Source organism: Bos indicus, chromosome 19, assembly GCF_029378745.1.
Source record: "Bos indicus isolate NIAB-ARS_2022 breed Sahiwal x Tharparkar chromosome 19, NIAB-ARS_B.indTharparkar_mat_pri_1.0, whole genome shotgun sequence".
Classification (NCBI taxonomy): domain Eukaryota; kingdom Metazoa; phylum Chordata; class Mammalia; order Artiodactyla; family Bovidae; genus Bos; species Bos indicus.
Genome location: NC_091778.1, coordinates 21,126,282 through 21,242,819, shown reverse-complemented (window position 1 = coordinate 21,242,819; position 116,538 = coordinate 21,126,282). Strand labels below are relative to the sequence as shown.

The following is a 116,538-nucleotide window of genomic DNA, read 5'->3' as shown; positions in this document are numbered from 1 at the left end:
TTCACCTTTCTCTGGGACTCCAATTAGTAATAAAAGCTCTGCTCCCTTAACCTGATAACCAGTGAAGTTTCACAGTGAAAGGGCAGCTGTCAGGACCTTCTCATGTGTTTGTTTATTGCTCCTATCTGATGTCTACAGGGCTAATTGTTTTCTCGACTCACAGGTATTTCCTTATGGATATGCTGGGCTCAGAGAGCTCAGAGTAAAAATTGTAAATTAGAGGCTGCTATCATTGCTATCAAATCAACATTATTCTGAAGGCCCTAACCAGTGCAATCAGATAAGAAAAAGAAACAAGGGGGACCTCCCTGGTGGTCCAGTGGTTAAGATTCTGTACTTCCAGTGCAAAGGGTGCAGGTTTGATCTCTGGTTGGGGAACTAGAGTCCCACATGCCATGTGGTGCAGTCAAAAAAAAGGAGGGGGGACATAAATATGAGAAGGAAAGAGGCAAAATCTTCAAGAATTACAAATGGTGTGATTGTTTACCTAGGAAAGTCAAGAGAATTACCTACAAAACTATTAGAACTAGTGAGAGAATTTAGCAAGTCAGCAGAATAAATGTTAAGCATATATATAGAAAAATCTAAGCCATTTCTATACAACTAAAATAACCATACTATCCTTGTAAAGTATAAGAAGACAAAAGATCCAATTCACAATAGCGACATTACCAAATACCCAGGAATGCACTTAATAAAAAAAGCTATAAAAATCTACATGAAGAAACAATAGAACTTAACTGATAGACATAAATTCTGAATAAATATAAAGCCATATCATGTTCCTGAATTGGAAAGTTCAATATAATATTGTAAAGATGTCCATTCTGTTCTAAATAATGTATAAACTACATGTAATTTAAATCAAAAGTCTAATTCCCCACTCCCTCAAACTTGACAAGCTGTTTTTTGGTTCTTTTTATGGGTCTGTGGGATCTTAGGTCCCCAGCCAGGGATCGAACCTGGGTCCTGGAAGTGATAGTGCTGAATCCCAACCATTGGACTGCCAGGGAATTCCCAAAAAGTTGATTTAAAAGTTTGGGAAAGAGTAAACACATGGTAATAGCTTAAGGAGATCAGTCCTGGGTGTTCATTGGAAGGACTGATGCTAAAGCTGAAACTCCAATACTTTGGCCACCTCATGCGAAGAGTTGACTCATTGGAAAAAACTCTGATGCTGGGAGGGATTGGGGGCAGGAGGAGAAGGGGACGACAGAGGATGAGATGGTTGGATGGCATCACTAACTCGATGGACATGAGTTTGGGTAAACTCTGGGAGTTGGCGATGGACAGGGAGGCCTGGCGTGCTGCAATTCATGGGGTCTCAAAGAGTCATACACAACTGAGCAACTGAACTGAACTAAATAGCTTAGAAGTTTTTGAAAAAGAAGACTAATAGAGGGACCTTGTCTTGCTAGATTTCAAGATGTTCAATAATGCTTCTGCAATTAAAACAGTGTGATCTTGGTACAAATTAACAAAAAAATTAATGGAAGATAACAGAGTCCAGAATAAACTTAGGCATTTGTAAGAATTTGGTATATGATAATAAGAGTTTTAAAGCAGTAGTGAAGTATGAAAATCCAATAAGTGAGCTTGGATACTTGGGAACTTGGGAGTTTTCCATTTTAAAGAAATAAAGTTAAATCTTACTTCATGCTACACATAAAAAAATCCAGATGAATTAATGACTGTGCTTAGTTGCTCAGTCATGTCCGACTCTTTGTGACCCCATGAGTGTAGCCTGCCAGGTTCCTCTGCCCATGGAGATTCTCCAGGCAAGAATACTGGAGTGGGTTGCCATTCTCTTTTCCAGGGATCTTCCCAACCCAGGGATTGAACCTAGGTCTCCCACATTGCAGGCAGATTCTTTACTGTCTGAGCCACAGGGAAGTGCCTGATGAATTAATGATCTTATGTAAAATGAAAAGCATACAGATCAATAGAAAAATCTAGGAAACATTTTTATAATCATGGAATGGAGAATACATTTTTAAAGCACGACATCAAATCCAGAAAACATAAAGTAATGTGTTAGTTGATTACATAAAAAACTAAATATTTTATTAGAGCAAAATATTCCATAAACAAAGTTGAAAGACAAAAAACAGCCTAGAAGAAAGTGGCGTAATATATATAACAAATGGTTAATATCCATAATACATAAATAAATAAGAAAGACAGTCTCACAGGAAAGTGGACAAAGGACATGAATAAGCAATTCACAGATAAAAGACAAGTGGCTAACAAACACATGAAAAATTTTCCACATCATTAATAATCAGGAAAAGGCAAGTGAATTTAGGGGCCAAGGGTTCCAGGGAGCCTCTGGTGGGATGGCAGAAGAGACTGGTTTTCACCTTCCCACACTGAGACTATGATGGGTGAGATGAAATTCCTCCCTTTCTGAGACAGCATCCACCTGTGCCCCAGGAATGGGCGGGGGCCCTGGCTCCCTCTTTCCTTTGGGAAGCACTGCTTCTTCATCCCATGCAATCTGGGAGTTGAACCAGAAGCCTCTGGAATTCCAGAAAACTTGGACTGAAAGGGGATTTGTAAGGTCATTCTTCTCCTTCTCAGCCTCCGGACAGACTCATCCTCTCCTTTTCTCATCACAGGAGCCCCTCAGAGTTCTCCCCTAGACCCAGAATTCTGTCCTGGTGCCTATTCTCAAATCTAGCTTCTGCAGGGTCAGCTCTTCCCCCCTTGGAAGCTGCTTCCATCTGGAGGTTTGGCCCATACACTCCAACATCCTCATTTCAGGCCCTGCAGATAGAGCTGAGCTGGGCTCTGGCCTGGACGGGCTGTGGTAGCTGGGTGTTTAAATGGACATGGGCCAGAGGAACTGTGTGTCTCGGGAGACTAGAGGTTAGAACTGGTTCACTGTCTACTGCTGAGCTCTGCCCGGGACTGGGCCGCTTTGAGCCTGACTGTCTCAGGGAGGAAAATCTCTCTGGCCACTGTCTGCCATGTGGCAGTCTGGTGTTACAGGAGAGAAGGAGGAGCTATATTTCTACTCTTGGGAGTCCCAGTGTGATAAAAGAGGGGCCCCCTTCCTTGCACCCCATCTCAACACTGGCCATCTTCTGTCTACTTGGGTTTTTAATTTTGAAGAGAATGTGAGCTTAAAAAAAATTTTTTTTTAAATTATTCATTTATTTATTTTTGGTCACACCTTGAGGCAGGTGGGATCTCAGTTCTCTGACCAGGGATCGAACCCAGGCCCTTGGCAGTGGACGCGCATCGTCCTAATCTCTGGACTGCCAAGGAATTCCCTGTCTGCTTGCGTTCATGTGAGTTACACTTGTCTTCCCAAAGTAAGTTCCCAAGACTGAACCTGCCACTTCCCAGATTTTTCAAGTCTCAGTCCACAGGTATGGAAGAACCTGAGAACACTTGCAAGGAACGCCCAAGCCCGGCTGTCGTGAGACCCTGAGGTCCAAGGACTCCATGTCCAGGAACGGCTGGAGAGGTCTGGAGTTAGGATGGGCTCCCTGGGAGAGAGTGGGCAGCTTCTAGGCCGTGGAGGATCAGAGGAGCGCTGGCCAGGGCCGTGGAGAGAGTGTGACAGGGCCGCTGGGTTGGGAGGTCTGAGCCGGTTCTGGTTGGCTGACCCACCGGGAAATCCAGGGAGTTTCCAGGCTGAGAGCTTGGTGGGGAGGACCAGTAGTGAGGGATGTATAGAGTCCTATTGGGTGGGGAGGGCAGGCTTCTCCTGTTGTCTCACCTTAATCCCTCCTGCTGTAGGAGGCATGGTCATGGAGGTGGGGAGGAGCGATGCCGGTGTGTGTGTGCATATTCACTGGTATCTGTGTCTGTGTAAGTACACGTGGGCCTGTGTGTGACTGTGAGCGTGCAAGTCTACACGCTTCTGTTCCCAGGCTCACACGTGCCGCCGTGAGTGCGTATTAAGTCTGGAGTGACAACGTGAGGCTGCGCCTATGTCTGACTCTGTGTCTCCGTGTGCGTGAGTGCCTCTGTACTTCTGGGAACACTCAGGTCGGACACTGTGCATTTGGGCATCCGTGTTTCCATGGGTGTCTGAGTGAGTGCGTGTGCAAATGTCTGTGACCGTGTATGCACATGTGTGTGTCTGTGAATGACTCTGGGTGTCTGAAGAGCTGTGAGTGCCCGTTAATGTGTGACTATGTACGAGGTGTCTGTTCACGTGTCTCTCTGTTCTCTGTGTGACCCAGGAATCTGTGGTTCTGTGGGTCTCCCCACCATTAAGAGCAGCTCTTTTGGGGACTTCCCTGGTCCAGTGGCTAAGACTCCGAGCTCCCAATGCAGGGGGCCTGGGTTCGATCCCTGGACAGGGAACTAGAACCCAAGTGGTGAAACTGAGTTCACGTGGTAAAACTGAGTCACATGCTGCAACTAAGACATAGCACAGCCAAATAAATCAATAAAGCTATATTTAAACAAAAGAGCAGTTCTTTTAAAATAAAACTTTTATTCATTTTAAAAATTATATTTATTTATTTTTACTTTTGGCCATGCTGGGTCTTTGTTGCTACACAGGCTTTTCTGTAGTTGCAGCGAGTGGAGGCTACTCTCCAGTGGTGGTGCGCAGGCTTCTCATTGCGGTGGCTTCTCTTACTGCCAACCATGGGCTCTAGGGCTTCAGTAGGTGCAGCATGTGGGCCCAGTGGTTGTGGCTCCTGGGCTCTGGAGCACAGGCTCTGTAGTTGTGGTGCTCAGGCTTAGTTTCTCTGGGGCATATGGGATCCTCTCGGGATCAGGGACCTTACCTGCATCTCCTGCATTGGCAGGTGGATTCTTTATCACTGAGCTACCAAGGCAGCCCAAGAGGAGCTGTCTTGAATCTCTGTCACAACCCTCCCAATCTGCCCCCAGTTTTGCACCACCCCCCCCCCCCTTTCCCTGAGGTGGAAGCTCACCCTTTTCCAGCCTCTAGTAAAACCTCTTGGTTCTGCTAATCATGACTAAGGTTAGGTTAAGTCACTTCAGTCGTCTCTGACTCTGTGCGGCCCCATAGACGGCAGCCCATCAGCCTCCCCCGTCCCAGGGATTCTCCAGGCAAGAACACTGGAGTGGGTTGCCATTTCCTTTTCCATAATCATGACTAATGGGGTCCAAATTGGGTGGAGGCTGTAGGGGGCACCCTCTCCAGGCTGGCACCCACCAGAACCTCACCCATCCCAGTTCTACCCCACCTCTAAGCCTTCACCCCCGGGTGCACTGTCCACTCTCCTGTGCAGCTCACCCTCCCATTTCAGGAAGCAGCCTCCCTTCTGAGACTTTGGGGAGATAAGAAAGTCACAGTTTGAGCCCCCGAGGGGCCTAGGCTGGGATTGAGGACTCTAACCCCTAGAGCTTCCCTTGGCCTAAAGACCAAAGCAAGGTGAAACCAGCAGGGGGATTAATATCCCTTTCTCCCACCTTCTCCAGCCTCCTAACACACCCATTTTCTACCCTGCCAGGTTCTTCCTTAAAACACATGGCTTGGGACTTCCCTGGTGGTCCAGTGTTTAAGAATCTGGCTTTCAGCGCAGCGGGTGAGTTCAATCCCTGGTCAGGGAACTAAGATCTGACATGCTGTGGGGCAACTAAACCTGGGTACCACAATGAAAGATCTAGCATGCCACGAGAAAGATCCTGCGTGCTGTAACTGAGACCCAACGTAGCCAAATAAACAAATAAATATTTTTAAAAACCCATTAAAAAAAAAAACAAAAACACTTGGCTTGGTAGCTCTTTGCTAGGCCTTCTTGCTGCTACAGTTGCCTCTGGGGCTGGGGTTGGCCAGCAAGAAGAGGGAGGAGGTTACCAGGGACATTCCCAGGGCCCTAGGGGACAGGGGCAGGGGAAAACTGGGTCTATCTGATGAGCCTAAAAGGTGACATTGGCTCAAGATCACACAGCACTCCACACACAGCAGCCTGGAAAGGGGATTTGAGGTCAGACTTCTCTCCAGAAGCAAGAAACACTCGCATTCTTCTAATATGTTTATCATTCATACAACAGTCACCAGACTGTTGCTAGGAACTGGGGGCACGGCGTGTCAGGCAGACTGTCCTCAAGTTGTTCGGGCCTCATCGATCTCCCCTAGCAATGGGGAACTCACTACGATAGACGTTCTTGAGTCCCAGCACTGCACAAGTTCAGCTGGCAGGAGACACCCAAAGCCCCTTGCTGCCTTCCTGGAAGCCATGGGGGAGAGGGTGGGGTCCAGGCTGGGAGGGCATAGACCCCCGTCTCTGCAAAGCCCCATCTTCCTGCAGCCCAGAGCGTGTGTGCCCAGGAGCGGCTGAGCTGCTAGGCCACCTGCTCGAACCCGACCTGGGTTGACAGGCCCTTCCTTCAAAGCCCGGCTCCGCCCCTCTGTGCTACTTTATTGCCCAGCTAATGATGGTGATTAGGCTGACAGGTGCCGCCTGCCTCCCGTCTCTGCCCTCCCGCCTGCTGTGGAAGGTGATTTCTATGCACCCGGGGAAGCCTGCCCTGTGCTCTGCCAGGGCACCCACCATTGCCGCCCCCTCACCCCTCAGGCCACTTTTCATCCACCTCCTTCCCTGAGAAGACAGTCCTCATCCCCCTGGGGCTGCTGTGTGACCTCAATGCACATCTGGCCCTCTCTGAGCAGGACTGAGGGGGAATCAGACAGGTATGAAGGGGAGCTGAGAACAGTTGGAGGGCATGTGTCCCCTAGGAAGCATGCCCATCTGTTCCCCAGCCAGGGCTGGACTGTGGGTACCCAACCAGGGTGGCAAAGAAAGTCCTAGTTTGCAGAGTGTTCTCCCCCTTGGGAGCCCACTGCATTGTGGGTAAGCCCCCGGAGGAGTCTCACCATTCTGGGGCCAGCCCGCTCCCAGTGGGGGTGGGGGCTGTCGCCTGGGGCCTTGGTGGGGTCCTAGTGTGGGTCTGGGTGGGAGCCGTGATTTATGACTGTGCTTCATGAGTGAGGAATGCCAGCCTGGGGGTCTGGGCCCCTCTCCTGACACTCTTCACTCTGCTGGATGTCTGGCATGTCCTGTCAGCATCCCCTGTCCCCTGGGGACAGCCATGTTCCCCCCCCACCCCACACAGCAGCCTCCTCCCATCTATGCCTCCCATCAACCCTGAACCCCCACCAGCCCCAGCCCAGGGGGAAATCCAGAATGAAATCCTTTTTGGTTTTCTCTCTTCACAACTCAGCTCCCAATTTTACTGGGCATGAGGGAAAAAAAAATCTTTTTTTTTTCCCTCTGGCTGCACAAGGGAACTGGACAAGACGTTTGGAAATTTCCATCTAGGTGACCTTCCAGCCAGGAAGGGGTGTTGAGCTCCCAGTATGGATGAAGGACGTGGTAACATCCTTCCCCACCCCCAACCTGACTTTGTCAGATAATGAAAACTCTGGAATTCATGAAGGCAGAGTTGGGGAAGGTAGGTTGGGAAGCAGAATGATCCAGAGTGCGGTCCGGTCCTGGACTCGGAAGGCCATGGCCGGCTCTGAACCTGTTCCTGTGAGTCTCACGTGTATGCGTCCTGCTGCAGGCTGCCATTTTGGGTGAGGGTCCAGCTTTCTGGGCCCTTAGCATGGGTCAGCCTGCCTCCCCTGGTCTGGAGGGACTGGTTTTTCCAGCTGGTGGAGGGGTCCGTGAGGAGTTGGCAGGGGCAGAGGGTTTTATGTAAATGCCCAGGGAGTGCTCTGGGAACCGGGAGGCTGGTTTTCTCTAAGACACGCAGGGACTGGCAGCTCCCAATTAGCCAGGCCAGGTGATGTCAGTGCTGCTTTCCTGGGTGGCTGCGCCCACTCCGACTGGCCTTGGCAGAGGTTCCTGGCCATTACCTTCTCCCTTGGGTGGGAAGGGAGCCAAGGGGGCCGCCATCCAGGATAGATGCCAGGTCCCCTCCCAGCGTATTCCCCAACCTGGGGCCTGAACCACGTGTGGGGACCCAGTCCTGGAAAGTGCCATGAAAAACCAACCACACACTCTACAGCAAAACTTTAATGGGGCAGATATTTGAACCCTCCCCCCAAACCTGAGAGGCTGGGGAGAACTCAGTATGTTAGGCCGGTCCCAGAGACTGTTGCCATGACAACTGCTGGTAGGCTTTGCTGCCCAGGCGGCTCTAAGCCTGAGTTTCAATAAATAGAGGACAAAGGGGTCTGGTCGCCCACCAAGCTGGGGAGGCAAAGACCTGGAGTGCCAGACAGAGCAAGCTGTCATGTCTGTGACCTCACACGGGTACACGGTCAAGTGTACACACCTTGGATCATGTGCACACACACAATCCCCCCTTGCCAAACATCCTCACATGACACACCATCTTTACACACACACGCGTGTACATACACACACTTTCCTCAGACACACAGGACTGAGCTCACATGCCTCTTCCTTGCAGACACACAGGAGGTTAGATATACATGTGCCTTTCAGAGTTTGGCTTGGAGCCTGGTGTCCCCTCCCAGCTCACAAGAGTAGGAACGAGGTGGGTCTTTCTGGCTTGGGCCAGATTATCCCTCAGACTAGGGGCTAGATGTTGTGACATTTGCCTGGCTGACCCCACAGAGGCCTGTGGTGTTGGACTGGGCCCAGGAGGGGAAGCTGTGCAGGTCAAACATGGGGATGCTCCAGCTGTTGATGGCCAGTGTGATGACCAGAACCCCGATGATGTTGAGCATGAATCCCGCTCGGGCCTGGGGTGAGGAGAGCCAGTCTGAATGTGTGGGCGCTGAGCTGGGCCAGCACCTATCCCTTAGGTATTCACGGGTGCTTGGAGCTCTCTCACTAGCAAAACTCTCCCTGGGAAGTCCTCTTTGGAGTCTAACCTGCGGCACAAGGCGACGTCCCCACCGCTGCCTCTACTCCAGTGCTGACGGGGAAGGGGCGCTCCCAGGGCCCTGAGTCCATCTCCCAGGTGTGGGTGCCTAGCCTCTCGGTGCCCCTACATTCCTCACTCCTTCTCTCCCTCTCAGTGGTCTAGGCCTGGCAGGGCCCGGAGACCCTCAAGTGGGGACCATGCCCTCCCCTCCCCCCCGTCACCCACCCCAGCGGGGTCCACTGTCAACTCCGAGGATCTCAGAGGCTTTAAGCTACTCGGTGGCCCATCAAGGTGGAAAGACAGGGCGGTGCATGCTGAGGCATTTGAGACCCCTGCCACTCACCATGTCTGTCACTCTGAGGCCTCCGAATGAGAAGGCGATGGCGTTGGGCGGGGTGGCCACAGGGAGCATGAAGGCCAGGGAACTGGCAAGGGTGCAGGGGAGCATGACGTAGAGAGGGTGGATGCAGATGGCCTGGGACTGGAGGGGGAGACCGTGGGGCAGAGCAGGTCTCAGCCCCCCTCCCAGAGGGGAAGGCCTGACCCCCAATTCTCCTTCCCTCTCTGAGGGCCAAGCCCCACCCCCACCCCAATACACACTCTGGCCATGAGCCCACCACTTCTGCCAGAGGGCACTGGGTGACCTGGGAAGGGCCCCTTGACCTCTCTGGAGGGGATAAGTGTGCGGCCCTGCCCAGTGGGGCGTGGGAAGGGGAGGGACTCATAAAACGGATCTCAAAGGGGCTCAGGGTGCTGTCATCAAAGGCTGCGGGAACGCTCCTGGGGAAGCAGGGGCCAGGGACGCTCCAGGAAGCAATTTCACGCCGTCACCTCAGGAACGACCAGAACCGGAACTGGGCCAGGGATGTGGGGTGGGGCCACCAGTGAGCCCCGGCAGGATACTCCAGAGGTGACGTCACCAGGGATGGAGTGAGTCAGGGGCCAGAAGGCCTTGGGGCCCAAGGTTACTGAAGAGCCTGGGGAAGGGTGGAGGCTCGGGGGTCCTTTCTCAGAAGTGAGAGGAGGGAGGGGGCAGACGGTTGCTCTGACCCTGGCTGGGATGGGCAACAGGGCTCCCTGGAGGAGGTGTGTCTCCCGGTCCAAGCTCACCATGGAGGCCAGGATGGGCAGGAAGAGTGTGGTGGTGGCCACATTGCTGGTGCACTCTGTGAAGACGGCAATCAGGAGGCAGATGATAAAGGCGATGGCAGCAGGCGGCACACTCTCCAGTGGGGTCAGCTTATCCCCCAGCCACTTCGACAGGCCCGATTCCTGCAGGCAGAGGAGGGTGGTGGGTGAGAGGCTGGGCTGCCTGGGGCTCCAGAGTCCCCGGCTGAGGCTCTGGGGAGGGTCCTGCTCTTGCCCACACCTCTCTAGAGTCTTCAGGGTCAAGGGCAGCTTGGGAGGGAATGAAGAGACCCAGCTGAAACCAAAGTCTCCCTCTCCTGCTTTTTTTTAAAATCAATTAATTAATTTTGGGTTGTGCTGGGTCTTTGTTGCTGCACGGACTTTTCTCTAGTCACGGCAAGGGGTGGTACTCTCTACTTGAGGTGCGCGGGCTTCTCATTGCTGGTAGCTTCTCTTGTTGCGGAGCGCGGGCTCTGGGGCGCGTGGGCTTCAGTAGCACAGACTCAGCAGTTGTGGCACATGGGCTTAGTTGCTCCATGGCATTTGGGAGCTTCCCGGAGCAGGGATCGAACCCGTGTCTCCTGCATTGGCAGGTGGATTTTTTACCACTCAGCCACCAGAGAAGCCCCCTTTCTTCCTCTTGAAGGACAGTTGGATGTGGGAAGAAAGAGATGGGTAGCAAAGAGAAGGGGTCAAAGGGCTTTCTTGGGAAACGTGGGGCTTGGTGGGAGAAAAGACCTTTGGCCCCACTGACTCCTGTTCTCCCGACCTCTCTTCTGGGGGTCCCTGGCCAACTTTAGCCCTCTCCCAGCCCCCACCAGCCCAGCAGGTTGGGAAAGAAGGGACCTTGCTCCTGGCAAGGAGGGAGAGGGGGAAGGGCCCTGGTAGAAACTGGGAACAGGCTGGCAGGGGGACAGGGACAGTCACAGGGTCAGAAGAGCTCCTGTAATGCCAGACTGTAAATCCCAGGGAGCTGGGACTTTATTTTATACATCATCACCCACTTAGCACTCAACACCCATTACAGAGCTTGGCACAGTTACTGAGTGCTTGATGGTTGAACTAACCAATCCTTGACCCAGGAAAGCTCCTGTCTATGCAGTGAACGAGCTTAGCCAGAATCCCAAGGCCTAGGGGTGCAGGTTCATGATTCCCCTCTTGGATGGAGGCTCTGCAGAATGATGACCCGGTCCCCAGAGCCTGGCTGGGTATGATCGTGGCACCCCCTGGTGGCTTCAGCCAACAAACTGCATCAACCCAGTGCCTTCCGTCCACTCCCTGGTGTTAAAGCTGAGGTGTTCTCTGTCCAGCAGGGGGTGAGGGAAGGGCCTGGGTGGTCCTGAGTACAGTCCCTGCTCACCAGAAAATCCTGCCTTCTCTTTGGCTTTGAGAACCCGACTGGGCAGAGCTCCCTGTGGCCCATGTTTTCTCTCCCTCCCTTAGGGCTCTTACCTGTCTCTCCAGCTGCTGCAAAGGCTCTGTCCACCAGGGGGCTCCCATGTGGGGGGTCAGGGCTGCCCGGGATGGGAGAGAAGCAGGGCCCCTCTTTCCCTGTCACAGGGTCTCCCACCAACGAGGCTGCGGAGGGGATGGGGTCTCTCACCTCACTGCCCTTGGCCAGGGCAAAGCCACCACCCAGAAGGATCACGATATTCCAAGGCATTTTCTTTTTTACTATATCCCAGGTGAGGAGGGCAGGAGGGGCCTTCAGCTTCCCTGGGTTTCCTACTCCCCAAGCAGAAGAAGTTGGGTCACCAGGAGCCAACAGGCTTTCCCTCCCCTCCCCACCCCCCCCCGGGGGCTGTCCAAGCGGTCTTGATCAGAGCTTAATGCATGGAAGAGAGGGACCCTCAGTTCTGCCACATCTTGGCTTTGTCCCTGAGTCCCTGTGCCCTTGGCAAGTCAGCCCAGCTTCTCTGGGCTTTGTCTACTCCTGCTGAGTATGGTGGGAGTGGGGCTGAGTGCCAGAAGGCAGGGTCTGCCCAGAGGCCCTTCCCTGCCCCAGGCCAGGTGCTTACCTGGTTTCTGAGTCAGCCCTGGGATCTTGGAGGGCACGATGAACATAATTACAGCAATTAAGATGGCTACTGTTCCATCGGATGTCATGCTGTGGGTGGGGCAGGGAGGGCAGGTTTAGAGGCTCAAGGCTACTCAGGGTCATGAGGGGGAGGGGGGCCTCCCTCCTGTTCTGAGTTGGGGGCCCTGTTTCCTTCCCTCCTCCCAGAAGTATTCCTCCTCCCCACAATCCTCACCTCTTCCCATTCTCATCGGAAAAAGCCAGGTTACCCCAGCCTGTGAAAAAGCCTGGTTCCCGAGTGAACCAGAGCACCACCAACAAGACAAAGAGGAAGGTGACAGCCTTTTCCGCGAAGTTTATGGGGCCCAGCAGCTTGTGCTCTCTCCGGATGACTTCGAAAGCTGCTCGCTCCTGATTCTTGCTCTGTTCCCCCAAGCCAAAGTTCTTCCGGAAGCTGCAGGTGGGGGTGGGGACAGCTTGTGAGGGCCCCCACACCAGGCAGGGGAGCAAGGGGCTCTGAGTGCCTGAGGTTTTGTTTCTTTTTGATTGTTGTTGTTTAGGCCTCGACAAGCTGCTTGTGGGATCTTAGTTCCCTGACCAGGGATTGACCTGGGCCACAGCAGTGAAAGCTCAAGTGTCAACCACTGGACCACCAGGTAACTCCCAGGAGTGCCTGTGTCTTAAAGGCTGAGACATGCAGAGGCCTCCTTAGGGTTACTACACTAAGACTTTGATGCCCCCAACATTCTGGAAGAAAAGCAGAAGACTCTGGTTTATAAACTCTATTCATAAAGAAGGCTGAGCACCGAAGAATTGATGCTTTCTAATTGTGGTGTTGAAGAAAACTCTTGAGAGTCTCTTGGCCTGCAAGATCAAACCAGTCAATCCTAAAGGAAATCAGCCCTAAGTATTCATTGTGAGGACTGATGCTGAAGCTGAAGCTCCAATACTTTGGCTACCTGATGCCAAGAGCTGACTCATTGGAAAAGACCCTGATGCTGAGAAAGACTAAAGGCAGGAGGAGAAGGGGACAACAGAGGATGCGAAGGTTGAATGGCATCACCGACTCAATGGACATGAATGCAAGCTCTGGGAGATGGTGACAGACAGCTAAGCCCGGTGTGCTGCAGTCTGTGGGGTTGCAAAGAGTTGGACGTGACTGAGTGACTGACAACTGGTTTGTCAGGGCTCTTATTTAGCAGAGGGGCTGGTAGGGGGTGGGGCTTCCCTGTACTTGGCCCTGCACCATCTGTCTCACTGACCCCTCCATGCTTCCAGGAGTTTTCTTGTGCTGAGCTTTCCCTTGCTCAGAGTGAGAAGGCCCCAGAAGCCTGGACCCTGTGCTTCCTTCTGGCCCTGACTCATCACTCCTCTCCTCCAATAACTTTTCAAGAAATCCTCCCCTCCCTCTCCTACTGCTTCTGGGCACCCTCTGCCAGCCTGAGCCCCACCCACACTGTCCAAAGAAGCACAGGGGTCTGCAGCCTGTTCCACATGCACTGGTTTAACTCACGTTGATGTTTAACTCTTTGCTTGGGCAAATCTCAACTCCCCTGCTGGACTGTGAGTTCCTTGGGGGCAAAAATCATGTTTCACACATGTTTAAATCCTTTATGGTGCTTGGCACTGTGTTGGTCTCTTTGACTAACACTTTGCTTTGTATCAGCCCCAACCCCAACCCAATTTCCCTGCACCTGCCCAAGCAATGTTATAGCAACGATGCTTTAAAACTTTCAGTGACCACCCCCTGCCTGGGTAGGAAGGACAAATAACAACTTATATCACAGTAACACTCATACCACCACTCCTAGGTTGGACTCATAGCAGACATCATTAATCAATCCCAGACTCGATTCCTACTGAGCCCCAGCAAGGTCTCACGTGATTTTCAACTTGGAGCTCTAGTGACAAGGGCTGGAAGTCAGAATAAAACCTCCTTACTACTCTTGGCCTCAAGAACAAGGTGGCACATAAGATTCCCCCATAATCTCTCCCTGCCTTCTTCTCCAGATGTGTATCCTGATACTCCTTTTTTAAAAACAATTACATTTTTTCTTTTGCAATTAATGTTTTTTCTTTTGTGGTTAAAAAAGTATTTTTTGGCTGCATCCGGTCTTAGTTGCAGCATGTGGGCTTCCTTCTGGTTGTGGTGGCTAGGCTGCCCAGCAGCATGTGGGACCTCAGTTCCCTGACCAGGGACAGAACCTGTGTCCCCTACATTGGAAGGCAGATTCTTAACTACTGGACCACCAGGGAAGCCCCCTGATTCTCCTTTTTTTGCTCTTTATGTTTCAACCACACAGAACTGGAGTTTCCCCAAACCCGGCATGTTCTTTCTTGCCTCTTTGTACAAGCTATTCCTGCTGCTGAATGTCTTTACTTCATCTTCTACCTGGCTGACTTCTAACTCAGCAAGATTCAGTTCAGGTGTCACCTCTGCCAGGGGCCTTCTGGAGTCTCTGCTCTCCTGGGCTGTATTCCCACAGCACCTAGGCTTCTGTCTGTCACTGCCCCCACCTTGTCATCACCCCTTAGATGGTGAGCTCCAAGGACAAGGCCTGTGCCTAGCGCTTGCAGTGTTTTCAGGACCAGGCACACAGTAGGAGCACAAGCGTCAGCACTTCTATAACTGACAAGCTCGTAGCGTGCACTCCTTCAGCACCTGCGAGAGGGCTGTGGGTCATTATGGAGTGGGACCTGGCCTGGGCACCAGAAGATCTGGTTTTCAGTCCCAGCACTGACATGTCTAGCTACGGACCATGCCCCGAACCTCAGTTTGCTTATCTAATAAATGGGATAATACTTTCCAATCGTTCCCCCCACTGGGGGACCAAGGGCATAGACGGGCCTCGGGAGGGAGAGGTTTGCTCACTGAGATGGTGATTATGTCCTTTCCCAAAAGGCTACCTGGGTACCCAGCTGGGCGCTCCCAACGGGTAAGGGCTGGCACCTGGGCATCTCTTCCCCTTTCTGCCACTTACTCGAATCCTAAGAAGAGGATCTGTAGCCACACCCAGGAAAGCAGCAGTAAGATGATCATGGCAGGGAAGGCAAAGCCGAACCAGGAGGCGAAGTTCACCACGTTGCCATTTCGGGGGAAGATCCTGAAGGGGAATAAGGGCTGCTGTGTGGCATTGCCTGGTGACAAGCCAGCTCCCTTTGTCCCCCAGTCAGAATGCAGACCCTCTCCCCCCTCAATCACTCACGAGTTGACCTGGCCTTGCAGCACCAGGTTTGGGGTGGTGCCGGTCAGGGTGGCGATGCCCCCGATGCTGGCCGAGTAGCACACACACAGGCTCAGTCCCTGGCTGAAGCGGAGCTGCTCCTTGTTCTGCTGTGTCTTGGACTCCGAAGGAGTCGGTAGAGCAGGGCAATCCTGCTTGTTGTCTGGGAACAAGGGAGAGCTGGGGTCGGGAGTGGGTGCAGGGCCAGATTCGGGGAGCATGGCAGGGGCTCCATGGCCTCTGAGGTGCCTTGTCACTTAGCAGCCTAGACCCAGGCTGGGGGGAGGGCCGAGGCTGCCCCCAGGTCTGGAAGGACAGGCACTCCCTGGGGTCTCAGGATGGAGTGACCCTCGGATACCACCTGGCCCAACCCCTCTCAGGAGAGGGAAACTGAGACACAGAGAAGGGAAGAAGATTATCCAAGCTGCACAGGAAGAGTGGAGCCCGGACCCCTGACAGCCCACCCAGGCTCCTGCTCTCGGCCTGCCAGGGTCACCTAGCATCTCGGTTTGCCCAGGACTGAGGGAATTCCCAGCCTGTGGGACTTTTCATTTCAAAACCAGGAAAAATCTCAGCCCACCAGGACAAGCTGGTCACTGAACTTCTTGCTTCCCTCTTCTGTCCCAAAAGTTGCCAAGATATGGATTTCCCTGATGGTCCAGTGGTTAAGACTCTGTCCTCCAAAGCAGGGGGGGGGGTGGTGTAGGATCGATCCCCAGTCAGAGAACTAAGGTCCCACATGCCGTGGGGGTGTGGCCAAAAATTAAAAAAAAAATCGGTGCTCAGATGACTCCTCCTATCATGAACATCATCTCAGACCCTCCCCAAGAGGGGTTTGGGACAGGGCCTGGCCTCACCTTTCTCATCAAGCTTGGTCTCTTCCTTCTGTTCCTGGAGTTCAAAGGCAGGGTTGTGCCTGCCCTCCTCAACATCCCTGTCTGTGGGCATCTTGTGCAGCTGCTCCAGAACGGCGTGGGCTATGGGCAGCATCATGGCGGTGGTGGCCGTGTTGCTGATCCACATGGACAAGAAGGCCGTAACCAACATGAAGCCCAGAATCAGCCTGGCGATGGACAGACCCACACACTGGTGTTCCAGCATTCCTGCAGGGGCTGGCGGCCCAGAATGCCCACACCCCAGGCCCTCCCGTCTTGGTCTGTGGGGACTCACAGGGCGGGCCGCACCCCGATGATGAGGAGCACGCGGAGGGCAATGCGTTTGTGCAGATTCCAGGTCTCCACGGCAAGGGCCACCATCATCCCCCCAATGAATAGGATGTTGGTGTCTTTCAGGTACTCAAGGCTGACCTGCGTGGGGACAGGGCTTACAGGGTGCTGATGCTGCTATTTCTGCCAACAGAAAGAGGTTGGTTCCCTGGGCTCTTGGACCCAAATGGAAATGGTCTTTGGATCCCCCACTGTTGCATATTAAGCAGTTTCCTCTCTTTCTGATTAACCCGTTCTCCCGTCAGCAATGACTGAGAGATCATACAACCTGAATCCTTCCATGCTTAAAACCACTGACTGGGAGAATTTAATGCTGTTTCAGAATCTAAAGTTGTGGTTCTCTGTGGTCCCTGGGTCAGCATCATCACTGGCCTGGAACGTGCTAGAAATGAAATGCTTAGACCCTGCCCCAGATCTATGAAATCAGAAACTCTCGGGTGGTGCCCAGCAAAATCTTTGTTTAACTGGCCCTGCAGGTGATCATGGTGCGTGCTCAAGTTTCAGAACCACCGAATTAGAAGGAGACAGACTCTTTGGCTGGCTATCAAGCCCCCTTTCCCTCCCTAGCCTAGGCCTAATTGCTTCCACTTTGAATTAACTCTTGACACCAACTGTGCCCCTGGCATTTCTAGAATGCCTTCTTCCTGGTCTTCCAGCTGACTCCTCCCTCTGTGCTCCCCGACCTGCCAGGCAGAGGCAGGGACCCATCTTCCATGCGCTCTGCCTCTGATGAGGTTTCTTCCATCATCACCATCCTAGGGAAGACCCCTCCATCCTTGGGAGCATGTCCTCCTGTGAATGGGGAGGCTTACCGTGGAAGCAGTCATTATGCCCATCATGGGGAACATGATGACGGGGAGGAAGGCAGTGACGGCCAGCGGTAGCGCCTCAGTGCACCAGAGCAGCGCCATGAGGATGATGGTGTAGGCACAACAGGCTTCCTGCAGGCAGGAGGGGAATAGCAAGCTATTGGAGGGGGCAGGTCTGTATCTCAAAATCACATCACTTCCTGTCCCCAGAGGAAACAGACCATTTGCAACAGTGCAGGGAGACCCTGTAAAACTCACAGCCCTTGATTCCCAAACCCAAGTTCTCATTTAAAAATGGGGATAGGGACCTCCTTGGCAGTCCAGTGGTTAAGAATCTGTGCTTCCCCTGCAGGGGGTACAGATTCAATCCCTGGTTAGGGAACTAAGATCCTTTGTGCCATGCAGTGTGCCCCCCCAAAAAAAACTAAAAATGGAAATAGAAAGCAAAGCACTGACCACCTTGTATTTAGCCCTGGGGAGTCTAGACATTATAATCCATCTGTTGAATATAATCCTATCCCCTTGGGGATTGCAGGGGGCTTGGATGAGGAGTCTTAAATGAGATGGGGGGCTCATCTCAATGAAACCGGGGCCTGGGAATTGTGGAGCACCGCCTGGAGCTCTGACCTCCCCTCCTTTATCAAGAGTCTATAAGAATACATCTATTTGTATGACGCTTAAATAGTAATTGTTCCTTCTGCTAGCAGGTGAGTTCCATGAGAACAGAGTCAGTTTTGCAGCATCTGGATCCTCGGAGTTCAGAACCCAGGAGGCTTCAGAGCAAATCTTTTCTGAATGATTCACTAATCATTGAAAAGTTTTGGGAAAGCCAGGAGTCTCCTTCCAAGTGATCCTGGCATGACCACTGCATTGCACAACTCCAGGAGGTGTCATTCACATTTCTAGCATATGTGAGGGGCTTCCCTCATGGTCCAGTAGCTAAGACTCCAAGTTCCCAATGCAGGGGGCCCAGGTGCTATCCCTGATCGAGGAACTAGATTCCACATGCCAGAACCCAGAGTTCACATACTGCAACTTAGAGATCACAGGCCACAACTGAAAGATCGGGACATGACAATAAAGACCCCGAACACGAAAAATGAAGTTCCGGTGGGCTGCAACTAAGACCCAGAGCAGCCAAATGAGTAAATAAACATTAAAAAAAAAAAAAAAATAGAATATCTGAAAAGTTCCACCATCCCTGTGTTGTACAGAGAATTGTGGAGTAAACCCTGAGTCATAGCTTTGTGAGTCTTGGGGTACCAGAGGCCCCCCCCTTTCCCTCAGGAAGCTCCCAAAGCTAGGAAGGCCTGACTTCAGGCCTGGTAGGGGACCTAGAGCAGGAAGTCGGCCAACCAAGACATCAGGGGCCCACCCACCTTTACGGGGCCTCTCTGCAGGCCAGGGGAGGGAGAGCAGGCAGGGGAATCATTAGCCAGAAGGAAGCCTCCAGGAGGGGTACTTGGATCCAAGCCTTCTCAGGGGCACCTGCTCACTCTTTGTTTGCCAAAGGAAGGGGCTGCCTGCTCGGACAAAGCGGCTGGGGGGCCCCTCCTCTCTTACCTGTCTCAGCTGCCCTGCCCCTCTTGCCCTCTCCACCTGGTATGGGCTGGGCTCCCCCCTTATACCTCAGGCCCTTAGTACCCTGAGGTTGGAAGGAAGGTCTCAGGGAGAGGAAGCTGCTGTTTACTGAGTAACTTCTAGGAGATGGGTGTTTTCAAGTTTGTAGTTAGAGCCACTTTTGAACTGTGATGTTGGAAAAGACTCTTGAGAGCCCCTTGGACTGCAAGCAGATCAAACCAGTCCATCCTTAAAGAAATCAGTCCTCAATATTCATTGGAGGGACTGATGCTGAGGCTGAAGCTCCAATATTTTGGGCACCTGATGGGAAGAGCCGACTCACTGGAAAAGACCCTGATGCTGGAAAAGATAGAAGGCAGGAGGAGAAGGGGGTGACTGAGGATGAGATGGTTGGATTGCATCACTGACTCAAGGGACATGAGTCTGAGCAAGCTCCAGGAGATAGTGAAGGACAGGGAAGCCTGGCATGCTGCAGTCCATGGGGTCGCAGAGTCAGACACGACTGAGCGAATGAACAACAACAAGTTATAGCCACGGGTGGGTGTGGTGGTCTCATGTTATAGAGGACCTCCAGGGGGTATGTGGCTTGCTCATGGTCACAGAACCAGGGAGGGGCAGAGCCGGGTGGGAACCTAGGCAAGGTATCCAGGATTGCACAATTCCCAGAGCACTCCCCGTGGAGTCATATCAGTGGCAGGCCAGGGGGTGGTGTGACATATAGCCTGCACACTAAGTATCTCTGATGCCAGGCTCACTTTTTTGTCCATGAAACGTCCACCACCTTTCTCCCCCGGACATAAACTCATTGGCACAGTGGGTGGGGAATGCCTTGATCCTTGAGCAGAGACTTACACCTCTTCCTCCCCTAGCTGGAGGTAGATTCTGCTGAAATCGCTGTTTCTTCAACCATTTTCTCAGTTACACTGATGTCATGGCCTGTTACCCATCCTCCCCCGCAGACTACGGGCAGGCCAGCTCCTCTGGACCCTAGTGTGGCCCCCACCCCCTAGAATTCTTTGGCCAGAGACGAGGAGGGGAGCTGGGGTGGATGATTCCGCTGATTCAAGAAGATAGCTTTGTAAAAAACAACAGCATAGCTATCGTTGAGGTCTCCTCCATGGACATCGTGCTCTCCACGCTTCAGGTTGTTCCAATTTCACATTTAGTTGCTCTGTGATTTAGAAATGACTATTGTTCTCCTTCAGAGAAGGCAATGGCACCCCACTCCAGTACTCTTGCCTGGAAAATCCCTTGGACAGAGGAGCCTGGTGGGCTGCAGTCCATGGGGTCGCTAAGAGTCGGACACGACTGAGCGACTTCCCTTTCACGTTTCACTTTCATGCATTGGAGAAGGAAATGGCAACCCACTCCAGTGTTCTTGCCTGGAGAATCCCAGGGACGGGGGAGCCTGGTGGCTGCCGTCTATGGGGTCACACAGAGTTGGACATGACTGAAGTGACTTAGCATAGCATAGCATAGCATTGTTCTCCTTTCACAGATGAAGAAATAAAGGTGCCAGTAAATTAAATATTTCAAAGTCACACAAATCAGTGAAGAATCCAGACTGTCTGGTTCTTGAGCCCCAGGGTTTTGCCTTCTGCCTTGAGCTTGACGCCTTGCAGGTAGGGGGTGTCCTTCAGTCTTGAGCTTGCTGTGGCTAGCAGGGTGAATGGGCGTGAGTTAGAGCCCAGGATCGAAACAGAACCATTTTCACTGGGGCCTGCCACTTCCCCTTGCCTGGCTCTGGGCAAATTGCTTCAATTCCAGGTCTCCATTTGCACCCTCCAAAGGGAGCTGTGAGTACCAGTGTGTCGAATCTATGGCTTCTGTACTTTACAACTTTCCTGCATCCCTCTCCGTATCTGTGTGTCTCTGGGTCAAAACCGGGTTCAGAGTTCCATTTGGCAGTCTTCCCTGGCCCTGGTGGCTCTGGGCCTGTGTTCCCATCCCGCCCTCCCAGGCAGTCAGTCCAGCTGTAGCATAACTCACTGACCTGCTCTTCCTGGATCATGGGGCTCTTAACTTGGGCGTGGAATGCCAAGGGTCCATGAAGCTGGGTGGGAAAACTATTTCATCTTTTAGCTAACATCTAACTAAGGTTATGAACACAGGCAACACAACTGTAGAGCTGGGTTTTTTTAATGGCCGTGCCTCTAGGCTTGAAGGATCTTAGCTCCCCAACCAGGGACTGACCCGGGGCCCGTAGTGGTGAAAGCGCACTGAGTCCTAACCACTGGACAGCCGGGGAATTCCCCAAACCAGACAACTGTTGATGGTACTAATGACCATTTAGTCAACGATATTTGATTGTGATTGTCAGTTGTTAGGGACCTGTAGAGATCAGTGGCTACAATGATCTCAAAAATGCATCTCAAAATATTGTTTACATCCATCTCTATCTTGAAATTGTGGTAGTAATTATATCAACACCGGATCTTATTTAATGCTTTAATAAGGAAACACTTATATTTCTGAACTGCAATTAATTTTTTTATACTTTTATAACCGTGTTCCAAAATGATTGGTTTCCTTCTCCATCCCATACATTTTATTTTGTGCATTTCAAAGCAATATTCTGAGAAGGGCCCAGAGTCTTCACCAGGCAGTCAGTGACATTCCTGGCTCAGAAATGAGAACAGAACCCAGGGGATCCTTTCTCTTTGGTCCCTCAATGTGTCTGATTCCAAGGTCTGCATTCCCCTGCTTTAGAAGTGAGAAGTCGGGGGACTTCCCTGATGGTCCAATGGTTGAGAATTCACCTCCCAAAGCAGGGGACGTGGGTTCCATCCCTCGTTGGGGAGCTAAGATCTCACATGCTGTGGGGCAACCCAGCCTGCGCACCGCAACTACGGAGCCCATGAGCTCTAGAGCCTGTGCTCCCAAACTAGAGAAAGCCTGTGTGCCACAACAAAGACCCAGTGCAGTAAGAAGAAAGCAAAAGTGGGCAATTGGGAGTCAGACTTGGCCTCCCAGGCCACCGTATACCCTCTGCCTTGCTGCCATCTCTATACACCGTGGGCTGGCCAAGCTCAGATGGTGGCCTATGGCATGGGACCCAACTGTCTTACTCCTCAACCTGCTGCACTGCTCAGCTCCACACGTTTCAGGTATATATTCTCTCTCTTTTTTTTTTTACACCCTTAGTCCCCCTACCTCTTCTGCATAGCACTCATTACAATCTGTACTTAAACATTTGCTCTCACAAATTTCTTATGATGAATATCCATCTTTGCCATCAGACCGTACTCTCTAGGGAGCAGGGTCTGGATCTGTTTGTGCTCACACCAGCAGGGTGTCTAGCACCTCTATGGAGTTGCCACTGGATGAATGAGTGGATGAATATCAGGCACTGGGGCACAGACATAATTCAGGCCTGGCTCCAGCGCTCAGGGAGTCTGAGTGCCCTACGTGGGCTGGTTCATAGTCATGGCGGATTGCCTGCCTGGCAAAACCAACAGCGAGCAGATGAGATAAATGCTCAGATGGCTTCCAAACCCCAAGGCTGGCAGCTTGCTTCTTTTGTGATAGGAAACAAAAGTCAGAGGTCAGAAAACCTGAGTGCCCAGGCCCAGCTTTACGGCTGCATGTCCTTGGGCAAGCTATTTAACATCTCTCAGCTTTGGGTTTTTTTTTTTAAATAAGAAATATTGAACATTTCCAACTGTATACACATTGCTCTCTTTTATGAAGTGTCCTTGTCTACCAATAGAGATAAGAGAAACACCCACTTTGCTGGGTTATTATGAGGATGTAGGATTTGACCATGTAGGTTTCAGCTGTAAAGAACTGCGGATGACAGTGAGCAGGTGGCCTGGGTTAAACTTGGCAGAGAAACGTGCTCCTGGGCTGCTGGGGAACCAGGGTGGATGCATGAGGTATAAATAAAGATGCTGGTGCCAGGGAATCTAGGGCAGACTCTGGACCCTGGGTGTGGACAGGGTGGGGACCTGAGGGCATCATGGCCTTTACCCTTTACTGGCACAGAGAAGCCTAGGGCAAAAATGTCCACAATCTCAAAGATGTTACATCTTATTCCTCCTGGGGATTGAAGGTTAACCCAAGGGCAGGCTACTCCCACTGCTCCTCTGCCCTGGCAAGTAGGGATGCTGCGGGCAGGGAGCACTACTGGGTCTAGGGAGAGAGGCGAGGTCCTGGGTGGCAGCCAGCACCACTGCAAAGGGGAGACCAAAGAGTGGGGTCCCAGAGAAGGGGCCCCTTCTCTGAGCCTCCTTCCATCTGGGCTGAGGAAGGCTTCCAGAGAGAGCAAACTGAGTGGGTGCTGAGGGATAAATAGGAGTTTGGTGGGTGGGGGAAAAGTGTCAGCATGAGGGAGTGGGCACAGAGGGACAGAACGAGGCACAAACGATCACATACATTCTTGTGGGGGAAGGGATCAAATGCTCAGGAAGAGTCTCATTTGCCCTGAGAGGAATATAGGACTTTATCTGGAAGACAAAGGTAAGAGGGGGAGATCCTTGGAGGACTGTAAACAGAGAGAGTGACATGGTCAGGTCGGTGTGTCTATTAAAAGATCACATGGAGGCTGCATATGTGATTTTTTTTAAATGTCTGTAAGTATTTGTATACACATAGGAAAATCTCTAATTCAAGAATTCTTACCCTGTTTTTGTACCAGGATCCCCTTGGCAGCCTGATGAAGCCTTCCAGCTCCTTCTTAGAATAATGTTTTTAAATACATTTAATAAAATGCACAGGATCACAAAAGAAACCACTTATATTGAAATAGTTATTAAAATATGAAAAATGGGCAAGATAGTAACATAATGTGATGCTTAACTAGTAAGCTCTTCACTGGCTAGTGGCTACTGTAATTTCAAAGTCATGATGAACGTCAACAGTATGTCAAGGTCCTGGCAATAGCTCTCATACGATTTGAAAATATCTGTGATTCCTATGGGTGGCAAACTCAAAAATATTGTTCATCCTATGGTGGCTTGATGTCTACATTCATCACAGAAGAAAATGCTTCATTCTTTCACGCTGTTGGACTTTGTACAATGTGCATGTATCACCTAATTAAATAAATCAATCTCCTCAAGATAAAAATAGGGGGCTTACACCTGCAACAGTGTGGCAGATGGATGGGCAGCCATGGAAGCTGGGAGTTGACAGGTGGCCAGGCTGGGCTGTCCAGTGGGGAGATGACAGGGGTGCAGAGAAGGTCATGGCAGCGTAGATGGACAGGGAGGACAGACTTCAGAGATAGCAGGAGGTGGAAGGCAGAGGGTCTGGGTGATGGCTGCTGGGCTAGGTGGGAGGGGAAAACTCTAGGTGCCTTTCCTGGGTGTCTAGAGACACAATGACCCTGAGGAGAGGAGCCATGTGGCAGGACTTGGGGAAGGAGGATCAGAGTGGTGTGTGTGTGTGTGTGTGTGTGTGTGTGATATTCCAGGAATATTAGGCCCATCCAAATGCCTAAAACTTTTGAGAGACTAAACATAAGAGGCAACCATGGACAGTCCTTAGGCAAACATAAGTCCTTCAGTCTCTGTAGCGACAGTCCTGTAGCCAAACCACAATCTCCATAGCAACTGGCCCCCACAAGGCAGGATTTGCTCAATGACTTGCCAGTCTCTTTAATTTTGCAGGCTGCCCCTACGCCCGCCACTTGCTACCACCACTTCCAACTCAGGACCAACCAGTGAAAGCCATATTTGATTTCCAAACAATCAGAGAGGACGCCCTGCTTCCAGTTAGCCTTCCTGCAATGTCCCCCTAACAGCACCCTCCAGTCAGGGCACACCTGAAGCCTTACCTCTCTCCACTCTAAAGCATCCCTGCCCCTTGCCTTTGAGGCTCTGCCAAAAGCAGGCAATGGAGGCTGACTACCTTCTCTCCTCTGCCTGATCTCATTTGGCTGATCTTTGTTTATTTCTGTGCCTTCATGTGAATGCATTTGTTGCATCATCTTCTGCTTTAAGAGGCCAAAGGGAAGAACAATGGGTCTGGGTGTCAGAGACAACAAAAGTGGGGGGAAGAGTTCTGACATCAGAGTTTGGGCCAGGGCCAGATCCGCTTGTGTCCACTCAAGAGCAAACCAGCAGGTAAGAGATGAAGAGAAGCGAAGCGTTCCCACACTCCTCCGTGCATCTGATCCCCACAACAGCCCTGGGCAGCGCTGTTGGATTCTGTTCAGGAAACTGTTCTGCTAAAGTCTCTCTGGTTTTCCCATGCCTGACCTTCATTTAGCAGGTGCTGGAAGTGAGGACACGATTTGGTAATCTGGGGGCAAATTTCGAATTGGGGAACCTTCTATCTCTTCCCTAGGAATCGCCCTGGCTTTGGAGGCTGGCTCCTACTCTCATGACCTTCAGAGGTCACAAACCTGACTCCGCATAGTCCAGTGCTGATCAGGGACCACACTTCACTGCCCTAGGGGACACGCCTTGCCTTCCTGTTTCACTGGTGGGAACACCAAGGTCTTCATGAATAGAAGAAGTAAGTACATCTTCATGAATAGAAGAAGAAGTACATCTATCGGTGTAAGTCAGGTATCCACACAGTGCCCGAAACGCTGTGTTGTGTTTTCTTGTTGCTTAGTCACTAAGTTGTACTCTTTGCAACACCATGGACTGTAAACTCACCAGGCTCCTCCGTCTATAGGATTCTCCAGGCAAGAATACTGGAGTGGGTTGTCATTTCCTTCTCCAGGGGATCTTCCTGACCCAGGGATCAAACCCACATTTCCTGCTTGGCAGGTGGATTCTTTATCTCTGAGCCACCTAGGGGGCCCCTTTTGTGTTTCCTAGGGGCGTGGAATTCAGCCAAGGAGCAGAAGGGACAGGATGTTTACCGAGCCCTGGGTGCCAGGCAGTCTACCCACACAGGTCATCTCGTTTAGTTGGGACAGCGGCCTCTTAGAGGTGAGAGGCTTGGTAAAGTTACATGGCTGCTCATGCTACCAAGTGGATTTGGACCCACATCTATCTGGCTCCAAAAACCCCTGGTTTGTTCCTGGGCTCTGCCATCTCAACCAAGTCCAGGAAGTCTCAAAAGATAGAGGCAGGTCCCAGAACCGAGGTCCAAATGCTTTGCAGTTTTCAGGCCCACCATACTGGCCCATCTTTGGGGTTCAGGAATAGCTGGCAGTGAGGGTATTTTGGGCTTCCTCAGTGGCTCAGTGGTAAAGAATCCACCTTGCAATGCAGGAGCCTCAGGAAATGTGGATCCCTTGGAGGAGGGCATGGCAACCCACTCCAGTATTCTAGCCTGGAGAATCCCATAGACAGAGGAGCCTGGCGGGCAAAAGTTCATAGGGTCACAAAGAGTTGGATATGACTGAAGTGACTTAGCACCCGTGCAAGGGTATTTTAGTCACACAGCACTTAAAGTGCACATGCTTACACATACCTACTACTCTTGTATCCTAAGAGTAAGAGATCCTAAAAACGAAAAAACCAAAAAGACTTCCCTGTTGGTCCAGGGGTTAAGACTCCATGCTTTCACTGCAGAGGGTGCAGGTTCCATCCCTGGTTCTGGAAGTTCCACATGCCGAGCAGTGTGGCCCAAAACAACAACAACAACAAAAATAAGCAAACGAAACTGCAAAGCAAGAAATCCTGCCCTCTATTCTTGCTGTAAATACAGTCTGGATTTCAGCTAAGCTCTGTCCTGGCAAACACGGTACCACAGGGAGACGGTTTTCACGAGTGCTTCTGTTGGATCCTGGGAGATATTTGCATTTTCAGCTCTAATTTGGTTGGATGGCATCATTGACTCAATGGACATGAGTCTGAGCAAACTCTAGGAGATAGTAAAGGACAGGGAAGCCTGGCATGCTGCAGTCCATGGGGCTGCAGAGTTTAACACAACTGAGGGACTGAAAAACAGCCACTCTTACTTACTGCCTTTTTGACCTCTAAGCAAGTATTTATCCCTCCTGACCCTCAGCATAAAATCCTCACTCCTGCCCTGGACCTTGCAGGGCTGAGCTTGGCTGACCTCTCCCCAGTTCTCTAAGGTCATCTGCTCACTCAGTTCTCCCTGCTGTGCTGGCCTTATTTCCTTGCCAGGCTCACCCCTGGCCTTGGGCCTTTGCACTGTGGGTTCTGCCTAGACAGCTCTTGGCCCAGAGCTGGGCTTGGCTGGCTCGTACTCGCCAGTCAGGTCCTAAGGTAAATGTCAGCACCCCAGTAGGCCTTCTCTGGTCACCCTGTCTAGAGCAGCTCCTCCCCAAGCCATAGTCACAGCCTGCTGCATGCCTTGCATTGTGTGGCCAGTATGTGTTTTCTGTGTGTCTTCCTACCCCACCCCTACCCCCAGGATCGCAAGTTCCCTGAATCTTACTTTCCATCCCACTGCCCCTAAACAGTAACTGTCATGTGATACTTTTCCTGATGAATGAATGAATAGATGTAAGGTTTCCAGCACATCATTCTTAGGCATCTGGTTGCGGGGTTGGGGGAGCACTGAGATCTCAGACCCCACTGTCCCCCAACCACTAGGAACCCTCCAGCCAGTGGGTGATGGGAATTTCTAGGATTCTGTTACCAATTCTTCAAACACACTATTTCCAGCCTTTGCTCCTAGCATTCTCGTCACCTGGCCTGCCCTCCACTAATGCTTCTCACTGTTGAAATCTCACTCCGCCTTCAAGGCCCAACTCAGATCCTCCCTTTCCTCAGTTGGAAGGATTTTCTCCCTCCTCTGAGCTCCTGCAGGCTTCTGGCTATCGTCTGGGTGGCAGGAACACATGGTCCTCTAGACTGAAAGCGACTTGAAGACAGAACATCTGTGTTCCTTTTCAGCAACCCCTAGCACAGAGCAAGGACTCCACAGACATTCTAGACTGAATGACAGTGGAAGGAAGGATTGATGGCTGGGTAAACACGAGGCAGACAGCTCAAGAGGTGACACGACAGGGGATCACCCTGCATCCCTAGATAGCCTCGGCCAAGGCCAGATTCCAGTCCAGACTTTGCCTTTTTCTAGCTGGGACTTGCAGAAAATTCCTTTACCACTCAGGATTTACATGTCTGTAAAATGGAGATGGAAGTAGTAACCTCATAGTAACTCAGAGATGATTGTGAGAAATAAGTGGGTTAGTGCTTTGAAGTGCTTGGCATAATGACCAGCACATAAAAAATACTCAAGAAATGTCAGCGAGTATTATATGGACACAGGTGTGAGCTGAGTTTTTTCTGGGCCTCCTCCTACCCACTTCAGGGGCCAGGGGTGTGGAGGTAAGCTTGGAATTCACTGCAGAGAGCAGGGACTCAACAGGAATTGAGGACAGGGCCGTCTCTACCCACATTCACTTGTTCACTCAGTCATTTGACAAGTATTTGTTGAGCACCTACTATGTGCCAGGTGCTGAGGATTCTGCATGGAAAAAGGCAAAGTCCCTGCCTTCATGGAGGTTACATTCTAAAGTAGGGGGATCAGAGAATAAATGGGAACACATCATTTCAGAGACTGAAAGCCCTTTAAATAACAGGTTTTTTATAAAAATGAATGATTGGGACTGCTCAGAGAAGTTTTTTCCGGGTGGATTTCAATGGACACCTAAAGAAGGAAGCCTCTGGGAGAAGAATATTCCAGGCAGGAAGATGAGCAATTTGAGGAGCAGAGAGAAAGCTAGGGAGGCTGCAGTGCTAAGTCGCTTTAGTCGCTCCTGACTCTTTGTGATCCCGCCAGGCTCCCCTGTACATGGGATTCGCCAGGCAAGAATATTGGCATGGGTTGCCATTTCCTACTCCTGGGGATCTTCCCCGTCCAGGGATCAAACCTGTGTATTTTATGTCTCCTGCGTTGGCAGGCAGGTTCTCTACCACTAGCGCCACCTGGGAAGCCAGGCTGGAGAAGGGCAAATAAGAACAAGGATACAGGGAAGGAGAGGAAGCGTCTGCAGGAGTGGAGCCCTGGGGACTTGTGGCCTCCCTGACAGCTTGGATTTTAGGTTTGACAGGAAACCTATATGGGGTTTTAAGCAGGGTAGTGACATGAGCTTATGTTTGGAAAAGACCATCCTGGCATTTGGGTGAAGAACGATCTGGGGACATAGAAAACAGACTTGTGGTTGCCAAGTGGGGGTGGAGGTGGGGGAGAAGTGGATTGAGAGTTTGGGATTAGCAGATGCAAAAAGTATTATATAGAGAATGGATAAACAATAATGTCCCACTGTATAGCACCTGCAGCTATATTCAATATCCTGTGATAAATAATAATGGAAAAGAATATGAAAAAAATATATATGTACAATTGAATCACTTTGCTGTACAGCAGAAATTAACACAGTATTGTAAATCAACTATTGTTGCTGCTTAGTTGCTAAGTCCTGTCCAACTCTTTTGTGACCCCCTGAGCTTTAGCCCGCCTGGCTCCTCTGTGCAGGGGATTTCCCAGGCAAGAATACTGGCGTGGGCTGACATTTCCTTCTCCAGGGGATCTTCCCAACCCAGGGTTGAACCTGTGTTTCCTGCTTGGCAGGCAGATTCTTTACCACAGAGCCACCTGAGAAGCCCCAAATCAAATATGCTTCAACTAGAAAAAAAGAGAGAGAGAGAGAATGGTCTGGGGACGGGTAGGGATGGGAGAGAAACTCTGGTGGCCTGGACCAGAGAGGAGGCAGTGGAAAGTGACTCCATTCAGTATATTTTGGGGAAATTTAGTCAACAGGACCTGCTGGTGCTTGCGGAAGTGAAGGAAAGACAGGCACCAGGAATGGCTCTGAGGCAGACGTTGAGCCTTCTCTTGATACGTAAGATCAAAAAGAGAATCAGCGGAGAGAGATGAGGGATCAGGATTGTGTTTTGAGTAGGCCAAAGGCATTTTGCGTAAAAAGGAAGGGTTCGGCGGGGGGAGGTATCCTGTGTTAGTTGGGTAATTCAAGTTTGGAATTTAGAGCTGGAGTTACCAACTGGGGAATCATCAGTCTAGAGGTGCTTTTAAAGGCAGGAGAAAACAGGTCACTAGGGCAGGAGTGACGATAGAGAGAAGGAGCAGGAAAAGTAGTCAAGGGAAGAGGCAACCCAGGAGAAGCCAAAAGAAGACAGCGCAGCAAAGAGGAGGGGACTGGCTGTGACACATGCTGCTGAGTGGTTGAGGAAGGTGAGCGGGGACCAAGGGTTCCGTGACATGGATGCTGATGGGCACGCGACGAGAGCCCTCTAGGTAGGTAGAGCCTTCGGGAGCGGAGCTGTCTGAGGAGAGAGGGGCAATGTAGACAGTCTCAGAGACTTTCTGTTGTGAGGAAGAACAGAGAAAGTGGGCATGCGTGCGGGGACTGTAGGATTAAAGGAGACTTTGTTTTTTAATGAGATTCGTATTAAGGCTTGGAGAAGGCAATGGCACCCCACTCCAGTCCTCTTGCCTGGAAAACCCCATGGACGGAGGAGCCTGGTAGGCTGCAGTCCATGGGGTCGCTGAGAGTCGGACACGACTGAGCGACTTCACTTTCACTTTTCACTTTCATGCATTGGAGGAGGAAATGGCAACCCACTCCAGTGTTCTTGCCTGGAGAATCCCAGGGACGGCGGGGCCTAGTGGGCTGCCATCTATGGGGTCGCACAGAGTCGGACACGACTGAAGTGACTTAGCAGCAGTATTAAGGCTTGTTTGTATGCTGATGGGAGAGATCAGGCAAAGACGGAAAAGTTGATGATGCAGGAGAGGAGAGGATAATTACAGGAGCAAAGTCCTTGAGAGGGACTGGTAGCCAGGGCCCCAGTGGAGGGGCTGGCCTCGCAGTTAGGACACAGGGCAGTTCATCTGAGTCAGGATAGGGGAGGCAATGTCTGTAGGCAGGAAGCAGGCGGTAGGTGGGGTGCAGGCGACAGGTGGGGTACAGCCCAGGGAAGACAGGGCCTCCTGACACATCCCACCCTCACCAGGAAGCCTGGCTTCTTGTACTGACTCGGGCTTTCCTGAGTGACGGTGGGCAGGTTACCAAATCTTTCTGGGCTGTACTTTCCTGGGGAGTAACATGGGAATCACGGTTCCTGTCCAGCCTTCCTTCTGGGGTTAACACACTTGGTTAACTCAGCCTGTTTGGAAGCCAATCTAATGGGTCCTTATCATAGAGATGCCACTGGCTTTGGCCTGAGATGAGGGTCATCTCAAAGGTCAGCGGGGCCTTGTCACTGACCAGGAGCTGTGCCACTACCTCCCTGTTCCTTATCCTTTTGGAACACGTTGAATAAAAAGCCTGCCTCAGTTTCCCTCTCTGAGCAATTGGCTCGTTGAGCAGCTGGCGGGTGGCGGGGGAGTGGGTGTGGGCTGGGGCCAAGTTCAGAGCCAGGATCGGTCTCAGCCTTCCGGAGGCAGACAGCACAGGCTTTGTAGCCAGCCCACACCACCAGCTCTGCCACTGTCTATGTGACTTGCCAGAGACAGATTTCCTGTGAAACTTGTACTTCAAGGCCACCTCCACCTCTAAGTATCCTTCCCAAAGTCCTGTATTAGTTTTAGATTCATAATTTTGTCTTCTTTTACTTACTAGATGATCCCCAGGATCTGCCCTGGGATTTTGGGTGACCACTTTCCAAAATGGGAGTCAGAACCTGCTTCCTAAGATTGGGGAGAGGGTTACTGGATGTGTGGTACAGGGCGTGCAGCGGGGGCCTCTAATAAATGAAAGCCCAAGTTATGAGTCCTGCTGTTTGCGTGGGGTGGGCAGGAAGCGGTAACATTTCCCCCGCCATCCGAGGTGTGCATCTGTAGCGCCCACTGGCAGGATCCGCATGTACGATTAATTCTTTCCACCCCTCCTCCGCGGGCGACTTAGCTCTTGGGATCACAGGTGAGCACCTTCACTCTCTGTTTGTACTCTTAAAATTTCACAAACTGCCCAAGGCTGGTTTTCTTCTAATCCCCTTCTTTCACTCTCCAGCTGCTAGACCAGCTCATACTCTCCTGATCAACCCCATTGGCTTCTACCTGCACCTCCTTTATGGAGCTGGTTTTCTGCCTCCTAAGGCAGTAGATGTCAAGTGGACCTAAGCAATTCACATTGAGCTCCCACTACTGGATACCCTGCAAAAGCCGCTTTTGACCTCTTAACCCCTAAGACTCAGCAGGACCAGGAGGAGATAGCCTCAACTCCACGCTAACAGGGATGAGTGGGCTTTGCTGGTCCTAAAAATGCCCCACCCTGGGACAGATGGTCCCTCCCCTGCTCCTCTGGAGCTTCCCTGTGCCCAGAATCCCAAGTCCTTACCTTGGTCGGGACGAGGATGGGCAGAGGCAGCAGGAAAATGGGTAGGAAGAATACGATCAGGTAGAAGCGATAGGCCCACAGGCCCTGCCAGCAGGTGGCCATGGTGTGGGCCCACGAGGGCTGCCTGGTCACCCTCTGGATCCAGGGAACTGCAGGACGGATGGTGTAAGCAGGCAGGCGGCTGGGCAGGCTTATATAAAGCCGCTGGAGTGTTAACCATTGACCCACCCTGGCAATCAGAGTGTTTTTGGAGTCCGGGAGGTGAGAGTAAGGAGGAGAGACCTGCAGGAAGTATAAAGATCAGAAAGACTTTACAAAGAAAGGGAGGAGGGCAAGACCAGGGAATAAAAGGCTTCAGGTTCTTTCGAGAGGTTAAGCCCAGAGTTAACTCTTTCTGTGCGTGGAGGCTGTGAAGGGCTGCAGCCAGAGGAGCTGGAGAGGGGAGGGTGTCTGGGAAGCCCCACAGCCGGCATCCCCATGTCAAGACCCAGAGCGCCCTACCTAGCTCCTCTCTCCACCTACTCATGCAAAACTGAGTTGTCTGAGCTGTTTATATGGGGCCTGTGGTGGGGTGGCCCTTCCTGCAGAAACACCCTGCCCTCTGGGGGTTTCCAGTCTAGGACTGAGGAAGGGCTGAAGTAAGCCCTTCTCCTTCCAGGTATCCAGGAGACTGTCAGAGCCACTGGACTACCATCTCGTATTCACTGTGTGCTTTTGACGCAATGACTGAATTTTGAAGCAGCTGCTGGCTTGTTAACGTATTGCTGTATGGTAGGTATACAGCGCAGGCTTCCTAGGTGGTGCTAGTGGTAAACAAGTCGCTTGTCAAGGCAGAAGATGCGAGAGACTCAGTTTGATTCCTGGGTTGGGAAGATCCCCTGGAGGAGGATCCCACTCCAGTATTCTTGCCTGGAGAATCCCAAGGACAGAGGAGCCTGGTGGGCTACAGTCCATAGGGTTGCAAAGAGTTGGACACGTCTGAAGTGACTCAGGCACTCACGCACGCACAGGTATACAGCAAAGGTTCACTCTTGTAGATTCTTCCTGGCCCCTCATCCCCACCCCAAACTCCCATGGAACACCCTCAAAAATATTTTCATGTTTTGGAAACACATTTAATCTCTCCATTTATCCATCCATCCACCAAACACATATTTGGCCCTGATTATATCTTCAGCCTTGTACTAAGTGTTAAGGATGCAGAGAGATTAAAATGCTGCTGGTAGGGACCTTCCTGATGGTCCAGCGGCTAAGACTCTGTGCTCTGCAGGGGGCTCTGGTTCAATCCCTGGTCAGGGAACTAGATCCCACATGCTGCAACTAAGAGTTTGTGTGCCACAGGTAAAGATCTGAGTGCGGCTTCCCTGGTGGTCCAGTGGTTAAGAATCCGCCTTGCAGTGCAGGCGATCCCTGGTCCTGGAAGATCTTACATGCTTTGGAGAAACAGCCCAGGTGCCACAACTATGGAGCCAGCATTCTAGAACCTGCAAGCCACAACTACTGAGGCCGCATGCCTAGAACCCACGCTCTGCAACAAGAGAAGCCACCGCAATGAGAAGCCCGTGCACCTCAATGAAGACTAACCCCTGCTCTCCACAACTAGAGAAAGCCCAAGTGCAGCAATGAAGACCCACCACAGTCCAAAAAATTAAATAAATAAATAAAATCTTAAAAAAAAATTCTTACAAACAAAACAGAAGATCCCGAGTGCCACAGTAAAGATTAAAAATCCCCCATGCCACAACTAAGATCTCTGGCACAGTCAAATAAATATTTTTTAAATGTTTCTGGTAATAGTAATATTAAATATTTAAATATTAAATTAAATATTAAATAGTAATTTAAAATTTTTAAAATGCTTCTGGTAATAGTAATAGTTTCCTTTTGTAAATAGTATTTACATTTCTTCAGCATTTAGTACAAGCTGTTAGTTTCCTGTTTCATTTCCTCTGTACAACCTCACCATAAATTCCATTTTACAGGTGGGGCAACTGAGGCCCCAGGACACAGAGCCAGGCAGAATTCAGACATGCTTTTGGAGTGCCCTGGGGAGATCCAAACCAGTAAGGCAGTTCCAGGTAAAAGCAAATAGTAGGAGTACTGAGCCAAGGCTCTGGAGAAGGTGATGCCTCAGTGACAGACTTGAAGGTGGAGTCTCCAAGGTGACAGAGGAATAACCCTACTCAGCGTCAAGAGTGAGCCCAGGCCTGGAGAACAGAGTGTGGATACATCTACCCAGAGCCTCCGTCTCTGGCTACCCTCCCACCTCTCCACACCAAACAGCTCAGAGTAGAAGCTCAATCCATGTTCCTGCTGATTTTGATTATTCCAGGGTGATGATTTGTGTGCCAGGACAAGAAGGCAGGGTGTCTCAGGGAGATGGTTTCAGGAAGCAAACAGCCTGGGCAGAGCAGTGAAAGAAAGCAGGTTCTGTCTGCGGGAGAATGGATACATGTGTATGCATGGCTGAGTCCCTTTGTCGTGCACCCAAAACTATCACATTGGTAAACAGGTATACTCCAATACAAAATAAAAAGGTTTTTAAAAAAAGAAGTAGAAAAAGAAAGGAAGGTTCTGAGTGGTCAGAAGGTGGGTGTGTGGGGGAAGGACTGAGAGCTGGTGACCCCGTTTCCAGGGTGCATGCTGAGAACTGGTGACCCCATTTCTGGGGTGCACGGCAGCATGGCCTGGGCAGCGATGCCAATGAGATACTCCTAGAGCCACTGAGGTCCATGTGAGAGACACCCTGCTCCCCCACCCTGCCCCTAGTGCCCTCTGCAAGGTGGGCAGAAAGTTGTGTGTGGGTCCGGGTCAAAGAACTCCAGGGCCAGGCTGGGTGGTAAGCTGCAGTGAGACAAAACAGGCGGCCCGTCCCCACCCCCAGCCCCTATTCAGGCTATTTATGGCCTCTCCACTCCCATTGGATTCTTGGGTCTGGAAGATCCCCTAGAGGAAGGCATGGCAACCCACTCCAGTATTCTTACCTGCAGAATCCCATGGACAGAGGAGCCTGGTGGGCTACAGTCCACGGGATCGCAAAGAATTGGACAGGACTGAAGCAACTTAGCACACACACGCCACTCCCACTGGCCAACCTTGCCACCTGCTCGGGGCAAGATGAGGAAAAGTCAGGAAGCACAGGGATAAACAAAGGGTTTCAGAGACTCAGGACAATCCCTGGTTTTGTCTCGCCCTTGGAGGAGGCCTCTTCTCTGGCCTGCGGCTCTGGAGGAGCCACAAGGGGAGCTGGGCAGAGCCTCCTGAAGGGGAACAGCGTCCACTGTGTGTGTAATCTGAGCCCGGTGTGCCCAACTCTCCACACCAAGCCTGTGATACAGGTTCAGAGCAGTGAAGGCACTTGCCCAGGGTCACACAGCCTGTGTGAGCAGAGAGAGAACCCGATTCAAGACTGTCCATGCTTTTTGCCCACCCTCAGGTGGGCCTCTATCATGGGGCCAGAACAAAAGTCAGTATTTCCAGGACCTTCCTGGTGGTCCAGATATTAGAAATCAGCCTGCCAATGCAAGGGCACATGGGTTCAATCCCTGGTCCAGGAAGATCCCACAAGCCGTGGAGTAACTAAGCCCGTGCACCACCATTACTGAAACTGGTGCTCTAGAGCCCACACTCCGCAACAAGAGAAGCCACCACAGTGAGAAGCTCGAGCACTGCAACCAGAGAGTAGCTCCCACTTGGCATTCCTGGGAAAAGCCCATGTGCAGCAACAAAGACCCAGAGCAGCCGATAATAAATAAATAAATAGTAATAAAAATAAAAATTAAAAAAGGGAATACATTAAAAAATTTCTCCATGTTTCCAAGTTAGGTTGCTGCTGTAGGGGTACAGCTCAGCGACAGAGCATTTGACTACAAATTAGATGGCTACTCTTTCACTGAGGTCCCCTGGCTCAGTCATGTCTTTGCAGCCCCATGGACTGCAGCACGCCAGGCTTCTTTGTCCTTCACCAACTCCCGGAACTTGCTCAAACTCATGGCCATCGAGTTGGTGATGCCTTCCAACCATTGCATCCTCTGTCGTCCCCTTCTCCTCCTGCCTTCAGTCTTTCCAAGCACCAGGGTCTTTTCCAGTGAGTCAGATCTTCATATCAGGTGGCCAAAGTATTGGAACTTCACCTTCAGCATCAGTCTTTCCAATGAATATTCAGGACTGATTTCCTTTAGGATTGACTAGTTTGATCTCCTTGCAGTCCAAGGGACTCTCAAGAGTCTTCTCCAACACCACAGTTCAAAAGCATCAGTTCTTTGGTACTCAGCTTTCCTTATAGTCCAACTCTCATCTATACATGACCACTGGAAAAACCATAACTTTGACTAGACGGACCTTTGTCGGCAAAGTAATGTCTCTGCTTTTTAATATGCTGTCTATGTTGGTCATAGTTTTTCTTCCAAGGAGCAAGTGTCTTTTAATTTCATGGCTGCAGTCCCATCTGCAGTGATTTTGGAGCCCAAGAAAATAAAGTATATTTAAGCCACAGGCTCTTGGGACCCTTGTTGACTCTCTTTTGAGGATCGTTGTAAGGGAGCTATCACATTGCCAGCAGCTGGGCCCCACCGGTGACTAATTCATCTCAAAGGTGGGAAGTCTCCAACCATCACGTGTGTTGCAAGAACTTTCCCTTTGCCCGGGAATTACAGGCAGGGCCCTCCTCTATCAGGGTTAATTCCGTTCCCATTTGCCCCACCTCCTTTTCCTTCCATTAACACTGTAAATAATTATTCTTGTCTTTGTGGCTCTTAGTGGACTCTGAACGACTCATGGCAGGTGCTGGGACTATCAGTCCCTGTCACTATCTGGGTGACAGGTGTCAGCACTGTCTCAGAGAGGAGTGTCCTGTAACCTTGGACTCTTGTTGAGAAAGTCATCTGAGAACAGCTGAGGAAGCCCAAGGGTGACAGGAGATGGTCTCCGGCTCACAGAATTGGTTTATCTTTAGGGGTGGGTGGCAGATAAGCTGGAGATAGACCCAGGACTGAGGCTGCAGCCCAAAGGTAAGTTTTAGGAAGTCCACATCTGGACACGGGGGCCAGACATTCAGACAGAGGCCCCTGAGGCAACTGGGCTGAGCAGTTTGGGCCTGGGGCCCACAAGGGCACTACCTAAGTGGTCTTGGAAAGACAGGGATGGCTGGACACAGCAGGGAGCCCCAGGAATGATTTGTAAGACGTGAGACTACCCAGCCTGGAGGAGCGAAGACATCACATCCTTGATTGAAGAAGAGGGCAGAGATGTTCTCAAGGACAGAGAGAAGCCAGGCAGCAGAGGTAGGGAGCCTCACTGGTGCTGTTTTCAAGGAATCCCCCTCCCCAAGAGAAAGAACAGAGCTGGGTGGAAGAACAGACCCAGGACCGGAGGTGCTCCTCCTGGGTGGTCGGCTTGTCCTGAGACACTCAGGTTATATGGGCGGGGTCTCATGCTGTGCAAGGGGCCGAGCATCTTGTTCACCCAGAATCTGACTCCAGGGGCCCTGATCTCCCCCGTCTTCCACTGCTTCTCAACCTGGGTCCACTCACTTTGTCATGTATGTGTTCCCATCACCCCCCTCGGCACCTCACAAGGCACTTAAACAATCCTACAAGATCCAAATCCTTGTTTTCCTCCTTTGCCTCAGCTCTCACCACTCCTGCCTCGACTCAATTGTTTTCAGATCCTCGACTGCATTTTCGAAGATCTCCAGAGTTGCCCAGAGCTTCTCTCAGGTGTATTCTCCCTGCATCTCTCTCCATACTTTACTAGTTGTGTGCTCACGCTCGGTCGAGCCCGCCAGGCTCCTCTGTCCATGGGATTTTCCAGGCAAGAATATTGGAGTGGATTGCCATTTCCTTCTCCAGCTTCACTGGTTAAGTCTCGTTAATCTTTCAAGTCTCAGCCTAAAGCTAAACCACCTTGGTGAACTCTCATCACAGACTGGAACTTCTCCTGCATGCTGGAAGACTCCGTCACAGCACATTATCACACCGCATTTCATTCTCCTGATAACCTGCCTACATCCCCCACCAGAGAAGGTTCCACAGAGCAAAGTGTGTATATACACCTCTGCAGTCTCTTGAGCTGATACTCATCATATAACGTTGTGAAACAATAGGTAGATGGATGGATGGCTAGAATGATGAATGGATGGATGGATGGGATGCCCATAGGATAATTTACAAGGTTCATGCCAGAGAGCCAGACCCTCCTTCCAGCACATTCTGAAGCCGATCCCTTGGTTTTTAGGTAGGACTGATAGGGGTCATTGGGCAGGCAACAAGGCAAAGAAGTGAATGGGTTTTCATCATGATCAAGATTGTAAAGACGTCAGGGCTTCTCTGGTGGCCCACAGTGGCTAAGACCATGCTCCCGGTACAGGGGACTCAAGTTTGATCCCTGGTCAGGAAACTAGATCCCACATGCTGCAATTACAATTCTGCATACCACAACTAAAGAACCTGCATGCCACAATGATGAGTGAACTCTGGGAGTTGGTTATGGACAGGGAGGCCTGGCGTGCTGCAATTCAGGGGGTCGCAAAGAGTCAGACATGACTGAGCGACTGAACTGAACTGAACTGAACTCTGCATATAAGTTATCAGTTCAGTATCAAGTCTGACCATATTATTTTACAACCAGTCTCTGGAATCCTTGTCATGTTGCAAAGCTGAAACTCTATATCCATTAAGCAATAACTCCCTACTCTCCCTTCCCCAGGCCCTGACAGCCACTGTTCTACTTTCTGTTTCTATGACTGACTCCTCTAGATATTGCATAAAAGGAGAATCGCACAGTATTTGTCTTTCTGTGTGTGTCTTATTTCACTTAGCATAGTGTCCTCAAGGCTCATCCATGTTATAGCTTGTGTCAGAATTCTCTTCCTTTTTAATGCTGAGTAACGTTGCTTTTTTATATATAACATTCCGTTTTGTATACATACCTGCCAATGCAGGAGATGCAGGTTCAATCCCTGAGTGGGGAAGATCCCCTGGAGAAGGAAATGTCAATCCACTGGAGTATTCTTGCCTGGGAAACTATATGGACAGACGATCCTGGTGGGCTACAGTCCATACGGTTGCAAAGAGTCAGTCATGACCTAGTGACTGAACAACAACATTCCATTTTGTGTACATATGCCACATTTTGTTCATTCATTCCTCCACAGATGGAAAGTTAGGTTATTCTACCTTTTGCCTATTGTGAATAACGCTGCTGTGAACACAGTTGTGTAAATATCTCTCGAGGCCCTGATTTCAATTCTTTTGGATATACACCTGATGGAAGAAATTTCCATATGTTGAGGTATGGAGAAGTCGTTCTGGCTTATACGTGATTTAACTTAAATTTTATGTCTGTTTTGTGGCCTATTAAACAGGCAATGGCACCCCACTCCAGTACTCTTGCCTGGAAAATCCCATGGATGGAGGAGCCTGGTGGGCTGCAGTCCACGGGGTCGCTGAGGGTCAGACACGACTGAGCGACTTCACTTTCACTTTTCACTTTCATGCATTGGAGGAGGAAATGGCAACCCACTCCAGTGTTCTTGCCTGGAGAATCCCAGAGACGGGAGAGCCTGGTGGGCTGCCGTCTATGGGGTCACACAGAGTCGGACACGACTGAAGTGACTTAGCAATAGCAATAGCAAACATACACTGGACATCTCGTTTAACCATTTAAATAAAGATACCTTGTCCAGAAGTAAAGATTCTCCATAATAAGGCCAGCAAACAAAAAAGGAAGGTCCTTCCTTCCTGGGACACCAATGCTGGTAACTTCTTTGACGATAAGGCTCCCTCCCCAGGCATCAGGGTCACACTGATGCGCTGTGACAGCTACTTGTCTTTTTCGAAAACTTGAAGGAATGCACCCCTGTCATAGTTCTGACAAGACAGAAAACTTATGAAAACCATGCTTCTTTGGAACAATTCCTCAGAACTATTTGAGAAGTCTGTCTCCTGGTCTGTAGTCCTCAGTTTGGTTTGAATGAAACTCTCTTTTGTTCTTTTATTATCCCTCCCTATTTTAATTTCTTGGTGTCCAGCATCAGGCAGTGCAGCCCTGGAGTCTCAGGATCAAGAAATCAAAGCTGGAAATTCCCTGGTGGTCCAGTGTTTAGAACTCCATGCTTCTACTGCAGGGGGCACGTGTTCAATCCCTGGTCAGGGATGTAAGATCCTGCACAAAGCAGTAAAAAGAGAAAGAAAGAAAGAAATCTGAGCAAGGCTCTGTCTGATCACACCTCTCCCCACACGGACAGTGACAAAGTTTCCCTCCTATCGTCTGTCCTAGACCTTGAAGGCCCTTTCTGGCAAGGAAGCAAGGAAGCCCTTATTTGTGGAGAGCAGAGCCCTTTATAAAAGGCCTTTCACTGAGGACAGCAGGATTTAATCAGATTGTCCTGGGTGGGGTAGTGGCGATAAGGCTAATAAACAAGCCACAGAGCATGTTCAAGTCATGAAACTCTCCCCGGGAGGGCACTGGAAGGCCTCCCAGAAGAGGAGGGCTTCTTTAGCCTTTTAGGGGGAAACTGGTTGTTCCTCTTCTACTAAAGAATCCTCCACTCTTCAAAGAGGATGAGGAGAGAGGAGGGACTGGGACGTAGCTTCCAGTCGGAGCTCTGGCCTCCGCTGTGTGACCTGTGCTTGGGCTTTCTGTAAAAGTCGCGTGAGGAAAACCTACCTGGGAGGTATGGTGTGAGGTGTCTGTGAGGGGGCATATGGCATGCAGGAGGTCCGGGGGCAAAGGCTGGTTTCTTCCTTTTCCCTTTTCTATTTTAAGCCTCACTCGCCTGTCAAATCTTCCTGGCTTGACACCTTCAGGGCACCACATGCCTCCACCCCAACCGACCTCTGGAATGTGCTTCTCACCTCCGCTTCCACTCCCAGAAAGCTCTGTCCCTCTCTCAAGAGCAGATCACACCTGTCACCCTTGCCTGCTGCTGTGGCCCATCTTGACCACACTGTCCCCAGAACGCAAACCAGGTGCTCTGGTTTCTCAGCACAAACTGTGCTTTCGGTGGTCACAAGTATCCCGGCCGTGTCCTCACTAGACCGTGAAAGCAGAGTGGGAATCTGATTCTCACACCTTTGGTTGTTAGTTCAGCGTGTGGTCACCCAGGATTCTTCCAGAAACAGAGGCCTCAAAGATGGTGATGGTTGGCAGACAGACAATACATGGCTGAAAGATGGATCCACTGGATTCCTCTATCAAGTACCCAGAATTATCCCCCTGGCTGCCCTGATAGCTCAGTTGGTAAAAAATTCACCTGCAATGCAGGAGAACCTGGGACCCTGGTTCAATTCCTGGGTCGGGAAGATCCCCTGGAGAAGGGATAGTCTACCCACTCCAGTATTCTTGGGTTTCTCTTGTGGCTCAGCTGGTAAAGAATCCACCTGCAATGCAGGAGACCTGGGTTCAATCCCTGGGTCGGGAAGATCCCCTGGAGAAGAGAAAGGCTAATATTTCTCCAATATTCTGGCCTAGACAATTCCATGGACTATTCAGTCCTTGGGGTTGCAAAGAGTTGGACACGACTGAGAAACTTTTACTTATATTGATTTACACACATACGCACATTGACCTCCCTCTCTCCACAAGACAGAGCCCCTTCCCATTTAATTTACAAAGCATGCAGGTCTCTAGGGTGGAGAGGGGCCTTGCTCTCTGTCTGTCCCCAACCTTGACACCCTTCACACTCTAGATGTGTGCCCCTAAAGGATCAGAGGAAGACACTCTGATGGTTCAATTTTTTTTTTTTTTTTTTTTGGCCACACCACTTGATTTGTAGAATCTTAGCTCCCCGACCAGGGATTGAACCCAGGTCCTGGGCTGTTAAAGCACAGAATCCTAACCACTGGATCACCAGGGAATTCTCTATCAGTTCAAAGCACCAAGTTCTGGAATCCTAGTGCTGGAAAGGAGGCTGAAGATTATCCAGGCCCATTTTCTCATTTCATGTTGAGGAAACTGAGACCCAGAGAAGGTAAGAGACTTTCTAAAGCTCACACACATTTGGCACATCCTGGCCAAAAACGCAGGTGTCTTCCTCTAGCAATTTTACTCTAAGTATTCAGGCAACATGAATGAGTCCCCACTGTGGGCCCAGTCCTACCTAGGCATTTTCGCATTCATTCTCTTAATTCTCACCATACCATTTGAGATCGCCCTCTCGATCATCATTGAACAGAGGGGCAAACTCAGGCCTCAGATAAGGGAAATGACTGGCCCAAGACCTTGCAGCTAGGAAGTGGCCAAGTCAGGACTTGAACCCAGATCCTTAAATGCCTTCTGGGCACCTTCCCACCAAGCCTGCAGTCCCTCCTTGGCAAGCCCGAAAGGCTGATGGGGGAGCTGGCACTGTGCCCAGCTGAGAGGAAAGGGTAAGGGTTAAGGCCCATTGGAGAGGCTGGGTGGCTGAGAAAGGCAAGAAGCCGGAACTGTGGCCTTCCAGAGAGTAGAGTCCTACTTCACCTAACAGGCAAACCAGGCCTCACAGTCCTCAGGAATGCTGCAGGACCACTCCTGCTCTGGAGAGCTGAGTGTGGGCAAAGTCCCACACTCACAGGCCAGGCCTGGCTCACGCGTCCTGGCTCACGCAGGAGGCCTCCTACAATGCAGGCGTCGTCCACACTCAGCCCTAGGGTTAGTGCTGAAGCTCCTTTGGGCCTCCTGGTCTCAGATGGGAGAGTAATTGTAATTGCCTGGGTGAAGGTTTTTTCCTGAAATACCACTTAATGGAGGTCAAGGTTCCATGCAAATACTTTTAGTCCCTGTATACACCCGCAATAACAGCAGTTATGACTTGTTATTAAGCACCTAAATATTCTGGAACCTCGTTCTGTCGACACAAAGTCCCATTTTACAAATAGGAAAACTGAAGCACAAAGAAGTCAAGTCAGTTGCTCGATGTCACACAGCTGGTGAATGGCAGAGCTGTGACTTAATCTCAGGATCATCCAATTCCAAAGTCAGGGCTCTTTCCATGATATCACAACACCCTCGTTGTTTATTCTGCAAAGTCCTTCCTTCATAACCTGTCTCAACTTCCCTTTCCAATCCCAGCTTCAACCTCACAGGCCTGCTCAGTGGTTCTGTTTTCCCCATCTCTCCACTGGCCTAAATGTATATGCTTGTGTTTGGGAGTGTGTGTAAGATTATGGGTCCTTAGGTACATTTATTTATATGTATATAGGATTTGTGATATATACCTATGTATGTATAGTGAGTATAGTGCACATGTATTTGTAATGTGTGTTCAAGTAAATGCATTTATAATTGTTCATGTGTGTGGTAGATGCATACATGTTCATGTTAGAATGTACATTTCTACATGTATGTGTATATTCCATTTTGACAAAGGGTAAGATTTGACAAGAACTCCATGAAGAATGTATCATTTTTTAAAAATTTATTTTGGCTGCATTGCGTCTTAGCTGTGGCACGTGGGACCTTCACTGAGTCATGCAGGATCTTTCATTATGGGGTGGGCTCAGTAGTTGTGGCACAGGCTCAGTTGCTCCAAGGCGTATGGGATCTTAGTTCCCTGATCAGGGATTGAACTCACATCCCCTCATTGCAAGGCAGGTTCTTAACAACTGGACCACCAGGGAAGTCCCCTCAGCTAGGATTCTTAATTGCATATATAATATTTTACTTTAGCTGGTTTTAACAGAATTAAATTAAATTTTTAACAGAATTAAATTCAATTAAAGCTTTCGAATCATTATGTTGTACACATGAAAGTGATGTCATATTGTACGTCAACTATACCTCAATAAAATTTTTTTAAAAATAGTGCACTATACTATATAGTATTCCCATCATACAGATACAATAGATGTAAATAATCTCAAGTACATGGATTATAGTAAAATATTATACATTAAAAAGTAGCAATGAGTTTCAAATATTTGTTACTTTTGTTTTTAGCCATTTCTTATGAGTATCTGTACAATCTCTGTTTCCAAATGGAATATATATACTCATATTTTGGTAATCCCCAGGTGGTCCAGTGGCTAGGATTTACTGCTTTTACTGCTGTGAGTCTGGTATCAATCCCTAGTCAGGGAACTAAGATCCTGAAAGCTGCTAGGTACAGCAAAAAATAAAAAATCATACATTCCTATTTTGTTCATCAATCTCAGACATTATCAACTTCCTAGTAAAATATGATGTAGTTATAATGTATACAGGGAAATTTTAGGTTTTTCAAATCAAATGTGATTATAACCAATATTCAGTGTTTGCATTAGAATGTTTATGCCTATATTACAGTTGGGCATTGTGGTATATAATGATTACGATTCCTTTACTTTCATTTTTAAGTTGGTATCTGTTTTGTTAACTCAGTTTTCTTTGTATATATTACTAACCCTTCTCATCCCATAAAGACCTATAGTACAGTTTTCCCAGAGTTTATTTACAGCAGGTGCTCTGTCATTTCCACATCATTTCTTAGAGGCCTTCGTTTTCCTGCATCTTGGCGACAGCCCATCTCCTTCAATCTATGCTCTCCGGGCGTGCCGCATAGCTGTCATGCTAAAACTTCCCTGGTGTTCCCTTTTCCTTTCTCTGATTTGGGTCTTCTGCATTCCTCCATAATTACTACCTCTCTTTTGGTGGAACCTATTTACCAGCAGAAGGTTGGTTATGACAACCCTTAGTATGACTGCCTCATGAATCATACTGCTCCAATGTGAAGCAGTTCTCCTTTATTTCTGGAGCATAATTGGCATCTTGATACCTACCTTCATTGTCGTTCTGAAGAGTCCCTTCCCTTCTCCTCTAGGCTGGATCTCCTATTTTTTGTGTCTGTTTCTTTTTTATTTGATTATTTAGCTGCTGTATGTGAGATCTTCCTTGCAGCTCATGGTCTCTGTAGTTGCAGTGTAGTTGCCCATGGCATGTGGGTTCTTAGTTCCTTGACCAGGGATTGAACCTGCCGTTTCAAGGCAGGGTCCCTGGATTGCAAGGCAGACTCTTAACCACTGGACCACCAGGAAAGTCCCTTCTGTGTCCGTTTCTTGTCTCTTATTTTGCATCCTCATTTTGGAACATACTGTCTAGTAGCTTGATGTGGAAGGATATATGAAGTAAACTTTTTGAGAACTTGAGTATCTGAAAATACCGGATTCTACCTTCATACTAGAATGACAATTTTGTTGGTAATAGAACTAGGTTGGAAATAATTTTCCTTCAGAATTTTGATATCATTGCTCCATTGTTTTCTTCCTCCAATTGAAATCTAAAGTCCTTTTGATTCCTGTTCTTATAAAAACCGTTTTTTTCTGTTTGGAAACTAGTAAGTCATCTCTTTGTCAATAAGACAATAATGTACCTTGGAGTGGGCCTGTGTTATTTTTTTAACAATTCTGCTAGACATTCAGTAGACTCTGTCAACCTGTAGGCACACGTCCTCCAACTCTGATACGTTTTCTTGATCGATTTCAATGATGTTTTCTTTTCCTGTATTTTTTTTTTTTTTTGCCCCTTCTTTTTGGATTATTTGTTTTTTCAGGTCACTGGGCAGTCTCTCTAAATTTACCATCTTTCTTCCACATTTTCTGTTTCTTTTTGTGTAGTAAGTTGATTTCCTCAACTTTCTCTTGAGCTTTTTGCTTCTATTATCATGTTTTTTATTTTCTTAATGGTCTTTTCCTGATAGCATCCTGTTCTTGTTTCATGGAAACGGTATCTTCCCTTATCTCTTTGATAATATTGATAATATTATAGGGATTTTTAAAAATGTATTTATTTATTTTTGGCTGTACTGGATCTTCATTGCTGCTCGGGCTTTTCTCTAGTTGTGGCTCCCGGGGCTACTCTCCAGTTGCGATGCTGGGGATTCACATTGCATTGGCTTCTCTTGTTCCAGAGGATGGGCTCTAGGCACACAGGCGCAGTAGTTGTGGCACATGGGCTTAGTCACTCTGAGGCCTGAGGGATCTTTCTAGACCAAAGACTGAACCTGTGTCTCCTGCATTGGCAGGCAGATTCTTCACCCCTGTGCCACCAGGGAAGCCCAGGGATATATATATATATATATTTTTTTTTTTAAGTTTTCTTTTTCCTGCCTAACTTCTATTTCTTCTGAGTTTTGTCTTTCCTGTTTGCTTTCGTCTCCATCATCAATGCTAGAGGCTTTCTTCAGAAGCCAGCAATCCATGCATTTGGTTATGATTACTAGGTTGGGAAACAAAAGTAAATTAAATGCTCTGAGCCAACTGTAAGTTTCAGTGATGACGTGGATTGGTCATTTGTTTGGAAATGTGTCTCTATCTTTAGGTCTTTCCTCTTTAGCTGTTCAGATTACTTGGAAAAGACTCATCAAGTCTTGCAACTAGTGGGTATAGATTTTACTTTTAGCATTCTGGGAGCCCAGTAGGAGGAAAAGGATGGAGGTTTGAACTTTCAACATGTATAAATAATTAGTACATATAATATATAATTTCACCTTTCTGTGTAGTTCTTGACTGTGCCAGTCTACCTCCCCCATGCAAAGACCTACTATTGTTCCTTGTTGTAAGAATAAACCCCAGGACTTCCCTGGTGGTCCAGTGGTTAAGACTCCGCCTTCCAATGCAGGGGGTGAGGGTTCAGTCCCTGGTCAGGGAGCTAAGATCTCACATGCCTCTTGGCTAAAAAAACCCAAAACGTAACACAGAAACAATACAGTAAAAAATTCAAAAAAGACTTAAAAAAAAAATAAACCCCACTCACCTGCTGCAGTGGACAAGGGACAGTGATCCCTCAGTGCCGAGTAGCAAAGGAGATTTGGCTTCTAACTACTTCTAACTACTTCTCAGCTTTCACCCCCATCCTCTTTATTTTAAATTTTCCTCCCATCCTATCTCTGATTCCGGATATACATACTTGTAATTTCCAATTAGGATTCTCTGGTGAAAATGTAGTTGGTTCCCCACTGCTCTCTCAGAACTCTGCTTCTCTGTTCTGTTAAATCACTTGAGCCATATGATTGACATCTTCCAAGATGCTGCTGCCAACTCTCCCTCTCCAAGTCATCTCCCTTCCTTACTTTTAAGAAGTAAATGTCTTTTGGGACTTCCCTGGCTGTCCAATGATTAAGACTCTGAGCTCTGAATGCAGCGGCTGTGGGTTTGATCCCTCATCAGTTTACTAAGATCCTAATACCACCCAGTGCATGACCACACACACACACAAAAGTAAATGCCTTTTAAAATCTGCTTACTGTTCTTTTAGTGGAGTTTGATGCCGGTGACATTCGTTGCATATGTTGAATCTGCATTTTAACCTGGAAGTAACTCACTTTTCAAATTTAACTCCTCCTCCATACTTTAATTTGGAAGTTATAAAGCCTGTTTCTCTTCTTTTTGAATGTTAACATATTAGCATGCTTGCTTTGTACAAAATTTAAAATTATTCAGTGTCTCTGTCATTCTCCTTAACACCAAGACTAATCACCTCATCCCATCTTACATGTCATTGTGGTCCATGGTTTTATTTCTTTTCTTAGTTTCTGACCAGGGATCAATCTACATCACCACCACCCCGTCCCCGCAATTGGAAGTGTGGCGTCCTAACCATCCGACTGCTTCTGAAGTCACTCATTCTTTTATTTCTGTTTATGTTTTACAGCCTCCTTCTAAATTAAACCTTGTCATTATAATGTTGATTTGTGTAGTTAATGTTTGCTTTGATTTACTCACTTGCCTACCAATTTATTGGCACACAACTCCTTTTTTTCATCCCAAACCTGATTTTTGAGATCACTTATCCTAAATTGGACTTATCATGAATCTTATCATTGGTGTGTCCTTCTGAATTCTGGATATTCTTCAACTAACATTTCTTTCAAAAATTGTCTCTTCCCATTCTCTTTAGATTCTACTCCCAGAATCCAAATTAGACCTATGTTAGATTTCACATTTTATTCTTCTGGTTTCTTAACTCGATATTATTTTTCACATTTTATTTGCCTCTGGGCTGAGTTCTGAGTGTTTCTTTAGTTTTGCCTTCAAAAATACTGTCTTCATCTGAATCTCATAAACACAGATATATGCTTAGTCAGTGCTCTGGATTTGATTTACTTTTATAAAAAAATCAAAACAAAATATGTGTATGTGCAATACTTAAGAGGGTAGAGGTGTTACATGCATGCGTGCTAAGCTGCTTCAATCATATCCGACTCTGTGATCCTACGGGCTATAGACCACCAGGCTCCTCCGTCCATGGGATTCTCCAGGCAAGAATACTGGAGTGGGTTGCCATTTTCTTCTCTAGGGGATCTTCCCAACCCAAAAACTGAACCTGGGTCTCCTGTGTCTCCTGCATTGGCAGGTGGATTCTTTACTGCTGAGCCATGGGGGAAGCCCAGAGGTGGTAGAGAGGGTAAAATATACAGCTAAAAGAATTTTTTTAAAGATGGTATCTACTTAGCATGCTAAGAGGAAGGATCCAGGAGAAAGAAAGCAAAAAGAAAGTAAGAAAGAAAGAGGGAAGGAGGGAGAGAGTTCAGACATTTGTCATTCTCCCATGTGGAGTATGCATGACCCATTAGCATCTACTGGATCATCTGTTGTTAATCAAGGTTCTTAACTGCCATTTCCAGCATCCACTCTAGCTGATTTCACTGCGAAAAGTTTATTAATGGATATCAGATGGCCAAGGAATCTCTGGGAGGATCAGAGAACTGAGCATGGAAGTTAAACTATCAGGCCAAGCAGTCAAGAATAACATGAGGAAAAATACCTAATCAGGCCACAGAATTTTCCACAGAATTTTCCAGGGAAAACACTGCTAATGCCACAGTTCATTGTCCAGTCCCTATAATGCTTCAGTTTGGACCCTGTAGCCTCATTCTTATCTAACACCCAAAGGAACAGGACAGCTGTACTATTGTGCTACAGCCTGGGGTCTGTAGCTTTCATTGCTCTCCTGTGGGTGCCTGCGCTTGAGGTGGGCTAGGTTGTTATAGCCACATGGGAGTCTAGAAAACGTAGACTCTCTGGGTCTCTAAACTACAGGAGGGCAAACTCAAAATGGGTTGGAATGGTGCTGAGCGAGCTGTAGTTTTAGTCCTGGTGTTAAGAGAAGCAGAGTGTGTTTTCATTAGGGGGTCAAGGTCCAGTAGCTGTTCTGCCAGCAGTGTTCTGGTCACAGTGGTGACAAGCTGTGCCCCAACAAAACAGTTTCTTGGGCAAGACTTGGCTGTGGTTCCAGATTATTTTCCAAGCCTGGTTTTTCAGTCTCCCATTCAATTCAGTGCATTCCTTGATGACCTTTTATTTATTATTATCTTTTTAGATTTTTTCCCAGTGGTCCATTTTTAAAGTCTTTATTGAACTTGTTATAATATTTTTTCTGTTTTTTGTTTTGTTTTTTTTTAGCCATAAGCCATATGGGATCTTAGCTCCCTGACCAGGGATCAAGCCTGCACCCGCTGTGTTAGAAGGTGAAGTCTTAACCGCCAGGATCTACCAGGGAAGTCCCTTGACGACATTTTAGAGAATCTCTATTTAGGTTAGCTAACATCAGTGTCTACTGTTGCCAACAGAACTCTGACTCACACCCACCTCAACCTTGCTTTTTATTCAATCACTTAATCTAAACTACTGTAAAGTAATGATCTATAAAGTAAGATAATAATAATGTGTAATAAAAATATTATGTAATAAATGTGAAGAAAGATAGAATTCAAAGAGAGACTGGGCATATTGGGCAATTATATTTTTGCCTGCCAGGCTTCCACTCCTCTCCTTTTGACTTCTGAGGAACCTCTCTTCCTGAAATCAGTCTATGCAGTGGGGGTGGAATAAGCCAATGACACAGCCCTGGCCAATCACATACCGGCCAGGTGATTTGTTCACAGCCTAGGACTCAAGCCAGGCTAATGAGACTTAATTCTAGTACAATCAAATTCTTTTTACAGTCGTAATATTTTGTAAACTTGCCAGGAATGCTGAATTAGCCAATTCTGAATATTGTAGGGGAGATAAAAGATTAGGTTCCTATAAGCCTTTGGCCACATTTTCATCAACCAATCAATACATAACCTTGTTCATATGTATTTCTGTTTACATACCTTATTTAATATATTATTGACTCATGGAAATTGAACTCATAGCCCACAGCACTATCGCCCATGCCTGAGAAGGCTTATCTAACATACTTATTTTCTCCTTAAGGCACATCGGCAGCCTGCTTGCAGTTAGGAACACTCGGCAGCACTCCAGTGCTGCACTTGGGGGCCATTTAAAACAGTGAAGTCAACAAGAAAAAAGCACAAAAATACCCCAAACGTGGCACTAACTAGATTGTAAAAGGGACGCTTGTTTACTGTATGAGCTGAAACAAGAAAACAAAGCACCATGTTGTGTGACTTCAGCTGGGAGCAAACCGGGGGACTCAACGTTTTCACCACTCCGCACTTGTCCACGAACGACCCTGAAAACATGGTGAAAGTACCCGGTATTGATTTTGGGGTTACACATAAATTTTAGCAGCTGGGTGAATTCGCGAGTCTCTGATTCTCTGTCTTGCCGCTCACACGGCTCACTGGACCCAGGGTAGATAAGGCGCGACCAGGAAAGCTGGAAGAAGACTCGAGGAGCTGTGGGGACTGCAGACAGAGATGTTTATTCTCTCCAGGCAGCAGCACAGGGAGTCTTCAAAAACTACTAATATATTAAGACAGACAAACGTGGCCCATGGCCAAGTGGGCGCGCAGGCCCAGTGCTCCCAAGGTCAGCAATACTGTTGTTTACAGCGCGTAAGGCATGAGGCCGTGAGAGAGTGGGGCGGGAGAGCCTGAATGACGCCGTGTTGTCAGTTAATTGCCCCACATTAATCAGTAATGAGGACTGATTGTACTTTTGTTGGAACCGTAGGAATGAGGAGCTCTATTTCTGCAGAGGGTGGGGCTGGGAGGGCAAGCTCTAAGCTGGGGGCTGCTTCTACTAGGGGTGAAAAGCCCCAATGAAGGACACCAGTACAGAGGTTAGCAGAACTGAGGTGGCAGATACTCAGTCCCAAGATATCTGTTGAGCCTCTGAATCAAGTCATGCCTGAAGCAGACCTCCCCTAAATTTTTATGTTCATTGAGCCAGTAACTTCTTTTGCTTGAAAGAAAATGAAATGAAAGGCATGGGTAGCAAGGTCTTATTATTTATTTATTTAGATTCCCCCCACCCCCGGGATAAAATATCCGTACAGAAAAGTGCATAAGTCGTAGTATACAGTTCAGTGAATTTCCATGAAACAAACATACATGTGTAAACAGAACTCAGATCAACATATGGAGTATTAACAGTTCCCTGAAGCTCCTCCATCCATCACCCCACCCAGCGCAACAACTGCCTATTAATGGCAGACTTCAGCAGTATTTCTGGTTTGGTTTCAGACCACTGCAATAAACCGAATATCTCAATAAATCAATTCACACAAGTGTGTTTGTTTCCCAGTGCATATAAAGGTTATATTTACAGTATACTGTTAGTCTATTAAACATGCAGCAGCATCACATCTCTAACAATGTACATACCTTAATTTAAAAATACGTTATTGCTAAAAAATGCTAACCATCAGCTGAGCCTTTAGCAAGATGTAGTGGTAACGTCAAAGAACACTGAATACAGAGCACCATAATTAATATAATAATAATAAAGTTTGAAACACTGCAAGAACTACCAAAATGCAACACAAAAACACGAAGTGAGCAAATGATGTTGAAAAAATGATGCCAACAGATTTCCTCCAGGCAGGGCTGCCACAAATCTTCAATTTGTAAAAAACACAATAACTGGAGAAATGTTCACATATTGAGGTATGGGAAAGTCATCCTGGCTTATACTTGATTTAACTTAAACCTTATGCTAACTAGGACAGCCAATTTTGTGGCCTATTACACATACATTGTATAGCCAGTATTTTATAACAACTATAAATGGAAAAGGACCTTTAAAAATTGTGAATCACTATGTCGTACACCTGAAACTTACATGATATACATCAACTACACCTTGACAATAATAATAAAATTCATTGTACACCTGCTTTAATCATTAAAGAAAAGGGTCCAGAAGAATGTCCATTTTGAAAATAGAGATAAATGCCTTCCTTTGTGGAAAGCCAATGCTGGTATTGCTTCTTTTCTTTAAAGATATAATTGAATTAATTAATCAGTTTTTATTTTGGCTGTGCTGGCTTTGTTGCTGTATTGGCTTTTCTTTAGTTGCAGAGAGTGGAGGCTATTCTCTAGTTGAAGGGCATGGGGGTATTCTCATTGCGGTGGCTTATCTTGCTGCAGGGCACAGGCTCAGTGGTTGTGGTGCAGGGACTTAGTTGCTCCACGGCATGTGGGATGGTCCTGGACCGGGGATTGAACCTGTGTCTCCTGCATTGGCATTGGAGAAGGAAATGGCAACCCACTCCAGTGTTCTTGCCTGGAGAATCCCAGGGACAGAGGAGCCTGGTGGGCTGCATCATTGGGGTCGCACAGAGTCAGACACGACTGAAGTGACTTAGCAGCAGCTGCAGCAGCTCCTGCATTGGCGGGCAGAGTCTTTACCACTGAGGCGCCAGGAAGCCCTGGTGTTGCTTTGATGTCTCTCTTCCCAGACACCAAGGTCATACTGACTCACTGTGTAAGTGCTAATTTTTTTTTAAACCTTGAAGGTATATATCCCTGTCGTGTTTGATGTTCTTTGTTCTGACAAGATTTAAAACTATGTTTACTTCCTTAGAGTAATCTAAGAGACTGTCTTCCAGGTTAAAGTCCTCAGTTTAGCTCAAATAAAACTCTTCTCTATTCCTGATATATGCTGTTCATTGATATTTCTGTCGATAACAATACCTGCCTGTAGTCAACTTAGATGTGTTTTGACATTTCTCCATAGGTTACGGAAGTGGATTCACGCAGTAGGTTTGTCTCTGATTTCTTTCCCTCAAAGTTATGTTGGTGAGATTCACACATATTGTTGCCTGGAGTTGTAGTTCATTCATTCTTGCTGTTTAATATACACTTCTGTGAATACCCCCAATTTCTCTGTTTTGCTCCTGATGGACATTTGAGTTGTTTTCAGATATCCGACTGTGTTGTCAAGACTTGATATTTTCTTTTAACTATTCACTGTGTAGTAACATTGTATTGTGGCTTCATTTTGCACTTCCTGGTGACAAATGAAGTTGTGCGATTGCTCATGTGTTTATCAGTCCATCTGAATATTTTCTTCTGTGGAATGTCTGTACAAGTCTTTTGCCCATTTAAAAAAAAAAAAGGGCTTAGGACTTCCCTGGTGGTCTAGTGGTTGAGAGTCCACCTGCCTATGTGGACACATGTTTGATCCCTGGTCTGGGAACATTCCACATACTGGGGAGCAGTTAAGCCCATGCCCTACAACTAATGAAGCCTGCACCGTCTAGAAATCCTGCTCTACAAGAGAAGTCACCGCAATGAGAAGCCCACGCACTGCAGCGAAAAGTAGATTCCACTCGCCACAAGTAGAGAAAGCCCGAGCAACACAATGAAGACCCAGAGCAGCCAAAAATAAATGAAAACTTTTTAAATGAGCTTACCTTTTTCTTCTTGTTCTTAGGAGTTCTTTATATATCCTAGATGGAAATGCTATCTTCTATTCTATGGCTTGCATTTTCACTCTTTTAAGGGTGTCTTTTGATAAATAGACATTTTAATTTTTAATATATTTTAACTTCTTTATTTTTTCCTGTATAGTTCATGCTCTTTGTGTCCCATTGAAAACAAAACAAAACAAAACAAAACTCTTTGCCTATTCTGAGGCTACTAAGTATTCTCCTATATTTTCTTCTAAAAATAGGTCATCTAGAATTGATTTCTGTGTAAGGTGTAATGTAAAGGATACTATTTTTTTTCCATGTGGTTTTCCAATTGATCCAGGACCATTTATTTAAAAGAGTATCCTGGGAATGGAAATTTCAAGGATATTACTGTACTAATAGCTTATGAAGGGGATCTTTGAAAAATGTGAGTAAATGTTAGAATTACTTTTAACACTTTCTGTTGCTAAACTCTTGTTTCTCTGCAACAGAGCCCCAAGAGGAGGTGAGATGGAGCCAGTGCTGAAGCATATTTTGTTACATTCTTTATTTCTAGGTGGACAACTGAATATATATATTTTAAAATTTCGACCTATTTTTCACTGATAGAGTTATGGTTAAAATAATTGAGCCTCAGAATTCAGTGACCATTCCTTGAGTCCCAAGACCTTTTATTGTCGGCAGACAGAAGAATCTAAGGAGCTCAGGGTAGGAGATAGGGAGACATCTGAAAGGAGAGGTCTGAGCTTGGGTTAGGTGAACCTTGGGATTAAAACCATCGCTAAGTTGTGTCTGATTCTTTTGCAATCTGCCAGGCTCCTCTGTCCATGGGATTTTCCAGGCCAGAATACGGGAGTGGGTTGCCATTTCCTTTTCCAGGGGATATTCCTGACCCAGGGATTGAATCTGTATCTCCTGTCTTACAGGCGGATTCTTTACTGCTGAGCCATGAGGGAAGCCCCTTCACTGCCTTGCCTGGCTTCAATCTCTGATTGGGGAACTAAGATCCCACAAGCCACCTGGTGCAGCCAAAAAAGAAGCCCTGATACCCTCTCAATTCCCTTTCTTCTTTGGGATGTTCATTCCTTAGCTGTTTGGATAGAAACAAGATTTGGTCAGTTTAACTCTATTGATTGAGATCTTGCTACCCGAATTCACTGCCAGGCACTTGCTGGACAGTTTACTTCATTATTTAAATCCTCTGAATAATCCTGAGAGTTTCGTAATTTTGTCAGTATTTTGAGGTCATGAGGAAGAGCTCAATTGGCTTGCCCAAAGTCACAAAGCTAGCAGATGTCTTAAAATTACATCATTTTTCCCTCTCCTACCTCTCTCTCTCAGCAATTGATATAACAATTAGACCAAAAATCAGTAAGTATATATGGAAGAACTAAAAAACGCCATAACTAACAGTTGACATTTACATAACTAATTGACATTTACATAACTAATTGACATTTACAGAATATGCAAAAAACTGGTGGCACTACTGGTAAAGAACCTGCCTGCCAGTGCAGGAGGCAGAGATGAAGATTTGATCCCTGGGTCGGGAAGGTCCCCTGGAGGAGGGCATGGCAACCCACTCCAGTGTTCTTGCCTGGGAAATCCCATGGACAGAGGAGCCTGGCAGGCTATAGTCCATGGGGTCAGAGAGTTGGACAAGACTCAAATGACTTAGCACACATGCGTGCATGCAATGTGTAAATGTTAATCCCAAATTCCTGATTTATCCCATAAATTTGTTTTCTGTGTCTCTGACTATATTTCTGTTTTGTAAATAAGTTTTTTTGTATCTTTAAAAAAATTCCATATATAAACGATATTATGTCATGTTCGCCTTTGTCTGGTTTACTTCACTATGAAGCTCTCTGCTGCTGCTGCTGCTGTTGCTGCTAAGTCGCTTCAGTCATGTCCGACTCTGTGCGACCCCATAGACGGCAGCCCACCAGGCTCCCCCATCCCTGGGATTCTCCAGGCGAAGAACACTGGAGTGGGTTGCCATTTCCTTCTTCAATGCATGAAAGTGAAAAGTGAAAGTGAAGTCGCTCAGTCGTGTCCGACTCTTCGCGACCCCATGGACTGCAGCCCACCAGGCTCCTCCATCCATGGGATTTTCCAGGCAAGAGTACTGGAGCGGGGTGCCATCACCTTCTCCGATGAAGCTCTCTAGGTGTATCTGTTTTGCTGCAAATAGAAAACAGAGAATTTAAAAATAGAGAAGGTCAAATGGGAGTAAGAAAAGCTGGTTCTTTGAAAAGACCAATAAAATTGACAAACCTCTAGCAAAACTGACAAAGCAAAAAGAGAGATCAGCTCTTTGCCTATCCAGAATAAAGCAGGGATAATCACTGCAGGCCCTGCAGACATCAAAAGGATAAGTGAATGCTATGAACAACTATATGGGCTTTCTCAGTGGTAAAAATTCGCCTTCAATGCAGGAGATGCGGGTTCGATCCCTGGGTTGGGAAGACCTCCTGGAAAAATGGCAACCCATTCCAATATTCTTGCCTGGCAAATTCCATGAACAGAGGAGCCTGGCCAGCTACAACCCATGGAGTTGCAAAAGAGTCAGACATGTCTTAGCAATGAAATGACAATAATGAACAACTCTACACACAGAAATTTGACTAACTTAGATGAGATGAAACAATTTTGCAAAAAGCACTAACTACTATAACTCACCCAATGTGAAACAGAAAATGTTCATAGTCTCATAACTATTCAGGAAATTGATTTTGTAACTTAAAAATTCCCCCAAGAGGAATCTAAAAGCCCAGATGGTTTCACTGGGCCAAATATGGGTATACCCTGATTACTGCAAGTTTACTATATACCATTTTCTTTTTAAAAAATACTTAGTATCTGGCTGCATGGGGTCTCAGTTGTGTCACGCAGGATCTTTTGTTGCAGTGTGTGGACTCTAGTTGTGGTGTGCGGGCTCAGTTGCTCTGCGGCATGTGGGATCTTAGTTCCCTGACCAGAGGTCGAACCCTTACCCCTGCACTGGAAGGTAGATTCCTAACCACTGGACCACTAGCGAAGTCCCTAAAGTTTTTTGTTTTTTTTGATGTGGACCTCTTTTAATGTCTTTATTGCATTTGTTACAATATTGCTTTTGTTTTATGTTTTGGTTTCTTGGCCCCGAGGCACATGGGATCTTAACTCCCTGACCAGCGATGGAGTTCGTGTCCGCTGCATTGGCAATTGGATTCTTTTCTGGGGTGGGGGAGGGGGCAGGTGGATTCTTAACCACTGGACCACCGGGGAAGTTCGCCACTTCCTTTTATGAAAGACCTATGTTAATACCTGTTTTCAGTAAGCAAAAGAAATCTGAAGAGAATTTTCGCTTTTACAAAAAGATGCTAAAGATGAAAATAGTGTCCAGCATTTGTCTTGCAGCAAGGGTCACAGAGGCAGCACATGCCCCTGGACGGCAGCAGCGGCACCCCAGCTTCTTCCCTGGGAGCACGCTCAGCATCTCAGCATTCAGCCGCTACAGCTTTGACCTGTGCCGGTGAGCAGCTGTGCTTTATCTCGGCTTATTTTGTGCATCTGCTAGCACAGGTGTCCTAAAGAAGCAAGATGTGTGCTACTTGGCTTTACCCTATTTCAGCGTAGGAAAGGTTTCATAGGAACACTCTGCTTCCAGATAGCAGGGGAAACCTACATATAAAGAAGCAGTAACACCAATCCTACAATCTCTTCCAGAAAATAAGAGAGGAGGGAACATTTCTCAATTCATTTTATGAAGCTAATATTACTCTCATACCAAAACCAGACAAAGACAGGACCAAAAAAGTAAGCTACAGACCAATAGGCCACATGAATATGAAAAAAGATGCAAATAAAATTCAGCAACATATAAAAAGAAAGAATTACATACCATGTCCAAGAGGAGTTTATTTTAGGCGTGCAAGACTGTTTCAATACTTGAAAACTAAACAATGTCATCCGTCATATTAACAAGTGAAAGAAAAAAAATCACAATTGTATCAATCAATGCAGAAAAAGCATTTGAGAAAATTTAATCTTTATTCATGATTAAAAACTCTCAGAAAAATAGGAATAGAGAGGCACTTCCTCATCTTGATAAAGAAGACCTACAAAAACCCTACAGCTAACATACTTGGTGGTGAAAGATTGAATGTTTTCCTCCTAAGTTTGTCTATCTACTCTCACCACTTTTCTTCAACAAACTACTGGAAGTTCTAGTCAGACCAGTAAGACAAGACAAGGCGATTGGAAGGCATGCAGATCAGCAAGGAAGATAAAACCATACCTATTTGCAGATAACATGATTGCCTACATAGAAAGAAATTCCAAAGAGATTCACAAAAAGAAAGAAGGAAGGAAGGAAAGAAAGAGGAAACCTATAGAACTAGAGAATATGCATTCATTAATACATCAGTACACTGAAATTTAAAATATAATACTATTTATAAGCACTCAAATTAAAAAAATACAAAAGTATAAACCTAACAAAGTATATACATCATTTGTATGTTGAAAACTAAAAAATGCTGAAGAAAGAAATCAGAGAAGATCTAAATAAATGGAGAGGCATAGGGTGTTTATATATTGGAAGACTCGACATCATGAAGATATTGATTCTCCCCAAATTAACATACGGATGTAGTACAACCCCTATCAAAATCATAGCAGGAGTTTTTGTAGATATATACAGGGTTATTCTAAGATTTGTGTGTACAGGCAAAGGAGTTAGAATAGCTAAAAACAATTTTGAAAAGAATACTACAATGGCAGGTACAAGTCTACCCAATTTCAAAAGTTATCAGTTCAGCTCAGTTGCTCAGTTGTGTCTGACTCTTTGCGACCTCATGGACTGCAGCACACCAAGATTCCCTGTCCATCACCAACTCCTGGAGCTTGCTCAAACTCTTGTCTGTTGAATCAGTGATGCCATCCAACCATCTCATCCTCCTGCCTTCAATCTTTCCCAGCCTCAGGGTCTTTTCCAATGAGTCAGTCAGTTCTTGGCATCAGGTGACCAAAGTGTTGGAGCTTCAGCTTCAACATCAGTCCTTCCAATGAATATTCAGGACTGATTTCCTTTAGGATGGACTGGTTGGATCTCCTTGCAGTTCAAGGGACTCTCAAGAGTCTTCTCCAACACTACAGCTCAAAAGCATCAATTCTTCAGCACTCAGCTTTCTTTATGGTTCAACTCTCACACCCATACGTGACTACTGGAAAAACCATAGCTTTGACTAGATGGACCTTTGTCAGTAAAATAATGTCTCTGCTTTTTAATATGCTGTCTAGGTTGGTCATAGTTTTTCTTCCAAGGAGCAAGCGTCTTTTAATTTCATGGCTGCAGTCACCATCTGCAGTGATTTTGGAGCCCAAGAAAATAAAGTCTGTTACTGTTTCCATTGTTTCCCCATCTATTTGCCATGAAGTGATGGGACTGGATGCCATGATCTTAGCTTTTTGAATGTTGAGTTTTAAGCCAGCTTTTTCACTCTTCTCTTTCACTTTAATCAAGAGGGTCTTTAATTCCTCTTTGCTTTCTGCCATAAGGGTGGTGTCATCTGGATATCTGAGGTTATTGATATTTCTCCTGACAATCTTGATTCAGCTTGTGTTTCATCCAGCCCTGTTTCATTCCAGAAAAACATCTACTTCTGCTTTGTTGAATATGCCAAAGACTTTGACTGTGTGGATCACAATAAACTGGAAAATTCTTCAAGAGATGGGAATACCAGACCACCTTACCTGCCTCCTGAGAAATCTGTATGCAGGTCAAGAAGCAACAGTTAGAACTGTACAAGGAACAATGGACTGGTTCCAAATTGGGAAAGGAGTACGTCAAGACTGTATATTGTCACCTTGCTTATTTAACTTATATGCAGAGTACATCATGCAAAATGCCAGGCTGGATGAAGCACAAGCTGGAATCAAGATTGCAGGGAGAAATATCAACAACCTCAAGGGTTATGGTTAGATTAATCAAGACTACAATTGGTGGGGGATTCCCTGGCAGTCCATTGGTTCAGATGCTGCGCTTTCACACCTGGCTTCAATCCTTGGTCAGAAAACTAAGGTTCCAAAAGCAGCATGATATGGCCAAAACAAAAACTAGTATTGGTGGAGGAATAAACCTGTAGATCAATGGAATAGAACAGAGAATCCAGAAGTAGACCCACACAAATACGCCCAAATGATCCTTTTTTTTTTTTTTGGCCTTACCAGACATCTTGTTGGACCTTCATTTCCCAACCAAGGCCTGGACCTGGGCCCTCAGTGAAAGCAGGGAGTCCTAACCACTTGACTGCCAGGGAATTCCTCCAGCTGATTTTTTTATTTTATTGTATTTTTTAAATTTTCTTTTATTTTTAAACTTTACATAATTGTATTAGTTTTGCCAAATATCAAAATGAAATTTTTTAAAAGGAGCAAAAGTAATTCAGTGGAGAAGACAAGTTTTCAGCAAATGATCCTGGAGCAATTGGATATCCAAAAGCAAAGCAACAAAAACAAAAAGAACTTCAACCTAAACCTCACATGTCACACAAAAATTAACTCAAAATAGATCCTGGACTAAAACAGAAAATGAAAACTGTGCAACTCTTAGGGGAAAATGGGACAAAAACTTCAGGAGTTGGCCGAGGCAGAGTTCTTGGATCTGATACCAAAAACACCATCCATGAAAGCAAAAATTGCCAAGTCAGACTTCGTCAAAATGAAAACTTTTGGTCTGAAAGACCCTGTTAAGAGCATGAAGGATAAGTGACAGACCGAGAAAAAAAATCTCTTGCAAACCACCTATCCAGCAAAGGACTAACATCTAGGATATAAAAGAACAGTCAAAACTGCATTTAAAATATCTAATTAGAAAGTTAGCAAAAGATATGAAAAGAAATCTAATTGAAAAGAATACACAGATAGTACATTTCTTACAACTGCATGTGAATCTACAATGATCTTAAATGAAAAAGTTTAATTGAAAAATTAAAGCCTTATGGGGTGAGAGGTGGGAGGGAGGTTCAAGAGCGGGGAGACACATGTACACCTATGGCTGATTTGTGCTGATGTATGGCGGAAACCACACAACTTTGTAAAGCAATTATCCTTCAGTTAAAAATAAATACATTAAAAAATTAAATCCTTCCTGACAGATTGCAAGTGTTTGCATGACAGAAGGAAGTAAAAATCCTTTATTTAAAGACTTTGTTGTTAATATTCTTCTACACACACACACACACACACAGGATTCAGTTGATAAAACGTTCTGGTCAGTGAATCCTTAATTAACGACCATTTGCAGTGAGAATTCTCAGCCCCAAAGCTTCAAAGTTTCAGAGGAATGACTTTCCCAGAGAAGGATTTCTGGCCCAAGACCAGTTCGGTGGGTGTGGTAATTTTGTCAGGAGCCCCCTATAGCCCCTCACCCCCACTTGTTAATATCCCCTGCCTCTTTTTTTTTTTTAATTTCCCCTGCCTCTTGATGGCTATGGGGCTTCTGTGCCTGCTCCATTTGTAAAATGGGAATATTTAGAGGTCTCAATGAGATAATATTGTTTTTTTTGTCTTTCTTTTAATTGGAGTATAATTGCTCTACAATATTGTGTTGGTTTCTGCTGTACAACCAAGTGAACGAGCTATATGTATACATATATCCCCTGCCTCTCAAGCCTCCCTTCCACCTAACCCCCATCCCACCCATCTAGGTCATCACAGAGCCCCCTGTGCTATACAACAGCTTCCCACTAGCTAGCTGTTTTGCACATGGTAGTGTGATAATATTGTTAAGTGTTTAATACAGTGACCGATCCCACTGTTGGTTTGCAAACTGGCCCCTGGACATGCGGGGCAAGAAAAGACCAAATAGAGAAGCAGCCACTCCAGATGGGTCAGTGACAGGTTTAAAATCAACGGAACTTACGTACCAGGCTTGTTTTGGGTGACTGCAAGAGGAGTAGACCTCCACACCCACCAGCCAGCATCTTTAAAATTTATGTAGAGGCCTTATCTGCGCTCAGTCATATATACTAACCAAATGGTCTCAAAACGTCTATCTTAAGGCTGTGTCCTTGGGGCACCTTCTAGAAGGGGGAGAGGGAAGCTTCTAGAAAGGCCAGTGGGACGCATACTCCAGGCACAGGGGAGTGTGAGGAGCTTCTGATTGTCCTGGTCTAGCTTGAAGGTCAACTGGAGGTACTGTCTTCTCAGTAATCCCCTCCTCCTCTCACTTCATTTTCCTCCTCTTTGAGAATAGGAACACTAATTACATGGAGGTTGAAAATAGCAGGTGATGGATTGAAGCCTGATGGGATCTGGAGAAGAAATGCTGGCACTCAAGCCTGGAGGGGATAAGAGGTCTTGTGATCAAGGAAGCCTGGGGAAATGAAGTATGTGTGCTGAGAAGGAAGTTCCTGGTAAAAGTGGATGTGAAGGGTTGACAGGCTAATGCTTCAACACTGTGCACTTTTCTCCTCGGTGGAAAGAACCACAGAACCAAGAGGGCTGGTCTCTGGGAGGTTTGCTGAGGCTGTGGTCTGACACTTACTTGCAAGATTCTAGGAGAGTCCTGGGGTCATGCACTTCTACTGTTTTCGATAGAGATGACTTAGAACTGGCTTGCTAGAGGTAATTGTTCTTGTGCATACCTTTATAAAGCCTGTCATTACATAAATCCACCCACTGAAAAGAACCTTTTCTCTTGACAATTCTTTGTTTGAAAAATATCCTTGGGTTCACATTCAAGATGTAGGGTGAGGTTTTTATCTGCAGGTTGGGGACTTTGTCAGAGACTGGCGAGTATAGTCATACTAGGGCATGGCCACCAGGAAGCAAGTGAGAGAGCTTGGGACAGGTCTAGAGAGAAAGTTCACTAGGAGCAGGATGCAAGGAGAAAAGGAAGACGTGGGCAGCGAAGGCTCCCGGTGGCCAGGAAGCCAAGAATCTCCCAGGCCACAGAAATTGAAATTAGTCTTGCTGCTGGAGCCTGGTCCCTGGTGTTACCCTCAGGGTGGTGGTCACTGAGCCTGTGCACACTCCTTAAGTTCTAGCCTGTCCCTCAGTGGGGTCTGCTCTGAACAGCCTAGAGCCCTAGAGCCATATTGGCTGTCTGGCTGCTCTCAGGAACACCCACTCCAGTGCTGTGCTGTTCAAAAGAGAGCCTTGGGGAGACCCTGCTGGAACTGGACCGAAGATAACCCTTTGCAAACCGCACTGAATCTTCTCTATCCCGCTTCCTGTATCTCTAGAATCTATCCAAATTGAAGCTGGATTGAGGTCAATGTTTTCTGCCAGCTGGCCATCAACTCACCTTCTGGTAAGAGCATGCCCCACTGCGCGCAGCCTTGGGAGAAACAAGATTCCTCTCCCAGATCAAAAGGTGTGCATGTGACCTGCCAGCCCAGCCAAACTCTCCATTTCCTGAGGACCAGAATCTTGAGAGTGATGGAACAGGGATCATCACTTTCTCCTGGTAGCAATGTCCAATAAAGTGTGTCTTATGGTTCCTGCTGCCTGGATTCCCAGGATGGTCCCATTTCCTATCCTAATTGTGACCTGTTGTTCAGCATTGTCTGTCTCCTGAGAGTTACCCTTCCAAGATCTTTAAACAAACCCTTAAAAATTTTTTTTATTTATTTGGCTGTGTCGGATCTCAGCTGCAACGTGCAGGGTCTTTGTTTCATCATGCAGGATCTTTTGTTGAGGTGCACAGGCTCTCTAGTTGTGGTTAACTGGCTCAGTTGCCCCATGGCACGTGGGATCTTAATACCCTGACCAGGGATCAAACCCACGTACCCTGCATTGCAAGGTGGATTCTTAGCCACTGGACCACCAGAGAAATCCTAAACAAATTCTTTTTAAAAAGCCAGAATTTGTTTATTTTCCTTGCAACTGGAGAGTACTAAGTGACACAAATGGGCTCAATCTCACAAGATGACATCACGTGTAAGGGCCACTTGTATGGGCCTGACCATGGGTCCCAAACCACCTGCACACGGGCCAGAAGGTGGACCCAGGAGCAGTTTGAGGTGGAAACTTGGGGATTCCCAGAACAGTACAGTAGGAGCCAGCAAGGCAGTGAGAGTGCCCTTCCCCTGTGCATGTGTATGTGTGTGCTAAGCCGCTTCAGTCGTGTCTGACTCTGTGCGACCCTATGGGCTGTAGCCTGCTAGGCTCCTCTGTCCATGGGATTCTCCAGGCAAGAATACTGGAGTGGATTGCCATGACTTCCTCCAGGGGATCTTCCCAATCCAGGGATTGAACCTGCGTCTCTTATATCTCCTGCATTGGCAGGTGGGTTCTTTAGGGGACCAGGGGATGCTCTTGCACCATCCCGCAAAGTAATCTGTTCCTGCAAGACAGGTCACTATGAGGAGGAATGTGGTAATGCCACCAAAGAAGGAGTTATTGAAGGAGCAGAGATGTTCAGCCTGGAGCCGAAAAGGCATGCTATCTTGAAACATCACTTAATCAATCATCTGAGATTTATTCCTGGCATGTCAGACACTACTAGATAAGGAAAGACACTAGTACTCTTTCGAGGGGAGCACAGCCCTGTGGCCGTGCCTGCTCCAGATGGGAAGTGGGCTTCTTGGAGGAGGGAGTATCTAAGGTGACTCTAGAAGGATGTGCCAGTTCAGTTCTCTTCAGTCGCTTAGTCGTGTCCTACTCTTTGTGACCCCTTGGACTGCAGCATGCCAGGCTTGCTGTCCTTCACTATCTCCTGGAGTTTGCTCAAACTCATGTCCATTGAGTCAGTGATGCCACGCAACCATCTTATCCTCTGTGACCCTCTTCTCCTTCTGCCTTCAATCTTGCCTAGCATCAGTCTTTTCCAATGTGAAGGATGTGTAAGAAGTTATTCCAGGAAATAAGCAGGGAGGGAGTGGTGGGCATGGGAGAGAGACTTTCTAGGCGAGGGCTACTAGCACGTGCCAGGGCACTATGGGAAATGGGCAGAGAGTCTTATGTGGAATGGGGGCTGAGTGTGAAGGAGCTGGCACCAGATCAGAAAGAGCCTCTGATGTCAGGCCAAGGGAACTCTTGAAGGTTTTTAAGTAGGGAAGTGACCCAGTAAGATTTTTCAAAGGTTGCTGTGGAAAAAGGTTTGGAAGCAGATGAAGACAGAAGAGTATATAAGACAAATTAGGAGTTAGCTGCAATAGTCCAAGGAGAGACGAGGCCTGGGCTGGTGGAGTGGCAGTGGGGTCAGGGAAGAAATCGTTGGGGTGGCTCGTCGGGGCTGCAGAATAAGGGAGAGGAGAAGAAAAGAAGAGGTCGCAGGAGGACTTGTTCACCTGGCAAGATGTTTAGTGGTGAGGGTGGCAGCCAGTCTGAGAGCCGTCCAGGCCCAGCAGCAAAATCTTGGGCAGCCAAATGCCACCTTGTCAGGATGGCCGGATGGTGTCTGGTTTTCAGAGGCTGACACGCAGTAACCGAGACCACGCAGGACTGCCTCATGGTTCCAAATAGCTACATGTTAACTCCTCGTAGGGAATCAAACTTCAGAAAATCTAAAGAAATCCTCAGAGAGGGATCAGAGTAGGTGTACCTGTCAACAGACGCTTCCACCCCATTCATCAAGGGCCCTGGAGGTGGAAGGGTCATCAGGAGTCACCAAGGGAGATGCAGACTGAAGGCTTGTGTATGTGTAGACTGGAAGGTTATTTGTGAAGACTGAGCAACTTGCTGACAAGGAGTCTTGTCCAATGAGGTCTCCGTGTTGCCTGCAAAGTGAAGGCTTATATCTACCCAGTTCAATGCATCTCACCCAAGAGTGGATGAATTACCAGATTTCAATAAGAATCTACTATATAGCACAGGGAATTATAGTCAATACTCTGTAATGACCAATATGGGAAAAGAATCTAAAAGAGTAGATTCTTTTTAAGATTTTTTAAGATTGGAACTAATCTTTAAAAAGAGTGGATATATGTATAACTGATTCAGTTTGCTGTACACCTGAAGTTAACCCAACATTGTAAAGCAACTATATTCCAACAGAAACTAATTTTTTAAAAATTTATCAAATTTCATCTTTTCCTTTGATCTCCATTTCCTAGATGTCTCTCTCATCTTATCTTGGGCCATTCTTTTTTTGGGGGGGGGAGGGAATGTTTTTTATTTATTTGTTTGTTTTTAATCTTTTGGCCACACTGCACAGCACATGGGACCTTAGTTCCCCAACCAGGGATTGAACCCATGACCCCTGTACTGGCAATGCAGAGACTTAACCACTGTACCACCAGGCAAGTCCCTGGACCACCCTTCATATGACACATTTTTCCACTTCAAGAAGTGCTTATTTCTTACATACTGCAGAAGTTAAGGATACAAAAGTACATAAATAGATTTACATGTGATATGGTAGACTCCATTCGCAGAACCCATGAATGCTATAAAATTCCTATTTATTATATACACATGTATGAGTTTTTTTAGAACTCAGTATCATTCCGTTTATACATGATTTTTTTTTTTTTTTTGAGAAACATTAAACATTGTTTTTTTCAACAAGTCAGTGACATGAAGGGAGAAGGAAATGGCAACCCACTCCAGTACTCCTGCCTGGAAAATCCCATGGACAGAGGAGCCTGGTAGGCTATACAGTCCATGGGGTCGTGAAGAGTTGGACACAATTGTGCGACCTCACTTTCACTTTTCACTTTCATGCATTGGAGAAGGAAATGGCAACCCACTCCAGTGTTCTTGCCTGGAGAATCCCAGGGACAGGGGAGCCTGGTGGGCTGCCGTCTCTGGGGTCGCACAGAGTCAGACACGACTGAAGTGACTTAGCAGCAGCAGCAATGACGAAGAGGAAAAAAACAGATGAGGGGGAAGGTAGGGAACAGAGAGACTGTTCCAAACAAAAGAGAATTAAAAGCTGTGATGTGCCCTTAAAATGCATTGTGTGGTCTTGTTTGGAGTTTGATTCAAGCACATCAGTAATAAAAAGAGATCTTTTGGAAGCAGTTATTGAATACCCAGTATTGGATCATGTCAAAGAATTGTTATATTTTACAGTATGAAGTAACATTGGACTTAAGTGAGAAAATGTCTATATATTTCAGAAGTGTAAAATAGGGGGTGAAGTGACAGAACAACATAATGTCTGGGATTTGTTTTTAAATACTTCAGCCAAGGGAAAAAAGTGGTTGAATCCATGGCAGGATTTTGATACTTGTTGAATCTAAGCAATGAGTCCATGGGGCGGTTCATTGTGCTACTCTATTTCGTGTGATTTGAACAAGTTCATAATCATAAGAAAGTTAAGATGGATTAAACCATATCAGCAATGAAAATTAAGTTCCTAGGCTAATTTCTTATCACCCCATTTTCATTTTCTCATCCTACTAAGGAGACAGGGGAAATTCATTTACGCTTGGGAATGAGGGCTTGCTGAGGCTAATTTTTCAACAGGGACTTTATAGAAGATTGAGTAGAAGATTGTGATGTGAATGGGTTTTAGTGAACTTCCTTGAAAATTTTCAAGAGGAAATTGAACACTCATTTCTTTGTTTGAGAAAGGACTCTAATGACCTGGCTGTCTGCAAACAGATCTACAGACCCAGGAGGCGGCAGAGGGCAGGAGCGAGCAGTCTAGCCCTGGATGCAAGCAAACAGGGATCCAGTGATGTCTTTGATTCAGTTACACAGGATTTCTGATAAATTACTCAATCCTTAAATGCCTCAATCTTCCCGTTTATGTGTGTGCATAGTTGCTCAGTCATGTCTGACTCTTTGCAACCCCATGGACTCTAGCCCATGAGGCCCCTCTGTTCGTGGAATTTTCCAGGCAAGAATACTGGAGTGTATCTCCTCTAGGGGATCTTCCCAACCCAGGGATTGAACCCAAGTTTCTTGAATCTCCAGCATTGGCAGTCAGATTCTTTACCTCTGCGCCACCTGGGAAGCACCGTCTTCCCCTCTGTAAAGGAGAATGATAATAACCACTTTGTAAGGTTTTATTAGAATTAGTTGAGATACTGCCATGCTTGTCACATGGTGAATATTCATTAACCATTAACTACTAATATTACTCTTGCATTTGGGTCACTGTAATATATGGATCACTGTAAAATGGGTCACTTTTGCGCTTTCCTAAAAAAAAAAAAATTGCATATCAGAAAGACTGGAGGAAATCCCACTATCCAGAAGCTGGCTGACTGCTTATGTCAATTTTTACAGGTTCCCTATTATTCACGGGGAACACCCAGGAGCTCTCTGCAACACTGCCATCTTTCCAGAAACTGTTTCAGGATCCACAGAGGAGGGACATCCTTGCACTCACAATGAACAGACTTAGTGTACATATGGAAAGTGATTCAGGCCTGCACTTTGAAAACAGAGGAAATAGAGATAAAGAAAAGAAAATACGTACTTAAAAGATTCAAATGTACATTTTCAAAACAAGAGGAATGGTAGTGCACAGGCAAAATTTTTATCTGAAAGGAGATTCAAATATATATCAAAAAGAAAGGAGGGTGTCATGGTGTTGGTCTGAGGAATTAGAATTCCTGCAAGAATCCTATGTTGGTATTCATCATCTGCACTCCAGTTCATACCGGCGATCCTAAGGTGATTTATACTGTGCTCCGGGTAGATGTTTTGATTCTAATCCATCCTTTTAAAGGCATTCTATTTCTTCATGGTCTTCCCAGGCAGTGCTAGTGGTAAAGAACCCGCCTGCCAATGCAGGAGACATAGGAGACGCAGGTTGGATCCCTGGGTTGGGAAGATTCCTTGGAGAAGGGAGTGGCAACTCCAGTATTCTTGCCTGGAGAATCCTATGGACAGAGGAGCCTGGCAGGCTACAGTCCATGGGGTTGCATAGAGTTGGACACAGCTGAGTAACTAACACTAACTATTTCTTCATGTTTTATTTTATTTTCATTTCTTCATGCTTTAGACACACCCCTGGATATATAGTCTCATCAATCCACAAGGGTTCTTTATTTTTTTTCTTCCAGTTTTATCAAGATATAATTGCCATCATATCTCAGAGGGTGAGATAGTTGGATGGCATCGCTGACTCAATGGACATGAGTCTGAGCAAGCTCCGGGGGTTGGTGATGGACAGGGAAGCATGCAGTCCATGGCACTGCAAAGAGTTGGACATGACTGAGCGACTGAACCGAACTGAACTGCCATACAGCACTGAATAAGCCTAAGGTGCCCAGTATAGTGATTTGACTTACACACATCATGAAATGTTTACCTCAGTAAGTTTAGTGAACATCTGTCATCTCATACAGAGACAAAATTTAAAAAATAGAAAAAAGTTTTTCCTTGTGATGAGAACTCTTTGGATTTACTCTTTTAACAGCTTTCAAATATAACATACAGCAGTGTTCATTATATTGATCATGTTGTACATTACATCACTGGCACTTGTTGCTGCTGCTGCTGCTGCTAAGTCGCTTCAGTCGTGTCCGACTCTGTGCGACCCCATAGAAGGCAGCCCACCAGGCTCCCCCGTCCCTGGGATTCTCCAGGCAAGAACACTGGAGTGGGTTGCCATTTCCTTCTCCAATGCATGAAAGTGGAAACTGAAAGTGAAGCTGCTCAGTCGTGCCTGACTCTTAGTGACCCCATGGACTGCAGCCTACCAGGCTCCTCCGCCCATGGGATTTTCCAGGCAAGAGTGCTGGAGTGGGGTGCCATTGCCTTCTCCAGATGAGCTGCTCTAGTCCCTGGAATTTTGCCTCAGGTGGTTTCTTGGCTGCTCCTCTCCTGATTAGCTACTTTGGAACTCAGGGAATGTCCTGGAGGCTGGAGTCAGGACTTAATGAAGCTCAGGTTCTTGATGTCTCATCATAGAGAACTTAGTGAAAAACAAAGTGATAGGTAAGAAGTGGACTTATTTAGAGAGAAACACACTCCGCAGGCGGAATGTGGGCCATCTTAGAAGGCAAGAGTGGCCACATTTCTAATTAGTGCTTTTGTTCTTCGGATAAATACTCAGGAGTGGAATGGCTGGATTGTATGGTAGTTCTATTTTTAATTTAATGAGGAACCTCTATACTGTTTTCCATAGTGGCTGTACCAATTCACACTCCCATCAACGGTGTACGAGGGTTCCCTTTTCTCCACGCCCTCACCCACACTTTTTATCTGTTGTCTTTTTGGTGATAGTCATCCTGACAGGTGGGAGGTGATAGCTCACTGTGGTTCTGACTTGAATTTCCCTGGTGATTAGTGATGCTGAGCATCTTTTCATGTGCCTGCTGGCCATCTATATGTCTACTGTGGGAAAATGGCTTTTCAGAGATTCTGCCCATTTTCCAATTGGATTGTTTTTTCGATGTTGAGTTGTATGAGCCACAAGCCTTCTTTAAATTTGCCCCTTTCCTTCGCTGCTGAACACCTGTCACTCACTCTCAGGGCAACGAGCACTTGCCTGTGGCCCAAACCCATTGCTTTCAGGGGCCTGGTGACATTCTTTTATCTGACACCACAATGGGGTCAGCTCAGTGTTTTCCCTTTGCGCACTCAGTCTTGTAAGATTAGGGTACCCATGCGGGCCCAGGGTGCAGTGGCTGCAAACTGCAGGCTCCCTGATAGTATATGCAGTCTGTTGTCTGTACAGGTTGCCCTAAGGGACCTTGGAGACAGACCTTTCCAGTGGACATTTATTCCTGGCATGCTGTCCCCAGTCCCAGGCCCCAGACAGGTGTCCACGGCACCTTTTCAAAGCCCCAGGGCACAGCAGCCAGGGTCCACATTGGCCAATCATAATGTCCATCTGCACCACGGTGCAGAAGAAGGAGCGTGTGATTGAGGCCCTCCGTAGGGCCAAGTTCAAGTTCCCTGGCCGCCAGAAGATCCACGTCTCCAAGAAGCGGGGATGTATTAAGGTTAATGTGGATGAATTTGAAAACATGGAGGCAGAAAAGGGGCTCATCCGGGATGGCTGTGGGGTCAGATACATCCCAAATCATGGCCCTCGGGATAAATAGAAGGCCCTGCACTCATGAGAGCCTTGATGCTGTCCCCTCCTTACATTTACCCACAATAAATCCTACTTTCCTGTCCAAAAAAAGGCGGCAGGGGCGGAAAGGGGCAAATATCAATTAAATGACAAAAACAATTGCATAGAGAACTTCCCTGGTGGTCCAGTGGTTAAGAATCCGCCTGCCAGTGCAGGGGACATGGGTTCAGTCCCTAGGCCGGGAAGATTTCACATGCTGCAGAGCAACTAAAGCCTGTGAGCCGCAGCTACTGAAACCTGTGCTCTAGCGCCCGTGTTCTGCCACAAGAGAAGCCACCACAATGAACCCTGAGCTCTGCAACTGCGTAGTAGGCTCTGCTCGCCACCACTAGAGAAAGTCCTTGTGCAGCAACAAAGACTCAGCACATCCAAAAAAGTAAAATTTAAATAAATAAAATTTAAAAATAGAGAAGCTAAAAATGGAGAAGGCTAGTGAGACAGCCTGAAGTGTGGGCTTGGCAGGGCTGCACATGTGCCCCAGCCTAGCCTCTGACAGTCGACCTAGGAGCCCTGGAGTGTAAGTATGAGAGCATCAGCGCTGCTTGGACCTTGGAGGGCACTGGCTGCCTCGACAGGTTACGCTGTGGGGGATGGGAGAGCGCGTCTGCTGCTGTCGACACCGAGCCCGGCCAGGGTTAGCTGGGGTTGCAGCTTTTGCTTTCTCTCTCCCCCTGACTGGGTTTCAGCCTCAGATATGCTTCCCTGAGATTACACTGGTCTCTGATATCAGCCCTGGCCGTCCATGAACTTCAGTCCCACCTCTGAAAGAGGAGCCAGTCTCACCCCAGATGTGTTGCATCTTGCTTGCTACATTCTCTAGGGGTGAGCTTATCAAGGACCAACTTTGCCTCATTTCCTGGTATTAAACGCCTCGCCAATCCATCCTTAACCCATGTGATCTGATTTCTAGCCTTCCCTGGCCTTGTCTCACTGGCTGAAATTTCTGAGGTGCCCAGCGCTGACCCCCAGTTGCCTTGATCTCTCTTTAATATCCCACGTGCCACCAGTGTTGCCTGCAAATTCTTCTCTCTTGGCTTCCTCAGCACTCATCCTCTCCTCTTTCTCCGTCTCTGCCCACTCGTTCTTCCTCTGAACTGGTTGTGCTCCTCACAGCCTCCTGCCCAGGCTCCTTATCACTTGTCTTCTCAGGAGGGTCTGTACTCCGCCCCCTCCGACTCTATCAGGGGATGACAACTCCAGCCCCTCTCTTCCTCACGAGCTCTGTGTGCAGCTGCCCATAGGAGCCCCCCTCCACCGGGATGTCACAGAGATACCTCGCACCCAGTAAGATCAAAATTGAACTCCTCAGGGGCATCATCTGGTCCCTGCCGACCTCTCTGGCCTCACACTCTCTCCCCGTTGCTGTAAGGTGTAGCAATACTGGATTATGGTGGCCTTGCATGCATACACAAAGTTGCTTCTATTGTGTCCGACTCTTTAGGACCCTGTGGACCGAAACCCACCAGGCTTCCCTGTCCATGGGATTCTCCAGGCAAGAATACTGGAGTGGGTTGCCATGCCCTCCTCCAGGGGATCTTTCCGACCCAGGGATCGAACCTGTATCTCTTACACCTACCTGATTGGTAGGCGGGTTCTTTACCACTAATGCCACCTGGGAAGCCAGCCCAGTGGGCTTACAGCTAATGAACCTATTTCCAGGGCAGGAATCGAGATACAGACGTGTGGACACAGGCAGTTGGGGGGAAGGGAGGGGGGACAAGCTGGAAGATTAGGATTTACATAGATACATTGTTGTTGGGCAGTTGCTAAGTCATGTCCAACTCTTTTAGGACCCCACGGACTGTAGCCTGCCAGGTTCCTCTGTCCATGGGATTTCCAGGCAAGAAATACTAGAGTGGGTTGCCATTTCCTTCTCCAGGGGATAGTCCCAACCCAGGGATCGAAACTGAGTCTCCTGCATTGGAGGCTAATTCTTTCACCTCTGAGTCACCAGGGGAGTCCATATATTCACTACCATGTATAAAACAGATAGCTAGTGAGAACCTGCCGCACAGCACAGGGAGCCCAGCTCCGTATTCGGTGATGACCTAGAAAGGTGGAGTAGGAGGGAGGTCCAAGAGGGAGGGGATATATGTATACACAGGCCTGAAACCTGTTGTTTCAGAACATGAAAACATGATTCAAAACAGAAACTAATACAACGTTGTAAAGCAACTATAGAGTATTTAAAAAAATAAGTATAGGAGGAAACAATGCTTTTCAGACCCTTGTTACAGCCGCGTGGCATAGTATCACAGTGATTCCATCTGCTTTTTGTTCAGAAAGCATCAGTACAGGCTCTGTAGAAACTCTGGGCTACTTTGGAATCCTGTTTCCACACAATGGCAGAGCCCAGAAAAAGGGCTTCAAGCTTGCGGGCCTACAAGGCCAGGTGTTTTTTATGTGAGTGAAAGTGAAGGTGGGGGAGTGGTGAACTGGAGGACACACGCCCTGCCTCAAAACAGAGGACAGTCCCATTCTAGCTTCAACCAGCTGATAGGTTTACGTAATGATGTCACAATTTTGAGTTTTCTTTCTTTTTTTAAATCTTGTGTTGTTTTTTATTTTTATATTTAATTTAAAATTAAATTTTTTTTTTTTTGGCTGTGCTGGGTCTTCATTGCTACATGTGGGCAACTAGTTGCAGCGAGCTAGTTGCAGTGCGTGGGCTTCTCACTGCGGTGGCTCCTCTTGTGGAACACGGGCTCTAGAGCATCTGGGTCCAGTAACTGAGGCTTGCAGGCTTCACTAGTGGAGAAGGCAATGACACCCCACTCCAGTACTCTTGCCTGGAAAATCCCATAGATGGAGGAGCCTGGTAGGCTGCAGTCCATGGGGTTGAGAAGAGTCGGACACGATTGAGCGACTTCACTTTCACTTTTCACTTTCATGCATTGGAGGAGGAAATGGCAACCCACTCCAGTGTTCTTGCCTGGAGAATCCCAGGGACGGGGGAGCCTGGTGGGCTGCCGTCTATGGGGTCGCACAGAGTCAAACACGACTGAAGCGACTTAGCAGCAGCAGCAGGCTTCACTAGTTGTGGCACATGGGCTTTATTGCCCTGTGACATGTGGAATCTTCCTGGACCAGGGTTAGAACCCGTGTCCCCTACGTTGGCAGGCAGATTCTTAACCACTGACCCACCAGTGGAAAACATGAAGTCCTGACCACTGGACCACCAGGGAATTCCCAAGACAGGTTTTCAAATTTTATTTTTTCTCTTTATCTTTTAAAATTAATTTTTATTGGAGTGTAGTTGCTTTACCATGTTGTTAGTTTCTACCATGCAGTAAAGTGAGTCAGTTTTACACACACATGTGAGCATGTGTAGTGGCTCAGTTGTGTCCTGCAGCCCACCAGGCTCCTTAGGCCATGGGATTCTCCAGGCAAGAATACTGAGTTTTTGAGAACATCTAGAAATCTGGATTTTCATGTGAAAGTTAGTTGGAAACTAATTCAAAATTTACAAGATACTATGTGAGCCAACTAGTTTTTTAAAAACTTTGTGCCACTCAAACAAAACACACATGTGGGCCATATATCCAGCCCACAGGCTATATGTCCATAAACTTCCCTTGTAGGTCAGTCGGTAAAGAATCTGCCTGCAATGCAGGAGACCCAGGTTCGTTTCCTGGGTTAAGAAGATTCCCTGGAGAAAGAAATGGCAACCCACTCCAGTATCCTTGCCTGGAGAATCCCATGGACAGAGGAGCCCGGCAGGCTACAGTCCATGCGGTCGTAAGAGTCAGATACAACTTTAAACCACCACCAAGCACCACAGAGACAATGGAAACTGGAGCCTTTGGAGTCAAACTGGAACCAACTCGAACACTGACTCTGCTACTCTGAGTGGCTTTGAGCAAATCATATAACCTCTCCAACGTCCTCATCTGTAGAAGAAGGATAACAGTAGTTCTCTCACAGAGTTGTCTTGAGGATAAGAGGAGATATTTTGTTTTGTTTTGTTTTCTTGGCAGTGTCTTGCAGCCTGTGGGATCTTAGTTCCCCAATCAGGGATCAAACCCACACCATGGCAGTGAAAACATGGAGTCCTGACCACTGGACCACCAGGGGATTCCCAAGACAGGTTCTCAAATTTTATTTTTTCTCTTTATTTTTTAAAATTAATTTTTATTGGAGTGTAGTTGCTTTACCATGTTGTTAGTTTCTACCATGCAGTAAAGTGAGTCAGTTTTACACACACATGTGAGCGTGTGTGGTGGCTCAGTTGTGTCCTGCAGCCCACCAGGCTCCTCAGGCCACGGGATTCTCCAGGCAAGAATACTGGAGTGGGTTGCCATGCCCTCCTCCAGGGGATCTTCCCAACCCAGGGATGAAACCCAAGTCTCCTATGTCTCCTGCAATGCAGGCGGATTCTTCACCTGCTGAGCCGTTGGGGAAGCCCTCACATGTACATATATCCCCCTTTGTGGATTTCTTTCCCGTTTAGGTCATCACAGAGCACTGAGTAGGGCTCCCTGAACTGTACCATAAGTTCTGAATAGTTAACTATTTTATGCATGGTATCAATACTGCATATATGTCATTCCCAACCTCCCAGTTCATCCCACCCTCCCTCTTCCCCCACCTTACTGTCCATACATTTGTTCTCTACATCTGTGTCTATTTCTGTTTTGCAAATAAGATCTATACCACCTCTTTAGATTCCACATATATGCATTCATATACGACATTTGTTCTTGTCTTTCTGACTTCCTTCACTCTGAATGACAGTGTCTAGGTCCATCCACATCTCCACAAACAAGACAGATTTTTATAGCATATTTTAAACATTTACATTGAAAGAAAGAAAACATTTTAAGACACACAACATGATGCTATTGAACTGTGCTGTCCACGGACCTGCCTTTCCCAGGGCACAGAAAACCCTTCTCTATTTCTTCTATTTGGCTGATGGTCGTTTCACCATCTCATGCTTCAAAAGTCAGCTCCTCTGCTGTGAATCCTTTGACCTCCTCGTGAAGACACTTTGAACTGATTTCCGTAGCTGCATACTTCTACTATTGTGATTTGGAATTGGTGGTGCTGTTTGAGGGAATGCCCTGAAGAAGAGGATTGTGTAAACTCTTGTCTGTTACCCCAGCACCTGGCAGTGAGCCTGGCGAGCAGTAGATGCTAAGTGAGTGGATGGAGGGATGGAGGATGAGAAGGGTTCTGTCAAGGACAAAACATTTAAGACGAGGCCAACCGGTGGCAGGGGGCGGGAAGGGGGGCTCCCTGGTGGCCTAGTGGTTAGGATTCTGGGCTTTCACTGCCATGGTCCAGGTTTAATCCTCGTTTGGGGAACTGGGATCCTGCAAGCTTCGGGTTGTAAGGAACCTCCCCTGTAGGGTAGGTGATTAGGGAGCTGTGTCTGCAGCTTTGCACTTCCCTGGATCCTGGCCAGCATTCTGCTCTAAGGTTCAGCTGGTGCTTTCAGATGGGACAGCCTCACTTCTTTCTGGTAAAATCCCTTCCTGTCTTCAAGCTCAGTTTAAGAGCAACTGGCATTTGCTCTTAATGCCAACTGGCATATCCGTGGCATTTGGATACAGTCACACAAAGCTCAGAGTTGGCATGGGAGAAGCAACAACCAGAAACAGGAAATGTCTTTACTCTCATGCTCTCTTCTCCCTTCCTTGTAATATCTAAAAACAAAAACAGCTCTCCTGAAGCTGTGGTTGGCCAGCCGTGAAAAGCAAACACAGGCTTTGGGTGGAAGTCATGACAAGACTGCTGTCTGGATGAGGAACTCTTGTTGCCAATCGTCTCTCTCATAGTGGTTGGTTGTGAGACAAGATTCTTTGGGAGTGAAGAAGCCATTGTAGTTTCCCCAGGCTTTTCCAAAGCTCCCCCACAAAAGTTACAGAGCACCCAGGCCAGGTCTAGACAACCCTGTCATTCAGTTCAGTTCAGTTCAGTTCAGTCACTCAGTCGTGTCCGACTCTTTGCAACCCCATGAATCGCAGCATGCCAGGCCTCCCTGTCCATCACCAACTCCCGGAGTTCACTCAGACTCACATCCATCGAGTCAGTGATGCCATCCAGCATCCAGCCATCTCATCCTCTGTCATCCCCTTCTCCTCCTGCCCCCAATCCCTCCCAGCATCAGAGTCTTTTCCAATGAGTCAACTCTTCGCATGAGGTGGCCAAAGTACTGGAGTTTCAGCTTTAGCATCAGTCCTTCCAAAGAAATCCCAGGGCTGATCTCCTTCAGAATGGACTTGTTGGATCTCCTTGCAGTCCAAGGGACTCTCAAGAGTCTTCTCCAACACCACAGTTCAAAAGCATCAATTCTTCAGCACTCAGCTTTCTTCACAGTCCAACTCTCACATCCATACCTGACCACAGGAAAAACCATAGCCTTGACTAGACAGACCTTTGTTGGCAAAGTAATGTCTCTGCTTTTGAATATGCTATATAGGTTGGTCATAACTTTTCTCCAAGGAGTAAGTGTCTTTTAATTTCATGGCTGCAGTCACCATCTGCAGTGATTTTGGAGCCCAAAAAATAAAGTCTGATACTGTTTCCACTGTTTCCCCATCTATTTCCCATGAAGTGATGGGACCAGATGCCATAATCTTCGTTTTCTGAATGTTGAGCTTTAAGCCAACTTTTTCACTCTCCTCTTTCACTTTCATCAAGAGGCTTTTTAGTTCCTCTTCACTTTCTGCCATAAGGGTGGTGTCATCTGCACATCTGAGGTTATTGATATTTCTCCCGGCAATCTTGATTCCAGCTTGTGCTTCTTCCAGCCCAGAGTTTCTCATGATATACTCTGCATATAAGTTAAATAAGCAGGGTGACAATATACAGCCTTGACGTACTCCTTTTCCTATTTGGAACCATGTCAAGTTCTAATTGTTGCTTCCTGACCTGCATATAGGTTTCTCAAGAGGCCAGTCAGGTGGTCTGGTATTCCCATTTCTTTCAGAAGAGATGTTTATTCCTGAGGCCAGGGCAGACAGAATTAATGGATCACATGATGCCTTCCCACAAGCCAGAGAAATAGTTCATCTCGATGTAGCAATCCAGGCAGCTGCAATCAATTGTCTGGCGTTGGTGCATGCAATCAAACCTATTTACCATTTCATCCTTTACAAATGTTTTTTAACTTTATATTGGAGTATAGTTGATTCACAATATTGTGTTAGTTTCAGGTGTACAGTAAAATGATTTAGTGATAGATATATACAGATTCCTTCTTTTTCAGATTCTTTTCCCACATAGGTTATTACAGAGTAGGCTGTAGTACAGGCTGAGTAGAGTTTCCTGTACTGTATAGTTGATTGTTGATTATCTATTTTGTATGTGGTAGTGTGTGTATGGCTTTTCATCTTATTGCATGCCAGGCCCATTGCTAGGAGATACAGAGATGAGTAAATAATAGCCCTGCCCACAAGTCTGGAGGTAAGATGTGGGTAGAGTTTGGGAGGAGACAAACCTATGAACACATATTTATAACTAGGTGAAGTCTAAAACAGGGTTAGATGCATGAAAACAGTCTTGTGGAAGCATATATACTGGGCAATTACTAATTCTGCCTGGAAGTGTGGTGCAGAGGTGGGTCTTGAAGGATGAACAGGAGTTTACTAAGGCTAAGCAAGGTGGGAAGGGTAGTCTTGGTACAAGGACTAACATTTACCAAGGCTTGGAATCCAGCAAACACTGGAATGGATGTAATCTATGCCCAGAGTGGGAAGGATTTTTCCTGTATCTCTCTAAGCCATAGATAATGTTATCTGTAAAAATAACAGTGCCTACTTCATAAGGTTGTGGTGAGGATTGACTAAGATAATACGTAATGCTCTCACACAGTGCCTGGTTCAAGGAAAGTCAGGTCCTGTTGATGTCTCCAGAATTCCAAGCGGAGGAATTCCCTGGTGGTCCAGTAGTTAGGACTCCATGCTTTCACTGCCGAGGGCCCAGGTTCAATCCCTGGTCGGGGAACTAAAATTCCACAAGCTTACACCTTTAAAAGTCTACTACTTTAAAAAATTAAAAAAAAATAAAGTAGAACATCATCAGATTTTTAAAATTTTTATTTTCCATGACTAAAATGCATGTTTATATTAAAAGAGTTAAAAATATAAAAGAGAAAGAAGAAAAGAAAACCAATCTGAGGAGTATAATCTGGGAGATGGTCTTTCAGAAAGCTCTGAAGATTGTCCTACCTTTATATAAATTTTTGAGACAAAAGGTTATACATCAAAGTAATTTTACATAGTCCAGGAGGGCTAGTCGTGGGTTAGTGTGACCCCTTTACAGGACTGAGAAAGAAAGGTCTCCTAAGGACTTACCTTGCTGGTGTCAGGAGAAAACTGCTTTTTCTAGGGGGGTAGGGGTTGAATCGGAGAAGGCAATGGCACCCCACTCCAGTACTCTTGCCTGGAAAATCCCATGGACGGAGGAGCTTGGTAGGCTGCAGTCCATGGGGTCACTAAGAGTCGGACACGACTGAGCGACTTCATTTTCACTTTTCACTTTCATGCACTGGAGAAGGAAATGGCAACCCACTCCAGTGTTCTTGCCTGGAGAATCCCAGGGACGGGGGAGCCTAGTGGGCTGCCATCTATGGGGTTGCACAGAGTCAGACATGACTGAAGTGACTTAGCAGCAGGAGCAGGGGTTGAATAGGCATTGCTGGGTCTTCTAAGGGGATCTGCTGCTGCTAACTGCTAAGTTCCTTCAGTCGTGTCCAACTCTGTGCGACCCCAGAGACGGCAGCCCACCAGGCTCCCCCGTCCCTGGGATTCTCCAGGCAAGAGTACTGGAGTGGGGTGCCATTGCCTTCTCCGCTAAGGGGATCTAGTTAATGTCTTACACAGCTGCTCAATGCATAGTAATGGCAAGGGGTAGTGGCTCAAATGGGCAGGGAGAGAATTTCATGTTTAAAATTATTCTTGTCCTGACTTAAAAATAATCTTATTTCATCAGAGAAGGGGCCTCTCGCCGAGTGGGGACTGAGGGCTCCAGCTCCGGGACAAGCCACACCCTGTCCCATTTCCAGAGATGGACCTTGGCCCTCCGCCTTTCAGTCTTAGTTCTTTATCTGGAAACAATGCTAAGATTTCAGCTGATGACTTCCCTGGTGTTCCAGTGCTTAAGACTCCCTGCTCCCAATGCAGGAAGCACGAGTTCCATCCCTGGTCAGACAGCTAAGATCCCCCATGGTACAGGGAACAACCATTTGAAAAAAAAAAAAAAGTAGTGTGGACTTCTCTGATGGCTCAGTGGTGAAGAATCTGCCTGCTAATGTGGGGGACAGAGGTTCGATCCCTAGTCCAGGAAGATTCCACCTACCTTGGGGCAACTAAGCCTGTGTACCACAAATACTGATTCTGAGCTCTGGAGCCCTCGAGCCACAGCTGCTGAAGCCCATGTACCCTACAGCCTGTGCTCAACAAGAGAAGCCACTGCAATGAGAAACTCTTGAACCATGACAAAGAGTAGCCCCTGCTCTCCACAACTAGAGAAAGCCTGAGCACTGCAACAAAGACCCAGCACAGCCAAAAATAAAATTTTTTTTTAATTTTAATTTTAAAAAAGAGAGATTTCAGCTGGACACCACCCTTTCCTCACTGCCGCTTACCTAACTGGGCCAAGTTTTCGTGCAGGCAGGAGATAGATGGGCCCCTGGGCTGGACAGCTGGTGTTTGTCAAGTGGAGTAAAATAGAAGTTTTCTTCTCACCCAGACACTCCCAAGGACAAAGCAGGTGGCAAAAGCTGAGCTCTGCTAAAGTTAGGAGATAAGGTACCCACTTCTCAGGTCAAGGAAGATGCCCCTGTCTGCACATGTGCAGGAAGGCTTCTTGGGGGTCCAAAAGAGAGGAAGCCTCACCCCATAATAAGTGTGGAAATGTATCCACAGGCTTCTGCAGCGGGATCCATCCTAGCAAAAAGCTGTGCACGCATCTTGGGGAGAGTCCAAGGACCAGTTAGGTGTGAAAAAAGTGAACAAAGACCCAGCTTCCCAGGTGGTGCTCGTGCTAAAGAATCTGCCGCTGATGCAGGAGATGGGGGCTTGGGCTTGATCCCTGTGTTGGGAAGATCCCCTGGAGTAGGAAATGGCCGCCCACTCCAGTATTCTTGCCTGGAAAATTCCATGGTCAGAGGAGCCTGGCAGGCTACAGTCCACAGGGTCACAAAGAGTCAGACATGACTGAACACACACACACACCCACCCCTGGAAGGACTGTGTGATATAAGGGCCTTAAAGCTCCTCTTACTGTGCTCCTTATTCCGGACATCTGTATTCCTGCCCTGCTTCTGACATAAACAAGCTGTTTCTTTGTGTGCCCTCCCATACTTTGTGCTGTGTCTCTAATAATACACTTTGTATGCGTTTTGCAGCTTTTGCCTCCTTGAAACATTTTTGCTTCCAATTAGGGTAAGGATCACAGAACTTTGCTTCTAGCCTCTACCTCTGGTGGACTAGCTATCCCTGGACAGGAAAACAAAATCCTGCTTCAAGACTAAGGTCCCTCCGAAAGTAGTGGAAAGGGGAGAGAACCAACCCAAGGGTTTGTATGTTTCATGTACTATTTCCTATCTCTAGGAAGACCTGAGGAGAAGGCAATGGCACCCCACTCCAGTACTTCTGCCTAGAAAATCCCATGGACGGAGGAGCCTGGTAGGCTGCAGTCCATGGGGTTGCTAAGAGTTGGGCACAACTGAGTGACTTCACTTTCACTTTTCACTTTCATGCATTGGAGAAGGAAATGGCAACCCACTCCAGTGTTCTTGCCTGGAGAATCCCAGGGACGGGGGAGCCTGGTGGGCTGTCGTCTATGGGGTCGCACAGAGTCTGACACGACTGAAGCGACTTAGCAGCAGCAGCAGCAGCAGGAAGACCTGGGTTGGGAAGATCTGCTGGAGAAGGGATAGGCTACCCACACCAGTATTCCTGGGCTTCCCTTGTGGCTCAGCTGGTAAAGAATCTGCCTGCAATGTGGGAGACCTGGGTTCGATCCCTGGGTCAGGAAGATCCCCCGGAGAAGGGAATGACTACCCATCCCAGTATTCTGGATGGAGAATTCCATGCAGTCCATGGGATCACAAAGAGTTGGACACAACTGAGTGACTTTCACCTCACTTCAGGAAAAGCTGAGGATGGTGATGGCTGTTGGGGGTACAGGCATCCCTTAGTCTACCACATCTAGCTAGCATCTACCTTGTCTCAGCCTGGGGCTCCTTTTGGCTCAGGGGAGGTAGGCAATAATTAATAAGCCAGCAACGAGCTCACACTTAGCCATGATGGCCAGAAATGGAGCCCCCACCATCCCAAGAATCAGGCCTATGGGTCATGGCACAAGGCTTGCCTCTAGAAATCCAGTCAGCTGCCCTGTTGTCAGGGAAGGTAGCCTTTCCTGGTTTAGCTCCTTCCAGACCTGGCCAGGCTCCTGAATTTGTGCCCTTAGAGCCCCACAGCTTGTCTCCTCTAAAGCACTTTCTACAGTTCAAATCCTACATGGATTAATAGGACTGTTTGATGTCTCTCCCCCACCATTCTACAAACTACACCCCACACCGCCCCTCTCCCCAGTGAGGGCTTTGTTCCCTCATTGCTGTCAACTTGAAAAAAAACGCACATTAGAACTGTGAGTTGGGTTTATTCAGTTTCTTACTGAGCTCTGAGAAACAGTTCTGAAGAGGCAACAGAGAAACCAGGATATATGTGAGTTTTTCTGTATGTCTAGGACTATACTGGGGGGTTGGGTGGGGTGGGGTGGGAGGAGTTCTGGAAACACAATAGTATTAAAAAAAAAAATGTTGCCTGCCATTCCAGTTCTATAAGGATCAAGCCATTGGCCACTAATTGGTCACCCAGTGGAAAGAAAAACATCTAGCTGAGGGTCTTCCCTGGTGATTCAGTGGTTAAGACTCCTGGTTTCCACTGCAGGGGATGCAGGGGACGTTCCACATCCTTCAAGGTGTAGACAAAAAAAAAAAAAAAACAGGTAAAGACACAACAAACAGTCAAACATAAGAAAATTAACAGCAAACCACAAAGAGATTTGAGTACTCGCAGAGTCAGACACGACTTATTGACACAACAACTTTTCAGTGTATGGGAAGACACAAGAATCTGAGATCACTGAGATTTTTCCCTAAATGATCTCAACTATCTAGGGGTGGGGTTCAAAGTACAGAACATCCTTCAGGTATACTGTCCTAGGGTGGATGGTGAGTGACTGTAGCTGCTAATGGCTTGATCCCTATAGAACGGGAATGGCAGGCAACATTTTTTTTTTTTCTCTTTACATTGCAGTGTTTCCAGGGCCTCTCCTGGCCACAGTCCCCGACATATAAGGGGTATTCAACAAATGCACTGATAAGGAAGAAAGTCAAGTAGTACTATTCTCTTTTACAGTCAATAAAACAGGGCCAGATAGAGATCCGACAGCCTTCTGCCCCTATTTCTGTAGTAGGAGCACCAAAGAGCACAGGGTCACACTTAAGGGCCTCCCAGGTCCTCCACCATCTCCTCCTCCTCCTTCTCTGCTCCTCCAAGGGCACTGTAGAGCCATTACCCAGCCCCAGAAACAGATTAGCTTCCCAGGAAAAAGATTCTGTGGGCAGAAGGGGAACGAACAAGTGACAGTCTATTCATTACAATAATAGCATTTACAATATATCAGACATTGTGCTTCCCGAGCAACTCTTTGAGTCACATTCTATTAGCACCATCCTTTTAAGATGACGAAACGGAGGCACAAAGAGCTAAGTGGCATGCCCAGAACCTAGGTGATGGAATTGAGGCAGTAGAACTGGAGGCTGCACTTTTATCCACCGGGTCGCTTTGTCGCAGGGCAGAACATCAGCACAGACATCAGAAGTCGTGTGTTTTTCCAGCTCGGCTTTGAATGCCCGATTGTTCTTGTCTCTTTATGGGTAAATTGGGATCCTTAACAATAACTAGCTTATAAAGTTGTTGGGAGATTAATCCACGTGGAGTTTAGTACAGCGCCCAGCACATAAGTGATCAATGAATGTTAATTATTGATATTCTCCTACTGTTATGGGGTTTTCGGGGCCTGGGAAGGAGTGCCAGGCGATATCTTCGCACAGTTTGCAGGCGAGGTCACTCTATAAGTCAGGGGTTCCGGGCACGCCCGCCTCCCCCGCCGCCAGCCCTTCCCAGCCCAGAGAGGGAGGGGCTGAGAGGAAGGAGGGGCTCACCAGTCCTGGCTCCGTCCCGCCCACTTGAAAAAAAAAAAAAGACGCTGAGCGCAGGCGCAGAAAGATGAACCTTCTGCCTTTCGCCAACTCTGCAAGGAACCCGAAAGCATGGAGGGGCGCGCGAACTCCCCGGGCGAGCCCCGCGCCTGGCCTACCCGGTCCGTGCTGTGCCGCGGCTGCGTGGAGCCACTCGTCTTCCTCGCCAACTTCGCCTTGGTCCTGCAGGGCCCGGTCACCACGCAGTACCTGTGGCACCGTTTCAGTGCAGACCTTGGCTACAATGGCACCCGTCACAGGGACAGCTGCAGCAACCACAGCGTGGACCCCATCGCGCAGGTAGGGGCCGCGCGCGTGGGTGTGGGGGGTGGAGAAGCGAGGAGCGTGGCCGGGGCCGGGGTGGCCTGGGTAAAGACTGGGGACGGCCGCGGGGGTTAGGATCTTGGGTGGTGGGCGGGGCGGGAGCAAAAGTTGGAGCCTGAGAACTGCGGTGTAGAGATGCTTAAAGCTGATGCAGATAAAGCGAGCTTTGAGGGTTAACAAGGGGGTATTTTCTGAAAAACAAAATGCACAACTTAAAAAGCTGAGAGTTTTTTTCAATTTTATTTTTGGCTATGCTGGGTCTTCATGGTTGCCCCGACTTTTTTCTAGTTGTGTCAAGCGGGGGCTACTCTCTAGTTGCAGAGTGCTGGGCCTTCTCACTGCGGTGGCTTCCCTTGTTTGGGGACAGGGGCTCTAGAGCACAGGCTCAGTAGTTGTGGCACACAGGCTTAGTTACCTACAGCAGGTGGGATCTTCCCCGACCGGGAACCGAACCTGTGTCTCCTGCACTGGCAGGTGGATTCTTTACCACTGAGCCACCTGGGAAGCCCCAGAAATTGTCTTATTTAGCTAACTTTCTGAGGACTCAAGCCCTGGAGGCAGTCTCTCAGACAGCTCCGAAGGACTGCTCCTGAGAGTTAAGGGAGGAGCCAGGATATATAGGAGTTTTGTGATAAAAACCAGGTTGGAGAAACATCAAAAGATTACAAGTGATAAGTGTTAGTCACTCAGTCCTGTCCGACTCTTTTCAACCCCATGGACTGTAGCCCACCAGGCTCCTCCATCCATGGGATTTCCCAGGCAAGAATACTGGAGTGGGTTGCCATTTCCTCCTCTAGGGGATCTTCCCAACTCAGGGACTGAACCCTGATATAGCAGCAGCATTTTTCATTCACAGTGGTAAAAGTAAGGAATGGATCTTACAAATTTCCCATACCCGCTCCAGCATCCATACTAAAATTCTCTTGAGGTTTAGGGCTTCAGAGAAAGTCCTGATCCCTGTATCTCCCAGGTTGGTGACAGTGTGTGGGGTGGGCAGCCCAGAGTGAGGGATAGCTCGCCCGCTCCCCATAATACAACTCTTGCCCCCACAGGAAGTGGAGACACTTACCTCCCATTGGACCCTCTACATGAACGTGGGCGGCTTCCTGGTGGGACTCTTCTCGTCCACCCTGCTGGGCGCCTGGAGTGACTGTGTGGGCCGCCGCCCGCTGCTGGTGCTGGCCTCCCTCGGCCTGCTGCTCCAGACCGTGCTGTCCATCTTCGTGGTTCAGCTGCATCTCCACATTGGCTACTTGGTACTGGGCCGCATCCTTTGTGCCCTCCTCGGCGATTTCAGTGGGCTCCTGGCCGCCAGCTTTGCCTCCGTGGCTGATGTCAGCTCCAGCCGCACCCGTACCATCCGAATGGCCCTGTTGGAAGCATGCATTGGGGTGGCGGGAATGCTGGCGAGCTTCATTGGTGGCTTCTTGCTCCAGGAGCAGGTTTATGTCAACCCCTTCTGGCTCGCCTTGGCCGTGCTGACCGTCATGACTCTCTATGCAACATTCTGCTTTGGTGAGACAGTGAAGGAGCGGACACCTACCCGTCTCTTCACACTCCGTCACCACCGGTCCGTCATCCAGCTCTATGTGACCCAGGCCCCAGAGAAGTCCAGGAAGCACTTAGCCCTGTATTCATTAGCCATCTTCGTGATGATCACTGTGCACCTCGGGGCCCAGGACATCCTGACCCTCTATGAGCTGAGTGCACCCCTCTGCTGGGACTCTCGGCTGATCAGCTACGGTTCTGCAGCTCAGCAGCTCCCATACCTCACCAGCCTGCTGGGCCTGCGGCTTCTGCAGTACTGCCTGGCCGACACCTGGGTGGCTGAGATCGGCCTGGTCTTCAATATCCTGGGGATGATGGTCTTTGCATTTGCTACCATCACACCCCTCATGTTCACAGGTAAAGTGTATGGGTTCAGCTACAGTTTGTTTCAGAATTACTGGGTGGCCATGTGCTGTCCCCAAATGCAGTTCATGCCCGTGTCTTCGGAGACATCACTGTGGCCCTAGCCTGCACTGGAGGACAAACGACTAAGAAATCTCATTACAAAAAAAAAAAAACAACCCACCAGTTATACAGAAAAGATTGACCTTCAGTAGCCAAAGTAATTAATTCACATTACCAACCATAAATATTGTAAGATAGAGCCAAAGACAGTAGTATCGCTTGTACACTAATTGCTTCACTCCTACCTCCCCTGGTGCTTTTAAGCAAAGTCCATGCTGCTAATGCCTTAATGCTCACTTCTCTGATAAGGATTACAGGACCTTGGTCAGCTTCTTTGGGTTTTTTTAAAAAGCCAGCCTTCTCAGACCACAGCGATCAGATTCTGACTTGTGTTAGTTCTTCTTTTTTTTTTTGGTTGGAGGGGACAGCTGAAAATGAGGAAGTTCATTTTCCTGAATGGACAGATTTATTTTAATAGAGCCTGAAAATGTGTACAGTCAGCCATTCAGTAATCAAAGAGTAAAACAAAATTTTTTTTTTAAATGTCTGGCATGGAGGCACACAGGCTTTCTCTTGTTGCTGCACATGGGCTCTAGAGCTCGAGGGCTCAGTTATTGTAGCACTTGGGGCTCTCTAGTTGCAGCACGCAGGCTTAGTTGCCCCGAGCCATGTGGCATCTTAGTTCCCCAACCAGGGATCGAACCTTCATCCCCTGCATTGGAAGGTGGATTCTCAACCACTGGGCCACCAGGGAAGTCCCAGTAATCACAGACTTCTTAATGTGGCTGCTCTTCTGGACAGTGCAGCTGATGGGGGCCAGGCACCTTTTCCTTCTACACACAGCATCTTCCACACACATCTCCCGTGTGCTGGGCTCAGTGCCTTCAGGGCTGCAGAGCTGATGAAGGCACTGTCATTGCTCAGGGATTTGGGTGCCTGTTACCTTCAGGGGCTCTGGAGGCGGGGCCTCATCGTGTACCCACTTTGGAGGCTCCACTGTCCTTTAACAGTTTGCGGTTTTGCTGAGGAGGTAACAGTTGCACAAGGGAGAGAAACAGTTCCTAAGGAAACAGTATAAGCCTTTGAGTCACTGAATGTCCATTGAAAAGGAACTCGTATTTCCTGTGTGCTTACTGTGCACCGTCATCGTTGCCTTCCTCATCAGGGAAGTTCTTCCGGTGTCTAACCTGCGTCCCTCATGGGTGGACACAAGAGCTCTGCTACATCTCACTGGGGCACCCCCTCCCCAGCCCCATTCTCTCGATCTTTCCTTCTTTCTCCCCAGGGTACGGGCTCCTTTTCCTGTCACTGGTCGTCACCCCTATCATCCGGGCCAAGCTATCTAGACTGGTGAGGCAATCGGAGCAGGGTGAGTATCAGGATCAGCCCACGTCTGGTTCCTCAGGCCAGTGTTGCCTAAACTGGGCTGAGGGCAGCCATAGGCTGGGAGGAGCTTACCTTCCTTCCACCCTGGAGAAGTAGCTAAGACAACTGCGTTGCTGTCCAAGCGCCCAGGGCTGCCAAAGGACCACAGGGATTTACATTTCCCGACCAAATCAGAGTCGGAATTTGCAGTCAGCTGCATGTGATTATGTTCTTTTGCTGGGCTTATGTTTTTAAGCCCAGCAGAGGATTTACCCTTTCCAGAATTCAGCTTTTCCATCTGCAAAATGGACGTGACCATGCCACAGGCCCCTGCTTCCCTGGGGTCACAGTGTCCGAGCTCGAAGGAGACAAAACAACTTGGTGACTTAGGTTTCATTGTTTCCAAGTGGCAGGTGAAACAAAGGCCCAGAGTGTTCAGTTGATTCACCTAAGATCACTCAGTAAGTGGTGGACCTAGGTTGCACACCCAGGTGTGGTTTTAAGAGCACCAGGGCTTGGGATCTGGGTTTTTAGTCCTGGCTCTGTCTCACCGGCTGTGTGATCTTGGGTAGGTCCCTCTCCCTCTCTGGGCCTGTTTCCTCATCTGTAACACACATGAATTGCTCTTGGTGACATCTGCAGGCCCTTCGAGCTCTGACAGTCTGATAGTTTAATCTCAACTTCTGTTAGGTTAAGCTTCAAAGCAAAAGTGAAATGAAAGTGTTAATCACTCAGTTGTATCTGACTCAGTTGTGTGCGACCCCCTGGACTGTAGCCCACCAGGCTCCTTTGCCCTTGAAACTCTCCGCAATAGTACTGGAGTGGGTTGCCATTCCCTTCTCCCAGGGAGTCTTCCTGACCCAGGAATCGAACCCCGAGTCTCCCACACTGCAGGCAGATTCTTTACCATCCGAGTCACCAGGGAAGCCCAGGGTTGAGCTTACTTTGCAGAATTCGTGTTCTGTTGGCATATCTATAAAGAGCAGTTTCTCACTGGTCTTTAGGCCAGTGAAAACATCTGGCTTATCCTCCTTTTCCCTTCTACCCGGGAAAGAAGTTCTGGTGATGGCAGAGATTTTCATGTCATATATCCCACCGTGGGTTCTGTTGTCTCCAGAACCATTCATTCACAACCATTCTGTTGTTTCCATTCATTCACTCAATAAGCCTTTTTCTACCACCTTCACTGTGCCCAGAGATGCCAAGAGGAACAGGAGAAAAGAACAGCCTTTGCTAACTGACTGCCTCTAGGAGGGCAGGCCCGGGCATAGCTGCTTTACCTGTGTATATAATGTTACCAGCATTCCTAACAATCCACGAAAGATAATGTCCTTGTTTAACAGAATGGGGACAGAAACCCAGAAAGATAAATGACTTATTCAGTGATTACACAGCTAATAAATGTTGAAACTGAGAATTAACCCAGAAATTTATCCTAAACAGGAGATGATTCCAAAGGGGATAAACCCCACACGATTTTATCAGACTTTATCAAACTTCTTCGAGAAGACATCACACATCCTTGTAATAGATTTAATAACAGCCGTTTGTTTTATAGCACAGGTGCTCTCCATGTGACCTCACTGAAGCCTTATCACACACAACATATGATGTAGGGTTTATAGGTGAGAAGGTCAGACTCAGGTGAAGTGGCTTGCCCCCGATTACACAGCTGTTGGGTAGTAGTGCCAGAATTTGCATTTAGGTCTTTCAAATTGCTGTGTGGTATTTATTTCTTCACAGGCGCTCTCTTTTCTGCTCTGGCCTGTGTGAATGGCTTGGCCATGCTGATGGCCTCCGGCATCTTCAACTCACTCTACCCAGCCACCCTGAACCTCATGAAGGGCTTCCCTTTCCTCCTGGGAGCTGGACTGCTATTCATCCCAGCCATCCTGATGGGGTAATACAGGGCTGTGACTCACGGTCAGAATGGAGCCGTTTACCTAAAGGGCTCCTCTTCCTCCTCCCAACCTCCTCGTTTCTGGAGCTCTTCCCCTGTGGGTGTCTCTCTCCCCTTGCAGATGGTTGTCTGATTCTCTGGGAGCGGCTCTCCGGGGGCAAGGCAGAGGCCAGTAGGGGAAGGGACACGCTCACAGTGCTGCTCGGCAGGGCTGTGTTCTCGCACTCAGATCCCCTCGCCCCTCTCCATTCCCATTTTACAGATGCAACAACCGTGGCAGAAATGTGCTAAAGGGAAGCCTGGAGAGCTTCCTGGGATAGTTGTGGCTGGGCCCCGTGCTCACCTGACCCACTTGCTTCTCTTCCCCCGAGCCCTCTGTTTTGTCTTCCACCTCTTAGCTTGGGGAGGGGGTTTACCTGGACCAGCCCACCCAATAAAGCCCATGTCACTCCTCCAGGAGTTGAGGGTCCCCCGCCCCATGTTAAGTTTGAACCCTCTCTCTGGTCTCTCACAGGATACTGGAAAGGGATAATCATTGCCCTGAATTCCAGGAGTTTTCCCAGAGCCCCTGATCTGCCTGGACCCGAGGACAGAGGGCAAGAGGAGCAACGTGAGCACTGACCAGCTGGAAGGAGACGCATCTGGATCCCAGCCCTTAGCATAGCGGCAGATCCCCCCAAAGGGCTGTGTTCACCTTGGACAGGATGGTCAACCTGGACCAAGGCCCCTGCCGCATCCACAGCTGTGCCAGCCTATGACTCCTAGATCTCGAATTGTCACCCACTCAGGGCAGGGGGTGGGGGAGCCCCTATTTGGAACAGGGGTCTGTTTACCCTTTAGGCCATGAATCACACAGAACCCTCCAGGGGAGGGGAGAGGTCCTGATGGAGGGACCAGTTGAAGCCTGAGGGCTGGCACCTCTGCTTCCGAGCCAAACTGGGCAGCTCAGAGTGTTCAATTCATCACTCCTTAGTGATGAACATGGTACCTTTGGGGGAGGGGGTGCTGTGGGAGGGACTCGGTGTCCCCTGGAGGGAGAATGCTGCTGTCTCTGGGTGGGAATTAATCTGCTAGGCTTAGCAGTGCCAATCATCATAAGTCAGTATAATCGCCCCAAAATGAACTTCCTGGCTCCCCCATGGCATTAGGCTATGGGGCCTTGTTTTCCCAGTTTGCCCACCATAGACCAGGCAGCAGCAGCTTCTGGAAAGGACAGGAGCCCCCAGAGTTGCCATGAGATTGGTACCGGGCACAGCTGGCTCAGTCCTCATCTGACTGCCCATTGTCTTCTGAGCTTCTGGGCAGCAAAGCGCTGGCACGCTTGCATTAGGCCAGTGGAAAAGCTCTGGGCAGAGCCCTGGCTGCTCATTCCTCGGAATCAGAGATCCACTCCATGAAGGCACCCGTCCCGATCTTCCTGGCTACACCAGCCCAAGCGGAATCAGTTTTTGCTACCACTCAGCTCTCTAACACTCCCCATCTCTAGGCATTTCAGCAGGGCCATGTGCCGACACCCTCTCTTGAGCACCTGTATATCAACAGGAACCTGGAGATGGGCCCAGCCTCCCCATATGGTTCAGGAGGCCCAAGTCCCAGAGAATGCGGGGCCCATTTCTAGGGTGTTAGGGAAACCTGAAATTGAAAGGCAGAATCAGATTGGGTCTTAAGGCACTGGCTTTGATGAGGACCATAAACCCCCAAGAAAATCAGATTAACACCTGACTCTTCAAAACAGAACTGGCCACATGGCATGGCCCCCTGCTGGTATTTCCGCCCTCATTCTCTCACATGCCCTGCCAGCCAGGTTCCTGGTTAGAAATCACGCAGGTAAAATGGGGGTGGCCCAAGGCAAACCAAGGTCAGTTGTGGCCTGTTACCAGATTCCCGTGTCACTGTCCCCTGTCGTGAGATCAAGTGAGGAGAGGTCCCTCTCCTGGCCCAGCGGTGCGGATGTAGGCAAAAAGGCTCTGGGTTGACCTCAGGCCTGGGATCTACTCCAGGTACCGCCTCTGACTCGTATGTGGCCTTCTGTGAAGGGGTAGCTCAGCGACACCCCCCAATTATCTGGTCATGGGTTCGACAAGTTCGGAAACACTAGATTAAATATTGTTCTTAGATCCTTCCTACCTCATACATTCTAAAATGGAATGCCTCTATTTGTGGGGCCCCAGGAAGGCTAAATGAGTTGGAGCTGGACTTTAGACTTTTGTGTGTTTCTTGGTCATGAGCAAGGTCTTGGTCTCGGAGAGGGCTGGGATGGGGTGAAGCTGACTCAGCCCCATAGTGGGGGCAGCAGTTACAGCCCATCTAAGCAAAAAACTCTGACCCTTTCAAAGCAATGTCAGAGCAGGCTGGGGGTTGGGGGGAAGGCTGTTTCTCAGCCCTCTGTCTCAGAAGAGGCTCTGTGAGGCCAGGCCTAGGTGGACAGTGAGGGCCAAGGTGCCTGCCCTGGCTGCAATCAGGGCAGTGGTTGGTTATGGCGAGGGAGGCAGGCCCCTGAATGCACTGGTGAGGGTTTTTATTTCAGCTGCTCCAGCAGGGCCTGGAGGCTGGGCTCTGATTCCCCAGAGAGAGGAGGCAGGCAGTGGAGGGTGTGCTGGGCAACTTCTCCGAGTACTGCCGGTGAGGGGCCTCTGGAGGGAGTGGGACTGATGGGGAACAAGAAGACAAGGCCTTCTCTGGAGGAGACTTGTCACATTATATTGTTACTGCCTCTGCTCTTGGGGGCAACATCCGCTGTCCTGTCCAGGGCCTGACACTGGTGGGCGTTCATGAAGCATGAAGGAGAAAGGGTCAAGGGCACCCAGAGGACTGGCTAGTGTATCTGGCAGGGAAGGGAGTGGAAGGAAGGAGTTCCAAGCCTGAAGCAAGACCTTTGACTTTGTATAGATGTGGCTGGGGAGCTCCAAGGGGGCCTGGCTTGCATCCGTGGGAGGCAGCTCTGGGACCTAAGCCAGCTGTGAACCCACTGCCCCTGGGAGGGGAGGGGCTGGGCTGGTGCCTGCCGAGCCCATTAGCTGGAGCCTGCATTTATTGGCAGGAGATGCTCTCTACCCCTGGCAGAGAGAAGGACCGAGGAACACTTCTGCTGAGTTATTTCTTTATAGCCTCTGGGTCAGCCGTCTGTTGTGAAAGCCTGTCCCCCATGGCTAGAGTCCTGGGGGGCAAGAGGGAAGCTGGCCGTTCTGTAGAGCAACAGCCCTGCTTGGGGTGCAGCCTCCTGGATAATTCTCAAGGGAGCAGTGCCCCTGGCCATGGACGGGGCGCCAGGAGGCCCGGTCTGCGTCCTGGGGCTATCTCTAGTGACTTGGGACACTGGGCACGTCATTCAGGTCCTTCTCTGTCAGACGGAGATGATACCAGGTAAGGTTGCTCTGGTGATTATAGGCCAGGGGGTGAAGTGTCAGGGAAATGACCAACATCTGTGAGGCCTTAGAGCCTGGCTGCCTAAGGTACTGAATGTCATTCCTTGGTCACCAGCTTTAGCCTACCCAGGAGTTCATGAGGAATGCAGGAACTCGGGCCCCACCCCAGGTGTCCTGAATGGAATTTTAACAAAATCCTCCTGTGATTCAGGTGCATCCCATCCCCCTCTTCAGGATCTTGCTTCTCCTCACCGGCTTTGCCCCTCCCCTCCCAGAGGGCAATGGGTTCACACCTTGGGGAGCTACAGGTTCTGCCCAGGCTACTTCTGCTGCCCCATGGGGCTGCCTCGCTCCACCTCCCTGAGTCAGTGGGTGGTGAGCAGCCTTTGGTGGGTGGATGGGGGGCTGAGCCAGGCTGGGCAGAGGCCTGGCACACAGCACCAAGGCATAATAGGTTGGCTAGCTGCACTCTGAGACACAGCCTCCCCTGCTCAGGCCTAAGCAGGAGCTGCCTTTGCACCCGTGAGCACAGGCTGCAGCTGCTGACCAGCCTGAGTGAGGGCCGGCTCGCCATCACCCTGACCCCAGGTGTGGCAAAGGAGGCTGCACATCAGGAAGGCTGGGAGAGAACCTGGGGTCAGGCCAGGCTAGCTACGGGCACTGAGTGGCTATGAGGCAAGGCCACAGGGCGGTAGGAAGTGGTGAGTGCAGGGGCCAGGTGCACCCTCAATGGAGACCATGGCTGGCGTCTCGTCCCTGGCTGGCTCCCAGGCCCAAGCCCTTGCTTGACGGAGAGGGGTGGCCATGGCACCAACCCCTGCTGGAGTTTGCCTGCCTTCACTCTACTCAAGCTGGCTGTTGGCAGGGCAGGAAAGCTTAACACACAGAAAACCCTCCTCCTCCAGAACCTCCTCAGAGCTGAGCAGTGACCCTTCCACACTCAAGACAGGAACAGAGGGCAAGGGCCTGGGGGAGGTCTTAGCACCCCCAATGCCTGGCTTCCCTTCTCTTTGCAGATACTGAGGATGTTGGGTTTGAGGTGGACCATGAGGGCAGGGGAGTTAGCTATTTCCTGAGAAGAGCCTAGGCTGCCTCAGCCCAGGGAGGCCAGTTTGAGGGGCTGTTCCACTGGGGTGGGGAGGATGAGGGAAATGGGAGTCATGATGGAAATGGGAGCTAGGGGCTGGTTAGATGGGGCCCAGGGGGTGCAGCGCTCTCCAAACTGGTGTCGGAGCCAGCAGATGAGTCCCGGGAGGAGCGGCCCTGCAGGAAGCGGATGATCTTCTCAATGGTGGCCTCCTGGTACTCGTGGGACCACCTGTGGGTACACAGGCGGCTGGGTCAGAGGGCTGGGCAGAGGGCACTGCGGGCCGGGGGCCTGTGTAACCCGCCCCGCCCCCTCCTCACTTGATGCCGTTGAAGGTGAGCACAGCCTGCATGTCCTCCGGCAGGGCCTGGGGCTCTGGCCACTTGAAGCCGTCAATGACAGGCACGATGTTCTTGCCACAGCTCAAAGCAGTCACGATCTCCTAGAGAAAGAAGAGAAGAGACGACACTGGGGACCCATCTTGGGGCCCTGGGGCCAGGCAGGCACTGGGAGGGATAGTAGCCCAAGGCTGAGCCCAGGGTTGAATGCTGGTCCTGAAGTCCACCTTGACTTCTTAACCCACTATGGTATAATAAATACACACACACACATATATATATATCTATGTGTGTGTGTGAATACATATTTATAGATGCTTCCTAGATGGCTCAGTGGTAAAGAATCTCCCTGCCAATGCAGGAGACACGGGCTTGATCCCCGGGTTGGGAAGATCCCCTCGAGAAGGAAATGGCAACCCACTCCAATATTCTTACTTGGGAAATCCTACGGACACAGGAGCCTGGTGGGTTATAGTCCATGGGGTTGCAAAAGAGTTGGACACAATGACTAAACAACACCAAATATATATATATATTCTTGGCACAGAGCTCCTAAAGCCCTCTCAGATGACCTGGGGATGGGGATCTGTGCCTAGATAGCTTCAGGATGGGGGCTCGTGGCCAGGAAGAGGAAGCTGTGATTAGAAGGTTGGAACTTTCAGCCTCAGCTCCTCTGCCCCCCACAGCTCCAGGACGAGAGAAGAGGGGCTGGATTGAGACGTCACTAGTGACTCAATCGTGCCTACATAATGAAACCTCCATAAAACCCTTAAGGACTGACCAGGTAGGTTGGTGAACACATCTAGGTGCAGAGAGGGTGGCCTGGAGAGGGCATGGAAGGGCATGGAAGCTCCATGCTTCCCCTGCCCACGCTCCCAACTCCCCCACCCACTGCTTACCTTGCCCTGTGCATCACTTGTATTTAAATGTTCCTGAATTGTATCTTTTATATTAATAATAAGCCAGTAATAGTTCTCTCCTGAATTTTGCACATCATCCCAGGTCACACTAGTGGTAGAGAACCCGCCTGCAAATGCAGGAGACATAAGAGATGAGAGGCTGATCCCTGGGTCCGAAAGATCCCTGGAGGAGGGCATGGCAACCCATTCCAGTATTCTTGCCTGGAGAATCCCACGGACAGAGGAGCATGGCAGGCTACGGTCCATGGGGTTGCAAAGAGGCGGACACCACTGAAGCGACTTAGTGTGCATGCACGCACGTCATTCTAGCAAATTATTGAACCTGAGGGGTGGTCATGGGAACCCTCTGAATTTGTAGCCAAGACAGACAAGCAGTGCAGATGGCCTGGGACCTGGGACTGGGTCTGAAGTGAGGGCAGACTTGTGAGGCTAATCCCTTAGACTAGAGGTGTGTAACCTCCGGGATCTAATGCCTGATGATCTCAGGTGGACCTGATGCAACAATTAAGTACACATCCCCCTCCCTGGCCTCTGGAAAAATTGTCTTTCATGAAACCGATCTCTGGTGCCAGCATGGCTGGGGGCTGCCGCTAAACCACGGCATTTGACGCTCATTCTAGGCAGGTAGTGAGCATCGGAACTGAACTGTGGGACAGCCAGCTGTGTGGTGGAGTGGAGAACTAGTTGTTGGTATGGGAAAAAAAATCCCAAACAAATTTTAGTATCAAGAAGCACATCCCACCCCCTGCATCCAGACTGATCCGTCTGGAGCCCTGCCAGTTGTAGTCCTTACTCATTTCTCAAACCTCCTCCTTTTTCTCCACCTCCACCCCACCACTGCCCTGCTCCAACCCCGTATTACCATTAAGCCCCACCAGGTCTCTTCTCATCCATTCTAGCCTCCTCTCATTCATCCTCCAGGTTGCCCCTTCACCTGGCAGCTCTTCGCAAAATGCAAATCTTATCATGTCACCCCCTACTTCGAATTCACGACTTCACATGGCTCTTAGAATAGGGTTCAAGGCTCTGTGTGATTGTCCGCAACTCACTCCTCAAACTCCACTCTGCACTGTCCCCTCAGCCACACAGATCTCGCAGCCTCTTAGATTTTCCATCCTCCCTCCCTGCTCAGGGCCTTCTCGTACATGCTTCTTCCTCTGTCTAGAACATTCTTCCCTTCCCTCTCACCTAGCTAATACCAACTCATGTTTCTGATCTGAGCTCAATCAGCTTTCTTAGAGAAGTCTTCCCTCACTTTCCCTGACCAGATCAGATGCTCCTCTTACAGGCTTTCATAGGCTCTGCAGCACTTGCTACAGTTGGAAATTTAAATTCACAAGTGAGAAATTTACTTAATATCTGTCTTCTCCACCAGACATAAAGGTGGGGACGATGTACAGGTTTCCACTCCCCTTGTATCTTCCGATCTTTCACAAAGCCCTGCCCACAGCCTGCCTTTGCTAAATATTTAACAGCTGAGGGGCTGTATGAATGAATAAAATAGTACAGCATTTGGGGGTTGCACTCTTGAATCATCAGATCTGTGTTCACCTCTGGGTTCTCTGACACAGGCTCTGTTATGTGAGGCAAAAACAACAGGCTCTCAAAGCCTGTTTTCTAATTTCTAAAATAGGGGTAATGATAGTTTCTAACTTGTAGGGTTGTTGGGAGGAATAACTGCTATCCCACGGCAAGTGCTGGACTAGCAATTAGCATGCAGTGTATGCTTAATAAATAACAAGTGTTATCATTTCCTCCTCTGTAAAGTGGGGATAATAAAACTTACCTCACCAGGTTGTTCTGAGGATGTTGCTATTAATGGGTGCTCGGGTAAGTGCTTATTGAGTGTTTTTTCCTTTCAAGGGGAAACCCCAGAGATTGGACTTTTTGAGTGCAGTTCACTTGTGGTTTTCCATATTGATTACCCGCTATAAATGTGGCTTCGCGGAAAGTAGTTTCAAAACCAGAAGCAATTAAGCACTAAAACCAACCAAGGAGGGATGATGGAGCCTTTGGGACTGGTCCAAGGCGAAGGCTCCCACCACCTGCCTGCTCCCCACTCCTTGCAGTCAGCTGGAACAGTGAGGCATATCAAGCACCCTTGTGAAACAGAGCCTTCCTGGGGAAGGAATCTCTGTAACTTCGACCCCGACTGGCTTCTGGGGAACCTCTCCATTTTACAACTGAGAAGAAGGAAGCCCAGCGAAGGGATTTGCTCCCAAGTCACACACATGTGAGCCCGGGGGGCCCAGACTCAAGCATTCTGATTCCAAGTCCAGGGCCATTTCAGCCAAGCTGTCTGCCTCTCTGCTGATCACCTGGGTGAATTCTGGCCCTGCAGCAATTTATTGGGGAACCTTCAGACATTTGCTTCATCCATTAAACAGAAGCAAAAGATAGGGATCTGTGCTCACTGCACAGATTTAGAGGCTGGCCAAGAAATGACTTGCTCAAGATCAAACAGCCAGGTAAGAATGAAAACTGAGTTGAGTCTTCTGACCTAATAAACCTAGTAGATATGGACAGAGGTCTTGTCCTAAAGCAGCCAAAGAGACAAGAATATGCGCAGAATGACTAGATCATATATAAATTGGTGTCAGTGTAAAGTCAGGTGGGTAAAATTCTTACTTGCTATAAGAACATGGAGAACAGAAAAAGCATCAAGGGAGACTTCATGGAGGAAGTCCATTCTCCTGCTCATCTCAGCTTCATCAGAATCATCTGTCTGATCATTGACTCAATTATTCTATAAAGTCTGCCAGAGCCTACTTTGTCCCATGCATGGTTTTAGGCATCAGGCATGCATCATGAACAAGGCAAGGTTTGTGCTGTCCTGGAGCTCACAATGCTCCTCTTTTTCTCTCAGAAGGCTGCCTGCCACCTACTCTAAGCCATGATTCTCCAGGGTGTCTCTCTGACCCAGAATCCCCTCCCCAAACCAAACCCAGTGTTCAGCCCCTCCTACACCCTGGAGTTGGGAAGAGACACAGACAGTCACTCTGGTGTCAGCTGAATCCACCCCTCAGATCTGAGTCATAGGATAAAGCTGAATCCGAAGAAAGTGCATGGGCTTTGGAGTCAGAGAGACAAGAGTTCAAAGCCCAATTCTGATTTCTGCCCCAGCAGTGTGGCCATTAGAAAAACTGTTCTACTTCTCTGAGCCTCAGTTTCTTCACTGTAAAATGAGAAGGCAAGACCAGTAATAATGTAGGTTTCAGCACTTTTCTCATCCCTACCTTTGTTCTTTGCTCATGCTGTTTCCCTGCCTGTGATGCCTTCTCTTCCACTGACATAAATTCTTTAGACTCAAGTTCTTCTTCCATGAAGTCTCCTCTGATTTTTCCAGCCCTTGATGCTTTTTCTGTTCTTCATGTTCTTATAGCAAGTAAGAATTTCACCTACCTGACTTTACACTGACACCAATTTATATATGATCTAGTCATTCTGGGCATATTCTTGTCTCCTTTGCTGCTTTAGGACAAGGCCTCTATCCATATGACTGCTGCTGCTGCTGCTGCTAAGTCGCTTCAGTCGTGTCCGACTCTGTGCGACCCCATAGATGGCAGCCCACCAGGCTCCTCTGTCCCTGGGATTCTCCAGGCAAGAACACTGGAGTGGGCTGCCATTTCCTTCTCCAATGCATGAAAGTGAAAAGTGAAAGTGAAGTCGCTCAGTCGTGTCCGACTCTTAGTGACCCCATGGACTGCAGCCTACCAGGCTCCTGCTTCCCTTAGCCCTGGTCCCAGTTTCTGCTGACTAATGAGTAATGATTAATAATCTACAGATGTGATACCCATCCATCCATCATCCATCCATCCATCCATTTTACTGTGTGTTATGCACTCAGGATACCATGGGGAAATTACACAGTAGTAGTACTCACAATAATTGTATTAACAATAATAATTGCTGCCATTATACAGCAATTATGTGCCAGGCATTCTGCTAGGCACTTCACAAATTTTAGCTCTTTTAATCCTTGTAACACTACCCTAGGGAGGTAGGTACTATAATTATCCCACTTTCCAGTAATAAACATGAAACTCAGGAATTAAGTAACTTGCCCAAAGCCAGAGCCAGGATTTAAACTCACAGCTTTGCATTCTTAACTTTTCCACTGTGCCTATCACTATGCTTTTCTGCCTCCGTTCCCTCACAGAGGTTATTTTTCAAAGCACGTTGATCCCTCTCTGACCCTCACAACAGTTCTATGAGGTGAACAGGACAGGTAAATTATCCTCATTTTGTAGATGAGAAAACGGGCCTGGAGAGCTAAGTAAGTTGCTACAGTCCTGGTACAGTCACAGTGGTGGCTCCTGACTTCCAGCTGGGCCATGGAAGTTGCTGGCACATGCAGACAAGAAAGAGAATAGATCACTAGTGGGAAGCTGCTATATAACACAGAGAGCCCAGCCTGGTGCTCTGTGATGACCTAGAGGGGTGGGATGGGTGGGAACCTCAAGAGGCAGGTGACATATATATATAACTAAGACCAATTCATGTTGGAAGCAGAAACCAACACAATATTGTAAAGCAATTATCCTCCAATTAAAAAAAAACACCAAAAAAAACACACACCAAAGATAGCAGAAACATATAAAAATAAAATATAAAACAAACTGAAAGACTGAAAGGGGAAGCGGAGCCCTGGGCCACGGGCCAGCTCTGGGGTCACCCGGGCCAGCTCTGGGGTCACCCAGGCCAGCGCTTACCTTGTGCACCCAGTCCTTGCAGTCATGGTCTTGCATGCACTTGTCTAGAGCCCCAGCCGACAAAACCAGCACAAAGTTGCGGGCACTCATGATGCTCTGGATGAGTTTGTCCTCGAACTTGCCAGCTTCTAGCTTCTCCACATCGATGAAGACACTGAAGCCATGCAGCTGCAGGTGCACCTTCAGGAGGCTGCCAGGAGGCCCGGTGTCACTGCCGGGACCTCACCCCGAGGCCCCAGGCTGCCTGCCGTCCCGCCCCCCTCACCTGGCCAGCTGGGAGCCCGTGTTCCGCCGGTAGCTGATGAAGACGTCTGGAGCGTCCCCGCTGGGCTTGCCACCAGTGCAGGGCAGTGGGGAATGTAGCATTTCTGAAGCAGACAAGAGACGGCTTGGTGACGGTGGACCTTCCCCATCGTTCACCACGAGGTACATCAGCCCCTGCACACCCTGCCCTCTCAGCCCAGCCCAGGCAGAGTGGCTTGCTCCCAAAATGGTCAGAGAGGGCTTCCCTGGTGGTCCAATGGTTAAGAAGCTGTTGGCCAATGCAGGGGACACAGGTTCAATCCCTAGTCCGGGAAGATCCCAGATGCTGCAGGGCAACTGAGCCTTGAGAGCCACAACTCCTGAGCCTGTGCTCTGCAACAAGAGAACCCACCTTAATGAGAAGCCTGTGCACTGCAATGAAGAATAGCCCCGCTCACGGCAACTAGAGAAAGCCCACGCAGCAGTGAAGACCCAGTCCAGTCAAAAATGAATAAGTAAATAAATAATCCAACTTCAAGTGCGTCACTGCCCCCACTTAAAAACTGTGCATGAGTTCCTACTCCCTACAGAAAGTGTTTGTAAGCTATTTTTGCTGAAGCACCCTCTTGTTTTTAAAAAATTAAATCTCAGGGATGTACTGGGAGCTGCAATGTAAAAATGATAGAAATTAATCTGCTTTGGTTCAAGCAAAAGAATGGAGCCAAAGCCCAATCCATGTCCCCTGTGCGAGCTTAATGCATACTTAGTGAATGAATGGATGAATGAAAATAATCCATCTTCTTATACTAGTCAGACAACACTCACAATGTTGTCTGTTTATGAGGTAGCAACGCAGAGATTGAAACCCCAGTTGTCATTTAATGACTCTGATAACCTTAGAAAATGTATTTAAATCTTAGTTTCATCATCTGTAAAATTAACACCTATGATAGAAATGTTCTTTATCTTTAATTCAGATAGTAGTTACACAGGGGTAGGCATTCGAAACTGTTCAAACTGGTCACTTTTAAAGTATACCTCTTTTATTCTTTAAAAGCTTTAAAAGCTGACTTAAAAAATTAACACCCATTGCACAAAATGGATGTAGAGAGGGAATAATATCTATTTAAAACTTAATCAGGGGCTTCCTTGGTGGCACAGTGAAGAATTTGCCTGCCAATGCAGGGAACACAGATTCCATCCCTGTTCTGGGAAGATTCCCCACTCCTCGGAGCAACTAAGCCTTTGCACCTTGAGACACAACTACCGAGCCTGTGTGCCGCAACTACTGAACCTGTGCACGCGAGAGCCTGTGCTTGGCAACAGGAGGAGTCACCATGATGAGAAACCTGAGCCTCGCAAGGAAGAATAGCCAGCTCACCGCAACAGAACTAGAGAAAATCCGCGGGCAGCAGGGAAGACCCAGCACAGCCAAAAATAAAATTTAAAAAACTTAATCAGGACCTGGTCTATGGCAATTGATGATAAACATTAGCTATATAGTAAATTAGTAAATTAAATAAATTAATAAATCAAGAGGGCTACTAGAACCCTAGACTTCACCCTGACTTCCCTAAAGCACCCACACTTTGTAAGCTGTCGGCTAATAGGATAAGCCCCTTGCCTTCCCACCCACATTCCCTGTATGCAGCCCCCAGGTGGGTCTTACCTCCACACTTGCTCACACTGCTCCCTCCACCTGGACCACTTTTCCTGCTACCACCATCCCTTCCCCCACCCCCAATACAGCCTGCAAGACCTGGGCAGCCCACCCCAGCTCTCCACAGCCCAGGCCTGGGCGCACAGGGTAGCTGGTGCTTCCTCTAGGTTCCCACTGGAGTCCTGGGCATGCTACCTGCTGCCCTCATGTGCTTGTTTATAGATCTGCCTTCCTTCCACCCTCCTACCCACCTCAGACTGGGAACTTGGGTTTTTTTTTTTTTCACAGTAATCACTCATTTGCATTTAAACAATTGTATCACCCAATCAGTTAGCTCTTAATACTATAGATTTTAGAGTAGAAAAATCATACTGTATACTTCTTGTGTCAAGCTTGCGTTGATTATGTTTATGAGATTTGTATACACTGTGGGTGGAGTTAAGTATTTCCTTCATATGCAGATACCACCAGTGATGGTCATTCAGGTTGTTTCTAGTCTGGGGCTATGAGAAACACAACTGCTTAGATGGGGAACTTCTTGAGGGCAAGAACCCTAGAATTCACTCTGACTTCCCTAAAGCACCCACACTTTGTAAGCTGTCGGCTAATAGGATAAGCCCCTTGCCTTCCCACCCACATCCCCATGTTAGTCACTCAGCTGAGTCCATTTTTTGCAACCTCGTGGACTGTAGCCCACCAGGCTCCTCTGTCCATGGAATTCTCCAGGCAAGAATACTGGAGTGGGTAGCCAGTCCCTTTTCCAGGGGATATTCCCAACTCAGGGATCAAACCCAGGTCTCCTATGTTGCAGGTATATTCTTTACCCCGTGAGCCACCAGGGAAGCCAAAGTGCAACATACTCATCTTTGCATCCTCAGAGCCCATGTGGCACAGCCTACATGCTCAATCAATCCACAGTGAGGCTCCAAGTCCCCACAGTGCGTCTCCCTTCATCACTCCAGGGCTGGCGCTGGGGCCGAAGCTGGGGCAGGGGTGGGGGCCCAGGTGGGCGGGCTCACCTCTGGCGGCCGTGAGGATGCGGGCGCGGTGCACGCCCAGGCAGATGCCACAGTCCTCCAGGAGCTGCTGCTCGGACACGCGGTGCAGCAGCGAGCGGTCCAGGCCGCAGCTGACCAGGCCGTAGGTGTATTGGCGGAAGCGCGGGTCCAGGCTGCCCAGCCAGTCAGCCAAGTTGCTGCGGTCGCACGTTGCGTAGTTGGCGAAGGTCTTGAGCTCCGTGAGCTCCCGGAGGAACCTGAACCCAGGGGAGGAAAGGATGCTGAGGTCTTGACTGGGGAGCGAAGGGGGTGTAAAAACTAGCGGGCTAGGGGCTCTGTACCTCTTGCGGATGATGCCCGACTTCATGCCCAGGTCGGTCTGGAGTTCCTCGTCGGTGAGCCGCAGAAGCAGGTCTCCATCTACTTGCTGCTCCTGGAGGAGGGGTCAGATGTGAGGAGAGACCCCTCTCCTCAGCCTGTGGACCCCACCCAGCATAAGATCATGGGGAGGGAGCTGGAGATGGCGCTGGGAGGTGGATGGGACCCAGATGAGAACCGTAAGACTCGGAAAATGGCTGAGTACAGGCTCCCCACCCCGAGAAGGCCACCCCGGGTGCCTCAGGCGAGCGGTGCCGGGATGGGGCGCTGTCGCCTGTGTGCAGGGCGCCCCTAGAGGCCACGCGGCCCTCGGGGATGCGCTTGCTCCGACTGCCAGCCGGCGACCCCGTGCGGCTCTACCCGGAAATTCTCGCAGTACTGGGAGAAGCCGATCTGCTGCAGCCACGTCTGGACCTCGGCTTCCTTCCAGCTGGGCACGCTGGGCAGGATGCGCCGCGGCACCTCCTCGCCCAGCAGGCGCAGCGCGCGCTTGGCCAGCGCCGATGTGGTGCCATTAGTGGAGTAGGAGACGAGGCGTTTCAGGCTCTGGATGGCACCTATGTCGCTGAATACCTGGGGAAAGTGTGGGGAGAGGAGGTCTTGGATGCACCAAATCACCAGCCGCCCGGAACATGCCTGGTCCCTCCCCTCCCCTCTTCTCCCGGCTGTAACCACACTGTCTCCCCTTGCCCTGCCTTCACCCAACAAATCACTGAGTGTTGTGGATTTCCCCTCCTGTTGTTCAGTAGCCCAATCACGTCTGACTCTGCGACCCCATGGACAGCAGCACACCAGGCGTCCCCGGCCATCTCCCGGTTTGCCCAAGTTCATGTCCATTGCATCGATGCCGCCATCCAGCCATCATGTCCTCTGACGCCCTCTTCGCCGTCTGCCCTCAATCTTTCCCAGCATCAGGGACTTTTCCAATGAGTCAGCTGTTCTCATCAGATGATCCCCTCATCTCTTCTCCCCGCTGAAACCACACAGTCTCCCTTTGCCTTGCCTTCATCCAATAAATCACTGAGTACTGTGAACTCCCCCTTCTGAAGCTCCCGCAGCTATTCACCAGGTCCCTCTCATGTCTCCCCTCTACAACTGCTGCTGCCCTGGGAGAAAGCCTAGATCTCAGTATGGCTGCCAGCTTGGGCACCAGGCAGCCCTCGCCCACCAATCCCTCCTCCTCCCATCGCCTTTCACCAAACCACCCACCTGTACAGGCGCTCCCTCCTCTGGGCCTCAGCTGTGCTATTTCCAGACCCTTCATTTTTCCAGCCTGCTTGTGGGAATCCTACTGATCTATTGGATCCAAATTGATTGGCACCTCCGCCATGCAGCCTGCTTTGATTCCCTCACAGCTGGGCCCATACCTCCAATGAGACCTTGTGCCACACTCTGAATGCCATTGTTGTTGACTGATAGTGCAACTTCCACTGGACTGGAAGCTGAGGTCATGTCTTAATCTTCCCTGGGGTCCCATAATTGGCACACTGCAGGGCACTCACTGTGTCTTTATTAGACGGTTCTCACTTGGCCTTGCTGGGAAAGAGGTGCCAGAGTTGGTGGTCATGGCTTTTGCCCAGACCCCCTCCTTGGGGTCCTCACTCTGTGCTTCCCTTTAAATCTCTCCTCCCAAAGCAGAATGGCCTGCTTTGTATCACCAGTCCTCCCACGGCCCCACTCTGGGGTGCAGAGAGGAGAATCAGAAGCTCCTAGAACACCAGACCTTGGAAGAGGCCTCAGAGACCCCTAACACAATGGTCTCTTCTGGATCTATGGGAACACACACAATGGGTGACAATCACCTGTGAGACACATTCCTCTGATGTCGCCTGTGCAGCCCCAGATGACCACTGTCATACAGACAGAGTCTGTCCATGCAGTGTGCACCATTCTCTGTGCACCAGAGGTCACTAACCCCCAAACCTCCAGAGGAATACAAAGGAAGGAGAGTGACGTTATGTGAAAGTAAAAGTCGCTCAGTCGTGTCCAACTCTGCGACCCAATGGGCTGTAGCCCGCCAGGCTCCTCCATCCATGGGATTTTCCAGGCAAGAATACTGGAATGGGTTCCATTTCCTTCCCCAGGGGATCTTCCTGACCCAGGGATCAAACCTGGGTCTCCTGCATTGCAGGCAGACTCTTTACCTTCTGTAATATTTAAAAAACAAATCCTAAAAACTTTTGATAATTTAACTATTAGTAGTCTCACATTCCAGGGTAAAAACAGCTGCTGTGGTCTACTCCTTCAATTTTCCAGAGGACAAAAATGAGACATATAAAGGCCCAAGACTTCCCTGCAGTCAAGTGGTTAAGACTCCAGGCTTCCACTGCAGGGATGCAGGTTCAATCCTTGGTCAGGGAAGTGCTGCTTGCCATGAGTTTTAGCCAAACTTTAAAAAGGCCCAGAGAGGGGAAGCCAGGTACCCAAGGTCACACAGCAAGTTAAAGTAGAGGGCAAAGGCTATGGATCAGGCCCTGAGACTGGGAACCCCTTGGCACTCAGGTGGAGTTATCTGGCTGACACACAGATGTCCTGCCCCAAAACTGTGTCTCTATACTTCAACTCCTTCCTAAACTCCAGAGCCAAATGACAAAATGGCCCTCTGGAGTGCCCCAGCTGGTCATTTCTGAGGCACTTCAAACTCCAGGTGTCCCAATGAATTCACTTTCTGCCTACCCCCAACCTGTCTCCCTGAGTTCACCTTATTTCAGTACCGGGTGCCATCACCCACTGGGTAGGCTGTGTCCCAAGCCAGGAGCCAACCTCAGATCCTTCCTCTTCTTCACCCAGCCACCCAGCAAGTCTTAATTCTATCTCTTCAGTACCTCTGGATGGAGAAGGCAATGGCAACCTACTCCAGTACTCTTGCCTGGAAAATCCCATGGATGGAGGAGCCTGGTGGGCTGCAGTCCATGGGGTCACTAAGAGTCGGACACTGAACGACTTCACTTTCACTTTTCACTTTCATGCATTGGAGAAGGAGATGGCAACCCACTCCAGTGTTCTTGCCTGGAGAATCCCACGGATGGGGGAGCCTGGTGGGCTGCCATCTATGGGGTCGCACAGGGTTGGACACGACTGAAGTGACTTAGCAGCAGCAGCAGTACTTCTGGAATCTGTCTGCTCTCTCTGCCTCTGCTATTATGCCCCAGACCTGCACCATCCCAACTGCCTCCTGCCATGGCCTATCTGACCCCCTGGCCTCCAGCCTCACCCATGGCAACACCAACTCCTTGCAGCTGTCAGGAAGGTCTTTGTCAAACGCTGGTGTCCTCCGTGTAAAACCTTGGTCTTGCCTTCAAGGCCACAATGACTAGTCTCTAATCTTTCTCCTTATTTCACCTAACCCTTATGTATACTTCAAGTCCCAGTTTAATGCCATTTCTTCCAGGAAGCCTTCCCAGATTCTGTCTAATCCCCCATCCCTACTCCACCCTTCACCTGCACCCACCTTGGTCTTGCCCTGCAGACTCTTGATGGCTGCCTCCGCACAGAGATAGAAAGCCCCGATGCACTGCGCCTCCAAGCGCGAAGAGTCGAGCAGTGGCACCAGACGCTGCAGGTCGTCAGGGGCGCGGCCCTGGCTGGTGTCACTGGCGTCCACCATGCAGCGGGCGAAGCGCCCGGGATCCAGCGAGGCCACAAGCGGCTCCACGAGGTCCAGCGTGCCGGAGCGCTCCACCTCGCGCTCCACCTCCTTGTTGGTGGCCAGCACGGCCACGGCCAGGCAGGCGTGCAGGCGCAGCAGCTCGTCCTCCTTGGAGAAGGCGAGCGGGAAAAGCCACTCGGCGGCACGCTTCTCCACCATGCGCCGCTGCGCCGCCTGGCCCCCGTGCAGCGCGCAGTTGGCTAGCGCCAGCGCGCAGTGGCGGAGCAGCGCCTGGTCCGTGCGGCGGCACCAGTACAGTACCGCGTCCAGGCCGCCGGCTGTCACCAGCTTCTGGCACGTCTCCTCCGAGTGCTTGAACATGTGCTCCAGGATGCCGGCCACGCTGCGCGCCAGCTCCACCGGCTCACGCTCCTTTGCCAGGTTCAGGATCACGCCCAGCCCGATGCGCGCCACGCGGTCCCTGCCGAGAGAAAACAGGAGGGAGACATGGAGTTGCTGCGGCCTGGGGTGCTTGTCTTAACCTCACAGGGGTCACGGCCTCGTCAGTTATCCCCTCTGGGCCTCACTGTAGTGTCAAATAGGACGTGAGTCTGGTCCTCCCTGCCTCTCTCACCTCCCTCACTTCCTGCTCTGGTGCTGTGTGCTTAGTCGCTCAGTGGTGTCTGACTCTTTACGACCCCACGGACTGCAGCCCACCAGGCTCCTTTGTCCATTCCATGGGGATTCTCCAGGCAAGGATACTGGAGTGGCTTGCCATGCCCTCCTCCAGAGGATCGTCCCAACCTAGGTATCCAGCATTGCAGGCAGATTCTTTTTTTTTTTTTTTGCATTATCATTTTTTTTTCGTTTTCTTTTTTTTTTTAATTTTATTTTTCAACTTTACATAATTGTATTAGTTTTGCCAAATATCAAAATGAATCCACCACAGGTATACATGTGTTCCCCATCCTGAACCCTCCTCCCTCCTCCCTCCCCATACCATCCCTCTGGGTCGTCCCAGTGCACTAGCCCCAAGCATCCAGTATCATGCATCGAACCTGGACTGGCATCTCGTTTCATACATGCTATTTTACATGTTTCAATGCCATTCTCCCAAATCTTCCCACCCTCTCCCTCTCCCACAGAGTCCATAAGACTGTTCTATACATCAGTGTCTCTTTTGCTGTCTCGTACACCGGGTTATTGTTACCATCTTTCTAAATTCCATATATATGCGTTAGTATACTGTATTGGTGTTTTTCCTTCTGGCTTACTTCACTCTGTATAATGGGCTCCAGTTTCATCCACCTCATTAGAACTGATTCAAATGTATTCTTTTTAATGGCTGAGTAATACTCCATTGTGTATATGTACCATAGCTTTCTTATCCATTCATCTGCTGATGGACATCTAGGTTGCTTCCACGTCCTGGCTATTATAAACAGTGCTGCGATGAACATTGGGGTACACGTGTCTCTTTCCCTTCTGGTTTCCTCAGTGTGTATGCCCAGCAGTGGGATTGCTGGATCATAAGGCAGTTCTATTTCCAGTTTTTTAAGGAATCTCCACACTGTTCTCCATAGTGGCTGTACTAGTTTGCATTCCCACCAACAGTGTAAGAGGGTTCCATTTTCTCCACACCCTCTCCAGCATTTATTATTTGTAGACTTTTGGATTGCAGCCATTCTGACTGGCGTGAAATGGTACCTCAGCAGGCAGATTCTTTACCTACTGAGCCACCATGGAGAACCAGACTTCTCTGATTGTAAGGATACTCCATCTTGGCCACCGGCTTTCCAGGTGGCGCTAGTGGTAAAGAACCTGCCTGCCAATGCAGGAGACGAAAAAGACTCAGGTTCAACCCCTGGGTTGGTTTGATCCCCTAGAGGAGGGCATGGTAACCCACTCCAGTATTCTTGCCTGGAGAATCCCATGGATAGAGGAGCCTGGCCAGCTACAGTCCATAGGGTCACAAAGAGTCAGACATGACTGAATGCTTACATGCATCAGTAAGCATTGCATGCTTGCATGCATCTTGGTCACATCCATTGCCTCCAGGACACACTTTCCTGGAGTAGCAGTATGTGGGATGGTTTAAGAATTCTAGCTCTAGGGACTTCTGTGGTGGTCCAGTGGCTAAGACTCCGCACTCCCAATGTGGGGGGCTGGGGTTCAATCCCTGGTCAGGGAACTGGATCCCACTTGCTGCACCTGAGTTAACATGCCAAGACTAAAGATTCCACATGCTGCAAGGAAAACAAGATCCTGCATGCTGCAACTAAGACCCAGCTGAGCCAAAAAACTAAATATAAGTTTAAAAAATTCTAGCTCTAGAGCAGATCCCCTGGGTCCTGGTAACTTCTCTATCATATACTAGTTGTGGGACCTTGTGTACCTTCCTTTATTCTTTTCCTCATCTCATAAACAAGATAGAAACAATTCCTACCCCTAGGATTATTATGAAAACCCATGTAATAATCCATGTAAAGTGCTTGGCACAGTACCTGACTCTTGGAAAAGACTCCATAAACGTTAACTTTTTATCATTTGAAGTGTCACTTGAAGGACCCTATTCTTAGACTTGCCTTTCAATTTCTCTTCACTCTGTGCTCTGTGACTGGAGTGTATTTATTTATTCATTTAACAGATCATTTATTGAGGACTTACATGCGCCAGGCACTGCACTAGGGGCTGAAGTTAAACAGTGACAAAGAGAGACTGGAGTTTATACACAGCTAATATGGAGACAAATGGTAAAGTAAACAGTGTGTGAACAGAGTAACAGTTATCTGATCAAAATGATAGCAAAACCGGGTGACATAATGGAGAGTGCCTGGACAGAGGGATATGTCTGAGGAGGTGACATCTGAGAGTTAAATGTCCAGAGACCCCTGCTTGCAAGTATCTGGAAGAAAAACATTAAAAGCAGAGAGAACAGCGAGAACAAAAGCCCCAAAGCCTGATGAGCATGGCATATTCCAGGAAGAGAAAGAAGGTCAGAGATATTTGCAGTGTCTAAAACCAACAAGGAAAGATATAAAATCAATAAGGGATTCAAATGTAGAAAGGATATATAAATAAATATTCAAATCAACATGCAAAAGGCAGTAAATTCACCAGAAAAGGGGTGAAAGATACCACTGGGCAATAACAAGAGGAAATTCAGAACATTAACAAGCAAATAAAGAGATCAATTCACTAGTAACCAGAGAAATAAACATTAAAACAGCTGTCACTTTACACCCATGAAAGGGGCAAAAAGCAGAAGTTACTTCAAGTGGTTGAGTTGGAAGTTTGAAGGGAAGAGTGAGGAAAGAGTTCTGGGGGTCTTTTGAGCCAGCTCAAAACATTTGGACTTCATTTTTCTAAAAAAACTTTCTGTTCATGTATTTACTTATTTGTATTTTAGATAGTGTTGGTCTCTTCTTGCTGCACACAGGCTTTTTCTCTAGTGTGACAAGCGGGATCTTCTTTCCACTTGTGGTCTATGGACTTCTTGCTGCCGTGGCTTCTCTTGTTGTGGAGCTCCAGGCACCCCGGCTTCAGTAGTTGTGGTGCTGGGACTTAGCTGCCCCGAGGCATGTGGGATCTTCCCAGACCAGGGATCGAACCAGTGTCCCCTGCATTGCAAGGCAGATTCTTAACCACCAGACCACCAGGGAAGCCCCTGAACTTCATTTTGACAGCAAATGGGGAGCCACTGAAAGGCTTCAGGAAGGGGAGTGACCTGGTAACACATGGATTTTAGGAAACTCATTCTGGCTGTTGTGGGGAAGACAGTCAAAGGGAGAGAGCTTGGAGGCCAGGAAAGCAGGCAGGAGAGTTGCCACACTCCAAGCAGAGGTGAGTGTCTTGTCTTCCTGACTTCCACCAGTGATGCCCCTCAAAGACTTACAGGCCCAGCCAGCCATCAATTCCTTGCCCAGGGAGCACCACAGTGACCACAGTGCTTGAGACTCTGAGTCCACTGCAGGGCCCAGCTGAGCCCAGAACATGGCCTGAGGCCAGGAGAGCTTTGCTGATCTGATCACTGAGCTCTGCAGCCCAAAGGAACAGATGGCTTCCAATCATCCACTCGGGCAGTCAGCACTATAGTTGTTCCTTTAAGCAATGAGAAAGCCAAAGCTCAGAGAGGTTACATGGCATGCCCAGGGTTACACAGCTGGTGGGAGGCACAGCTGGGATTTGAATTCACATCTGTTTGTCTTCAGGGCTCAAGATCCTTCATCTGCAATTTGTGCTTCCAGAACAATCTGACTATGTACACTCCAAGTTTATCAGAGCCAGGAATTGCTTAAGAAATCTCTAATCCAACAACACCCTCATTCCTGAGGCTCAGTGAAGGGAAGGGCATGTTGAAAAGCAGCAATTCAGAGACAGAACTTTATTCTTTTTTTTTTTTTTTAGGAATTCTATAAGGACTTTATTTTACTTTTTGATGAGGACCATTTTTAAAGTCTTTATTGAATTTGTAATAATGCTGTTTTCTTTTTTTTGTCATGCAGCTTGCAAGCTCTCAGCTCCCCAACCAGGGACTGCACTCGGGTCATGGCAATGAAAGCCCGGGATCCTAACCACTAGGCCGCTAGAGAACTCCTAAGTTTTCATTTCTTGAACCTCAGCCCTCATCTTTCTCTATGCACTTGGCATCTTTATAGAGTTGAACTCTGCGCTTATTGTGAGAATTAGTCACTCAATTCCCAACTCTTCTGTAGCCTTAGAGGCCTTAGAGGTCTGGGTTCAAATCACAAATCGAAAGGAGGGGTAAACTACACACGTATACACATAGACAAGACAATGTGTATATATATTGATAATATACACACATATGCAAGTGCTGGTATATGTACAGACTCTCTCAGGAAAGACACACAAGAAACTCGTTTCTCCAATTTGCCTCCAGGGAAGGGGCCTGGATAGACAGAACGTTTAAGTGTGTACCTTTTTTGTACTTTGCATTTGAATTTAAGTGCGCTAGTTTTTTTCCCCCTTTCTTTCTTTTTTAAAACCCATCCCCTCCACTCATTCACTATGTATTCTTAGAAAAGTCATTTGCCTCATTATGATCTTCTGAAGGGGGCAGGCTGTGATTTTATTGATTTATTTTTAAATATTTATTTATTTGGCTGTGTCAGGTCTTAGTTGCGGCATGCGGGACAGGGGATCCAGTAGCTCTGAGGCATGTGGGATCTTAGTTCTCAGACCAGGGATCAAACCTGCATGCCCTGAATTGCCAGGTGGATTTTTAACCGCTGGACCACTGGGGAAGTCCCCAGGTTGCAGTGAGAGTGTGGTGGGACCAGGCTCAGAGGGCCCTACCCTGACAGGCTTCTCCTGGTATTTCAGGGTCAATGAAGCTGTGACCTAAACCCCCAGGCAGTAAGTGTGGCAGCACCCCGGGGAGAAGAGAGCTGCAGGAAAGAGAATGGCAAAAGGAGTGGATACACCGATGGAAGAACCTCCTTTAAGAGGAAGCTGGTTGGTGGAGGAAGGAAAAGATTTCATAAACACAAATTCTCAGCGTGTCACTACACTCCTTCCTGTCTTGCCCTTCCAGCCTCCTCTCCAAGTAGGAATGGGGGAAATTCTGCCCTTCTCTGTGAGGACTTTGATCTTTTGATCAGAACCTGGCTCGCTGGGTTCTGTCCTTGGTCCTGAAGTGATGCCAACCAGCATGTTATTTCTTGAAACCAGAGACATGGTTAGCGTGACTCCTCTTTCAGTAATTCCGAACCAGGTGAGGATTGTTTTCAACTCTGAAAAATAGTGCTATTGGCATCTCGAAGCCCTCCTTTTCCTAGGGTGTTGGCTGTTGCACCCTTTCTCTAAGAGTTCAGGTTAGAGCTGCCCCATCCCACATACAGGACACACCCTTGGGCCCTGGCCCATCACATCCAGTGAGAGCCTGCTCCATCTGCTAGCCCTTCAGGTTCACAGCCCATCTCCATCAGGAAGATTAATGACTTACTGAACAACCCTAACTTGGTCTCCCAACTTAAACTGCTTTATTCATGCATTTTTGACAGTTGTATCATTTCCACCAACCACAAGGCTATCTTTACTTTTTGAAAATGCCCGTTATCCATGTCCATCACACTTGTGAGAGCTTCATAAACGGACAGCGACCCTTCCAAAACCCTTCTAAACCTGAGGGGTCTGAGAATTCAGTGTGAAACTGGAATGTGAAAGTCTAGTCTGCTCCAGCATGAGAGGGGAGAGAAAATGGGTTGGGATCCTCATATTCCAGGAGAGATTCTGAGAGACAGGAAAGAGGGGCCACCAGGCTTCGGTTGGACCCCACCTGCTATATCTTGGTTGGTGTGGGGAAGATGTAGTTGCCTAGCTCCACACTTCAGTCCCCCGTTCCCCCACCCATCATCCCAACTGAAAACCTCCTGTTCCCCATTAGCAGGCAGAGCATGAGATTATGTCTGTCCCTGTGACATGAAGCAAAATGAAAAGAGAAAGCAGGAAGTGGATTAGGGGTGGCATGAAGGCAGCAAGTAACCTTAGGTTAGCACTCATTTCAGCCTGGGAAGAGAGGAAAGGTATTCCCTCCTCCTGTTTTCTGAGCAATGTGTCCTCCTCTCTTGGTGGGAGGGAGATGGTATGGCAGAGTGAAGGTAACACAGAGGGATATCCAGTCCAAGGGGAGAAGGGCTGTGGGTTCAGAGGATCCCACCTCCATTCTCAGAACCAGGGACAGATTCACGACCTACTACTCCATTCCTCCCCTCCCTGTCTCATTCCTCACCCCACCAGCTCTGGGAGTGAATGCTGACTGCACCATTAGTTCATTCTGTGACTGCTGTACAAGTCATTAAACTCTTCCAAGACTCAGTTTCCTCATCTGTAAAATGGACACGCTGGTTCTCAACAGCGATATAATGCAAGGATTTGTGAGGTGAGGCAGGGAAGGCCCAGTGCGAAGCACTGGAGACCCAGGTGACCCCACATCCCGTGGCGCCCTCCGCCCCAGCCCGACCCCCTCACCGGTTCTCGGCCACCAGGATCTGCTCCAGCAGGCGGGCAGCCTGCACGCGCGTCTCCAGCTCCGGCGCCTGGAGCAGGCGTAGCAGCAGGTCCAGGCCACCGTCCAGGCGGATAGCGTCGCACAGGCCTTGGGCTACCTCGCGGCCCATGGCCGGTAGCAGCCAGGCCTCCTCGACAAGCTGGAAAACTTCAGTTAGGCCGGCTCCCAAGGCCCGCACGCTGACTGCCTGCTTCAGCGCCGACAGCGCCTGCTGCAGCTCGGGCAGTGCGCGCTCCAGGGCGCCCTGCACCTCGGTGCTTGCCCCCGGCGATAACTCGCGGGTCCTGCGGCTGCCCGCCACCCACCATTGGCTCGAGCCGCCACCCCCGTCCGGCCCCGGTACCGCTAGCCGCTCAGCGTCCGGCCGTGGGCCCGACATGGCGAAGAAACGGCAGAGCTTGTAGGCGGAGAGCAGCAGCGTCAGGACCATGGGCGCGGGGCTGCGGGGGACATCCCCTGTCTGGAGGGGCGGGGCCGGGCGGAGCGACCCAGAGCTTGGGAAAAGGAGGATGCGAGAGCGGACCGCGGGGGAAGACGATACAGGAGGGAGGGTGGAGGGAAGGGGACCAGGCAAGGGCACCGAACCTAAGTTTGGGGAAAGGGTGAGCGCAGGATCTTGGACGAAGAGGTTGGGGTGGGGGCGCAGGGCCCACTGTCGGGGACAGGCGGGAGGAGAGAGCGGGAAAGGCTAGGAAACTGGACCCAGGCGAGGGAGGGTTTAGGAGGCAGCAACTAGAACAAAGAGTGGCTCCAGTTCCTGCTAGGTTCGCTGAGATGCTCTGCAGCAGCCCCACCCCTGAGAAGCGGCGGACCGCGAGCCGACGCCCCTCCTCTGAGTCTTCCGGGGCTCCTCCTCTGCCGCCTGCGTAGCCCCACCCCCAAGTCTTCCCCAGTCACGCCCACACCCTGGCCACGCTTCGCCGTCGTGTTCTCTACCCCCTCTACTGGGTTCAGAGGTGGACGGGCGGAGTAGACTCAAATTTATGTCCACTCAGTCGGTGATGCTATCTAACCATTTCATCCTCTGTCGCCCATTTTACGCTGGAATGACACTAGACTGTGAGGGGAACAAGACTGACTGTGCCCTTGCCCCACTAACGGTTAATGCAGTCATAATAACAATTCTTGAGATACCTTATGCTTGTTTCTCAGTTAAGTCTTCATCATGCCTACGAGGTAGGAATTAGTGCTCCCATTTAACAGCCAAACACACTGAGGTCCATAGAGAAGATTGCCCAAAGGCACATTCCCCTCTGATTTGTTGTTGTTCAGTTACTAAGTGTGAGGATCTTTGCGACCCCATGGACTGCAGCATGCCACATGCCTCTGTCCTCCACCATCTCCTGGAGTGTGCTCAAGTTTACATCCACTGAGTTGGTGATGCTGTCTAATCATCTCGTCCTCTGTCGCCCTTTCTCCTTCTGCTTTCACTCTCCCAGCATCAGGGTCTTTCCCCCTCTGATTTAGTTCAGTTCAGTCGCTCAGTCATGTCCGACTCTTTGTGACCCCATGAACCACAGCATGCCAAGTCTCCCTGTCCATCACCAACTTCCGGAGTCCACCCAAACCCATGTCCATTGAGTTGGTGATGCCATCCAACCATCTCATCCTCTGTCGTCCCCTTCTCTTCCTGCTTTCAATCTTTCCCAGCATCAGGGTCTTTTCCAATGAATTAGCTCTTTGCATGAGATGGCCAAAGTATTGGAATTTCAGCTTCAGGATCAGTCCTTCCAATGAACACCCAGGACTGATCTCCTTTAAGATGGACTGGTTGGATCTCCTTGCAGTCCAAGGGGCTCTCAAGAATCTTCTCCAACACCACAGTTCAAAAGCATCAATTCTTTGGCACTCAGCCTTCTTCACAGTCCAACTCTCACATCCATACAGGGCCACTGGAAAAACCATAGCCTTGACTAGACAGACCTTTGTTGACAAAGTAATGTCTCTGCTTTTTAATATGCTATCTAGGTTGGTCATAACTTTTCTTCCAAGGAATAAGCGTCTTTTAATTTCATGGCTGCAATCACCATCTGCAGTGATTTTGGAGCCCAGAAAAATAAAGTCTGACACTGTTTCCACTGTTTCCCCATCTATTACAAAACAGAAAAAAATCAGTGAAATTTCTGAGAACAACTTCCTCCAGGTGGTGGGAGGACTTGAGGAGGTCCATAGACCCCTCAAAGTAGGCATGAAATCAGGCATTCTGTGCCAAGTGGACATTTTCTGGGTAGAGGGATCTTATTTCTCACTAGAGCCAAAAAGTGTGGGGAACAGGACCAAAACTGTTACCTATGGGAAAGGATGAGGTTGGAGAATGGGATGTGGCCTGCTGAGAAGCAATAAATTAGTAACGGACTCAGGCAATGCACCCCACTCCAGTACTCTTGCCTGGAAAATCCCATGGATGGAGGAGCCTGGTAGGCTGCAGTCTTTGGGGTCTCGAAGAGTCAGACACAACTGAGCGACTTCACTTTCACTTTTCACTTTGATGCATTGGAGAAGGAAATGGCAACCCACTCCAGTGTTCTTGCCTGGAGAATCCCAGGGACAGCGGAGCCTGGTGGGCTGCCTTCTATGCGGTCGCACAGAGTCGGACACGACTGAAGCAACTTAGCAGCAGTAGGAATCTTATCCACTCCAAAGGGTTAATATTCACTCAGCAGACTGTGCTGAGAAGACTGGCCTGGGGAAATCAATGTACCCTAGAGATGAACCCAGAAATGAAAACTTTGTTCTTTTATGATAAAAAGAAAAAAATTCCCCAGCTCCTACCCCCTCTTCCACTGCCCTAAATACACAAAGGGTGAGTGAACTGCCCAGCCGGGGATGTGCCTCATCAAACAGATCACAGATCAATAACCACTGCAGTAGAACGAAGTTGGGGCTGCTCCAGGAGTTGGACTTCTTGTCGGCTTTAGCTCCCAACACCCTGTGAGGCACATATAATTAGTCTCATTTGCCTAAAAAGAGAACTAAGGCGGATAAAGCAGTTTGCCTGAGGTCAC

At 48.5% G+C, this 116,538-nt stretch overlaps 3 protein-coding genes, 1 long non-coding RNA gene and 1 pseudogene across 5 annotated transcripts; 3 read left to right on the top strand and 2 right to left on the bottom strand.

Annotated features, from left to right (window-relative positions):
• Positions 1 to 7,937: 7,937 nt before the first annotated feature.
• SLC13A2 (solute carrier family 13 member 2) lies at positions 7,938 to 32,186 on the bottom strand. 2 transcript variants are annotated; one of them, XM_019982599.2, is made up of 12 exons: positions 31,938 to 32,181; positions 17,183 to 17,311; positions 16,315 to 16,451; positions 16,002 to 16,207; positions 15,127 to 15,307; positions 14,902 to 15,024; positions 12,156 to 12,374; positions 11,922 to 12,010; positions 11,507 to 11,628; positions 9,886 to 10,047; positions 9,119 to 9,256; positions 7,938 to 8,650 (listed from the first exon to the last, which is right to left on the bottom strand). In XM_019982599.2, the coding sequence occupies exons 1-12, from the start codon at positions 32,037 to 32,039 to the stop codon at positions 8,480 to 8,482; spliced, it is 1,779 nt and encodes a 592-aa protein (XP_019838158.1). In that variant the 5' UTR covers positions 32,040 to 32,181; the 3' UTR covers positions 7,938 to 8,479. The 2 variants fall into 2 exon arrangements, with proteins under 2 accessions (XP_019838158.1, XP_070628838.1); XM_070772737.1 differs by lacking the exons at positions 7,938 to 8,650; positions 9,119 to 9,256; positions 9,886 to 10,047; positions 11,507 to 11,628 and adding an exon at positions 10,054 to 11,481 and having other exon boundaries at positions 31,938 to 32,186.
• Positions 29,338 to 33,723, top strand: LOC139177514 (uncharacterized). The gene is made up of 3 exons (XR_011561940.1): positions 29,338 to 29,893; positions 32,596 to 32,708; positions 33,279 to 33,723. It is a non-coding gene; the product is annotated as an uncharacterized lncRNA (long non-coding RNA).
• Positions 33,724 to 69,975: 36,252 nt separating this feature from the next.
• Positions 69,976 to 70,075, top strand: LOC139177836 (small nucleolar RNA SNORA70; annotated as a pseudogene).
• A 13,619-nt stretch (positions 70,076 to 83,694) lies between these two features.
• Positions 83,695 to 91,341, top strand: SLC46A1 (solute carrier family 46 member 1). Its single transcript, XM_019982096.2, has 5 exons — positions 83,695 to 83,968; positions 85,045 to 85,897; positions 87,231 to 87,314; positions 89,054 to 89,210; positions 89,725 to 91,341. The coding sequence occupies exons 1-5, from the start codon at positions 83,741 to 83,743 to the stop codon at positions 89,780 to 89,782; spliced, it is 1,380 nt and encodes a 459-aa protein (XP_019837655.2). The 5' UTR covers positions 83,695 to 83,740; the 3' UTR covers positions 89,783 to 91,341.
• Positions 88,830 to 114,384, bottom strand: SARM1 (sterile alpha and TIR motif containing 1). Its single transcript, XM_070772731.1, has 9 exons — positions 113,494 to 114,384; positions 106,363 to 106,981; positions 103,272 to 103,484; positions 102,875 to 102,966; positions 102,555 to 102,790; positions 99,898 to 100,000; positions 99,633 to 99,822; positions 93,983 to 94,104; positions 88,830 to 93,893 (listed from the first exon to the last, which is right to left on the bottom strand). Exons 1-9 carry the CDS (start codon positions 113,961 to 113,963, stop codon positions 93,752 to 93,754), a joined length of 2,187 nt encoding a protein of 728 aa, XP_070628832.1. The 5' UTR covers positions 113,964 to 114,384; the 3' UTR covers positions 88,830 to 93,751.
• Between the last annotated feature and the right edge of the window lie 2,154 nt (positions 114,385 to 116,538).

Excerpts from the sequence above, each read along its gene's own strand:
- SLC13A2 (XM_019982599.2), bottom strand. The coding sequence starts at position 32,039 with ATGGCCACCTGCTGGCAGGGCCTGTGGGCCTATCGCTTCTACCTGATC. Across the intron at positions 15,025-15,126 it reads CTGCAAGGCCAGGTCAACTC|GATCTTCCCCCGAAATGGCA; the intron begins GTGAGTGATTGA and ends ATTCCCCTTCAG. Across the intron at positions 11,629-11,921 it reads AGGGCTGACTCAGAAACCAG|GAAACCCAGGGAAGCTGAAG; the intron begins GTAAGCACCTGG and ends CTTGGGGAGTAG.
- SARM1 (XM_070772731.1), bottom strand. The coding sequence starts at position 113,963 with ATGGTCCTGACGCTGCTGCTCTCCGCCTACAAGCTCTGCCGTTTCTTC. Across the intron at positions 102,791-102,874 it reads TCGGGCATCATCCGCAAGAG|GTTCCTCCGGGAGCTCACGG; the intron begins GTACAGAGCCCC and ends CCCTGGGTTCAG. Across the intron at positions 94,105-99,632 it reads GCAAGGACTGGGTGCACAAG|GAGATCGTGACTGCTTTGAG; the intron begins GTAAGCGCTGGC and ends TTCTTTCTCTAG.
- SLC46A1 (XM_019982096.2), top strand. The coding sequence starts at position 83,741 with ATGGAGGGGCGCGCGAACTCCCCGGGCGAGCCCCGCGCCTGGCCTACC. Across the intron at positions 83,969-85,044 it reads GCGTGGACCCCATCGCGCAG|GAAGTGGAGACACTTACCTC; the intron begins GTAGGGGCCGCG and ends TTGCCCCCACAG. Across the intron at positions 85,898-87,230 it reads CACACCCCTCATGTTCACAG|GGTACGGGCTCCTTTTCCTG; the intron begins GTAAAGTGTATG and ends CTTTCTCCCCAG.